The sequence below is a fragment of the Aquarana catesbeiana genome, linkage group LG04, assembly GCF_042186555.1.
Source record: "Aquarana catesbeiana isolate 2022-GZ linkage group LG04, ASM4218655v1, whole genome shotgun sequence".
Lineage (NCBI taxonomy): Eukaryota > Metazoa > Chordata > Amphibia > Anura > Ranidae > Aquarana > Aquarana catesbeiana.
Genome location: NC_133327.1, coordinates 489,810,922 through 489,917,818, shown reverse-complemented (window position 1 = coordinate 489,917,818; position 106,897 = coordinate 489,810,922). Strand labels below are relative to the sequence as shown.

General features: G+C 41.7%; 1 protein-coding gene across 1 annotated transcript; it reads left to right on the top strand.

The window, feature by feature from the left end:
- The first annotated feature begins 30,103 nt into the window (after positions 1-30,103).
- On the top strand, positions 30,104-101,927 carry LOC141140454 (uncharacterized). The gene is made up of 5 exons (XM_073627661.1): positions 30,104-30,245; positions 63,996-64,040; positions 92,330-92,483; positions 95,265-95,431; positions 95,514-101,927. Exons 2-5 carry the CDS (start codon positions 64,038-64,040, stop codon positions 100,476-100,478), a joined length of 5,289 nt encoding a protein of 1,762 aa, XP_073483762.1. The 5' UTR covers positions 30,104-30,245; positions 63,996-64,037; the 3' UTR covers positions 100,479-101,927.
- The last annotated feature ends 4,970 nt before the right edge of the window (positions 101,928-106,897 follow it).

Here is a 106,897-nt window from a genome sequence, read left to right as displayed (position 1 = left end):
CTGTCTTCTGTGTGGGTCCCAGAAGACAAGCTGGCCATTCACAAAGCGCTGGGCAACTCGTGCATGCGCAGTAGGAAACTGGCTGTGAGGCCTGAAGGCTCCACTGCCGGTTACCCTTAGTTACAATGGCGGCGCCTGCACCCGAGCCTTGGGGGCCAACATCGTGGGCTCCCTGGACAAGTAAGTGTCCTCATAAAAAGTCAGCAGCTAGAGTGTTTGTAGCTGCTGACTTTAAAAAAAAAAATGTTTGTTGCTGGAACTCCACTTCAAGAGGGAATATAATTGAAATATACAAATCATGACTGGAGAATCAAGTGAAAACTGTTTCATTTAAGGTTGCTAAGAAATACTCAAGGCCACACAATGAAGCTGGAGGAAAAACTGTTCAGTTTTAAACTGTGTAAGGGATTCTTTACTATCAGAGCAGTAAAGATGTGGAACCCCCTTTCACAGTTAATGGTATCAGTAGAGAGTGTAGATAAATTCACACAAACGCACAATATAAAGGGCTATGAAAATTCGTAGCAACATTAACCCATGCAGAGGTTGCACTGGAAAAACCTGTGTCTTTGTTCAGCCTTACCAACTATGTAACTAGGAAACATGATTGGATAATTTAAGTAATTAAAGTAAATCTTTACCTCTTTTTTTGTGAATGGATATTCTCAACTGCTTTAGTAAATCGGCTTCATTTTGTTTTACATAAGTCACTTATTACTGCCAGTGATGAGGACCTAATGTACAGTATAATTTGCTAATCTGTGTATACATCATTTTTTAAATTTCAGGCAAGCTGCAATTTGTCATGTACTTTATTTAAATAGTATAATGTACTGTGGTATTTGGTCTATTTAAATTCAGATCTCAGCGTTCCTTGATGTTTCATAATATGTTTTTTATTGGTTAGTGAGTAATCAGTTATTTATGTACATAAAATGTTTATTACATGATTTATTAGATTTCTGCATAACAGTGTTGAGTGTGACACAATATCACAGGTGAGTAAGTCGCAGTATAGTATTAAATCAGGTACAGACACTTTAATCAGACAAACAGATCCATTAGCACTTTTACATTGTTGGTCCAGTTTACAAAAGATACAAGTCCATCTAGTTAAGCCACTAGAGGAAAAAAAAACTGAAAACTTCCATATCATCACCCACAGTAGAGCCAGAGGAAGGAAACAAAAACCCCAATAAAGCATGATCCAAATTGCACAAGCAGGGGGAAAAAAATCCTTCCTATTATCTGTTATTACAGTGCATACGGAAAGTATTCACGGTGCTTCATTTTTTCCACATTTTGTTATGTTACAGCCTTATTCAAAAATGGATTAAATTCATTATTTTCCTCAAAGTTCTACAAACAATACCCCATAATGACAATGTGAAAGAAGTTTGTTTGAAATCTTTGCAAATGTAGTAAAAATAAATTCAGTTGATTGAACATGATTTGGAAAGGCACACACCAGGCTATATACTGTACAGTGGGGAAAATAATAATTTGATCCCCTGCAGATTTTGTAAGTTTGCCCACTTACAAAGAAATGAAGGGTCTATAATTTTTATCCTTATTGCTAAAGAAGCTGAGGGTAAAGGTGATGGACTGGCCAACCATGTCTCCAGACCTAAACCCTATTGAGCAACTGCGGGGCATCCTCAAAAGGACGGTGGAGGAGCACAAGGTCTCTAACATCCACCAGCTCCGTGATGTCGTCATGGGGGGAGTGGAAGAGGACTCCAGTGGCAACCTGTAAAGCTCTGGTGAACTCCATGCCCAAGAGGGTTAAGCCAGTGCTGGAAAATAAAGGTGGCCACACAAAATATTGACACTTTGGGCCCAATTTGGACATTTTTACTGAGGGGGTGTACTCACTTTTGTTGTTTAGGCATTAATGGCTGTGCGTCGAGTTATTTTGAGGGGACAGCAAATTTACACTGTTATACAAGCTGTACACTCACTACTTTACATTGTAACAAAGTATCATTTCTTTAGTGTTGTCACATGAAAATGTATACTTTTGTGAGATACTGTATGTGTGTGTGTATGTATGTATGTATATATATATATATATATATATATATATATATATATAAATCTCCCGCAGTGCATGTCAGAGCACAAACCAAGCCATGAAGTTCAAGGAATTGTCTGTAGACCTCTGAGACAGGATTGTATAGAGGCACAGATCTAGGGAAGGGTACAGAAAAATGTCTGCAGCATTGAAGGTCCCAATGAGCACAGTGGCCTCCATCATCCATAAATGGAAGAAGTTTGGAACCATCAGGACTCTTCCTAAAGCGAGCTGCCTTGCCAAACTGAGCGATGGGTACTCTGACAGAGCGCCAGCATTTCTCTGTAGAGAGAGAACATTTTAGAAGAACAACCATCTCTGCAACACTCCAACAAGCAGGCCTGTATAGTAGAGTGGCCAGACAGAAACCACTCCTCAGTAAAAGGCACATGACAGCCAGCCTGGAGTTTGCCAAAAGGCACCTGAAGGACTCTGACCATGAGAAACAAAATTCTCTGGTCTGATGAAACAAAGATTAAACTCTTTGGCCTGAATGGCAAGCGTCATGTCAAGAGGAAACCAGGCACCGCTCATCAACTGGCAAATACCAGCCCAACAGTGAAGAATGGTGGTGGCAGCATCATGGTGTGGGGATTTTTATCAGTGGCAGGAACTGGAACACTGGTCAGGATCTAGGCAAAAATGAATGCAGCTAAGTGCAGAGACATCCTTGATGAAAACCTGCTCCAGAGCGCTCTGGACCTCAGACTGGGGCTCATCTTCTAACAGGACAACAACCCTAAAGACACAGCTAATATAACAAAAGAGTGGCTACGGGACAACTCTGTGAATGTCCTCAAGTGGCCCAGCCAGAGCCCAGACTTGAACCCGTTTGAAAATCTCTGGAGAGCTATAAAAATGGCTGTGCACTGATGCTCCCCATCCAACCTGATGGAGCCCGAGAGGTCCTGCAAAGAAGAATGGCAGAAACTGACCAAAAATAGGTGTGCCAAGCTTGTAGCATCATACTCAAAAAAAACTTGAGGCTGGTGCCAGAAGTGCTTATGTAAATGTGATTTTTTTTTTCGTTTTTTATGTTTAATAAATTTGCAAAGATTTCAAACAAAGTTCTTTCATGTTGTCATTATAGGGTATTGTTTGTAGAATTTTGAGGAAAATAATTAATTTAATCCATTTTGGAATAAGGCTGGAACATTACAAAATGTGGAAAAAGTGAAGGGCTGTGAATATTTTGTGTATGCATTGTGGCCAGAATTCGTTTTTGAGAGGGACGATTCCACATTTTCACAGCTCTTACTGTGAAGAAATCTTTACATCTGGAGAAATAGATTAACCTCCACATATGGAAAGAGTGTCGTGTTGCCCTCTGTAATGATCTGAAAGTGAATAACTCTAAGTTAAGTATATGGACCACATAGTTGAGCTCCTCTCTGCCTCTTATCAGTTTAGTTGCCCTTCTCTGCACTTTTTCCAGTTCTCATATTCTTTTTGTGAACAGGTGACCAAAACTGAACTACATATTTCAGATGAGGTCTTACTAATGATTTATACAGGTGCAAAATCGTGTCTCTCTCTGGAGTCTATGCCTCTTTTAATACAAGAAATATTATCTGGAAGAATTGAACATCATTGACAAAATATGATAAAACCTTCTCTTGACCTCATTGCATCCTCCTTTGTTAAGCCAGGGCTTGCACTCACAGAATTTGAGGAAGAACTCAGTGCCACAAAGGCAGCAATGCAATTGTGTCTTTCTTAGAGGTAATAGATCTCTCTTTAGGGTTCAAGTATTATTAAACCTCTTCATAGTACACCCTTCTCTGCTGTTTAAGTACTGTTTAAGCATTATAATAGCTATTGCAGGTCCCTTCACATGCTTGTTACCACAGACTGTTATTTAAATACAAAGCAGTTCAAGTCTGTTGTGGCTAACTTTACAATAGTTTTGATTTATGTAAAAGCCACATGCAGTATACAAGCAAATTATGTGAGCAGAAAGAAAAAAAAAACGTAGCTTAGCTATACTAGATATACTTTCATTACAACAAGTTAATATAAATGCATAAGGTCTGAAGTTTAGGTGATACCCTTTACTGTCTAACTTAAAGTGGAACTTTAACAAAAAAAAAGGGAAACATGAAGGATTTTTAATACCGAAGAGGCATAAATGTGTGTTGGAACTTCACTGTGCAAAGCATACTCAATCACGTGCAAGGTAAATTTTAAAAAGAGCATTTTTGCTTGTACGTGATTGGACGTTGGAAGTCAGCAGAGCTTCACCTTATTCACTAAGCTCTGGGAATAATTCTCCTGCAATATGAAGTTTTTAGTAAACCAACCCCATGGAATCCATGAAATACAAATATTGTCGGCTCATTGAGAATTAGAGTCCTTTTGAACTGTCCATATTTTTGGTCAAAGGCTTGAGGAAATCAAGCTTTTATCGCCAAAGGTCAGAAAATGTATTAAAATCATACTGGCACATACAATTTCTCTCCCTATTTAGACTACTGTCTAGAGTTTCAAATTTGTGTATAATTTTACATACCTATTCAAGCTTCTCTTTCTGTTATTTGAAGTTCCCTATCAGTACCATAATCTTAATATCATTTATGCTGTAGCCTCATTTGACATCGCCTTGAATCACATGGCCTTGATTTGCAGAAAAGGGCCGCTACAGGAACATCTGTTTTGTTGGTAATTGGAATCTATGAATGTGGGTTTCAGAACCATTTCCAGTATTGTGTAAAGCCTAATGAAGGAACTTATCCTGAAAGCTCTTATCTTTTAATAATGTTAGGGAGTCAAGGGTATCGCCTAAATTCTAAACATTCTACTTTATTCAGTGGCTAACATGGTAAAATACGCTAATACTGAAGGTAATATATATAAAGCACTGACCTGTAAACATGAATATTTTCAGAAACCATACATCTAAAAAGCCTGATGTATCAAGCAGTCAACACTAAGTGGTTTCTCACAGTCAATAGCCAAATTTACATGTACCTTGGAAGTGTGAATCTTATTGGTGACCCATCAAGTGGAAAAATGAGGAACACAGATTTAGGAAAACCACCACCACAGGAGCTCTGTGAAATCTAACTGTAGTGAATTACTCTAAAATTGAATTACCAAAAATGAGCTGATTTTCTGTGTTTAGTAAAGCTACCATATTTCCTAAAGCGCATTACCAATTCACTGATTTCACTTCTTGTTTGAGATTGCTCTGTAATTGCTCAGTCCACCTGACAGTTGGATGCATCACACTGTATTTTTCAGCAAGTCTAGCAGCTAACCTGTTGTTCCTGGGTTTTAAAGGTCACCCGTCTACCTCAGTTATACCACACGGTTCTTCTCACTCTGCCTCATTAGATTTATCATTTATATAACAGACATTTAGAAAAAATAGTGAGATATCATTGCACAGGCAATAGAACCAGGAACTTTAGGGAAAAAGCTGCAATTTCTAAGACATAAAGGAAGCAACAGTGAAATAACGCATATAAAGGATAGATACTGGAACATACTGTTTTGCTTAGCTGCAGTGTAGCCTGCAATGCGTTACAGGCGCTAGCTCTGTTCAATGACAGAAGTGCCCAGATTACAAGGCTGAACAGATTTACAAATCCCTAAGCACACTTAACTTCACATATACATTTCAAATGGTTCTTTAGCGTTTTGTCTAGATTTCAGGTTCAGCAAAAAAGTACAAGCTTCTATATTTCAAAAACAAAAAAATCACATTTTGTACATGTTGTTTTAAAATAAAAATGACTGTTTCCAGAACACTTGGGCTTTTTTACAAACAATTCTGGACTAGAGTGTCATGGACTGGAAATTCGCTCCCACAAGGGGCAGACTGGCTGATCAGGACTTAGTTGTAGCAGCTGGGCAGGTGGAGGCAAATGCCACAGAGTAGTTATAGATATTCTGTGTGCCTGCTCAGTTAGCAATAGTGAGAGCCCTAAGAAGTAATTGTCTTTTCTTTACCAGAACTTCTAAAAGTAGAGATGTTACACTGTAGGCAAGTTAAAAGGTTGGGGTTCTCTGACTCACCTGAGCGGGCAGCCACTGCAAACAGAAAGAGAAAATTTCCTTGCAGCGCTGGGAAAGAACAAACAAACAAATGGAGAGCTGGCCACTCTGGAATACCTTCTGGAGTTTATTGAAATATGGTTCAGTAAAAGAAAATGGCTAACCTGTTTCGGCAACTCTAGCCTTGATCACAGCTGGGAGAGAACAGTTGTTGATTATGAGAGGCTTGCAGGAACTCACAGGAAAGCTTACTGGTGCAGAGGGGCAGAGGGCTGACAGAACTGCAAAGGGGGATGCAGTAGTGAAGGAAGACTGGATGCTAGCAGGAGTGCATGGGGTCCCCAGAGCATGATACAGGCTGGGGAACACAAAGATCATAGTAGCAGGATCAGGGCCACAAGCACAAGGTACAGACCGGGAGTTCACTGGAATCACATGGCTGAATGCAGGCTAGGACACAACATTGGATGCGCTGATGACACTGGGGATTACTGGAAGCACACAGGAGCTGGGTACAGGCTGGATGGACACGGGGAATGCTACAGGTCACAGAGACTACACTGGGAGGCACTGGGAAACACTTGAGAAGTCACTTGGGAACACAGGGGGACTGGCTGCTAGTGGGTAAATGTGTTGCTTGAACACTGAGCAAACAACATGCTAACCCTTTGAGACAGCGCCCCTCTCAGTGATTGGCTTCATCACTGGAGCAAGCAAAAAGCCAGCAGCTACACATACAGGAAAAGACCCTGTGTTGGAATAGGGTAGTGTGACATTAACCCCCCTCCCTTATATAGGGCCTCCCTAACTTGTTGAGGTCCAGGTTTTATCAAAGTGAAATGGAGTTGAAACCTCTTTACCAGGTAGGGAGTGGAGACCTTAGAAGCTGGAACATTTCTTGGGGGCCGAAGTTCTTCCAGTCCATGGGAGAACTTGGAATCCAGGATCTGGTTGATCTCTTATTCTTGTGATGGGCTGGCAGGAGGCTAGGCAAAGACTAAGAATGAGAAAATTATCTCAGGACCAACGGCTTGGAATCTTTAGGTGAACTCTTCAGGCCAAACCAAGTTTGTAGCAAACAGGATTGATTCTTGCAGTGAGGCTCTATGTAATGAGGAGCAACCCTCATAGATGATACCATAAAAGTGTTGTAAAGGTTTTTCTTTTATTAAAATAAAAAAAATGTCATGCTTACCTGCCCTGTACAATGATGTTGCACATTGCAGTCCCTTACCTCTTATTTGGTGGTCCCCCACTGATGCTGTCTGCTCCTCCTCCTCTTATATGTGTGCCCCCATAGCAAGTCATGTGTGCTCTCGAGCCAGGCTGTCTATAGATACACTCAGCGCAGCTCAACCATGTCCCCCAACCCTCCTCACAGGATTTTACTGACAGCAGCACGAACCAATGGCTCCCGCTGGTCTCAGTGTAGCCTGGGAGAGCAGGAAATGGGGAGAGATGAGATGCAGCCAGGCACAGCACTGGATCAATAGAGGGCTCAGGTAAGTGTTTGGGGGGGGGGTTAGAACAGGTATCAGCATAATCCTTATGCTGCTAGCATTAGTAAATAAATAGGAAAGTATATCACATTTACTTGTTTTAACCCTTTTTTTCCCTCAGTTTTTTGCTTTAATACAGGGAATGCATTAAGGTAAAAAAAATGGTTAAGGTTTAGCAACACTTTAAAGGGATATTCTTTATAGCCAACCAAACCTTAGTAATGGGTTACAATCTAGGAGCCTTTCACTGATGCAGATCATCATTTTTTGCTTAGCAGATGCTTGTAGAAGTTGTTTTGTGCTTGATTCTCTATCTGATTCAAATCTTTTGCATAGGGTCCAAGGAAGGAATTGCCAGAGCAGAAGGCATTGGTGAAGATATGCATGGGTGTTTGCCAGCATAGATTGACCCAGTTGTCCTGGTGGGTTTACACAAAGACATTGTTCTAGAGTTTGGTTGGTTCTTTTGGTTCGGTGAATGATAGCACAATTGGATACGAAAGAAGTGAATATACTGTGGAGCTCAAAGCTTGACACCAGTGCAGCAGCTGAAAGCAGTGACCAAAGAGGTACAAAAAGTGTCACCCTAGGGAATCAGTCCATGAACACTCAAATCTTAGTACAGCCCTTGGAGGACAACAGGTCAGTAATGAACTTCATGGAAATGTGGCCTCAGGACTCTTTGGGAACAGGTAATGAAAGAAGAGGTCATGTTGGAAATAAAGTGGGGGATTTATTCTGGGCACAGACTGAACATGCTTTCACATATTCCTCCATGTGTTTGCGGAGGCCTGGCCACTAGTAGTAGTGAGAGAGGAGGAAAAATGTTTTATGAACCCCAAGGTGTCCGGAAAACTTGGAATTGTGGACCCAGAGAAGTAACATGATGTTTAAATCTGTGGGTACAGAAGTCCTGCCGAAGTCATAGCAAACTCTCGGGTTAATAAACTTCTGTTCTGTGTACTATTCAGAATCATACAAATCAAAGGAGCAGGAAAGAACACCTGAATTGGCTGGCCCAAGTTAAAAAATGATAAGGAAATAAAACCAGGAAAGAAAAGCGACCAGCTGGCTTGTCAGGAATTGAAGCAGTAAGCTGTCTGGAGATACTGCAAGTTTTCATGGTCCGTGTAGATCTGAAATCTGGTGAGGCGAGCATTCTAAGAGGTACTGTCTCTCTTCCCGAGGCCAGCTTGACAGCTAGTAGTTCACAGTCTGCAGTGGAGTGATTCTTCTCAGCAGGGGAGAATTTATTAGGGAAAAAAAGGCCCAGGGATACCTAGCTTCACTGGGAGACTGGAAGAGAGGATGACTTGCTTAAGCATGTAAAATGATTCTACAGGTTCAGGCTTCCAATTCTTGGGTCTGTCAATCTTTTAAGTCAAAGCCATAATCAATGCAAGCAGCACTGGGTAAATTATTAATAAATTGACAGTATAAACTGGTAATGTCCAGAAAGCACGTAAGAAAGTATCCTTAAAGAGAATTATGGCAAAATGTTTTTTGGGCATACTTATCTTGTGGGTAAACAGGAGTGCACTTTTGCCTTCCTGTGACCTAGAGTCAGCTTATAGCCAGCTATTTCCCGCTATAGCTGATGTCACAAAGCCGCTCCAGGCTCTGGAAGGATCCCAACCAATCCACTCAAATGCCTGATTAACAGCAGACACCGCCTCTCAGGATGCAGCTGACAGCCGAAGCCAGCTGCATCCACCCCCTGCCTGGTGCTCCAGTGAGTGCTATAGGGGCAGAAGGGAGTGCGGTGACTGACAGTAGAAAGGCCACTGGGCAAAGGCCCATTAGTGATGGTCATTAAATGATGTAGCCCAAAAAGGGTGCTTGAGGGAGTCCAAAAAGGCACTATTCTGCAATACTGAATAACTGCATGGACATGTAGCCTATGTGTAGGGACATCTGGAGAAAACATTTGTATGTCATTCAACAATTATGCAGATGTAAGGATGGTCACAGAAGATCTTGTTCACAAAGTATTGAAAAACAGCTGGGGCTTTTGCAGAGGCCAAAAGGCATCACCAGATATTCATAGTGCCTGTCCCTGGTGTTAAACACTATTTCCCATGCGTCACCACCTTTAATGCAAATTAGATTATAGGCACTGCACAAATCTAGCTTTTTGAATCTGAGCTCTCCACAATAAGTCCAAAAAATCTATAATGAATGGTAAAGAGTAGCATTGTTTCATCGTAATGGCATTCAGACTGTGATAATCCATACAAGGGCACAGAGAGCCATCCTTTTTCTCAACAAAGAAAAACCCTGCCCCAGCAGGGGAGGAGGATTTATGGATGAACCCCTTTTCAAGATTTTCTGACTTCACGAAACGCTAGCACCTGGAATCAGGTTGATGGCATAATCATATGGCCTGTGGGAGGAAACCTGGTTTGCCTTGTGTCTAAAGAAGACGTTCAAGAAGTCCTGGTAAGAAGTAGGTACTAGACAGGATGCCTCAGAATTAGCTAGAAGTAGAGTTTTTATTGGATTCACTTTGACAAGGCATCTACAGTGGCAAGATTGACCCCAGGCCAACAAATGGGAGGCAGCCCAATCTAACATTGGAGAACGCTGCTGAAGTCAAGGAAACCAAGGATGAGCTTAAAGTAAGCTTGGGGCAGTATGAGAAAATAAATAGCTCTCTTGGTGAAGTACCCTCACAGTCATCTTGAGGTATGGGAGCGAATGGGCCCAGAAGCTAGAATGGTTCAATTCCAGAAACTCATGAGACTTGTGGAAGAAGTTCAGTTATCCAGGCAAGATTCTTTACCTAGGAGACTGAAACAAAATTGCAAGCTGCACCAGAGTCTATGAACACCTTCACAGTATTAATGGAAGTAGAGAAGTGCAAGTGTACAGAAATGGAAGGTTGTTGAGAGGAGGAAAAGGGCTGATGGTCTAGTGTGCCCTTCACAAAACACACTAGATTTTCCCTACCTAGGTACAAATGTTCTGAGTAACCTAGATTTCCAGAGATGGGACAGAGAAGAGTTTTGGTTTGGTTGCACCAACATTATCAAAATGAAAGTTATGCCCCACCTTATATATCTTCTGCAGGCCCTGCTGATCAAACTTCCTGTGGGTTTCTTAAGGGAGCTACGTGCCAGGTTTATGAAATTTATTTGGGCTGGCAAGCCAGCAAGGTTATGCAGATCTAACTTGTCCCTGCCTAAAACAAAAGGCGGTATAGGGTTCCTAGATCCACTAAAATACCATGAAGCAGCTCACTTGTCCAGAGTGATTGGTGTGCCCAATGGGACAAAAAAGCATGAGTCTACCTGGAACAGGGGACAGTTGATACCTTTTGTCTGGACTCCCTTGGATTCCAGGCGCTGCCACCCTGGCAGAGGCTAGTCAACACCCACTAGTTGGAGCCATCCTATGGACCGCTAGATTTATTTTTAAAAACACTAACTTCTTGCCTTACCCCAGTCCTTTAATCCCAATTCTGGGATCGATGACCTTTCAACCTGGCGTCGATCACCCACAATTTGATGCAATCTCCAGGGTACCTTTAGATTGACATACACACAAAAATAATTTTGCCCACGGGACTTTAACGAGGCACAAACAACAGATATAACGTTTACAAAAAATTTTTTATTAATACAGAAGGCGAAAATTATGTACATTTAAAATCATCTTTGGTACATAATTTTTCAAAGGTATCTGTGCAAAGATCACCATCATTGAATACATCAAAGCTTAACTTCCATGGGATGAGTACTATGTACTGATTCTCTACGTCTTTCATGAGATAAAAACTAGTTTCCCCAGGAGAGGTTCTGTGTAAAGCTATCAATTCTCTAAAGTTCACAAAAGGACTAAAAAGTCCAACAACAGTGAGGTTTATTACCCAATTTAACTCCCAGCATGTACAAATAAAATCAATTTTGCAGAGACATTGGTATCTTTTAACCCAAGACCCTATAATCGCTAAATTTGACTCACACCAGCCTACTTTTACTTTCAGACGAGCTCCGTCTCTGAAGGACAAACTAGTACTTTCCAGGAGTGTGAAAACCAATTCACTGTGAGGCACGTTTAAATGTGGAAAATGTTCCTATTGCAAATACATTAACACTAACAAAAATATTACTTTACCCAATAAAAAAAGATTTATCCCTAAAAAATATGTTAATTGCCAAACTCAAGGGGTGGTTTATCTCTTGACATGTGAATGTGGAGCCTATTATGTGGGGAAAACCTTCAGAGAATTTTGGAGATGCATATATTATTACATATATGCAATTGAGATTGGGGATCTTTATTCCCCTATAGCAGGGATAAGCAATTAGCGGACCTCCAGCTGTTGCAAAACTACAAGTCCCATCATGCCTCTGCCTCTGGGTGTCATGCTTGTGGCTGTCAGAGTCTTGCTATGCCTCATGGGACTTGTAGTTCTGCAACAGCAATTAGCCAACAGCTGAGCGACCAACTCAGAGAAGGAAGGTTTCAATAAGGAGACATGAAACACATTTGAGATTCGCATACTAGGAGGAAGGTCCAAGGCATAAGCCACTGGGTTAATCCTGCAGAGGATACGGAAAGGCCCAATAATCCAAGGTGCGAACTTCAAAGAAGGAATACGAAGTCGGAGGTTGCGAGACGACAGCCAGACTCTGTCCCCAACCTGGTAGGAAGGTGCAGGCTGGCATCTGCGGTCAGCATGGAGTCTGTACCTATTGTTAGCATGTTGCAAAGCGTCCTGAACTTGTGCCAAAGTGGAATGAAGACTACGGAGATGCTCCTCCAATGCAGGAATACTCTGTGGAACAAACGAGTCAGGCAAAATGGAAGGTTGGAAACCATAATTCGTCATAAACAGGAACAATCGGGAAGTAGAATTCAAGGCACTGTTGTGAGCAAACTCTGCCCACGGTAATAGGTCTGACCAGTTGTTATGATGGTCAGAAATATAGCGTAACGTAAGAATTGCTCCAAGGACTGATTGATCTGCGGCTCCATTAGACTGCGGGTAATACACAGAGGAGAAAGCAAGCTGAATTCCCAACTGTGCACAAAAGGCTCACCAGAACCGGGAGACACTGACTACCCCTGTCCGAGACCATCACCTTGGGTAGCCCATGTAAGTGAAAGATTTTCCAAGCAAAAATGGAAGCCAGTTCCTTAGAAGTGGGCAACTTCTTAAGTGGAATACAATGACACATCTTTGAGAACCGGTCAGCCACCATAAGGATAACAGTGTTGCCTTGGGTGTTGGGTAAGTCCACAATGAAATCCATAGACAGGTGGGTCCAGAGCCTCTCTCCATTGTAGGAGGCCCACTGAAAGGTGTCGTGGAGTCTTACTCTGAGCACACATGGAACAGGCAGCTACAAAGGCAGTTACATCAGCCCGTAGAATAGGCTACCAGAATTGTTGGGAAATGGCCCAAACGAGTTGATTCTTCCCAGGGTGGCCAGCTGCCTTGGGAGAATGGTAAGTCTGGAGCACAGCAGTAAGGAGACTCTCTGGGACAAAGCAGCAGTCACAAGGTTTCTCAGGAGGAGCATGGATCTGAGCAGCAAGAATTTTGTCACCCAAAGGAGAAGTAAGACTGGTGCGAACCGTAGCCAGAATACGATCAGGAGGAATCACAGCTGACTCCAACTTGGAAGTGGAGGAAAATTGTTGTAACAAGGAATCAGCCCTTACATTTTTAGTACCGGGTAAGAATGAGACAATGTAATTAAAACTCGACAAGAAAAGAGCCCATCACGCCCTTCTGGGAGAGAGGTGCTTAGCCTCAGACAAGAATGTGAGATTCTTATGATCAGTAAGAATGAGAACCAACAGCTCTCTGTCACCAATCTCGTAATTGCACTCTGCAGGTGACGCTTTCTTGGAAAAGTAGCCACATGGATGCATAGCGCACTCAATGGCATCCCTGGGGGGGGCCAGAGGGGGCCCTGACCCCCCCAACATTATGCTGTGCCCCACCATGTGGCCCCCCCCAATTAAAAAAAAAATTTTTTTTTTTTTTTTTTTTTACAAAAAATCTATGTCTAAGAGGGAGAGAGTCCCCAGTCAGCTCCTGCGGGTGATTCCTCCCCCCTCCCTCTGCTCGCTGGCACTGCATAATGCGAGCGCTCACACAACCACGGCTGCCCAATCTGCTCCTTCCCCTGCATCCTCATTGGCAGGGAGAAGAGCGAGTTGCAGGAAGGACTCCACCAGGACTCTCAGTTACTGAAAAAACAGACTTATTTCTCCCATCCTTAGGACAGGAGAACCAGCCTGTAAATTCCAAGAGATGCCAGACCAGCGCTGTCAATAGCAGGGGCAGGACAGCAAGAGGAGGCTGGGAAACCCCACAGTGGCAGAACACCAGGGCCCGGAGGCAAGACAACCTTTGCAACCCTGATAGTTCTCCCACTGCTTTGGATCCTTATATTTTCTTGGTATGCTGGTGACATATATATCTTGTTTTCTGCCACCCTGGGGGACCCCAATACAGTAGAAAGGGAGCTTACTGCAGAACATGTGAAAGGGCCGTTGTGGGGTCGTAGTAAAGGGCCCCAGTATATATTTATATATCTATATATCTATATTTTTATATATATATATATATATATATATATATATATATATATATATATATATATATATATGCATTTTATAGTTGCCCCCTTACTTTTGTCCCTGTCCCCCCATATGCCCCCCCTAAATATGAAAGCTGGAGACGCCACTGAGCGCACTCAGAGTTAGGAGGTTGAGACAGAAGGGCGCCAACTCCAGTCTCAGAAGCATCAACTTCTAGGATAAAAGGCAACGTAGGATCAGGATGTGCCAACACAGGAGCAGAAACAAAGGCAGCCTTGAGACTCTCAAAGGCCTTAATGGACTCCGGAGACCAACTCTGTGGGTTACCGTCCTTTCTGGTCATATTAGTCAGGAGCTTGACCAGAGACGAGAAGTTACGAATAAACTTCCGATAATAGTTGGCAAAGCCCAGGAAACGCTGCAGAGGACATAAACCCACGGGTCGGGGCCGCTGTAGGACTGCAAAAGTTTCTCTGGGTCCATCGAAAAACCAGCAGTGGAAATGACATAGCCCAGGAATTTAACCTGTTCACGATGGAACTTGTCCAGTTTACAATAGAGATGGTTTTCTCTTAGTTTCTGAAGCACACAACAGACATCTGTGCGGTGGCTCTGCAGGGACTTGGAAAATATGAGGATATCATCAGGATAAACCACCACACATAACTGCAACAAATCTCGGAGGACATCGTTAATAAATTCCTGGAAAACTGCTGGGGTGTTACAAAGGGCAAAAGGCATTACGAGGTACTCATAATGGCCTGTTCCGGTATTAAACGCAGTTTTCCACTCGTCGCCTTCCTTAATCAGCACAAGATTGTATGCCCCTTTTAAATCAAGCTTTGCGAAAAACGTTTCTCCCTTGAGGCGGTCAAATAACTCTGTAATCAATGGAATCGGGTAGGGATTCTTAATCGTGAAACCATTGAGACCCCTATAATCAATACAAGGTCTCAATTCACCGCTCTTCTTCTTCACAAAGAAGAAACTAGCACCATCAGGAGACGAGGATTTGCGGATGAAACCTCGAGAAAGTTTGTCTGCAACATACTCCTCCATGGCCTTATCTTCCAAGACCAACAAAGGGTAATCCCTGCCACGAGGGGGTATGGCACCAGGTTGAAGGTCAATTGCGCAATCATAAGGCCGGTGTGGAGGCAAACTACTGGCTTGACCTTTGTCAAAGACGTCGCTAAAATCGCAGTACTCCTCCGGCAGGGAGGAGAGTGAAGAGGTGCACAGGACCTTGGCTACCTTCTGGAAGCATGTCTCACTGCATTGTGGTGACCAGGAGAGAACTTCAGCATGGAGCCAATCAAAAGAGGGGTTGTGCCTCTGTAACCAAGGATAACCAATAACCAGCGGAAACCTAGGTGAGGAAATAACTTGGAATTGGATTATCTCATGGTGAAGAGCCCCTACGGCCATGGACAATGGAACCTTCTAATGAGTCACATGGGCAGGCTGTAGAGGTCTCCTGTCCAGAGCCTCAATGGCAAGTGGAATGTCATGCAGCTGCAGTGGAATCGAGTGCTGCGATACAAAGGTAGCATCAATGAACAGACCTGCAGCCCCAGAGTCGATTAGAGCCTGTATCTCGATGGACGACCCAGCCCAAGAAAGGGTGACCGAAACCAGGGGCTTATCCTGCTGGATAACTGGGGACAAAACAACGCCACCTAAGGTCTGTCCATGACAGGACCTCAAGGTTCGGGCGTTCCCTGGACGGGTAGGACAAGACTTCAAAAAGTGACCTGCCTGGCCACAATAAAGGCACAATCTCTCCCTCCTCCTAAAGGCTCTCTCATCTGCAAAGAGACGCCTGAAGCCCAAGTGCATGGGTTTATCTTCAGTGACCGACTCGGTACCAGCAGGCATGGGAGGTGAGGGAGGTACGGGTGGGACCGTAAAGCTCTGAGGCAAATGTACAGGAGGCTTCCGCAAGCGCTCCTTAAAAGAAAGTCTTATTCTGAGTCTGGAGTCAATTAGGATGGCAAACGTGATCAACCTCTCCAGCTCAGTTGGTATATCTTGGGCTGCTATCTCATCCTTGATGGAATCCGAGAGACCATGAGAAAAAGCAGCCATGAGGGCCTCATTGTTCTAAGCAACCTCTGCTGCCAGAGTACGGAATTCAATGGCGTAGTTGGCAACAGTTCTACTCTGTTTGATGGACATGGGGCACTTGGCAGCAGAAGCGGAGCGTGTGGGAACATCAAATACCCTTTTAAAGGAGGCCACAAACTCAGGGTAACTCAAGACAACAGGTTTTTGCGTCTCCCGTAGAGGGTTTGCCCAGGACAAGGCTCTCTCAGAAAGCAAAGATATCACGAAAACCTACTTTGCTTCTGTCCGTGGGAAACGCCTGGGGCAGCATCTCAAAGTAAATCTCAACCTGGTTGAGAAACCCTCTGCATTGAACTGGATCACCCCCAAATCGCTGGGGAAGCGGAGCGGAACCAGACATACCTCTTAGCCGTGCGACTCAGGAGCGTTTGTAACGCTATGGCAAACTGTCTATTTCCCAAAGACAACCTCTGGATATGACGCTGAGCACGTGCACTCAACTTCTTTGGTCGACCCTGTTGTGAGTGGAACTTGTCCTGTTAAACCGCTGTACGATCTTGGCCACCGTGCTGCAGCTCAGTTTCAGGGTCTTGGCAATCTTCTTATAGCCTAGGCCATCTTTATATAGAGAAACAATTATTTTTTTCAGATCCTCAGAGAGTTCTTTGCCATGGGGTGCCATGTTGAACTTCCAGTAACCAGTATGAGAGAGTGAGAGCGATAACACCAAATTTAACACCAAATTTAACACACCTGCTCCCCATTCACACCTGAGAACTTGTAACACTAATGAGTCACATGACACCGGGGAGGTAAAATGGCTAATTGGGCCCAATTTGGACATTTTTACTTAGGAGTGTGCTCACTTTTGTTGCCAGCAGTTTAGACATTAATGGCTGTGTGTTGAGTTATTTTGAGGGGACCGCAAATTTACAGTTATACAAGCTGTACACTCCCTACTTTACATTGTAGCAAAGTGTCATTTCTTCAGTGTTGTCACATGAAAAGATATAATAAAATATTTACAAAAATGTGAGGGGTGTACTCATTTTTGCAAGATACTGTGTGTGTGTGTATGTATGTGTGTGTGTGTGTGTGTGTGTGTGTGTGTGTGTGTGTATATTATATACATGTGTATGCCTACCCAAGCGTGTGACTTTCTTTACTTCGCTGCTATGGGCTCTAGCCCCAGATCTTTTGTAGACCAGCAACGGCTCTGGCCACCAGTATAGCCGCAAACCAGAAATTAACTATACATCCATTCAGAAACTTATTGTATTCCCCATTTGCCCAGACAGCAATTAAAATGTTATTGTACATCCTCCTTCCCAAGCTGGAGATTAAACTATATGTAATCCAAAATATTTCCTGTTTAATGTTAGAGATTTATTGTATGGAGGTGGGTTATTTTTGGCTCCCTGTATCCTGCTGGGGAGAATGGTTTATATGCTTTCTTTTCTGTGTTTTTTTCTTTTTACCTGAGCAGATTTCCATTCACTTACTATCCTAAAAACACAATGGAAACTCAGAAGAAATCTCTCCAATCTGAGGGAAATTCCCACAAAGACAGTTGGCATACAAACAAGTGCTCCTATTGGAAGGTTTCCCCTCTACTCCTGTTTTGATGGCATCTGTAAAATGGTGGTTGGGCCATCACTTTCTGCCCCTATCCCATTGACAGAAATATACCGTATATTTTTTGGATTAAAGTGGTAACAACCCAAAACCAAAAATGTAATGTAGCGCCCTGCTTCTGTTGATCAGGCGCTTATGTAAATTTAGGGGGTTATCTGTTTTGTATACAGTTCAGATTTAATCTATGGCTAAATTAGCCTCTGTTCCAGCATTGGCTGTGTTGCATGTAGTTTCACATTGCTGTCTGTAGGTGTCGTTGTCACCACAGATCGGTGTTGAAAAGCAACAGGCTGAAGTGTATTGAGTGCTCTTCTTTCTCAGAGGTAACTCGGCAGAAGTGGTCCACTGCTATGCATTCTGGGAGAGAGTACTTAAGGGGCAGACGCCATTTTTGGTTCTCTTTTACCTGCTGGCCCTCCTGGCCTAAAGGTATGTGACGGCTTCAGTTCAGTCTCAGGACCATGCTGGTCCGAGGCTATGTTACTATGAGTAGGCCCAGAGGTCATCTGGGAGTCATTGGTTTAGAGATAGTCCTGTGCTGTCTGTCCTGCGGGAAGAAGCCAAGCAATTGAGAAGATCCAGGGGAGGACTCATCTTGGAGAGGACCATGCGGAAGGCTGGTGTCTCACGAGGGGCCTGGTGACTCAATTGGAGGATGCATCTTAACCTAACCTACCACACAGTACTGCCAGATCGGCTTAAAGTTTCTGGTACTGTGTTGCTGTTAATCTAAAACTACAATTCTGTGGCAGAGGATTGTGCAATCATTACTATGCCCTGTGGCAGAGGATCGTATAGCAATTTTGTTCCTTTAAAGTCTGTGGCAGAGACTTTCTTTTTGTTCGTGCTCCATTCCAGCTGCTAGGTCAGTGAGAGAGACCTATCCGGGTGGGCAAAGATCTTTGGACTGAAGGTGTATTCGTCTCTAAGATTTTCAATTTCTCAGTGATCTGAAAAAGGTATTTGAACTTTCCTGCAACTCCCTTTCTACCTCTTCACTGCTACTTCTTTCAAGTTTTTCATTAAAGCATTGGAAAAATACTAAAGTGACTGGTGGATACAAAGCTTGACATGGACTCTAGGTTCCTGATGTGGTGAAACTACAGGAAAGGGGTGATGGCAACAACCCAATTTAAATCAGCAGCTCCTTTGGGGGTTTGTGCTACTGTAATATATTGCAGCTTACTAATCATTAGAAGTGGTGGCTGCATTTGCTTTTTTTTGGGGGGGGGGGGCTTTTTTCCCTTCGTGATCTAGCCAGTAAAACACCTTCTGTAGTACAGTGCCCCCACTCTGGATGAATGAGCACAGGGGACACATTTGAACAGAAGCATTGTTAATCTAGGAGGAGGGTAGTATTAGAAGTACTAGCAGATTTAAATACACCAACAAACTGAAGTCAAACTCCAGCTAATACTTTACAGTTACATTTTTTTTTTCCTTTTAATTTTACATAAATAAATAAAAGCTGATTCGTTCAGTGTTAAATGGTTTGCCTCATTCCTGTAATTGATACATCTGCAAGAGAGTTTGTTCTGTTGAAAAACAACAGGCTTACTGACAGGATCATCAGGTGAAAAGAAAGAAGCCTAAAAAAAATGAATGCAACAATTACATCTGAGAATTAGTAAGCTGCAATATAAAAAATATTTGCTTTTGGGTTTATTAGCGCTTTAAATTATGCGAATGAGAACATGTAACAAATACAAAATAGGTGTTATCCAAATTTGTCTGCAAAAATTAAAATACACTTGAAGTCTTATTTATAAATATTGCATGACAATTGCCTACCAAGTATCTCTTGGTATACCTTTTGGTATAACTCCTAGCTGATCTGAGGTTGTTGTCATTTGTTACTTCATATGAGCTGTTTCTAATTGGTCTGAAAGAAAAAGTCTCAAAACAATTTGAATACAAAGACCAAACAACATGTGATCTGCTGCAGAAATACCTGTAACAGGAGACAATCTGAAGAATACTCAGAGTTGGGGAAATAGGATGAAGTCACAGAAGATGTACTTATCGGTGGGCCTAGCTTAACCTCCAAACCTACAATGCAAGAATGTATTGAGATTGGGTCCATTTATAATGAATGATTACATAAAATTACATAACTAATAATACTAGGCTCACAAATATAATGAGATATATTACTAAAAAGAAGAAAAACTTGAAATTACATTATGGTAAATGTTGTTTATAAGTATAGATATAAAGTATTTCTGCTGTATAATTTAACCACTTGCTGCCTGTTACATAGCAATATGACGTCGGCAAAGTGGTTGCAATATCCTGACCAGACGTCATATGACCTTGCAAGGATATCAAGCCGATGCGCGCTGATCGTTGTTGCTGTGTGTCTGACGGAGACTCTTTACCATGTGATCAGACGTGTCCAATCACGGCAGATCACGATGTAAACAGGAAGAGCTGTTGATTGGCTTTTCCTCACTCGCGTCTGACAGACGCAAGTAGAGGAGAGCCGATGGGCTGCTCTTCAGACAGGGGGGGGTCTGTGCTGTTTGTTTATCAGTGCTGATCGTTTATCAGCGCAGCCCCCCTCGGATGCCCACCCAAGACGACCAGGATGTCGCCCAGGACCACCAGGATGACACCCAGGACCACCAGGGATGGCCACCACACTGGACCACCAGGTATGCCACCCTAGACTACCAAGGAAATGCCAATCAGTGCCCAGGCAGCTGCCAATCAGTGCCAGTGATGCCCATCAGTGAAATCCAGTTCCAGTGCCAACCATAAGTGCCCATCAATGCCACTATAAGTGCCCATCTGTGCCGCATATCAGTGCCCATCGTCAGTGCTCATCAGTGCCACCTCATCGATGCCATCTCACTGGTGCCGCCTCATCGGTGCCGCCTTATCAGTGCAGCTTATCAGTGCCCATCAGTGAAGGAGAAAACTTGTTTATTTACAAAATTTTATAACAAAAACAAAGAAAAACTTTTTTTTTTCAAAATTTTCGGTCTTTTTTTAGTTTGGGTACAGTGTAGCATGACCGCGCAATTGTCATTTAAAAAGTGACAGCACTGAAAGCTGAAAATTGGCCTGGGCAGGTAGGTGCGAAAATGCCCTGTATTGAAGTGGTTAACTAGTGTTACATATGAATATCTACTATAAACTTTGTATTGGCAATTTTTTTTTTAATGTTTCATTTGTAAAACCATGCATCTAATTTAACTCATTTTTAGATACGTAGCCTTCTATAAAGGCTGCAGTAATCCGTTAATTCTGTGATTCTGTATGGAATTTGTGTTCAGCCTTTCACCTTACAGTTCCTAAAAACTGTGTTTCTGTTGCCATAAATGTCATTATGATTCTTCTACAATGTAGTTCTTGTTCCACAAACAGAAATATTGTTCCTATTCTTCTGAGGCTAGATTCCACAAGCTCTAGATACAAGAGGTTAAGATTACTTAGAATTTCCTAAATGCTGCAGGCAATGTTCAGGTCGGCACTACACAATATCAAAGCAAATTCGAAAGTGTGCACTTTCCTTTTGTTCAGTACATCCTTTACTATCAGTGATTGGGAATAATGTTAAGAGCTGATAATGTGTACCATGTGCCATGTAAAGATAGCCTAAATGTTGCAATTATTTCATTACATCTAAGGCACTTGAAAATTCAGAATAATTGAAGGTGTACCATACCATAACCAACTACTCTACTGTCAGAGCTGGGTCCAGCCCACCCTTCTCTGATCTGGCCGCTCAGCTGTCGGCTAATTGCCAGCTCCTATCTCTCCACAGAGACTCACCTGTTGATGATCCTGCTCGTCGGTCCTGCTTACTTAAAGGGGTTATAAACCCTTGTGTTTTTTCACCTTAATGCATACTATGCATTAAGGTGAAAAAACAACTGGCAGTGACCGGCCCCCCCATTTTACTTACCTGGGCCCTGGAACTTCATCCGGCGGGGACGCGCTCTTCCTCTGCCCGGGGTTCTCGGCTCTTGATTGGATAGATCGATAGCAGCTCAGCGATAGCAGCCGTTGGCTCCCGCTGCTGTCAATCAAATCCGATGACGCGGGCGCTGGGGGGTGGGGTCAAGTCATACATTCGGTGGATGCCGAGTGATGGACTGGGGAGCGTGCCCGCAAGGTAACCCCCCAGGAGAGCGCTTCTCCTTAGGGCAGTGATAGTTAGTTACATAGTTAGTCAGGTTGAAAAAAGACACAAGTCCATCCAGTTCAACCTTAAAAACAATAAATAAATAAAATAAAAAATATCGTACAATCCAATATACCCAATTTTAAACCCAGTTAATCCAGAGGAAGGCAAAAAAACCCAGCAGAGCATGCTCCAATTTGCTACAGCAGGGGAAAAAATTCCTTCCTGATCCCACAAGAGGCAATCAGATTTTCCCTGGATCAACTTTACCTATAAATGTCAGTACCCAGTTATATTATGTACATTTAGGAAAGTATCCAGGCCTTTCTTAAAGCAATCTACTGAGCTGGCCAGAACCACCTCTGGCGGGAGTCTATTCCACATTTTCACAACTCTTACTGTGAAGAAACCTTTGCGTATTTGGAGATGAAATCTCTTTTCCTCTAGACGTAAAGAGTGCCCTCTTGTCCTCTGGGTTGACCGTAAAGAGACTAACTCAACACCAAGTTCACTATATGGACCCCTTATATATTTGAACATGTTGATCATATCCCCCCCTTATTCTCCTCTTTTCAAGAGTGAATAAATTCAGTTCCTCTAATCTTTCCTCATAGCTGAGCTCCTCCATGCCTCTTATCAGTTTGGTTGCCCTTCTCTGTACTTTCTCCAGTTCCCCGATATCCTTTTTGGGAACTGGTGCCCAAAAATGAACTGCATATTCCAGATGAGGTCTTACTAATGATTTGAACAGGGGCAAAATTATATCTCTCTCTCTCTCTCTGGAGTCCATACCTCTCTTAATACAAGAAAGGACTTTGCTCATTTTGGAAACCGCAGCTTGGCATTGCATGCTATTATTGAGCTTATGATTTACCAAAACCCCCAGATCCTTCTCCACCAGAGATTCCCCCAGTTGTACTCCCCCTAGCATGTATGATGCATGCATATTCTTAGCCTCCAAGTGCATAACTTTACATTGGCGAACCTTGGCACCCCAGATGTTTTGGAACTACAAATGATTTCCCATGATGCTCATGCACTCTGCAGTGTAGTTGAGCATCATGGGCAAGTTTCATGGGAAAGTAGTTTCAAAACATCTGGGGTGCCAAGGTTCGCCATCACTGTCCTAGGGGGTTATCTGATGTGGGGAGGAGCCGCGAGAGCTGCCGAGGGACCCCAGAAGAGGATGTTCAGGCCACTCTGTGCAAAACGAGCTGCACAGTGGAGGTAAGTATGATGTTTGTTATTTAAAGAAAAACAAACAAAGCTTTACAATCACTTTAAGCCGTCCAGTCCAGATGATCTCTGCTTTCGCCTTGGTCACACCTCTAGAGATGCTTTCCTGTATTCCTGTTAAAGACTTGCTTGGCTGACATTCCTTCTGGCTCCCTGACGTTTTGGCTTGTCTGACTATCCGTTCCGGTTCCTGAACTCTGGCTATGTTTTGACTACGTTTACTCTGTTTACCTTTTTTTATTGTTATTAAAAAAGTGTGATTTAACTGTACTTCTGTCTCAGTCTGATTCATGGTTTCTGACAATAGGCAAAGGCCCTGAATTAAGAAGATGCAGTCAATCCATTTGTTGGTAATATTTTTTCCAGATTGGATGAGCAGGATCAACGCATGGATCAGTTTGCCATGGCATTACATACGCTCCTGAGTCGCACGGCTCACCCGGAATCTCCCATGTGGCTGCTCCGGTACAACCTGTTTTGCAGGCTGTCCCTGCTGCTGCTCCAGTCTCTGTGCAGGCACCTGCCTGGAGTATTAACTCTATAAGAGGTATGTCTGGTTCCGCTCCGCTTCCTCAGCGATTTGGGGGTGATCCAGTCCAATGCAAAGGGTTTCTCAACCAGGTTGAGATATACTTTGAGATGCTGCCCCAGGCATTTCCCATGGACAGAAGCAAAGTAGGTTTTGTGATATCTTTCCTTTCTGAGAGAGCCTTGGCCTGGGCAAACCCTCTATGGGAGACGCAAAAACCTGTTGTCTTGAGTTTCCCTGAGTTTGTGGCTTCTTTTAAAAGGGTATTTGACGTTCCCGCAAGCTCCGCTTCTGCTGCCAAGAGCCTCATGTCCATCAAACAGAGTACAAGAACTGTTGCCGATTACGCCATTGAATTCCGTACTCTGGCAGCAGAGGTTGCTTGGAACAATGAGGCCCTCGTGGCTGCTTTTCCTCATGGTCTCTCAGATACCATCAAGGATGAGATAGCGGCCCGAGATATACCCACTGAGCTGGAGAATTTCATCACGTTTGGCATCCTCATTGACTCCAGACTCAGAGAAAGACTCTCTTTTAAGGAGCACTTGCGGAAGCCTCCTGTACATTTGTCTCCGAGCTTTGTAGTCCCACTCTTGCCTCCCTCACCTCCCATGCCTCCTGGTACCGAGTCGGTCAGTGAAGGTGCACCCATGCACTTGGGTTTCATGCGTCTCTCTGTGGATGAGAGAACCTTTAGGAGGAGGGAGAGATTGTGCCTTTATTGTGGCCAGGCAGGTCACTTTTTGAAGTCTTGTCCTACCTGTCCAGGGAACGCCTGAACCTTGAGGTCCTGTCACGGACAGATATTAGGTGGCGTTGTTTCATCCCCAGTTCGGTTACCCTTTCTTGGGTTGAGTCATCCATCGAGATACAGGCTCTAATCGATTCTGGGGCTGCAGGCATGTTTGTTGATGCTGCCTTTGTATGGAAGCACTCGATTCAGCTGCGTGACACTCCACTTGTCATTGAGACTCTTGACGGATGACCTCTACAGCATGTCCATATGACTCATGAGACTGTTCCATTGTCCATGACCATAGGGGCTCTTCACCATGAGATAATCCAATTCCAAGTTGTTTCCTCACCTAAGTTTCCACTGGTTATTGGTTATCCTTGGTTATAGAAGCACAACCCCTCTTTTGATTGGCTCCGTGCTGAGGTTCTCTCCTGGTTGCCACAATGCAGTAAGACATGCTTCCAGAAGGTAGCCAAGGTCTTGTACACCTCTTCACTCTCCTCCCTGCCGGAGGTGTACCTCTATTTTAGCAATGTCTTTGACAAAGGTCAAGCCGGTATTTTGATTGCGCAATTGACCTTTAACCTGGTGCCATACCCCCATTGTGGCCGGGTTTACCCTTTGCCGGTCTTGGAGGATAAGGCCATGGAGGAGTATGTTGCAGATGTACTTTCTCAAGGTTTCATCTGCAAATCCTCGTCTCCTGCTGGTGCTGGTTTCTTCTTTGTGAAGAAGAAGAGTAGTGAACTGAGACCTTGTATTGATTATAGGGGTCTCAATCGTTTCACGATTAAGAATGCCTATCTCATTCCGTTGATTACGGAGTTATTTGACTGCCTCAAAGGAGCAACTTTTTTTTTTTCACAAAGCTTGATTTGAGAGGGGCATACAATCTCGTGAGGATTAAGGAGGGCGACGAGTGGAAAATTGCGTTTAATACCAGAAAAGGCCATTATGAGTAACTCGTAATGCCTTTTGACTTTTGTAACGCCTTGGCAGTTTTACAGGAATTTATTAACAATGTCCTCAGAGATTTGTTGCAGTTATGTGTGGTGGTTTATCTCGACTATATCCTCATATTTTCCAAGTCCCTGGAGAGCCACCACACAGATGTCTGTCATGTGCTTCAAAAACTAAGAAAGAACAATCTCTATTGTAAATTGGAGAAGTGCGAATTCCATCGTGAACAAAATTCCTGGGTTATGTAATTTCCACTGCTGTTTTTTCGATAGACCCAGAGAAACTTTCAGCAGTCCTGCAGTGGCCCTGACCCATGGGTTTACGTGCTCTGCAGCAATTTCTTGGCTTTGCCAACTATTATCGGAAGTTTATTGGTAACTTCTCGTCTCTGGTCAAGCCCCTGACTGATATGACCAGAAAGGACGGTAACCCACAGAGTTGGTCTCCGGAGTACATTAAGGCCTTTGAGAGTCTCAAGGCTGCCTTTGTTTCTGTTCCTGTGTTGGCACATCCTGATCCTACTTTATCATTTATCCTTGAGGTTGTTGCTTCTGAGACTGGAGTTGGCACCCTTCTGTCTCAACGTCCTACCTCCTGAGAGCGCTATGCATCCTTGTGGCTACTTTTCCAAGAAATTGTCACCTGCGGAGTGCAATTACGAGATTGGTGACAGAGAGCTGTTAGCAATCATTTTAGCCCTGAAAGAATGGAAACATCTCCTCGAAGGTACCACTGTGCCGATTCTCATTCTTACTGACCATAAGAATCCCACATTCTTGTCTGAGGCTAAACGCCTCTCTCCCAGAAGGGTGCGATAGGCTCTTTTTTTGTCAAGTTTCAATTAAATTGTCTCATTTTTACCCGGTACTAAGAATGTGAGGGCTGACGCTTTTTCCTCTACTTTCAAGATGGAGTCGGTTCCGGTTCCTGTGATTCCTCCTGATTGTATTCTGGCTATGGTTCGTGACCAGTCTCACTTCTCCTTTGGGTGACAAAATTCTTGCTGCTCAGGTCCATGCTCCTCCTGAGAAACCTTGTGACCGCTGCTTTGTCCCAGAGAGTCTCCGTACTGACATGCTCCAGACTTACCATTCTCCCAAGGCTGCTGGCCACCCTGGGAAGAATCAACTCTTTTGGGCCATTTCCCAACAATTCTGGTGGCCTATTCTACGGGCTGATGTAACCGCCTTCATAGCTGTCTGTTCCGTGTGTGCTCAGAGTAAGACTCCATGATACCTTCCAGTGGGTCTCCTACAACCCATACCCAATGGAGAGAGGTCTTGGACCCACCTGTCTATGGATTTCATTGTGGAGTTTCCCAACTCCCAGGGCAACACAGTTATCCTTATGGTGGTTGACCGGTTCTCAAAAATGTCTCATTGTATTCCACTTAAGAAGTTGCCCACTTCTAAGGAACTGGCTTCCATTTTTGCTCGGGAGATCTTTCTCTTACATGGGCTACCCAAGGTGATTGTCTCGGACAGGGGTAGACAATTTGTTTCCCGGTTCTGACATCATAACAACTGGTCAGACTTCTTACCATTTGCAGTTTACTCACAATAGTGCCTTGAATTCTGCTTCCCGATTATCCCCGTTTATGGCGAATTATGGTTTCCAAGCTTCCATGTTGCCTGACTCTTTTGTTCCGCAGAGTATTCCTGTGTTAGAGGAGCATCTCCGTGGTCTTCCTTCCACTTGGGCACAAGTCCAGGGGGCTTTGCGACATGCTAATGATAGGTACAGACTCCATACTGACCGCAGACGCCTGCCTGCGCCTTCCTACCAGGTCTGGCTGTCATCTTGCAACCTTCGACTTCGTGTTCCCTCTCTGAAGTTCGCACCTTGGTTTATTGGGCCTTTCCGTATTCTTCGCAGGATTAACCCAATGGCTTACACATTAGACCTTCCTTCTATTAAGCGTATCTCAAATGTATTTCATGTCTCCTTATTAAAACCTTTGGTCTGCAACTGCTTTACCCCCTTGGTGCCACATCCTCACCCTGTTCAGGTTGAGAACCATGAGGAGTATGAAGTACAGTCCATTGTTGACTCCCGTAGGTTCCGTGGGTGCATACAGTACCTGGTGCATTGGAAAGGGTACGGATACTTTTGGGTCCCATCCTCAGACGTACATGTCCCTGTCCTCTGTTGGCTAATTGCCAGCTCCTATCTCTCCACAGTGACTCACTTGTTGATGATCCTGCTCGTCGGTCCCACCTACTTAAGCCGTCCAGTTTAAATGATCTCTGCCTTCGCCTTGGTCACATCTCTAGAGACGCTTTCCTGTGTTCCTGTTAAAGACTTGCTTGGCTGACATTCCTTCTGGCTCCCTGACGTTTTGGCTTGTCTGACTATTCGTTCCGGTTCCTGAACTCTGGCTATGTTTTGACTACCTTTACTCTGTTTACCTTTTTTTAATTATTATTAAACAAGTGTGATTTAACTGTACTTCGGTCTCAGTCTGATTCATGGTTTCTGACATCTACATATGGTCATATTCAAAAATTTAGTTCCCAGAGTATTGTCTTTGTGCAAAGCACAGTAACCAATAAAACACAAGCAAATATAAAGCTTGTTGGATGTCTTACATAGTTACTTTGTTAGTCAGGTTGAAAAAAGACACAAATCCATCTAGTTGAAAAAAAAAATATAATCTCATATACACAATCCTTAACCCACAGTTGATCCAGAGGAAGGCGAAAAACCCCAGCAAAGCATGCTCCAATTTGCTAAAGCGGGGGGGAAAACTGCTTCCTGATCCCACCGAGAGGTAATCGGATTTTCCCTGGATCAACTTTACCTATAAATGTTAGTACCCAGTTATATTATGTACATTTATGAAAGAATCCAGGCCCTTAAAGCAATTTACTGAGCTTGCCAGAACCACCTCTAGAAGGAGTCTATTCCACATGTTCACAGCTCTTACTGTAAAGAAACCTTTCCGTATTTGGAGATGAAGTGTTCCCTTGTCTTCTGTGATGACTTTAAAGTTAATAACTCAACACCAAGTTCACTATATGGACCACTTATGTATTTGTACATGTTGACTTTATAGTAAATAAAGATGTGTGTACTATATATTTGAAGTGGAATTAATTCTTAAAAATGTGTTATTATTATTATAAAATCTGTTATTGTTATGAAACAAGGGATAACATTGGGTTCTGGTTCCATTTTTTTCCCTTACTTAACAATACCTTTGTGCTTCCACTAGTGCCATAGCTGAGTACTCAGGGGTCATAGACCAAGCATCAGTTACCTAGCTGCTCTAAGGTTTGCACCAACTGTATCATAAATATGCATCTTAATACATGTAAACCATTCAAACAGAACAAATTCCTTTTGGACTATATCATTACACTCCTTGAGATAAATAGTTGATTTTCAGATGAAGACTCTTTAAATACCATCCCAACCTCTCTATATGCACCTTCTCTGTGTTCAACTACTGTTCGTGAAATACACTGCATGTAATGGATATAGAGAATATGTGGATTGCTACCATAACCATAACTGTCAATTGAAAACAAGCAAGCACAGCTCATAAATATACTTACCTTTCCACTTTCTTCCATACTGCAAGGGGTGATATCACATTCCTTTCCACAAAACTCTGAGGATTGTTGAAAAGGTAAAATGTCATGAGTTGATGCAAACAGTGCATAAATGTGTTTTTCCAAGATCTGAGCTACTCGGCATTCCCTGGAAGAGCATCAGCCTCACCTAGGCGCCATGGGCGGAAGCCAGGAGAAAGATATTGTATTGTGTAATCAATACAATCTTTATTTACCTTAATAACAAATTCAGTTGAATATTACTTCCAGAGAAGGCATATTTTAGTTCATGTCAAAGCTGCAATGATATAAATTTGTATCCAATGTAACAGGTAAGTACTGTATATTTAATACAATTTTCCATACAGTAAAGTCTGCTTTACTCTATCACTGATGCTTCTTGGGTTGTTGGGTATGCTAGAGATATGTCAACCAGTATCAATACCACAAGCACAACATGGAAACAAAATTAATCAAATTGCAGTGACATCAATCACAAAAAATGCAATTATTTTTCACACTTGAATCAGTTAGATATGCTTCTTATTCTGTTTTTTCTCATACAGATTTGCTAGATATGCCTGTTACTACGGTATGCTCACATCCCACTGCTAACATGTGAACTACTCTTAATGGAACACTTGTGTAGCATGAGTTTTCTAATGTAGTGGTGATCAGCGGCACACTAACACAATTTTTTAAATGTTTTTGGGGCATAAGCAGCCAAACTTGTGTAAATGCTACAGAAAAGATAGCTACTGTATGTATTTAGAAATTGCATATTGAGTCAGAGTGATGGGGTATTCACAGTGTACCTTGTCACTGACTTGTGACATGATATTATGACCTCTCATGCTCAAATAAACTATAGATCAAAATATTACCCTGTTGCAAGAATTATATTAGCTGCTGGTCGAAACCTTCTTAAATTTAGAAACCTTTGCACACTTGTTTCTGGGCCTAATCTATATTCCTGCTATTATGTATAAGGGAGAGGTCCATGTCATTGGTGACTCCATTGTAACTATTGTAGTTTCACTGCGTACATCTCTGTGTTTACATGAGCCTGTAATGTAATTTAATGAAGACCTGCTTCATTCTTTCCAGGCCCATCCCTTTTTGTCATAAAATTGTGACCGCCCTACATATTTCAGCTTGCAATACTTGTTTGGTGTCTTCAAAGAATAGTACCAATTGTAGCCGATGACAAGTGCTCAATTCTTAAGTGTCAGGATAGCTGGAAACTTCATCCTGGTAAAGAATCATCCAAAGGTAAAGCTATGTAGTCATATTTACTCTGTTCTCCTGTGTTATGTTAAATATAATTGTTTCTTAAAAATGAATGTAGTATTTAAAATGGAAGTAATATGTATTTCTCCTTCTCTATCAATTACTAGGCTTCATATAGAATATATATAGTTGTATTGCACATTTCTACACACACACACACGTATATACTGTATATAAATATATCCATATTTTAGATTTTATTAAAAAATTATTATAGATGACAAATATGTCACAATTAAAATTAACGTTTGATAAACGGTTTTAATATTTTTAATATTTGCGTTCATTATAATCCAGGTGGGAAAGAATGAAATTTTTAATTAAAAATTTAAAGCACTCTAAGTATGATATCTTAGTTTTAGTTTGACACAAGTGAATTGAATCCCCTATTGACTCCTTGGATTCCTTAGTGGTGAGATTTCCCAAAAGTTGTTTGGGTCGTAGTCCCTTCCACAAATACGGTTCACTTTCTTGCAGTTAGACTCCCCAATTTTGTGAGAACCAGAATCAGATTTTATCTTTTTAATGGCTGCAGCACAATTGGGAAATGCTATAAGGATATCTCTTCACTGACATCCTCATGCAAGTAGGTTAACTTGTCAGCAACCTCACAAAACTGAATTAGCCTTATGCCGTGTACACGAGCGGACTTTACGGCAGACTTTGCTCAGCGGACTTTTCGACGGACTTTACGACGGATTTTCTGAATGAACAAACTTGCCTACACACAATCAACCAAAGTCCGTCGAATTCGTACGTGATGACGTACGACTGGACTAAAATAAGGAAGTTCATAGCCAGTAGCCAATAGCTGCCCTAGCGTGGCTTTTTGTCCGTCGAACTAGCATACAGACGAGCGGACTTTTCGACCGGACTCGAGTCCGTTGGATAGATTTGAAACATGTTTCAAATCTAAGTCCGTCCAACTTTTGAGAAAACAAAGTCCACTGGAGCCCACACATGATCGAATTGTCTGACAAAATCCCGTCCGCCGGGCAAAGTCTGCCGTAAAGTCCGCTCGTGTGTACGCGGCATTAGTATTAGTTGCTATATTTAGTTCTGCATCATTGATTTCACTCTAAACTGTAACCTGGATAAGGCATTTTGCTTTAAGATCATCGGATGAAGAAAAACAATGTACTGAATTTAACATGTCCTTTACTTCATTTAATACTTTTATATTAAATATTTGTAGCACTATGTGTACTCTCAGACTCAATTTACTAAGAAAAAAGGCATGTGCTAATTGTCATAACAATAATGGTTGCTATAACAAAAATGTGCCACATTTTTATCATTAAAAAACTATGTGCACCCCATCTTCTTGTTGCATTCTCTGCATACACATATCTACATAGTAGGTTTGGGTCTTTTTTAACAAAAATTGATGCATGTATGGATCCTCCCAGTTATCATATCTGATAGTTCTCTATTAAATATCTTTTGTGCAGAATGGATTATCCGAGGACTGTACCATCAGATGATTGCAATTATCATACAGTCATTTTCACTATCTCCAAATTCACCAACATGGACTACTCCTGTATGTCACTTATCTGGCAAATACATAGCAGGCAAATTCCACAGAGCTCTCATGTTTAGTGGGTAGGTCTGCTTCCTAAAGCTGGATACACACTGTACAACTTTTGTTTGATTTCCTTTAGATTTACCAAAACCACGTAGTGCAAGGACCTGCCTGATTGCATACAAATTTAAACTGTTAAGGTTTGACCTCATATTATATGGTTTTGGTAAATCCAAAGGGAAAAAAATCTAAAGAAAATTGTATAGTGTGTATCCAGCTTTATTATGTGTTATGTCCTTTATCCTTTCCTGTATCTCTCCTTTGATTACCAATCACAATCCAAGGCTGAAATGAATGTGAAAAATGGTTTTAAAGAACCCTTATAGTAATGGCCCTTTGATACTTCAGATTTTCTCAGTGAAAGAGGCAGTAAAGAGTGCACAGTAAAGGTGTCTTTGATAATACCTCTCCTGCATTGGAAATAAGTAAGCAAAGGAGTTCCTAGGTCAAAATGGAACCACATATATTTGTGCATTATATTTGTGCATTATATTTGTGCCTGGATGAAAAACCAAAGTACTAATCAGATATTCTGTGCTCATTGTAAGCATTTCAATAAAACATGTTCAATAGTAATTAGTGTAAATGTAAAAAAAAATCCAAAAATAAGAAAGAGAACTTAACTTATATATTATGCTAGCATGGTTTCAACGAGTCATGCAGCAACCTGATGGTAATCCAACTTGCTATTACCTTCAAAAAATGAAAACAGTAGTCAGATTTGCATAGATAAACCCTTATCCAAATCAACCTATTTTCAGTTACCTAATTTCAGTGTAGTAGTTACTTGGGATTCCCACTTGTGTTATCAATTTCTATGCTGTCTGTCCTCAGTAATGACATCACAAGGGTTTTGTCCCAAACTGGATTAACAAAATGTAAACAACAACAAATTAAGCTCACCACTGACCAATACAATATCAAAGTTAAGTAAATCTACAGCCAAAATGTTTTCGTTTTTCTAAGTTTGGATAGAAAAGGTGTTAAAATCCCATACATTTTATTTAACCCATATTTATTGCAGTCTTTATGCTGAAGAAATTCACCTACTCCATTTGTTCATGTCTCCAGGATAAAATATAATGGAAACCCCAACATTTTACTGTAGTCACTGCATGAGTAAACTTTTGTTTGGTAAAATTACCCCACTAAGACACAATAAAAAAAAAACTTCTCTTTTTAACCAAAAAAAATTAGGCTTTGGATATATTTTAAGCCATCTGTTAGGCGGGTCAACTCGTTTACTATTATATGATACAGAAATTGTGACCAGTATGCTCTTTGGATGAAATGTAACTAATCTTTTAGTCTGGGTTCACACCTATGCGAATTGGATGCTGGTTTTTCTGCATCCAATTCACATAGTAGGAGAATATGACCGGCTCTCTATGGAGCTGGTTCACATGTCTCCAGGGCGGCTGCGGAGCACACTGCACAGAAACGCTGTGCGTCTTTGCCTCTGTTTCAGGGCCGAATTCAGGCAAAGATTCTGCCCTGATTTGTCCTTGTAATGGAGAACAGGGACAGACAGCGTTGCTGTGTGATCTGTGGCTGCTTTCAGTGTGAACCGAGCCTTATTCATGCCGACCGACGTAGGATAGGTTGCTTTATGAATAAATATTTTTTTAAATGGTAATTTTAAAAGGCAACAGCAAAATTAGTATACATTCTGTGCAATGTAAAGTAAAGTCTCATGTTAGGTGTGACAGGTGCAAATATGTCTAATATTTTCAGTATGACTATGCCCTACGTAAAATATGTGTCAAAATTTAGACTGACGGTTGGTGACTAACTGCTATTAGATCTCAAGTATGTGATCTATGCAGAGATAATTGGAGTGAAAAGTGAGAATGCATATCTGGCATTAGGGAATGACAACAGAGATCAACAGGTAAAGTAAGTTAACCCTAAACTACACTGTTGATTTCCAAGCAAGATCCAATGATTCCTGAAATGAATTACTCCTTCCAAACTTTATTTACTTTCTAAATTTACTGTGATTTTTGGAGAATGAATTGTTGCTGTTTGCAGCGATGGGTGTCATTCTGAGACAAAGGCAGCAACATGCAATTATCTAGCTATCACAATACAAGTCAACAACCATAGGTTCTGAGCCTTGATCACCAGGATCCATGATCAGTCATGAGCGATTACTAGTCATGCTGCTGAAGCAACTGAAAATCACAAAAGAATTGGCCATATTATTCAGTCATAATATTAAGATGGATAGATGCAGAAAAATCCCACAGCACTGCAAACTGTTGCAAGATAAGCAAATGTAAACGCCCACAATGTAGTGTACAGGGCTGTACACTATCACTATTTACTTTTTTACTTTTTACTCCACAACATTTTCAGTCTAAATACTTGCAGTGGCTCTTCAATTGTTTATATAGGTTATTTACACCAGTGGTGGTCAACTTTTTGTTGATATAGGGGGCCATAGATGCACCCTGTGACATCACCAAAGAGCTGCACGTAATGTTCAGTATATGTAATTCTACAGAAAACTGTCAAAGACTGCAGATATGCTTCAAGAGAGAGTCATAGACCAGGCATACAGTATATGAGACAGCTAGACATCCCAACTGTTACAGCCCCTTTACCACATTTGTGCCATCTGCATCCAACTTAAAGCCTAAGTGCAGCCAAAATCACAAACCGAAAAATCAGCACATGGAACAAAACTTAGTTAGTAGAATGTGTCCCTTATGCTGATACCTCTTCTGCTAGTTAAAATTGCCTGCCATTCTTCATTCTTTAATGTTTTCATTTATAAGAGCTGTAGTATGACTTTTATAAATGGAGGAGCTGGGCAGAAAGGGTGGCTGCAGTAGGGCTCTCTTGATGAGTGCCCGTGACAGCATATTAGTTGTATTAACCTCTGCCAATCTGGAAGATTATGGTTGTGGAGTGGAAACAGGGCAGAGGAAGATTTTAAATAACAGAAGAGGAATCAGCACATCCTACTGGCTGTAAGTTATGTCCCTTGTACTGATTTTTCTGTTTGTGATTTTGGCTGCACTTAGACTGAATACATTGCTTGTGCCACAGCAAGATTCATTATAAAGGTTTATGGGGGGGGGGGGGCATAAAGAGAGAAAAAGAATGGATAGCACAGAAAATGCTGGTGTAAAAGAAATAAACCAAATCATTTAACTACTAGAAGCCTTTCTGCAAAATATTTGCTTCAAGGGCCACACAGTAAGTGCCAAAGGGCCATAGGTTGGGTACCAGGGATGTACACTTTGACTCTTTACTTTATTAGATTCAGATTCCAAATACTTAATTAATCCCACAGGGATATTATTGAGATACCGTTACATTCCAGGAAGACAAAATAAAGTCACAAAAAACAAATGGAAACAAGACACAATGACAATCAATAATATTACCAAAAACAGCAAGTTAATAAACACAATAACCATGAGTTGAAATAAAACAAATTACAATTAAATGAATACTATACTGTAATAAACCATACCATGCTATTAAAACACTACATAGAATAAATAACACCGATTGAATAATAACATAAAATCAAACTACAAAAATGCACATATTGCGCCACTTTCTCTAAACATTACCCTAAAACTTATTACAAATAATTAACCTAATATTAGTATAATATAAAAAACTACATAAAAATCTGGATCATAAGCTAGATCAAAATCCTCACATGCAGCACTCCCAGAGAAGAATTGTATAATTTGTTAGCCACAGGCAAAAATGATTTCCTGTGTCGCACTGTGGTGTATCGTGCAAGTAATCCTCAAGCCAGTGTATTGTGGAGTTGGTGGGAGGACTTTTCCAAGATTGAACATACCTTGGACAGCATCTTTCTCTCTGACACTGCTGTTAAAGACTCCAACCTCAATCCAACAACATCACTGGCCTTGCTAATCAGTTTATTGAGCCTGTTGGTGTCGGCCACTCTAAGTCTGCTTCCCCAGCATGCCACTGCATACAGGAGAGCACTGTCCACCACAGACTCATAAAATATCTTCAGCATTGGTTTGCAGAAGTTTAAAGACCTCAGCCTCCTCAAAAATAGAGGTGGCTCTGGTCCTTTCTATAGAGCGCCGGTCCAGTTTATTAAATATGTGCACCCCCAGATACCTGTAATTCTCTACTACATCCACTCCTTGGATGATTACAGGGGTCACTGGTTCCTCCTTCTCAAGTCCACAACCAGCTCCTTTGTCTTAGTCACATTTAGTACAATGATTATCCTCACACCATGTGATAGTTCTATAGTCAGTCTCTCCCCCACCCCATCACTACCGCAGAGTCATCAGAAAACTTCTGAAGATGGCACGACTCTCTGGTAGCTGAAATCGGTGGTATAGACAGTGAAAAGGGATAGAGAACTGCCCCCTGTGGAACCCCAATATAACTGACCATTTATTTAAACAGAGCACTTTATAAGTATTTTCTTTAGATTGCATTTAATCTAATATTCATCATATTATCTGGTAGAGCACTCATTCAAGGTTTAAATATTATTGACCACTCTATCCGACACACAGTCAGCCAAATGCACATTCTGTGGTCTTCTAGTCAGGTAGTCAACAATCCACGACGCAAGGAAGACATCAACCTGCATTGCTGTTAGCTTCTCGCACAGGAGAGCCGGGCTGATGGTATCAAAAGCACTGGAGAATTAAAAATAACATGACCCTTACAATGCTCGCTGGCTTATCCAGGTGTGCATTTATGCGATTTAGCAGGAAGATGAAAGCATCTTCATCTCCAAGTCTTGGCTGATAGGCAAACCATGATGGGTCTAAATATGTACTATCCATTGGTTGTAACTGACGTAAAATGAGTCTCTCCAAGGTCTTCATGACGTGGGAGGTCAAAGCTACCAGTCTACAATCCTTGCCCATCTTCTTGAAAATGTTGCCACAGCAATGAAACGCGTCAGAGTGGAATGACAGTCCGGTGTGGAAAAAGATGACCGCAGGTTAATCAGCTGCAGAGGCATCCATAGAGAAGCTGGGAGTGTCTGGATCTTGCACTACCTGCAGGTCTCCCATAGATAGTAGACCATTGTAGTTACACATTACCAGGAGTTTGGCAGATGTGAGTATATTGTATTCTTCTTAAGGAAATTACTATGTGAGATTCCTCTTTTTATTTTTGAACTGTTTTGTTGGTTTGTTGCCCTGAGGGCAAGGAGAATAAGAATAGAGGAGAACTAAGAATAGAACTAAGGAGAATAGAATAGGAGAACTAAGAATAGAGGAGAACAGCAGAGAACTAAGCTTGAGAAAGTTAGTCATTTCTATCTGGTGAGTGCGGTTAAATGTCTTGGTGAACAGATGCACAATGGGTGTTTCTCTGGCCGCAGTGGATTAACACATGGTAGAACTTATTTATATATACATGTTTGGACACTTTGGTATGGTGACATTTATTTGGTATGTTAACATATTTAATTGTCTTTGGCTGTTGCTAAAAGGACACTTTGTTTGCACACTTTAATAATTGAGTAACAGTTTGATGTAAAAAACAGCTTCTTTTGTTTTTGTTTTTTGTTGTTTTGCTTTTTATGTTTTTATTTTTTATATTTTACACTGTGGCACAGTGTGGTACTTAGAGCACTGGCCTTTATCAAGAAACTATCTTAAAAAAAAATGTTTATATACTTAAAAGTAAATTTAGCACAGCAGCTTGTTTTATGATTGTTCACTATTGGATTCGCACACATTTTTTGGAGTTGTTGTTTATCAAATAGGAGTACAGCACTGAATAGGTAAAAAGAATATTGAATCCTTGGAGCCGCATGAAAGCGTTATCTCAGGCACAGAAACAAAGGAAGAGGTCTTCCACAACACAGGGACCTTCCAGAGACATAGGCTCAGGTTATAGACCCATTGACCCCCAGTTGGTTTGCATGGTTCCAAAGTACCATTTAATACTGTAAGTCTGCCTGTAACTGCACAATCAACCTCATAGCTCTTTTAAAGTAGGTGTGACAGACAAAAGAAAGGCAATGCAGAGTGAAGATCACAAAATTGTATGACTGCACAAAACCATTACTACATCTATGCATTTAAAATTTTGTGGTAATTAGTTCATGTAGAAAAGATTAGTTGCTAGAGTATGATCAATCACATAAGACTGCCGGCTCATTTGAAATTTGCAGCATAATATTACCCAAAAAGTGTAACTCCAACCAAAACATTTTATGGGGAGAAACAGTGGGGAAGGGATAGCAAACATTTGTCAAGCTTTTATTCCTGTCAGGGTTTCCATTGGGAAGATTAGTCCTTTTTTCCTTTCCAAGAGATTTTAAATAATTGTGAGAGAATGGCATGGGAAAGTTAGTGAAAAGTTAGGGAAAACCCTAAACTAAGTTTTGCTTGAATTGCAATTGCTTAGCAGTACAAATAAACAATAACATAAGGTCTTTGACTCTCAGTCACTCCTCTCTGCTCTGAGCAGACCGAGAACTAAACGATCAGCAGTCAGGTGATTGCTTAGTTCTTGGTCTTAGAGCCAACATGGGACTTCAGTAGCAATGCACCGATGCTGCAGCATAGAGGTGTCATAAAGGCAGAAATTATCTGTCAAGACTGGGGGCATGAGAGTTGTAAACACACTTGGTCTAATTAACATAATAAAATTACTATGGTAATGTGAAGTTTGGGACAGGTGCAGGTGGGGTATTGCCATTCATTCCAACTAGAATCCTATAGTGCAGGGGTCTCCAACCACCGGGCCGCGGCCTCTCTGCAGAAGGGCCGCAGGACAGGTGCAGCATGAGAGCCAGGAGTGAGGCATGTTGGAGCCAGGCGGGCGGGCGGCATGAGAGCCAGGCGGGCGGGATATTGGAGCTGGGCGGGCGGGCTGCATGTCGGAGAGATGAAAGAGCCAGTGTTCTGTCAAAATAGCAGGGTGGATGAGAGAAGCATGCGGGCGGTGAGAGATGACATCATCTCTCTGCCCGCCCCGCATCACCGCTCTTCCACCCTCACAGCCAAGTCTCTTCAATGTCGGAGGTGTAGCGAGGAGCAGAGATGACATCATCTCTCACCGCCTGCCCCGCATCTCACTCTCCTTCCCAAGTTCCCTCACTCAGAAATGGCCTCTGTACTAAATGGACCAGTGCTGCCACCAATGCAGTGGCAATACACATCTGGTGGCACTGGCAGGTGACGTGGCAAGTGACAATAGACATTTGGTGGCACTAGCAGGCGACGTGGCAAGTGAAAATCCACATCTGGTGGCAAGTGACAATCCACATCTGGTGGCACTGGCAGGCGACGTGACAATCCAAATCTGGTGGTAAGTGACAATCCACATCTGGTGGCACTGGCAGGCGACGTGGCAAGTGACAATCCACATCTGGTGGCAAGTGACAATCCACATCTGGTGGCACTGGCAGGCGACGTGGCAAGTGACAATCCACATCTGGTGGCAAGTGACAATCCACATCTGGTGGCACTGGCAGGCGACATGGCAAGTGACAATCCACATCTGGTGGCAGGTGTTGTGGCAAGTGACAATCCACATCAGGTGGCAGGCGACGGGGCAAGTGACAATCCACATCTGGTGGCAGGCGACGGGGCAAGTGACAATCCACATCTGGTGGCAGGCAACGGGGGAAGTGACATTCCACATTTGGTGGCAGGCGACGGGGCAAGTGACAATCCACATCTGGTGGCAGGCAACATGGCAAGTGACAAGCTGCATCTAGTGGCAAGCGACATGCCCAGGGCTCCCACTGATTCTGTCTTATGGTGAGTTGAACTATTTCATAGTATATTACAATGTAACAATATAAATAATGCGCTTCAATCATCCTGACACCATAAAAACCATGGTGCCGGGATGATTGAAGCGCCAACACCAGCCATTGCTCTGACAAATTGCCCGAGAAAAATCGCTCCCCGCCCCCCCCGGGCCTTGGCACAATCTTCTTCCACGCAGCCGGTCCCCGATGCCAAAAAGGTTGGGGACCTATAGTGCATGTATAGTAAAAAAGCCTGTGGGGGACACAATACCATAATTTATCTCTGAAATAGCCATGTATGCTGGATTGAAACTGGAATTTCATGTGGAAATATCTTGGCACTGAAGTCTCTGAAAAATATAATAGCAGAAAATATAGAATAAAGGGATTGCAATGGCTTGTTTAAAAATAAAAATAACAAACATGTTATATTTACCTCCTCTGTGCAGTTGGTTTTGCACAGAGCAGCCCCGATACTCCTCTTCTCGGATCCCTCTTCGCTGCTCCTAGCTCCTCCCTTCTTTGGGTGCTCCTCAGCCAGCAGCTTGCTACAAGGGGCACCCAAGTTGAGTCAGAGCTCCGTGTATCCATTCAGACACGGAGCCCCAACCTGGCCCCGCCCCTATCTCCCCTGATTTGCTGACTGACTTTGATTGACAGCCACGGGAGCCAGTGGCGCCGCTGCTCTGTCTCAGCCAATCAGGAGGAGTGTCCTGGATGGCTGAGGGGATCGTTTACATCGCTGGAGAGAGAAGGGGCTCAGGTAGGTGATAAGGAAGGTGCTGGGGGGCTGCTACACACATAAAGTATTTTATTTTAACCACTTAAGCCCCGGACCATTTGGCTGGCCAAAGACCAGAGCACTTTTTGCGATTTGGCACTGCAACGCTTTAACTAACAATAGTTTTTCCACCAAATAGAGCTTTCTTTTGGTGGTATTTGATCACCTCTGTGGTTTTTATTTTTTGCGCTATAAACAAAAAAGAGCGACAATTTTGAAAAAAAAGCAATATTTTTTACTTTTTTCTATAATAAATATCCCCAAAAAATATATAAAAAAAATTTTTTTTTCCTCAGTTTAGGCTGATACGTATTCTTCTACATATTTTTGGTAAAAAAATTGCAATAAGCATTTATTGATTGGTTTCACAAAAGTTATAGTGTCTACAAAATAGGGGATAGTTTTATGGCATTTTTATTAATATTTTTTTCTTACTAGTAATGGCGGCGATCAGCGATTTTTATCGTGACTGCAACATTGTGGTGGACAGATTGGACAGTTTTGGTGCTATTTTGGGACCATTCACATTTATACAACTATCAGTGCGATTAAAAATGCATTGATTACTGTATAAATGTGACTGGCAGTTAAGGGGTTAACCAGGAGGGGGCGCTGCAGAGGTTAAGTGTGTCCTAGGGATGTGTTCTAACTGTGGGGGGGAGGGGCTGTGTGTGACACGACACTGATCACCGCTCCCGATTACAGGGAGCTGTGATCAGTGTCAGTGTCACTAGGCAGAACGGGGAAATGCTTGTTTACATCAGCATTTCCCTGTTCTTCCTCTCTGTGAGACAATTGCGGCTATCCCCGCAGACATCGAGTCTGCGGGACCCATGATCACACTCACGGAGCTCGCGGCAGGGTCTCGCGCGCTCCGCTGGTGGTGCGCACGCGACCACACGGCGGCAAATTTAAAGGGACATACCTGTAAGCCCATTTGCCTGTCCGTGCCATTGTGTCGACGTATATGTACATGCGGCGGTCAGCAAGTGGTTAATGCACAGAATGCATTGAGATAAAAAAAACTTCTGCCTTTATAGCTCCTTTAAGTTGGAGCAGGGATATGCAATTAGCGGACCGCCAGCTGTTGCAGAACTACAAGTCCCATGAGGCATAGCAAGACCCTGACAGTCACAAGCATGACACCCAGAGGCAGAGGCATGATGGGACTTGTAGTTTTGCCACTGCTGGAGGTCCGCTAATTGAATATCCCTGAGTTAGAGCAACCACGCAAAACTGAAATACCAGAGTTGTCATTCTGGCAGGTAGTTAAATGTCTCCCAATAAGCCACCATGTCAGGTTAGTTTGACTTTCTGAAACATATATAGTTATAGTCAACATATATAGTTAGTCAGGTTGAAAAAAGACACAAGTCCATCCAGTCCAACCACAAAAAAAAAAAAAAAAAACGTACAATCCAATATACCCAATACTATACCCACAGTTGATCCAGAGGAAGGCAAAAAACCCCAGCAGAGCATGCTCCAATTTGCTACAGCAGGGGAAAAAATTCCTTCCTGATCCCAGAGAGGCAATCGGATTTTCCCTGGATCAACTTTACCTATAAATGTCAGTACCCAGTTATATTATGTACATTTAGGAAAGTATCCAGGCCTTTCTTAAAGCAATCTACTGAGCTGGCCAGAACCACCTCTGGAGGGAGTCTATTCCACATTTTCACAGCTCTTACTGTGAAGAAACCTTTCCGTATTTGGAGATGAAATCTCTTTTCCTCCAGTCGTAAAGAGTGCCCCCTTGTCCTCTGTGTTGACCGTAAAGTGAATAACTCAACACCAAGTTCACTATATGGACCCCTTATATATTTAAACATGTTGATCATAACATTCGGATGCCCCAAATTGCACACATATGGATTGCATACAATATTTTATAAATTATTTAAATATATTATACAGCTTCATTACAATATTCCACCATCTTAAGATACCTTCAAAACAGATGAGGCCTGACTACAGTGAGTAGCACTGGGATCTTCTCAGCGAAGACCTGCTCCATGAAGTTAATAAGGGGTTCTGTATGTCCTCTGGACAAAAAACAGCTGAAGTTTTCTCTGAGAGGCTAATATTGAGATAAACAGAATCCCATGCAGCACCTCTAACCATTTATCTGGTATATTCTGGTATGTATGTCTAAAGACCGTTGCACTCTACATTTAAAGGATATTTGACCTAATATTTGTGAATTAGGCCATTATACACCAAATAAATGCACTCTTTGTATGATCAAACATCAAATAAATCCTCCATTATCAGTAACTTACAATATAACATAGGACTATTTTTCACTTGGAACCTAATTACTTGCAAACAAATTACTTGGAACCATTTATTTAATAAACCATTATAATACAGTTAGATAAATCATGTAAAACCCCTCTGCTTTCAAATAGTAAATCCCTCCAAAATCACCACTGCTTTGTAGTAAGAAATATCGCACATGGATGTGAAAGTTAAACTGAAATGTAAAAAATCTTTAATACATCAATGACCATTCTCCAAATTGTATCTCTCTGTTAGAGATTTGGAATCCTACCTTGCTTATAAATTCCCACCACTCCAAGGCCTCCAAGGGGTCCAAGTCACCCCCACAAAGTTGAAATAGGGAATTTTTACTCCAACCCACTAAATCCAAAGTCAACAGATTAAGGTTTAAGGAGCAATTTCAGTCAAAAAAATTTTAATTTCTAAAAGGTAAAGTTCTTCATATGACTGCACATAAATTGTATTACCAATGGTGAATGGTCTCATATTCCCCTGGTCATATTTCTAAGGTCTGCCAATTAGCGCTTTCAGCCAATGGCTGAGAGTGCTGAACAGAGTGCTCTGCCCTTCCTCTCTGAAGTCCTCTACCACTTTTATTAAAATCCCCTTATATGGTACATAAGGGGATATGCAACTGCCTGGAGCTGAACAGTGAAAATGCGGGTACATTTTCCCACTGAATAGCTAGGTGCTGCATATGCCTGCATCAAGACATGAATATGCTGGTACTTGAATACATTTGTGTACGTGTCCAAACATAAAGCTCCAAACAGAGATACACAGGTATATACCCGCATATAGCCATTCATGTCTATAGGGTGGCTGTTTGTAGTAGCTGTGGCTCCCTTTTGGGGAACTACTGTGCAGTCCTAGGTGGTTTTATAAGTGCCTAAGACTTTTTTGCACAGTTCTGTTTATAAAACATCAGTTTAACAATAAATAAACTTAAAAAAAAAAAAAAAAAAAATTGAAGACAAACCGTTTTTCCTTTTTATTGAATTTAAGTTACAAAATACACTACTGTGCAAAAGTTTTAGGCAGGTGTGAAAAAATGCTGTAAATTAAGAATGTTTTCAGAAAAAGAAGTGTTAATAGTTTCATTTTATCAGTTAACAAAATGGGAAGTAAATGAACAGAAGAGAAATCCAAATCAAATCAATATTTGATGTGACCACTCTGTGACTTCAAAACAGCATCAATTCTTCATGTAATCCCAGACAGACTCAATGATGTTGAGATCAGGGCTCTTTGGGGGCCAAACCATCACTTTTTAGCACTCTGTGTTCTTCTTTACACTGAGGATAGTTCCTAATGACATTGGCTGCATGTATGGGGTCCTTGTCCTGCTGCAGAATAAATTTGGGGATTTAAATCACATGCCTCTCTGATGGTATAGCATTATGACTAAATATCTGCCTGTATTTCCCAGCATTAAGGACACCATTGATCCCGACCAACTCTCCAACTCCATATACAGAAATGCATCCCCAAATTTGCATGGAACCTCCACCATGCTTTACTGTTGCCTGCAGACACTCATTATTGTACCCAGTGGTGGCTGGTGCTCAAAAATTTGGGGGGGCGCAAACAAACTGAAAAATATTGGAACCACCCCCCCACCAATTGCAGCCTCACTGTGCCCATCAAATTCAGCCACGTGTGCCCATCATATGCAGCCACGTGTGCCCATCATATGCAGCCACTGTGCCCATCATATGCAGCCACTGTGCCTATCAAACGCAGCCACTTTTGCCCATCAAACGCAGCCATTGTGCCCATCAAACGCAGCCATTGTGCCCATCAAATGCAGCCACTTGTGCCCATCAAATGCAGCCACTTGTGCCCATCAAATGCAGCCACTTGTGCTCATCATATGCAGCCACCTGTGCCCATCATATGCAGCCACTTGCCCATCAAACGCAGCCACTTGTGCCCATCAAATGCAGCCACCTGTGCCCATCATATGCAGCCACCTGTGCCCATCATATGCAGCCATTGTGCCCATCAAATGCAGCCACTTGTGCCCATCAAACGCAGCCACTTGCCCAACATATGCAGCTACTTGTCCATCAAACGCAGCCACCTGTGTCCATCATATGCAGCCATTGTGCCCATCAAATGCAGCCACTGTGCCCATCAAATGCAGCCACCTGTGCCCATCAAACGTAGCCACTTGTGCCCATCATATGCAGCCACTTGTGCCCATCATATGCAGCCACCTGTGCCCATCAAATGCAGCCACCTGTGCCCATCAAATGCAGCCACTTGCCCATCAAACGCAGCCACCTGTGCCCATCATATGCAGCCACTTGCCCATCAAACACAGCCACCAGTGCCCATCAAATGCAGCCACCTGTGCCTATCATATGCAGCCACCTGTGCCAATCAAACGCAGCCAATGTGCCCATCATATGCAGCCACTTGCCCATCAAACGCAGCCACCTGTGCCCACCGCCCCCCGCTCCGGCACCCAACCCACCCCCCTGCCCGTGGATCTGAGGTCCTGCCTTCTGATTGGCAGGGAGAAAGGTTAGTGTGAAAATTGCGAAAATTAATTTGCTATGGTCACACAATTGGGTGGGATCAGGGCGCACTCTCGGCTTTAATCGGGTACTTCAAAATGTAGCACCCCCTCCCACCCCCGCCATAGAAATCCATGCCTCTGGCGTCTTGAAAGGGGCGGGCGCATGGAAGAGGGGCAGCTCCCGTGTGCCCACAGTGCATGGGCCACCACTGATTGTATTGCTCTTCAGCCTTTCGGGGAACAAACCGTCTCTGGCTACAGCCAAATATTTCAAATTTTGACTCATCAGTCCAGAGCACCTGCTGCCATTTTTCTGCACCCCAGTTCCTATGTTTTTATGCATAGTTGAGTTGCTTAGCTTTGTTTCTTCATGTAACCTACGTCAGAAGTATGGCTTTTCCATGAAGACCATTTCTGGCCAGACTTCTCCGAACAGTAGATGGGTGTACCTGGGTCCCACTGGTTTCCACCAGATCTGTGCTTATAGCACTGCTGGACATCTTCCGATGTTGAAGGGAAGTAAGCATGTGTCTGTCATCTGCTACATTAAGTTTCCTTGGTCGATCACTGCATCTACAATCCTCAACAATGCTTGTTTCTTTGTGCTTCTTCAAAAGAACTTGAGCAGCACATCTTAAAATCCAAGTCTCCTTTGAAATTTTTGCCTAGGAAAACTTTGCTGATGCATTATAACTTCGTTGTGTCTTGTTGCTCTGCTTAGTCTTGCCATGGTCTATGACCAGTGACATGAAGTTGACCTCCACAACCTCACTTTAGTAGCAGATTTTGGCTGTTCCTCACCCGGTTTTAAGCATCCTACACAGCTGTGTCTGTTTCAGTTAATTACTGTGTTTCAACCTACATATGAAATTGATGATCATTAGCATGATCATTAGCACCTGCTTGGAAAAATTGGTTGATCATACACCTGACTCTAATCCTACAAAATCCCTGACTTTATGCAAGTGTACAAAGTGTAAGAACTGATGCTGGTCACACCAAATATTGAAGGTAAATGAAGGTAAACTTGTGCTTTCATTGAATTCATTTCAAATGGCACGTCAACACACTCTCGGAAAGCAGCTGTGTTGCACAAATGCTAGTTTCATGTAGAAATACTAAATGAAAAATGAATGCAGGGCTTAAAATTTTAGTTAAGACATAAGGACACAGGCAACTGTGGCAGTTATCAGCAAAAGCATTGCTGTCTAATGTAGTTGTTACACTTCTGAAGCCCGCGGAGGTACACTACTGTCCTAGAACCTCCTGCTTCAGTCTACACCCGCCCCACAGCCTACGCAGACCTATGGTGTCTGCTAACTTATGTACAGATGATGGGCTAAAAATCCTCTGCTACAGCATCCTCTTGGTCCACAGCAACATTGACCGATGGTTGAGAGTTCTCACATTGCAAGGCCAAGTTCTTTCCCTAACCACCACTCCTCTCTACTTAATCAGGTTTACACTGTGTACCTGTTATTCAGGATCCTGTACAGCAGCACCCTTATAGCATGTTATGAGCTGCACCTGTCCAGCCACCTATAGGCCCAATTGTGTATTGGTCCACCTTACACACTGCCACTCAGGTATTCATCCTCTTTAAATAAAACCACTCCAGACAGAAGCAAAGCCCATCTTCTTTTACTTGGCAATTAAAGAGTACTATTTCCAAACATTGGCAAGGCAACACAGGCACTTCAGATGTCAATCCAGTAAGCCACTATCTTCTCAGTGTTAGGTCCTTGTTCTCCTTAGGTCAGTACTGGAGGTCTAGTAACTCAAGGCACATAGCTAGGGAAGCCCGCAGAAAACAAAGTTAACTCTTTGCTACATCTCTCTCTAGTCAGGTACACAATTCTCTCTCTCCACTTTCCAGGACTCCAACTTCCTACCCTATATATGGTTTTATGCTAGATAGACAGTAACAACAGGTCATATCCTGCAAAGGAGGAGCCCATAGCTATGTAATACGTTGACATGCCTCAAATGTAATTGTTTTGGGAAACAGTTAAATCTTTAGTTGTTAATGAATTAAAATCTTTTTGGATAAAGTAGGGAAGAGTTAGAACCCCTGTTTGGCTTTTACTGCCATCCAAGGCTGTGTTAGAGAGCCTTCCCCTCTCTTTTGTCCTACTGACATTTTACCAGACAAGATGTGGGGACCCTCCAAAAGCAATAAAAACACAATTTCTTTTCTTTTTTTTTTCAGTAGAATAGGTAAACAGTAGAATCCTAGTCAGTTTTTTATTTGTCTGTGTCCAGTTTTCTCCTCACTTCCTGCTTGGTGAAGCTGTTGTTAATGGGACAGAAAATCAAGGGAAATCTCTCCAGGAAAGCCCTGGATCGATGTAAAAACCAGACGGGGTTCTAATCCTCCTTTACCCTCTCCATAAGGTTAAAAAATTGTTTATTGCTTGGCATACTGTATTTTTGCACTGCTCTTGTTACGTTGTACAATATGACTAGATATGGAAGTTTAAAATACAGAATTCAGATTCATGTATTTGCTTCAGTAAGGTGTGTGCATGTTTGTCATCATTTGCGGCCATTTTGTAAACCTTTAAGAATGTGGAATGGCTACATTTTTATCTTAACATCAATGCTTTATTTGTTTTAATCACATACACAGAAGAAGGAGAAATGTTGTACTGCTGTTGTGATGCTCACAAAGAACTTCTATTATAAAGAGAGACAGCTACAGAACATTTACCACTGTCATAAGTTGCTCTAATCAGTTTCCCTCTTTCAAAAATGGAACTTTCATTTGGTAGATACTGACGTGTTTACCTCAAACGCCTCAGCAGATTCAGAAGCTGTGACAAGCACTTCAAAAATAAAACTCTGTACAGTACGAGAAACTGTAAAATCTAAAAATCTCTTTCTCAGTTAAAAAAGCAGCAACACTATGTGATAAAAATAACAGGCCTAAGTTCAATGTACACGTTCACTGTTCTTCTAGTAGTGGTGGCGGTGGAGAGCTTTCTGTAGAAAATATGGTTTCCAATTTTCTATAACTTATCTAGCATCAGCTCTGCAGGCTCAGATCACCTCCAGTACACCCAGTGCCAGGTGGAAGATAGAAGTTAGGGAACGCAGTTAACAAACCGATCAGCTGTATACATCATCCACTGCTCATGCACATGCTTTCATGCACTTAATTGTCTCAAAGTGATAGGATATGTAGTGAATTTTGAAAATAATTAATAGAATTTAAAGACATTTTCAGGTGTTAACATGTTTTTTGTGCATTCTGACTGATATTTAATAATTGTTGGAGGCCAATATCAGGAGAGTAGACGTTTGCCCAAGGTGAGCACACACCTACACGGTCCCTGGTACAACCCAGCACTTGCTTTTGGTCACTGTCATGGACAAATTGTGAATTATTATTGTTCAATAAACTGTGGAGCTGCAATAAAGGTTTGGGATAAAGATAAGTGGCTTCTAGTTACTGTATTAAAGCTAAAGTTTTGTAACTTTTTTTTTTTTTGCACTGACGTTACTTACATGTCATGAAGAATATCCAATATCCTGCAGGCTAATGGTTCCTAGAAATATTTTCTCCAGTGATGCCCGGTCCTCTTCGCAGTGCTTAACTTCTGGCGCTGCTGGCATTAATAGCTTCATGTCTAATATTTCAGCACATTGAAAAAGCCTCTACAGACGTCTGTCACTTTTATGTCATCTCCCTGTACTTGCATTGCTTTCACAGAATGCAACACATTCTCTGAATGTGGGAGAGGATGCTCTTATTCATCAGCTTCTGCCCCATTCACAGTGGTACATTGTGGTACTTTCTTTGAAAACAATGCAAGGGGGGGCAGGAGGCGGAGCCTAGCAGAGCAGACATACATTGTTAGAGCTCCACACCGCTGAGGAGAGAAGAGAAGGACAAAGCGGAGCCTGCAGGCTCAAAAGGTATCCATTTGAACCTTTTTGCCCCAGGGAACAAACTGTGAAAGTTTGGGCAGGAAATATGGTACTGGGAGGAAACCGTGGCAGAAATAAAAATCACCTCACAAAGAGCTCACAGGCACTCACTGCAGCTGAAGCAGCTCCAGTCACCTCACAATATACAGCACCAGGGCGCTCTCACAGACAGAAAATGTCACAGCAAGACTCTCCATTTGAGTCAGATACAGAACAAATCCTCTCACAAACTTCTCCACAAGCCTCCTCAGCATCCCCAGTAATATTATTACAATTTGAAAAGATGCTTCATAAGGCTTTAAAACAAACCTCAGACCAAATAACAAAAAGCCTAACCAAAGAAATAAGAGAGCTGGGAAACCGCACCGCAGCCTTAGAAATAGAAATGGATGAAATTGAAATTACAACCCAAGAAAATATAACCGAATTGGAACAATTAAAAAAAGAGAATTTAATATTTCAAACTAAGCTCGAAGATTACGAAAATAGAGCCAGACGTTCAAACTTGCGCATAAGGGGAATACCTGAAACTGTGACAGACCTGCAATCTACTATTACTGCTCTATTACAAGAACTAAAGCCAGATATCCCTATTGAACGTTTAGAACTGGACAGAGTACACAGAGCCCTCACAGCCAAAAAGAAAGATGGACCCCCACGTGATATAATCACAAAATTTCATTATTACAGAACGAAAGAACAAATACTAATTGCTGCAAGAGAAAAAAAGGAACTTAATTTTCAAGGACACAATTATCAAATTTTTGCTGACCTATCCCAACTTACTATTACTAAAAGACGATCCATGAAACCCCAACTAATGGAACTGCAACGCCACAACATTATGTATCAATGGGGCTTCCCCTTTTCAGTCAGATTTAACTACCAAGGTACAATTTACAGAAGCAGATCAGCAGATGAACTACAACAAACCCTTTTAAAATTAAATCTGACAGAACCCACAAGCAGCAACACTCCCACACGCAGAAGAATGGCATCATCTTCACCTTCAGGCAGCACCCAGAAAATTTCAGAACAAAATGGGAATCATCATTCTCACAAAATAGGCCGTTATGCCACATCATCCATGGACCAAGAAGATTCAATGGACTGACATCCTAATTCCTGATATCTCTTCATTTATTATACTAAGAGATGGTTCTCTATAAAAAACCTATATTTATAACTGAATGTAACTGCATTCTGATAGACACACACTGTGTGGGATCATGTTACATTCCAGTTATATTTCTTATTACTTCTGATTCATATAGCCTTAGAATATATAAGTGAAATAAGGAAATTCTTGTTCAGTTATATATTATCAGGTAATAACAATAGATTTATTACTTTTTAGGACAAATATGTTCAATAATCCAGAAGTAATGGAAGCTTTTTCTTTCTTTTCTTAAAACAAATATATTATTACCTAACTAGTTCCTAGAATTATGTTTTTGTTTATTCTAATCTGAAGCAATACAACCTCAATTTTATGAGTTAACATATCTAAACAGTTACATATGAATAAAATATGTAATTGTTTACTCTAAAAGGGTTAAAATCCCAAAATAATTCAAACTATCATCATCAATACCAAAGTTATTAACAGTACCTTTCTAACTGAATTATTTAGCCTAGGGCAAGACTAACCATATACAACCACCCTGGAATAAATAATTTCAACAAAAACTATATTCTGCACTCCAATTAATGAAACATCATTTTAATGTCTTTTGACATAGCACTTCTCTCCTGTAAGCGGAAGATCCGTGTACCCCCATTAGCCCTCCTCATTCTCCCAACCATATTATGTGGGAGTGTGACGAAGGCACTTATTCCCCTGAGAGAGATATTTATTCTCTTTCACGGGTAAATTGTGATTACTTGCAAAAAATAATTTATACAATGTATCATCTAATCTCATATGTTTTTTGTTTACTCTTTACTCCAGAATTCACTGGTTTCTTTTCTATCTATTCATCTCTTCAGTCCACACAGGTTGATCTGCGCAGTCAGCTCTGCATAACAAAAAGTAAGTCAAAACTATTTGATCTATTGCCATGGCACCACTGAATATATTTTCCCTGAATGTTCAGGGAATAAATGTCCCTCAAAAAAGGACCAAAGCCTTCCGTACTTTCCATAACAAAAAGGCTCACATAGTATGCCTCCAAGAAACACACTTCACCAAAGATTCTACTCCAAAATATATTTCTCCTTTTTATCAACAAATTTACACGGCTTCTGCCTGTACCAAGCAAAGGGGAACTCTAATTGCATTTCACCGATCCACACCATTCACCTTATCATCAGAAATTAAAGACCCAGAAGGTAGATACCTGATACTCATGGGTTATATAATGGATACAGCAATCACGGTGATTTCCTACTACGCTCCTAACAAACAACCTACACCATTCCTCTCACATATATTACAAGTGATTAATACACACAAAATAGGAACAGTGATAATGTGTGGGGATTCGAACCAGGTCCTCCTCCCATTTCTAGATAAATCACTTTTTACACCATCCAAAATAACCTCTAGATGACCTTTTTCTCAACTTCTTTCCAAATACAATCTGGTAGATTCGTGGAGAGAAAGTAACCCAATGAAAAAGAAATTCACTTATTTCTCGCACCCTCATCAAACCTTCACCAGAATAGATCATATTTTTCTAACAATAGGAATGATACCAGAAATTATTGCATCAGATATAATTCCGATTCCGTGGTCTGACCATAATGCAGTATACACTACTATAGCCTCAGCCATACCAAAAGCGCATGACCCAACGTGGTACTTACCGGACATAATGCTCAAACACCCACTACATCAGATGGCCATTGAACAAGCTTTAAAGGAATACATATCAATTAATAATACAACAGACATCTCCCCAATAACACTGTGGGAAGCTCATAAGCCTGTCTTGCGTGGTACAATACAAAGACAAATGGCACTATTTAAACAGGAACGCAAAAATCTAGCAAAAAAACTAGAACTCAATTTTAATGCAGCCTACATATCATTTCAAGATAATCCATCTCAGAGTACAAAATCTCATCTGGAAAAATCTAGATTGGAATACGATCTATTTCTCACTGAGTCAGTTGATAAATCCCTCAAACGCTCCAAACACAATTTCTACATGAATACAAACAAACCAGGTACATATTTGGCTCGGGCATTAAATTCAACTAACAAATCTTTCAAACCAATACGTTTGAAATTATCAAAAAATGTTTACACTTGTAATCCAGTTAAAATAGTCCATAAATTTCACTCACATCTCGCAACTTTATACAAGACAAACAATGAATTTAATCCTACAGAAGCTGAATCCTTCTTCTCAAAAATAACCTTACCTGAGTTATCTCAGAATCAAAAAAGCAGTTTGGATGAGCCTATAACTATAGATGAAGTTGCTAACGCCATAAAAGACCTAAAACTTAACAAAAGACCGGGCCCAGATGGCTACTCGGCTTTATACTATAAAACATTCTCAGAAATACTCTCTCCCATTCTCACTGAAACTTTTAACAAACTTCTAGATGGACATTCTTTTCAGCAAGAAACACTAATGGCAATTGTTTGTATGATCCCAAAACCCCTTTCTGATGATACTTCCTGTGTGAATTATCGGTCTATCTCTCTGTTAAACCTCGATATTAAATTATTAGCAAAAATAATAGCAAAACGCCTCAATAGCATTATAGGAAAATTAATACATAGAGATCAAGTAGGCTTCATGCCAAATAGACAGGCAGGCGATAATATACGCAGGGCAGTGTTATTGGCACATATTGCTAAAAAACGGAAAATCCCTTTATGTTTTCTATCTCTCGATATTAAGAGGGCATTTGACACAGTATCCTGGCAATATATGCAATATTCATTACAAAAATGGGGTTTTGGACCCCACTTTTTAACATGGATGAAAGCATTATATAATAAACCCAAAGCCTATATAAAATATGCTGGATACAAATCTGAAGCCTTTAATATAGAAAGAGGTACCCGAGAGGGTTGCCCATTATCTCCCTTATTATTTGCCCTTATACTCGAACCCATGGCCCAATACATCAGAACAAACCAAACTATAACTGGCATTGAAGTAGGAGGTATTACACACAAATTATGTATATTTGCAGACGATATATTACTTTTTCTATCATCACCACAGGTCTCTGGTCCTAACTTAATACCAGCTCTTGATGGATTTGCAGCCCTATCCGGCCTTATGATTAATCCTAAGAAATGCCTAGTGCTTAATATTTCACTCACAAACATGGAATTGATCCCGGCTAGGGCTGCACTCCCATTCACATGGGCAGAAAAATCAATCCCATATCTTGGAATTCATTTAACAGCATCTCATTCTGACTTATTCTCAACCAATTATCCTCCTGTATTAAGACAGATCACAAATCTAATAAAACAATGGTCGCAACTTCCTTTATCCTGGATAGGGAAGATTAATGCAATCAAAATGACTATTCTACCCAAATTGCTTTATCTATTCAGAGTCCTCCCTATTCCAATTCCTTCCTATTTTTTGAGAATAGTACAAAAAAGAGCAACTTCGTTTATATGGGGCTCTTCTTAGCCACGTATACCTATACACACACTACATCTTCCCAAAAATAAAGGAGACCTGGGATACCCTAATTTTACTAACTACTACAGAGCAGCACATTTGGCCAGTCTGTCCAAATACCATGCAAAACAGGAAATCCCATTATGGGTATTTATAGAGGCTTCAGAAAATGACCCTCTATTAATATCAAATTTATTATGGCTTGATCCTAAAGACCGCTTTAAAATTCATAATCCCATAACTAAACACTTCTTATCTCTCTGGGATAAACTAAAAACCAAATATCAGTTACAATCTCCACACAATCCTCTCCTTTCTTTTATCAGAAATCCGGCCTTTTATCCGGCATGGATCTACCCAAATTCTTTTAAAGCTTGGACAACATCAGGCATTCAGACACTAAATGACTTCATAGCATCTAAATCATTCCTTTCATTCCCATCGCTTAGAGAAAAATATGATCTACCAAACTCTGAGATATTTAGATATCTCCAAATCAAAAATTTCTATACACCATCCCTAAAGGGGGATACACCATTATCCCAATTATCCATTTTTGAATCAATCTGTACAAAAGATCCATTTGCTAAAGGTACAATTTCATCACTTTATAATCAATTATATGGAGTAGCAAATCTTAATAGACCCTCTTACGTTCAGAGGTGGGAGGAGGACCTGGGACGAACTTTAGAAGACACGGACTGGTCTAACATATGGCTCACATCTAAGTCATCTTCACCCAACATCTTAGCACTGGAGACAAATTATAAAGTCCTAACTCACTGGTATCTTGTACCCGCTAGAGTGGCAAAATATTCACCTAACACCTCAGCTCTTTGTTTTCGAGGATGCCCAGAAATAGGCACATATTTACACAAATGGTGGACGTGCCCAGTAATCCAAACCTTCTGGAAGGAAGTCTTCGTGATTGCATCTAAAATATTTAAAAAAATAATACAACCAGATCCATATTTAACTTTACTTAATCTAAAACCGGAATGGTTAACACTCTCTCAATTCAAACTTATGATCCAACTAATAACGGCTGCAAAACAAACAGTGGCCAAGGCATGGAAATCTCCTACATTGGTACTAGCAGAAACAATTCACAGAATGAATAATACAATGTCCCATGCTAAGATGGTAGCCATCGATCAAAATCAAATTCCAAAATTTGAAAAACTTTGGCATCCTTGGATAAAACAACAGTTCCTGTCAAACTTCAATGACTCTGTCCTGTTGCCATGGTAACAGATTAAATGACTTACAGAGACACCCATTCTAAGGCTTCAAAGAGAACTAAAAAGAATAATAAACTGACGAGCGGGACAACCTTGTGGACCATACCTCTACCTTTCAACCTTTTTTCTTCTTTCTCTTTCCTTTTCTCCACCTTACGATTAAAGCTCATTATCAGAATTTATTTGACCTATATACACTCTACTTGTAAACAATATGTATAGTAGGTATAAATCATTTAAATACCTACAAAAGTAACTAAGGAAATGATATATATCTTTAATTTAGGTTTACGTGAACCCAATGTTTAATATTTGAAATTTCATGATATTTACCTATATAAACCCTACTGTAAAACAATGAGCTTACTTTATAGATCCTTGTAAACTTACTTTATGTATCTTTATAACATTGTATACTCAATAAACTTCTTTTGACAAGGAAAACAATGCAAGGACTTTTGTCCTTGCACCCCTTGGAACTTCTTCAATGTACTGCAATGTAAGACCTAATCTATATCTAAACTATATCTGTATGTATATGACGGATGGGGTTTTCAACAATGTAGCTTCCATAATTACATTTTAAAAGAAGCCTTATTAATGGGGAAAGTCAAAACACACACCAAAAAAAATGACCCACTTGCACTTTATGCTACAAGGTGTGTCTATAATTTTGTTATCACAGGATGCCATTTTGTGAAGTTGTAGGAATGTGGGAATATTACATTTTTACATTGTTATTGCAATATCATTTGCCTGAAACTTTTAATAAATCCTGAAATGTAAAATGCATATAGTGGTGCAGACCTCCGCACTTACCACGTTTGCAATCTGCTTTATTTTTTAAGCCTGTTGTTGCTCTCAGCTAGCACTGCAGACGATTCTCCTTACACTGGATGCATTCACCGAAACAGATAGCCTAGAAGCAGCAATCCACTCCCTCCTTCTCCATGCAAATAGACTTAGAGCAACTGGGGTTTGCTCTGTCCCTTGTGAACTAGTGCATGTGAGGTACACAGTGGGGTTGATTTACTAAAACTGGAGCGTGCAAAATCTGGTGCTGCTCTGCATAGAAAGCAATCTGCTTCCAGGGTTTATTTTGTCAAACTGCTGAACAAGCTGGAGTTAGAAGCTGATTGGCTATCATGCACAGCTGCACCAGATTTTGTACACTCCAGTTTTTTACACTCCGTTTTTGCGGTGCATTAGCAGTGCTTTTGTGGCACTTCTCGTGCCCTGGCAGGGTTTTTTTAAGGTCACCTGACAACGTGACCTTAAAGGAAGGAAAAAAGACCCGTTTCAAACCACTTTTAAGGCGCTTTGAAAGCGCTGCCCATTCATTTCAAGCACACATTGCAATGGATGGGAGGCAGTTTTCAGGCACTTTTCAGATTTCTAACGCTAAATGCCTGAAAACTACCTCAGTGTGAAAGGGCTCTAAATCTACCCCATATGTTTGCTCCCCAACCAGAAGTTTGGGAAGGCGGCACTGTGTGATCTGGAATTGGTGATGGTGATTAATAAATGTGTTAGGGCTCTTTCACGCTGGCGGCCAGGGAGGCAGTAAAAATGGATGGCTGAACTGCAGTTTTACTGCCCCCTGGCCACCCACCTAAATCCATCATTGCAGCCTGACAGGGCTGTATATATTCCTTGGCCACAATGCCATTTTTAATTCAGGCTGCAGAGTTTGACAGGTTGCGCCTCCTGTAAGATTTGCCCATTGAAATCAATGGGGTTGCACCACAACGACTAACTAAATGCTTGACTCACAGTTGCAATGCAGTCCTGCAATGTAAAATTGGCATTTGGAAATTTCAAAAAAGTGAACAAAAAAAAAAAGTATTAGGATGCAGCAGTAGCACTTGCCTGCCAACTGCTGCTATACCAACTTCTGAAAAGTGATCCACCGCATATAGCTTTTCAAAAACCTTTTGTGCCCACATATCCTGCAAATTATGTACTGGGGAATGTTTTACCAGATTGCTTAGCATGCATTGCTTGAATAGGAGCACTTAATACTACTTTAATCATATAAACAGAGGCAGTGATTCATAAAGAGTCTCTAATTGTACTTGTTGCAGAATAAACTGCAGCATGTGAAAACTGTGTAAAGTAAACTTGTCAAAAAAGTGTAAGCAATTCCAACTGAATATGTGATTAAAGGAAATTAATAAGCAGAGGCTATATTTCAAGCTGAAAAATCTGTGTATGAGTGTATGAGTCCAGCATTGGAAGCCCTTGCATTTAGTTTTGCATAAAATATATGCAAACCCAATCACAAATATCTAATATAAGCTTAACATGATAATGTAATTTCAAAAGTCATTTTCAATCCTTTGAAATCTGTAGCTTTCATTAAAATACCATCTGGTATCCTGCCATGAAGGTCTTTGTTCAGGCACTTTCTGTTATAGGGTGTAAGCACTCTATTCCTGTTTTCCAATTGTGCTCCTGCTTTGTCACCTTGTTACATGGGCTTCCATGAGAAGCTACAAGTGGACATTTCAACTACATGATTCACTGTCATCACCATCAAGAAATCCACACTGAGCAATGCCATGCAGCCATTATTGGAATACGTGCACTCAGCCTATGTTCACACCTATGCGTTTTTTAGTGCGTTTTGTAGTTTGCAGAAATGCACTACAGTCCATTTAACATGGTTTTCTATGGTACTACTAGTTCACACATATGCGTTTTGCGGCCCATACGTTTTTGGAAAGGGTCGGGGACCTTTTCCCCGCGATTTGCGGCTAATAGATTTCAATGGAGCTGCACCAGAAATGCAAGTGGTGCATTTTTGATGCGATTTTTTATGTGTTTTGCGGTTCTCCTTCCCGCCGTCTTTTCCCGCCATCTCCTCCTCGAGCTGTCTCTTCCAGCTGTCTTCTCCTTCCCGCCGTCTTCTCCTCGAGCTGCCTCTTCCTGCCCCTGCCGTCTCTTCCTACAGCTGTCTTCTTCCTTGCCGCCGGTTGCCCGACAAAAATTTTTTAAAAAGCTGCTCTTGTTCTGTTGATGTCTTCATCTGTTTTGTTGTTGCCCGCTCTCTGCCGACCCTCATATAGCAATGGGGCGTGGCCATCTGATGACATCACCCAGAAAGCCCCCCCTTGCCCCTTGAAGACACGGGAAGGAGAAGACAGCAGGAAGAGACAGCTTGAGGAGGAGACAGCGGGAAGGAGAAGACAGCGGGAAGAGACAGCTCGAGGAGGAGACGATGGGAAGGAGAAGACGACTGGAAGAGACGGCTAGAGAAGACAGAGCTATTAATAAAGGAATTGTCAAAAACCAGCTCATGTGTTTTTATTACATTTCACTGCTTTTTTGGTGAATGGGTAGGGGTATGATGTACCCAATACCCAGTCACATGGGGGGCGGGATCTGGGGGCCCCCTTCTTAAAGGGGGCTTCCAGATTTTGATAAGCCCCCCCGCCCGCAGACCCCGACAACCACCGGCTAGGGTTGTAGGAAGAGGCCCTTGTCCTCATCAACATGGGAGCAAGGTGCTTTGGGGTGGGGGGCGCAGAGCAAGCACCCACCCCCCCCATGTTGAGGGCATGCTACCTGGTATGGTTCAGGAGGGGGCACTCGCTCATCCCCTCTCTTTCCTGACCTGCTGGGTGGCATGCTTGGATAAAGGGTCTGGTATGGATTTTTTTAATTTTGGCGTGGGGGTCCCATTTGAATCCATAGTAGACCTGAAGGACCTGGGGGGGAACCCCATGCCTCTTTTTTGCAAATTTTTTTGCTGGCAAATTTTTATTTTTTTTTTACATTCAGCTTGCTAAGGATGTGGCGGCCGGCTTCCTGGCCCCTTTCTTAGCAACCAGCTATATACAGTGTGTTTTACAGTGCGTTTAAAGAGAAAAGAACGTAAAACTGCATGCAAAAATGCATAAAAAATGCTGGTTTAAAGATGCAAAATGCACTGAAAAACATGCCTGAAAAACGCACCAAGCGCAGCTGCAAAGAAGTGAACCTAGGCTCAGGCAGAATGTGGCTGTAGGAGTTCAGCAGCACTTAGATGCAGGTCCTGGTGCCCAGGACTGGACAGCATACTCTAGATGCGGCCAAACCAAAGTCTTGTAGAGCGGGAGATCTATCGTTTTATCTCCGGAGTTGATCCCCTTTTTAATGCATGCCAATATTCTGTTTGCTTTGTTAGCAGCAGCTTGGTATTGCATGCCATTGCTGAGCCTATCATCTACTAGGACCCCCAGGTCATTTTCCATCCTAGATCCCCCCAGAGGTTCTCCCCCCAGTGTATAGATTGCATTCATATTTTTGCCACCCGAAGTAATAAAGCTGCCCTACAAGTCCTCACATTTGACACCCTTTTTGGTGTGTTGGGTGCCTGCCCTTCCAGGTCTTCAGCACTCCCGGGTTCCTCCTGCCAGCCCCAATGTCACTACAGGGTCAGTAGCAGAACCCACAGTGGGATTTAGACTTTTTACAGAAGTCAAAGTGCATTGCTCGGTACAACCCAACATAAAATTTTTACCTACGCAGATGACCTACTCTTTTCACTGATGAATCCAACTATTTTACTACCCAACCTCCTGAGAGAATTTGATAAATATGGAGCACTGTCTAACCTAAAAATAAATTTCTCTAAATCGGAAGCAATGGGCATAGCTCTCCCACCACACATCACTCCAATTATACAATCCAACTTCCGTTTTAAATGGACCACATCCACTCTAAAATATTTAGGCACATGCATCCCGTCTGACTTTTACCGTATATTTGCTCACAACTACCAACAATTACTAACCAAAACTAAGGACCTACTGGACAAATGGCAAACAGGGCTTCACTCATGGTTTGGGAGATGTAACCTAATAAAAATGAGCATTTTACAAAAATTTCTATATCTCTTCCAAGCCCTACCGATTCAAATACCTCTCTCCTATCTCAAACAAGTCCAGGCCATATTCACCCGCTTTGTATGGGCACAGAAAAAGCCACGTATACCACAAACCCAGCCATCACTCCTGAAACTTTACGGGGGCATAGCGCTACCCGACATTAGTAAAAATTATCAAGCAATCCATCTGGGTAGAGCCATTGATTGGGGGCGACACTCAGGCTTAAAACTTTGGGTACAGATAGAACAGAACCAGTCGGATATATCCCCTTGAAAGGGGCTTTATGGTGCTACGACTCAATGCCCTTGGAAATGAAATCCCACCCACTGATTGGAACCACACTGAGACAATGCTCCCAGGTTACCTTTCCAACATCTTTGACAACTGCTGACTCACCTTTGACCCCGATACTCGGACACCCTAACTTTCCTGCGGGACTATCATCAACCTCATTTAAAATGCTACGGGCAACAACTGTGAACAGGCCTCCAGGTTTGTGATTGAGGGGAGATGGCCTACCATAGCGGACTTGGGGGACCCCACAGGACCCTTTCAGCTCACGTTCTGGAATGCAGCACAGATACATCATTTCCTTCACTCTATAACCAACCCTCTGAACTTCAATAGACAGTTGACCACCTTCGAGGAATACTGCTCTGGGATGGATCAACTGCCCCAAGTTCTCTCCAAAACGTACACACTCCTGAACACCCCCCCTGGAACAACCACAACTACCATGCCTAACAAGATGGTAAACTGACCTCCAATGTACCTTCACAACATCCCAACATCCCTAACTTCAAAGTACTTACGAGATGGTATCTGATGCCTAGTCGTCTACATGCCATTTTTCCCAACACATCAGAACTCAACTGGAGATGCCAAAAAGAAATAGGGACAATTTTGCATATATTCTGGGCTTGCCCTAAACTGGCAGAGCCTTGGACGACTGTCCGAACTATCTCCCAAAAATTTACAAACCATCCAATCCCAAATGAACTGGCGTTTTTCCTATTACACATATCAACAATATCCACTAGAGTCTATAAAAAATCCATTCTGCGACACCTACTAAATGCCGCTAAATTATGCATTCCCTTGTTCTGCAAGCAACAAATCCCCCCGACCACTGTGACTTGGCAAAGGAAGATTTGATTCTTACAGCACAAAACCAACATGAGACGTATAAAAAGACATGGGATCTTTGGAATATGTTTACATTCTCAGAAGAAGGACAAGCTTTATACGGAACATGAGTCCTCTGCATGCAAGCAAAAGACAAAGTAGCCCTGCTGTTCAGGGCCATGGCTACACCTAACCCTTGTCCCTATTCACCCCCCCCCTTTCTTTCCCTACCCATATCCTTCCCTTTTCCCTCTCTCATCTCTAAATGCTACGCTCTGTATCCCCCCCTTTCTTTTCTTTTTTCTTCTCCCATTCATTAAGGGAAAACTGGAAAATAGGATTGGACGACCCTATTTCTAAAAGGATCACATTACACAGGTTAACTAAGTTATAAGTTGATATATAAAAATTAAAAATGATTAGTAACTTATGTAGAAGATGGCTTGCACATGTATACTCACTAATGTTTATATCCTTGTCTGATGTGATCTGATGACACGAGGCTACGACCTCGTCTTTGTTGAATGTTAATATTGTTTTATTGGGGGCCCGCTCTTTCCTGAAGTTTAATAAAATTATATTTGAAAAAAAGTGTATTGGATAAAAAGAATCTTTGGGTGGCTTTGCTCTGCAGCAAACTAAAGGTTCTGCAAAAGAGCCCTAGGGCAGGTAAGTATACATAGTAACAAAGTTGGTAAGGGTGAAAAAAAACACAAGTCCATCGAGTCCAACCTGTGTCTGTGTGTGCGCTTTTAAAGCCTCTTTTAAAAAGGTTCTTGTTTTTAAGTTTGGCCCACCTCAAATGTCAATTTGGAAAACATGCTGGCAGATTGTATAACCTACTAACATCATAAATCCTTCAGAGACTCTTCTGGTGAGATTCCCACATGTGCAAGCTAGCCAATGTCTTTATTAGAGATGCAGACCCACTGATGTTTAATTTAATTTAAATGATATACACTGTTAAATATGCAGTAGAGGGAATAGGGCTCTATGGCAGATAGGACAGAACTATTAACTCTACACCCTAGGCTTTTCAAGCGTTATGGGAGGTAACTCATAAAGTATACTCGTAGTTGAATACTAATTTTGGGCGGTTTGGACCTTTAAAGGTCAACTCCTCAATTGGAAGTAAAAACACCTATTGTAAGGATTTAGAAACAATGGGTCACCTAAAATGCGCAATGCTCTTACATGATGCATCTTGACAAAAATGTTTCCAATTAAACACAAATTCCAAATCAGCTCTTAGAGACAGCTCAGGCAGGCATCTTTCACTTGCAGTAATTCCATCAATCTACTTACAGTGCCTTGTAAAAGTATTCACCCCCCTTGGCATTTTTCATGTTTTGTTGCCTCACAACCTGGAATTAACATGGATTGTTTGAGGATTTGCATCATTTCATTTACAGAACATGCCCACAACTTTGAAGATGTTTTTTTTTTATTGTGAAGCAAACAACAAATAGGACAAAATAACAGAAAAAGTCTATGTGCATAACTATTCACCCCCCTAAAGTCAATATTTTGTAGTGCCACCTTTTGCGGCTATCACAGCTCCAAGTCGCTTTGGATAAGTCTTTATGAGCTTGCCACATCTTACCACATCTTACCACTGAGATTTTTGCCCATTCCTCCTTGCAAAACTGCTCCAGCTCCTTTAAGTTGGATGGTTTGCACTTGTGAAAAGCAATCTTTAAGTCTGACCACAGATTTTCTATTGGATTGAGGTCTGGGCATTGACTAGGCCATTCCAACACATTTACATGTTTCCCCTTAAACCACTCAAGTGTTGCTTTAGCAGTGTGTTTGGGGTCATTGTCCTGAACCTCCGTCCTAGCCTCAAATCACACACAGAGTGGTACAGGTTTTGCTCAAGAATATCCCTGTATTTAGCACCATCCATCTTTCCCTCAACCCTGACCAGTTTCCCAGTCCCGACTGCTAAAAAACATCCCCACAGCATGATGCTGCCACCACCATGTTTCACTGTGGGGATGGTGTTCTTTGGGTGATGTGATGTGTTGGGTTTGCGCCAGACATAGCGTTTTCTTTGATGGCCAAAAAGTTAAATTTTAGTCTCATCAGACCAGAGCACCTTCCTCCATACATTTTGGTAGTCTCCCACATGCCTTTTACAAACTCAAAATGTGCCGTTTTGTTTTTTGCTGAAAGTAATGGCTTTCTTCTGACCACTCTGCCATAAAGCCCAACTCTATGGAGCGTACGGCTTATTGTCGTCCTATGTACAGATACTTTAGTCTCTGCTGTGGAACTCTGCAGCCCCTCCAGGGTTACCTTAGGTCTCTGTGGTGCCTCCCTCATTAATGCCCTCCTTGCCCGGTCCGTGAGTTTTGGTGTGTGGTTGTCTCTTGGCAGGTTTGCTGTTGTGCCATGTTCTTTCCATTTGGTTATGATAGATTTGATGGTGCTCCTAGAGATCATCAAAGATTTGGGTATTTTTTTATAACCTAACCCTGACTTGTACTTCTCAACAACATCACATATAATTCAGATTAAAAAAAAAACATTGAACCAAAGGCTGTAATGTAACAAAATAGGTAAAAAGCCAAGGGGGGGTGAATATTTTTGCAAGGCACGGTATGTTAATATGTTCAATTAACATTTAGCTGTTGCTTTATTTACGTAAAGTGTTAAGGTTATTGACTAATTCTGTAACACACCCACATTAATACTGATAGCTTCCAGATTCCACCTAATGCTTAACATATTTATTTCCTTAAGCCCCAGCAGTTGAATGTTTTGCCAAAGGTGATACAGCATGTTCTATTTCATACTTATATACCTCAGTTGAATAAGCCCAAAGTCTTTTCACCATATTACCTAATTCAACTACTGCAACAAACTTGTTGAACCTCAATAAAAACGTATTACATTAGGTTGGAAATTTCATACGGTTACACATACAGTGTCCTGTGCAACAATTTCGTTAGATTATATTTTTCATTTGTACTATACTGGAATGCTTTTTTTTGTACGTCATATTTTTTCAGTGTTAATGTTGCTGCCTTTTTTCTTTGTTTTAATAGATATGAGAGAAAAACCCAGTTAAGTGTAATCTTGCATACAAAATGGTAAGTGAGTAACTTTTACTTGGAAAGTAACAAAAAATGTAACAAAATTAATTTGCAAGTGTTTCGTGGTTTATGATGGTGCCAGTGGTATTCTTGACATATTTCACAGATCAGACCCCTTTCACGCTGAGGCAGTTTTCAGGCGTTTTAGTGCTAGAAATACGTCTGTAAAGCGCATGAAAACCGCCTCTCATTAATTTTAGTGTGACTTTTCACACTCAGGCAGTGCGCTTGCGGGACGTTAGGAAAAGTCCTGCAAGCAGCATCTTTGGGGCTTTTTGGGAGCACTGTATACAGCGCTCCCAAAACTCCCTGCCCATTGAAATGAATGGGCAGCACTTCCAAAGTGCCTGAAAAGCACTTCGGAAGCGCAGCAACACGGGCGTTTTTAACCCCTTCTTTGGGGTTAAAAGCGTCCTGCTATCGTCCAAAAAGCGTCGCTTTAACAGCGGTAAGGCGCCGCTAAAACGAGCAGTGTTTTTCCGCTAACGGCTGTTGCTTTCAGTGTAAAGACAGCCTTACTCTCTGTGGTAATATTGGAAGCGTTTGACGGTTGACATTTGTTATACCTGATAACTGTACACAACCCGTGTAACAGGTTACAGGTGGACGAAAAAAAATGTTAAACTTTGTGCTACGTAGTCTATTCCAACATGATAAATCCTCTTGACAAGTACAAGTTTGCAAAAATAATAAAATGCAGACTGTATGTCTCAGCCTTGAGGTAAAAAATTCTGTTGGGTGCAAAATATGCCAATCTACTCTTTATTTGGATAGAGTAGGTAAGCAGTTTTTACTGTGTCCTTGCTTGGGAGACTTGCCCCTCCTTTCGTCCTGGTGGCCAATGCCATTATTAATGAGAATATGAGTTTGAGTTGTCATCAAGGGAAGAGGTGAGAGGAATACTCCATTAGAGACAAATATTATTTTATGGCAGCTCTCTAATTGTGGCCATACACTAGACGAAAAATCGTTCGAAAATCTGTCATTTGGACAGTTCGTTCGTTTATCGTCTAGTTAATGGGCACAAATCGAAAATTGGTTGTGCCATTTTTGAGCCAAAAAGTCTAAGGAAAAGTTTGGAAAACTCCGGCCGAACAGACGATAAATTGAAAGGTTAATGTGTTTCTCACCCAAACAGTTTGCACTGGGCTTATGTGACAAAACAAATGAAAAATGTATTAATGTATGTCAGTTGAACGATTTATTGATCAAATTTCGGTCATTACATGATGGCAAAATCGTTTGCTCTCACGACCAGGTGTTCGTTTTTTGAAAACTCGTTCAAACGATTTTTTGACAGGTGTATGGTATGAGAGGAAAGCATGAGAGGAAAGCTCCAAAGTAAATGGAATTCCCATCTTAGAGAGCTGCCATAAAAAAACATGACTGTAAATGAAGGAAAATCTCCCCAGCAGGACAGAGACCGTAAAAATAATTTGATAGGGGTTTTGACCCTTCCGTAATCAGTCCAAAACTATAAAAAATGTTTTGGCTTTATTTACACATACATTTTTACTGGGTTTTAATAAGATTCGTCACAAGATATACTAAATTATACTAAGCAATGACTTCTATTAAAATCTTGGTATATGCCTTTTTGTTGTCCCATTCTGTTCTCCTCCTTCCCCCCTTTTTTCTTATACTTGATTTTCAGTTGTCTCGTGTCTACATTCCTTTTTCTAACCAAAGTTTGCATGGTATTAGGCCTCTTAAATTTTACTATAGTAGGAAATTATCTGTTGTTAGAAAGAGATGTTATGTTTTTGAGGAATTATCTTAGAGGTTAAGTTGTATTTTTTGTTATGTAGTTTCCATAATTGATATGAATGTGAGACTAATTGATTAAGGTTGTCTAGGATGTGAGTTGATACTTTATTACCCCATAATATACTTGAGATAGAATATGGTTGAATGGAGTCTTTTTCAAATCTAACCCATGGGACTTTGGGGTTGGGAATGTGCCATTGTGCTATTTGTGACCATCTGGTGGCTAGGTAATAAAGCCAGAAGTCTGGGAGACCCAGACCACCATTTTTCTGTGGATTGTGTAATACTGATCTAGATAGACGTGGACGGGAGTCTGACCAGATAAATTTATTGATTTCTGTTTGGAATTTAGTAATAGTTACTTTATTTAATCTGATTGGGAGGGCTCTAAATAGGTATAAGATTTTTGGTAAGATTGTCATCTTAATCGCTGTAATTCGGCCAAGAAACACACCTCCACTTGCATTTTTTATTGGTGACCCAAAATTCCACCTTACCTCCAATGAGAGAGGAGACTTTTCATGGTGGACAAATAATAACCTAATATCCCTCTATAATTTTTTAGAAAACAACAACTTCACTTCATTCTCTTCATTGAAATCTAGACATCAGATCCCCAATACCGAATTTAATAAATTTCTCCAAATTAGACATTTTTTTAGTACATATTTCCAAACAGTAAACTCACTCCCACCATCATTTTTTGAAAACATTTGTCTAAAACATTTGTCTAAAAACACCTAGGAGAGCAGGCCTGATATCTGAAATCTACTCTAATCTAGTCAATAATGCAGAACAATCCAAACTTCCCTATATGCTCAAGTGGGAACAAGAATGTGATTTCTCATTTACAATGGAAAACTGGGACAAATGTATCTCTAACTTACACAAATGCACCAGATCAATCACGATCAAAGAAACTGCAATCAAACTTTTCACAAGGTGGTATTATACCCCAGTTAAAATTCATGCTATTTTCCCTGACACCCCTCATACATGTTTCAGAGGTTGCAATTCAGCAGGATCCTTTTCTCATATCTTCTGGGATTGTGATAGAGTTACTCAGATATGGAAACAACTGGAAAAATTTGCCTCCAAAATCTCAAATAACAACATAAACCTCACTATATATAACTGTCTCCTATTTTCCCCTATCATCGGTCTTTCCATACATAATATGAGATTGATCCACACAATATGTGTTGCTGTACACTGGTTGATAGCATACCATTGGAAATCCCCCACAATTCCTCTTTCACATTTGAAAACCAGAATTAACAATATTAATTTAATGGAAAAAATATTCCACACAATACAAAACACTAACCAATTCTACACAAAGAAATGGGACCCATGGTTTAACCATGCTAATCTCTTCTTTAACACTGAATAATTCTACCAAATACTGAAGTACACTGAAGAGTATTATATGAATATACAGTTTAATGTATAATAGGAATTGCTATATTTATATATAAATTTATACTCTATTCAAGAACCGCTTAATATATATTGTTATTCCTTTTTGTAGAAATTACTTTGTACATTTTATGGCATATGTCAATAAGCTTTTTGTACTATTTCTTTGTACCAAATAAAAAAAGTTTGTAAACAAAAAAAATCGATCAATAAATAAAATAAAATCTCACTTATTATTCAAAAAAAAAAAGGAATTATCTTTCCTATGCTCTTGTATGACCTATCCACCCTTCCTGCTGGAAAGTCTGGTTGAAATGTTTTATTCTGCAGGGGTTTGATTTCCCCATTTTTTGTATTGTGTTAAAAATTTGCAATATAACTTTTTGAACATGAAAGAGCTTGGTATAAGAATTGTAGAAATATCTGGACTGATTTACTAAAGGAGTTAAAAATCTTCATGAATACTGAGGTCATTCATAAGCAAATTCCAGTTAACTTTGAATATTCATATATATCATGTGCAGATAAAATAAGTAAATAGGAATTTGCTTTTCATGCGATTGTATATGTCAGGAGTCTAGAGATGTAAAATTTCCGGAAATTTTGAAGCTCGGAAAAAAAACAGTTTTTTTTTCAGTTTTTTGGGGGGAAAACCAGAAATTTTGGGAAAAATTTAAAAAAATGCTACATTAGCACTTTAGGAACATAAAATATGACTATAGACAATTTGACTTGGCATAAAATTATCACAACTAGCATATTAAAAATATATTGTAGCCAAACAATTATCACAAACAGAATTTACTTTTATATAATATTTATTTGTAACAAAGGGAGCAACAATCTCCTAAACTGCTTACTAGTTTATGTGGAACAGCCAAAAAAGCCACCACAAAACAATTTTCAAAACCAAAAGTAACAATTTTTCATATTTCCTCTCCACAGTATTAAAAAAAAATAAAAACCCCATTCTCATTAAAAGAATTGAAGATGGGGGAAGTGTTAAGACGAGAGCGGGACTAAGTTTCAATGGACATTTAATCAGAATCATTTTCTGAGCTGAAATTGTCAGTATCCGTCTCTGCTTCTGCAGCTACTCTTTTTTGTCCGTCATCACAGTTAGGAACTTCTAAAAACTTAAGGTGAACACCCTGTCTTAAAATATTTTATTCATCATGTTAAAATAAAATATTCCACAATTTTTTTTATTTTTTTCAATTTTTCCAATTTTTTGGAAAAAAACAAAAAGGCCTTCAGGAAAAAAACAGAAAAAAAACATTTTTTTTTCAGAATTTTTCTGTTTTGTTTCCGGGCCTTCATATCTCTACTCAGGACCTGATTCACATGCTGGTGGCGCTTTGATTCCCTGAGCGGATAGCTGTAGTTCCAGTGTCCACCAGAGGATGTCTCCCAACAGCCAGCAGTTTCTTATAATAAGTCTACACCTGATACTGGCTGTTGGGAGGGTACTTAACCACTTGAGCTCCAGAAGGTTTTACCCCCTTCATGACCATGGCATTTTTCTGCTATTCAGCACTGCTCTATTTTAATTGGCAATTGCCCGGTCATGCAATACTGTATGCAAATTACATTTTTATCATTTATTTCACACAAATAGATAAATAGATTAAAAAAAAGACCAAAAATGTTGAAAAAAACAACAATATTTTCTACCTTCTGTCATAACACATACCCAATAAAATCCAATTTCGTCATAAATTTAGAACAAAATGTATTCTGCTACATGTCTTTGATAAAAAAAATATCCCAATAAGTGTATATCAATTGGTTTGTGTGAAAGTTATAGGGTTGGCAAACTATGGTATATGGTATGGTTTATATGTAGTATTTAAAAATGTATCAATTCTGATGTACTGATGGCCTATCTCATTTCTTGGGACCCTAAAATGTTAGGACAGTACACATTCACCCCAAATGATGCATGATGAGTTTTTTGAAGTTGTAATTTTTTGTCACAATTTTTTTTGAAAATGAAGAAATTTAATAAAATGTGGGTTTTTTTTCAATTTTTGTGGCAGTGTCAGGGCTGGGCTCAGCCCTTCTTTCTCTGAGCTGGCCGCTCAGCTGTCGGCTAATTGCCAACTCCCATTTCTCTCCACAGTTACCCAGCTGTTGTTGATTCTGCTCGTCAGGCCTGCCTACTTAAAGCCATCCAGCTCACTTGATCTCTGCCTTCACCTTTGTCAACATCACAGAGACTTTCTCCTGCATTCCTGTTGAAGACTTGCTCGGCTGACGTCCCTTCTGGCTCCTGATCCTGCTTGCTGTACTACTACGTTTACCTCTGGCTCTCTGACATTTGCTTGGCTGACTACCCGATCCGGTTACTGAACTCTGGCTTCTTTTGACCACGCTTACTCCGTTTACCTTTTTTCTATTATTATTAAACAAGTGTGATTTTATACTTCTGTCTCGGTCTGATTCATGGTCCCTGATAGTAGGCGAAGGCCATGAATTCAGAAGATACAGTCAATCCATTTGTTGGTAATATTTTTTCCAGATTGGATGAGCAAGATCACCGCATGGATCAGTTTGCCATAGAGTTACAAATGCTCCTGAGTCTCACGGCTCACCTGGAATCTCCCACTGTGGCTGCTCCGGTACAGCCTGAGTTGCAGGCCGTCCCTGCTGTGTCAGTCTCTGTGCAGGCACCCGCCTCGAGTATTACCCCTATAAGAGATATGTCTGGTTCCGCTTCGCTTCCCCATCAATTTGGGGGTGATCCAGTTCAATGCAGAGGGTTTCTCAACCAGGTTGAGATTTACTTTGAGATACTGCCCCAGGCGTTTCCCATGGACAGAAGCAAAGTAGGTTGTAACCTGTTGTCTTGAGTTACCCTGACTTTGTGGCCTCCTTTAAAAGGGTATTTGACGTTCCCGCATGTTCCACTTCTGCTGCCAAGTGCCTCATGTCAATCAAACAGAGTACGAGAACTGTTGCCGACTACGCCATTGAATTCCACACTCTGGCAGCAGAGGTTGCTTGGAACAATGAGGCCCTCGTAGCTGCTTTTTCTCATGGTCTCTCGGATTCCATCAAGGATGAGATAGCAGCCTGAGATATACCCACTGAGCTGGAGAGGTTGATCAATCACGTTTGCCATCCTCATTGACTCCAGACTCAGAGAAAGACTCTCTTTTTTGGAGCGCTTGCAGAAGCCTCCTGTGCGTTTGCCTCCGAGCTTTGCAGTCCCACCCGTGCCTCCCTCACCTCCCATGCCTCCTGGTACCGAGTCGGTCAGTGAAGATGAACCCATGCACTTGGGCTTCAGGAGCAGGGAGAGATTGTGCCTTTATTGTAGCCAGGCAGGTCCTACCCGTCCAGGGAACGCCCGAACCTTGAGGTCCTGTCATGGACAGACCTTAGGTGGCGTTGTTTTGTCCCCAGTTATCCAGAAGGATAAGCCCCTGGTTTCGGTCACCCTTTCTTGGGCTGAGTCGTCCATCGAGATACAGGCTCTAATCGACTCTGGGGCTGCAGGCCTGTTCATTGATGCTGCCTTTGTATCGCAGCACTCGATTTCGCTGTAGCTGCGTGACACTCCTCTTGTCATTGAGGCTCTTGATGGGAGACTTCTACAGCCTGCCCATGTCACTCATGAGACGGTTCCGTTGTCCAAGGCCGTAGGGGCTCATGACCATGAGATAATCCAATTCCAAGTTATTTCCTCACCTAGGTTTCCACTGGTTATTGGTTATCCTTGGTTACAGAGGCACAACCCCTCTTTTGATTGGCTCCGTGCTGAGGTTCTCTCCTGGTCACCACAATGCAGTGAGACATGCTTCCAGAAGGTAGCCAAGGTCCTGTGCACCTCTTCACTCTCCTCCCTGGCGGGGGAGTACTGTGATTTTAGCGATGTCTTTGACAAAGGTCAAGCCTGTAGTTTGCCTCCACACTGGCCTTATGATTGCACAATTGACCTTCAACCTGGTGCCATACCCCCTCGTGGCCGGGTTTACCCTTTGTCGGTCTTGGAGGATAAGACCATGGAGGAGTGTGTTGCAGACGCACTTTCTCAAGGTTTCATCTGCAAATCCTCGTCTCCTGCTGGTTTCTTCTTTGTGAAGAAGAAGAGCGGTGAACTGAGACCTTGTATTAATTATAGGGGTCTCAATCGTTTCACGATTAAGAATGCCTACCCGATTCCGGTGATTACAGAGTTATTTGACCGCCTCAAGGGAGCAACGGTTTTCATAAAGCTTGATTTGAGGGGGGCATACAATCTCGTGCGGATTAAGGAGGGTGGAAAACTGTGTTTAATACCAGAACAGGCCATTATGAGTACCTCGTAATGCCTTTTGGCCTTTGTAACGCCCCAGCAGTTTTCCAGGAATTTATTAACGATGTCCTCCGAGATTTGTTGCAGTTATATGTGGTGGTTTATCTCGATGATATCCTAATTTTTTCCAAGTCCCTGGAGAGCCACCACACAGATGTCTGTCGTGTGCTTCAGAAACTAAGAGAAAACAATCTCTATTGTAAACTGAAGAAGTGCAGGTTCCATCGTGAACAGGTTAAATTCCTGGACTATGTCATTTCCACTGCTGGTTTTTCGATGGACCCAGAGAAACTTTCGGCAGTCTTACAGTGGCCCCGACCCGTGGGTTTACGTCCTCTGCAGCATTTCCTGTGCTTTGCCAACTATTATCGGAAGCTTATTCGTAATTTCTGGTCTCTGGTCAAACCCCTCACTGATATGACCAAAAAGGACGGTAACCCACAGAGTTGGTCTCCGGAGTCAATTAAGGCCTTTGAGAGTCTCAAGGCTGCCTTTGTTTCTGCTCCTGTGTTGGCACATCCTGATCCTATGTTGCCTTTTATCCTAGAAGTTGATGCTTCTGAGTCTGGAGTTGGTGCCCTTCTGTCTCAACGTCCTAACTCTGAGAGCGCTATGCATCTGTGTGGCTACTTTTCCAAGAAATTGTCACCTGCAGAGTGCAATTACGAGATTGGTGACAGAGAGCTGTTGGCGATCATATTAGCCCTGAAAGAATAGAGACATCTCCTTGAAGGTAAGACTGTGCTGGTTCTCATTCTTACTGACCATAAGAATCTCACATTCTTGTCTGAGACTAAGCCCCTCTCTCCCAGAAGGGCGGAATAGGCTCTTTTCTTGCCGAGTTTTAATTACATTGTCTTATTCTTACCTGGTACTAAGAATGTAAGGGCTGACGCCTTGTCATGACAATTTTCCTCCACTACCAAGTTGGATTCGGTTTCGGTTCCTGTGATTCCTCCTGATCATATTGTGGCTACGGTTCGCACCAGTCTTTCTTGTCCTTTGGGTGTCAAAATTCTTTCTGCTCAGGTGGTGCTCCTCCTGAGAAACCTTGTGACCGCTGCTTTATCCCTGAGAGTCTCCATACTGCCGTGCTCCAGACTTGCCATTCTCCCAAGGCAGCTGGCCACCCTGGGAAAAATCAACTCGTTTGGGCCATTTCCCAACAATTCTGGTGGCCTAGTCTACGGCTGATGTAACTGCCTTCGTAGCTGCCTGTTCCGTGTGTGCTCAGACTAGGACTCCACAACACCTTCCAGTGGGCCTCCTACAACCCATACCCAATGGAGAGAGGCCAAGGACCCAACGGTATATGGATTTCATTGTGGAGTTACCCAACTCCCAAGGCAACACTGTTATCCTTATGGTGGTTGACCGGTTCTCAAAGATGTCATTGTATTCCACTTAAGAAGTTGCCCACTTCTAAGGAACTGGCTTCCATTTTCGGGAGATCTTTCGCTTACATGGGCTACGCAAGGTGATTGTCTTGGACAGGGGTGGTCAGTTTGTCTCTCGGTTCTGGCGAGCCTTTTGTGCACAGTTGGGAATTCAGCTTGCTTTCTCCTCTGCATATCACCCGCAGTCTAATGGGGCCGCAGAATGAGCCAATCAGTCCTTGGAACAATTCTTACATTGCTATATTTCTGACCATCATAACAACTGATCAGACCTATTACCATGGGCAGAGTTTGCTCACAACAGTGCCTTGAATTCCGCTTCCCGATTGTCCCTGTTTATGGCGAATTATGGTTTCCAACCTTCCATGTTGCCTGACTCATTTGTTCCGCAGAGTATTCCTGCGTTAGAGGAGCATCTCTGTGGTCTTCGTTCCACTTGGGCACAAGTTCAGAAGGCTTTGCAACATGCTAACGATAGGTACAGACTCAATGCTGACCGCAGACGCCTGCCTGCACCTTCCTACAGGGTTGGGGACAGAGTCTGGCTGTCGTCTGGCAACCTCTGACTTCGTGTTCCTTCTTTGAAGTTCGCACCTTGGTTTATTGGGCCTTTCCGTATAATCGCAGGATTAACCCAGTGGCTTACGCCTTGGACCTTCCTCCTAGTATGCGCATCTCAAATGTGTTTCATGTCTCTTTATTGAAAGCTTTGGTCTGCAATCGCTTTACCACCTCTGTGCCACATCCTCACCCTATACAGGTTGGGAACCATGAGGAGTATGAAGTACAATCCATTGTTGACTCCCATAGGTTCCGTGGGCGCACAGGTTCCGTGGGCGCGTATAGTACCTGGTGCATTGGAAGGGGTACGGTTCGGAGGAACGCTCTTGGGTCTCATCCTCGGACGTACATGCCCCTGTCCTCTTCCGTGATTTCCATAGACGTGTTCCCCTGAAGCCAGGTGGTCCTCTGAGGGGGAGGGGTTGTTGAGGAGGGGGTACTGTCAGGGCTGAGCTTAGCCCTTCCTTCTCTGAGCTGGCCACTCAGCTGTCAGCTAATTGCCAACTCCCATCTCTCTCCACAGTTACCCAGCTGTTGTTGATTCTGCTCATCAGTCCTGCCTACTTAAAGCCGTCCAGCTCACTTGATCTCTACCTTTGCCTTTGTCAACATCACAGAGACTTTCTCCTGCGTTCCTGTTGAAGACTTGCTCGGCTGACGTCCCTTCTGGCTCTTGATTCTGCTTGCTGTACTACTATGTTTACCTCTGGCTCTTTGACATTTGCTTGGCTGGCTACCCAATCCGGTTATTGAACTCTGGCTTCTTTTGAACACGCTTACTCTGTTTACCTTTTTATTATTATTATTAAACAAGTGTGATTTAACTATACTTTCTCAGGCCGGCTCATGGTTCCTGATAGGCAGTGGTATGGGACACTAACTGGTAACAGTATGTTAAAAAAAAATAAATTAAATAAGTTTTATTTCAATTTTGTAAATGTTTTTTCAGGGTTTTTTTAATATTTTGTGGATCATTGTAACAGCAATGTCTTCAACTGTCATTAATGAGTTAACCATTCATGACAGCTGTGATCAATAATGATCTGTGATTGGCTACAGCTAATCCCATGGTGCAGGGTGCCGTGATTGGCCAAGGTACCATGTGATAACTGTGGGCCAATCACAGCATTGTTAACACAGCTATTATGAATTATTTTATTCATAACAGCTTTGTTGATATTCTGATTATGTGATCGCATAGTGATCACATGATCACCAGGCCCCAAGTACCAAGGGATCTGCAATTCACTGTGTCTGGTGGACGCAATGGTTGTGGAGGGGGGCACGCTGCTCACAACCCTTAGTTCAAGCAGGCAAAATTACGTACAGTACTTGTATGTGATTTTTCATGCATGTGCCAACCTGCTGTAGTATATGTACTGTGGCTGGTTGGCAAGTGGTTAAGCCTCTCTCTGCTGATACACCTTGTGTCATGTGTTTTGATTTGCCTTGCTTGCTGCCAGATACTGTATGCTGCTTGATCCTGTTCTTGATCTAGCCTTGCATCCTGTACTCTGTGCCCCGCTGTGTTTTTTAACCTAAAGAAAAATAATATTGATCCTGTTCCTTTAAAGCATGTTATACAGCACAGTGCTTATGCTGTGTCTTTTGGCCGTCTGTAACACCTGAAATACGTTGCTGATCCTGCCAGTTACTACCCTCCCCTCTGTAAACTGACCACAGTGTATCATGGCTGCTGAGCCCTGACACCATGGTCAGAGTACATGCCTCCATCATCAGCAGCCCTGCTATCTGCAGCTCTTCTGTCCTCCTCTGTCCACCTCCCCCCTCCCCTCCCTGCTTTTCAGCTCTGTGTGGGAGCCTTGTCCTTCTCGCCCCTCCCCTGCTGCTGCCATACTATGCAAAATAACAATCTGTCTTTTGTAGAATCCCCTCTGTTATAACCTGTTATATCTCTCTCTTCCTTTGTTTTATAAAAACGAAGAAGCACAATACCTTACTGAAGACCGAGGCTGAGCGGTCATATGACCGCCCGAGGCTCTCCTCCTCTCCTCCCAGCTGATGTCAGAGGGATCCTCAGCCCCTCCCTTTTACAGTCCTTGGAGCAGGGCAGGAGAGCCCTGGACATCAGCTGAGTGCACAGCAGCCCTTCAAAATAAGGTATTGTGATGCATCAGTTTTATAAAAGAACAGCAGTGAGTGATATAACAGGCTATGACAGAGGGGATTCTACAAAGCACCCATAATGGCTTTACAAACACTTTAATTCTGTTCCCCTTGTTCCTGTACCCAGTCCTGATTCCCTTCTTTCTTTGCATCTATGGTATTCCCTGTTACCAGTGTTTCTCATCTTGTATACAGTGCCTTGAAAAGGCATTCCTACCCCTTGAAATTTTCCACGTTTTGTCATGTTACAACCAAATACGTAAATGTATTTTATTGGGATTTTATGTGACAGACCAACACAAAGTGGCACATAATTGTGGCATGGAAGGGAAATGATAAATGTTTATTTTTCTTATTTTTACAAATAAATATCTGAAAAGTGTGGCGTGCATTCGTTTTCAGCCCCTTTACTCTGATACTAAGATCGAATGGAACCAATTGCCTTCAGAAGTCACCTAATTAGTAAATAAAGTCCACCTGTGTGTAATTTAATCTCAGTATATCTAAGTATAAACACAGCTGTTCTGTAAAGCCCTCAGAGGTTTGTTAGAGAACCTTAGTGAACAAACAGTATCATGTAGGCCAAGGAACACGCCAGACAGGTCAGGGATAAAATTTAAGCTGTATTTTAACCCTTTATCACCAAACATGTGACAATAGGACAAAAATAATGGCGCTAAATACGTGCTGAGCAGAAGGTGTTTGTTCAACCTAATATAATGTATATATAAAAAAATCAATGATAAAACATATAAAGATGTAAACACTGATTTCACCCCGTGACAAGTGAAACTTAAAGTGGATGTAAACCCGAATTTTTTTTTTTTTTTTTTTTTTTTATGTCATAATGTAGAGTATAAGATTTCCTATCATTTTAGCCCAGTCTCGCCACACAGAGTTAATCCAGCTCTGAGCAATCCTCTTTTATCGTTCAGTGAGAAAAATCTTGACAAACAGAGAAAAACTTGGTCAAATCCTCCCCCTTGCTGTGAGTGACAGGTGATTTACATATCTTGTGCACTAGCTTAGCCTCCCTGGCGGTATGATTATTTCGGATTTTAGGTGCTGAAAGCGGTACAATTATTTTGCATGGAAATTTGGCGTTTTATATTTTAGGCCTGTAATTCTTAACAATAACACACTTAAATCTGTCCAAACAAGAGTCTAGTAGATATCTTGGGTATGATGAAGTTAGAAACACAAAAACATAAATTATAATATAATAAATAAATATAAATAATTTAAAAAAATAATAATATAATAATAATAAAATTAATTTCCCCACAATTCACTATCGCTCAATTCTGCAAGTGTTCTAATTTACTATTGCTGTTTTCTAGCTGGTCTAAAGCCACTTTTGACGTAAAGGGACACTTTTTGGTTGCTATGGACAATCTCCAGTTTCCAGGCAGAAAGAACAGTATATATAACATAAAACTGCATGCAGGGCATGGGCCAAAGCACTGGGGACAGAAGGGAAGTGAAATGATTTCATACAGTACTGTAATCTGTAAGATTACAGTACTATATGTGTTATGGTTTTTACATTTTTTTAATTTGCCGCCAGGCTCCGCCCCCATGCGTCGCGACGCTCGCAGGGAACGGAGCCTGGCACAGAGAGGCTTTGGAGGAGACATAGCCCGCAGGATCCTGGGGACAAGGTAAGTAACGTCGCACCAGGATCCTGCAATGTAATCCCGAGTGTGGCTCAGGGTTACCGCTAATGGGACTGAAATTTAACCCCAAACCACACTCGTGAAAACCGTCAGGGAGGCTAAGACATGCATTATTTTTTAATTCCCACCCCCACCCCTTTTTTCAGCAGCTCTGCAAGGATTGGCTGTTCCACACCTCAGCATGATTTGGCATGCTGAAGTCATGTGGTTAGATCATAGCAGAAGTTCAGTATAAGAAATACATAGGAGAAAATGCATATTGACAAGGGGAGTGTAGAGGTGGGCGGGGAGTCTACTGACATCACGACTCCACCCACCGAGCTCCAGACAACAGACCCACCCACAGAATATGCAGTTTTTCTGCTCTCATAACAGACAGAGGGGAGACATTTGACAGGTAAAGATACATGCAGGAGGCATGTATATCCTTATAGATAACCCCTATGGCAGTAGTTTAGAAAGGATGACATTGGGTTTACATCCACTTTAAAATAAAACTTAAAATGAAAATAAAAAATAAAAAATTATATTGTCAAACAAAAAAAATAGTCCATAAAGTGTTCAAGTGCATTCATTATCGATGTGAAATCTTCCTGTTCCATCCACCACACCAATGTGTCAGTGATTCCACTCCCCTAAAGAAATGCACTCACCAAATTTCAATGCCTACACTCTCGTGTCAGGCTAAGATGCTTTTAAACCACATGGACAGGGTTTCAAACAAGTATCCAGAATCCAACCGTGTGTGTAAGATATTTCTCCACATGTAAATAATAATAAAGGTGCTCCAATAGCATGATAACTTAAAAGACCAATTTATTAAAATACACTTCAAATCTTCAATCTTTACACTCAGATTTAGGGAACTTTAAAACCAGCAAGAGTAAGCACAGCAGAACTTTGAGTAGCAATGAAGCAGCGAATCTTGCGGTCACGGCGGACCCGAGGTGTGCTGGCATGTAAACAATTCTCACCCCTTCCTTGGTCCTAGATCTCACTCCTCCACTTCCTAGTCTGACGTTCAGCGTCCTACGTCAGTGATGATGATTGCCATACAGCCACGCCCCCAGTTAGGTCTTCTGTCCTGTGGCGCAGTGGTAGTATTTTGAGTGGTGGCGAGGTTATCTCAAATTACCAACAGGTCAGGGATAAAGTTGTGGAGAAGTTTAAAGCAGGGTTAGGTTGTAAAAAAATATCCAAGCTTTGAACATCTCATGGAGCACTGTTCAATTCATCATCCAAAAATGGAAAGAGTATGGCACAACTGCACACCTACCAAGACATGCAGGGGATATAGCAATTGGGGCATCGGGATCATCTTAATTAGATTGATCCTGCCTCCTACTGACAGTCGCAGCTTGCTCCAGGTGTTCACCCTATCTCTAAACCTGGACAATAATGGATGGATATTAAGACGGCAATAGTCCATTATGTTAGAGGTAACATGAATCCCCAGATATTTAAAGAGATGGTAGGTATAGGATAGACTGCCACGATCGACTGCCCAGATCTGCCATCCAACAGCAATAAAGCTGACTTTGACTAGTTAATGGTAAGGCCAGAGAAGCGTCCAAATCATGAAATCATGGCCATGACAGCTTCTAGGGAGGAGTTGGTGTCCCCCAGGAAGAGCAGCATGTCATTTGTGTATAACATGAGTTTCTCACGTAAGTCGCCATGTCTAAACCCATAATCAATGGATTGGCATGGATCAAGGCAGCCAGTGGTTCAATGGCAACCGCAAACAACAACGGGGAGAGGGGACACCCCTGTCTAGTCCTACATCCCAATATAAAAGCAGGGGAAACCCTATCCGCACACCTGATAGCAGCCGTAGGGGCATGATAAAGGAGTTGGACCCATTTATTGAACCTTTCTCGAAGGCCAAATTTGGTCAACACTGTCAACAAATATTGCCACTCCACACTGTCGAATGCTTTATTATAGCATCCAGGGACAGTAGCGCACGTTGACCCATATTATCTGCGGGTGTCCGCATGTTAAGGAATAATCTCTGTAGGTTCAAGGCAGTGGATTTGTGGGGCATAAAGCCCGCCTGGTCAGTGTGTATAATAGACAGAATATAATAACCTCATTGAGACACATGGCAAGCACCTTGGCTAGGATTTTAACATCACGCTGCAGCAACTAAATAGGTCTGTAGGACCCCGGATCCAATGGGTCCTTACCCGGCTTCAGGAGCAGAACAATGTTAGCCCTTGACATAGACTCAGGTAAACATTGAACATCATAAGCAGCATTAAAGACCTGAAGTCATTTTGGCAGAATAGATTCCCCATATCTTGTGTACACCTCATACACCATATCTTGTGTACCATCGTCCCCAGGGTGGGTTGGAAAGAATCATCGTTGCCCCCTCTTCAGGGTTCACAGTCATGCCATGCATGTCTCCTGATACCACTGCAGCTTTAGCATATCAGCCCCATCAGTGCTCTATGTCCTGGTCAGAGAGAGACACATAGTCCTCCACAGCAGACTGACTGGCCACAGCTGACAGTATCCGTGCATAGTTCATTATTATATTCCTTTCCCTCCCCAGTTGCTTGAGGGGTTTGGTAGTAGTACTCACGCCACCCTTTGGTTTGTCTCCTCCACGAGGCTGCCGCTGCTGCTGGGCTTCACCTTGGAATTCCAAGTCCACGGCATCTTCTCTGCCTTTATGGGTCAACATATGTGTGGAAATCTGCAGAGGATACTGCCCGAGGCTTCCTGAGACACTAGGCAGCAGGCAGAAGAGGTGCAGAGCCGATCGGTGATGGAGGCAAGGATCGTTAGAGGATTACAGCAAGAGCCTGGTAAGATAAGTCCGCTCAAATGCGATGCAGGCCACGCTCCCCAGGAAAGTCTATATTCACTTAGCAGAGTGAATGTAAGTGAATGAATTAAAGCTGTGTTCACTTTGAATATCAAATTTGTGCTGGCACAAATTATGATTTTTGGTTTACCAGTAAAATCCTTTTCTTGGAGTACTTCACGGGGTACAGAGCACTTTATATTCATTACTATTGGTTGAACTGGATGGACTTGTGTCTTTTATCAACCAGACTAGCTATGTAACTTCTTGGCATATCTAAAAGCATTGGGCATGAGGTGTGGGCCACAGAGCAACAAGGCCAACACATCCAAACCCAAATACAGAATAGGGGAGACTCCATTTACAAAGTCACCTGTAAGACCTTTCACCCAAATCCAGCATCTGCAAAGGCATGACCATCTACTTGGTAGAAATTAGTACATGTGTGAAGAAAAGACCAAGTAACATCAAAACAAGTTTAATGCTGAATCACGGAGGTGTCAGAAACCAAGAATCAGACCAAGACAGAAGTACAGTTAATCACACTTGTTTAATAATAATAAAAAGGTAAACAGAGTAAGCGTAGTCAATACATAGCCATAGTTCAGTAACCAGATCGGGTAGTCAGCCAATGCCAATGTCAGAGAGCCAGAGATCAATGTAATAGTACAGCAAGCGGGATCAGGATCCAGAAGGGATGCCAGAAGCTGAGCAAGTCTTCAACAGGAATGCAGGAGAAAGTCTCTGAGATGTGACCAAAGGCGAAGGCAGAGATGAAATGAGCTGGACGGCTTTAAGTAGCCAGGACTGACGAGCAGATCATCAACAGCTGAGTCACTGTGGAGAGAAAGGAGCTGGCAATTAGCCGACAGCTGGGTGGCCAGCTCAGAGAAGGAAGGGATGAGCCCAGCCCTCACACGAGGAAGCACTGACACACCTTATGGAATGATCCTTAAGTATTTAAAGAAAGAATCTTGCCCTTGATGCCATAAGAAAAATAAAATAACAAATCCACCTAGAAATAGTAGATCAAGAAGCAGCCTGATTTTTTCGAGGACCATTGGGTAGGAGAAACCGGGACTCAGACTGTTAAAATGAAGCTGTAGACTTTATATATAATTGAACATCTCAAACAAAACCCAAAGAATGAAGCACTTTCTCCTTCTGCCCTGTACACGCGGTCGGACATTGATCGGATATTCCAACAACAAAATCCTAGGATTTTTTCCGACAGATGTTGGCTCAAACTTGTCTTGCATACACACGGTCACACAAAGTTGTCAGAAAATCCGATCATTCTGAACGCGGTGACGTAAAACACATACGTCGGGACTATAAATGGGGCAGTAGCCAATAGCTTTCATCTCTTTATTTGTTCTGAGCATGCATGGCACTTTGTGCGTCGGATTTGTGTACACACGATCGGAAATTCCGACAACGGATGTTGTTGTCGGAAAATTTTATAGCAAGCTCTCAAACTTTGTGTGTCGGAAAATCCGATGGAAAATGTGTGATGGAGCCTACACACGGTCGGAATTTCCGACAACAAGGTCCTATCACACATTTTCCGTCGGACACCATTGTGCCCATCATATGCAACCTCTGTGCCCATCATATGCAACCTCTGTGCCCATCATATGCAGCCTTTGTGCCCATCATATGCAGCCTCTGTACCCACCATATGCAGCTTCTGTGCCCATCATATGCAGCTTCTGTGCCCACCATATGCAGCTTCTGTGCCCATCATATGCAGCCTCTGTGCCCACCATATGTAGCTTCTGTGCCCACCATATGCAGTCTCTGTGCCCGTCATATACAGACATTGTGCAGCTTCTGTGCCCATGCCCACCATATGCTGCTTCTGTGCCAATCATATGTAGCTTTTGTGCCCACCATATGCAGCTTCTGTGCCTATAATATGCAGCCACTCTGACCCCCTCCCGCTCGCCCGCCATCAGACCGGCACTTACCCCATCCTGGTGATGGCAGCGAGCTGTGGGATGGGCAGGCGTTGGCTCCTGCATTCTCCATGGTTCCCGTGCATCTCCTCTTCCATTCTGGGCTGTTGGGTCCTCTCCCCCTGTGTGTCCTGTGTCAGCAGCAGCGGCGGAGGTGTGCAATCCCCCAGCTTCCTCCCCTGTGTGTCTCTTCCGCCAAAGCGCCGGGCATCCAATAGGATGCCCGGCGCTTTGGCCAATCTCACTGACCTGCCTCCTGATTGGCGGGGAGGCACTGTGGTGTAAAAATAGCCAAAATTAATTTGCTATGGTCACACAACAGGGTGGAATGAGGGCGCACTCTCTGTGCCCCGAGCCCGCCCTTTTTTGAAGCTTATTAGAGCCTCGGGCTCTAATCAGGTGCTTCAAAAAAAAAAAAAAACACCCCCTCCCACACTGCCATAGGAGTCCATGCGTCCGGCGTCCTAAAAGGGGCCAGGCACATGGATAGGGAGGCGGCATCAGGGAATAGGGGGGGCGGCGCCCGTGCATTGTGGCATTGCGCCCACAATGCACGGGTCGCCCCTGGGTCTACGGCCTCCTTTCAACATCTTTTCATGTACCCTTCCACAAAGATGCCCAGCATGCACTTCTCCTCTGCCCCCTCTTGGGACTCTTCTCATGCCAACAAAAGCTGGTCACCTATGTCTTCATTGCCGCAAAACGCGCCATTGATAGAGCTTGGCGGAAGCCCTCTGTTGGTTTTGCAGAGGTGAAGAGCATTCTGACTATCCTCATGCTGCATGAAAAGATGACCAGTGAACTTCATGACTCTTATGCTAAGTTCCTCAAAATGTGGAACCCATGGTGGTCTTATGCTCTCCCCACCCTGCCCCTGACCAGCTTGGGTATTCCAGACTGTTCTAATATACCATCCAACCTGCAAGCCCGGCACTCTCTTCTTGTCTGAGGCTACACCTTCTTTTTCCATTCTTGTCTTGACTGTTTCTCTTTCTCTTTCCCGCTTGGGTGCCAGATGGAGCAGAGGAGGAAATTGAGGGGGAGAAACAACCCCATCGAGACAGGATGTCCTCCAGAGGCAGCCATCATGGTTGTCCTCATTGCTGGCTTCACAACTCCTGCCTTTCCGTCTGGTGGATTCTGCCCCCTTCTGTGAATTTGCAGAATGTAATGTACCACATTGGCAGGTTCCCGGTCACTATTTCTTTGCACCATTCAAGCTGTGTACCATCATGTGGAAAGCAATGTTTTGGCATTGTTGGGCAAGGTAGTCAGCCACAAGGTCCACATTACTGCTGACACGTGGTCCAGCAAGGAAAGATACATTTTGTTCACTGCACACTGGGTAACTTTGCTTGCAACTAGAAAGGAGGCAGGACAAGGCTCAGTGCTGGAGCTTGGTTTGCTGCCACATCTCCATAAAGCTGGTGGCGATGATGCGAGATCTGTTAGCTCCACCCCCTCCTCCTCCTCCCCTCCTCTGCTGGATTGTTTATGAACCACCAGTACCCCCTAAGTGTTCAAGGGACCATTAAACGAGTCAGGCTAAAAGATGTCATGCGGTGCTTCAGTTGGTCTATCTAGGGGACAGGAGCCACAACGGAGCAGAGATTCTTTCATCTCTGTTGGAGCAGGCCCAGAGGTGGTTCACGCCATGGAAACTTGAGCCAGGAATGGTGGTGTGTGATAATGGCACTAACATTCTGTTCGCCCTTTGTCACGCCTGGCACATTTCCTCAATTTGGTGCAGCTTTTCTTAAACGTTTGCAGCATTTCTTAAACAGGTATCCAGGTTTGCAAGATCTTCTAAGGCAGGCCAGGAGAGTCAGAAACGTCTGTAGCCATTTCAGGCGGTCATATACAGCTAGTGTTAGGTTGGCTAAAATTCAGTGGGAATTCCACCTGCCCATAAACCGCCTGATTTGTGACATGCTCACCAGGTGGAACTCAACTTTGGCAATGCTGCAGAGGCTGCACATGAAGCAGAGGGATGTCAGTGAGTACCTATCTGAGTATGCCACAAGGACAGGTTTAGGGCAGCTTGGCTTTTTTCCTTACACCAATGGCTGCTGATAAAGGATGCATGCACTGTACTGTCATTTTTGAGGAGGCGACAAGGAAGGTGAGCCGCGATAATGCATGCATTAATGACATAATCCCTCCTGTGTTCCTGCTGGAGCAAACTCTGCGTGGCATTATGGACAGGGCACTCGAGGCAGAGCAGCGGAAGGAAGAGGAGGATTTCCTTTCCTCTCAAGGCACTCTTTATGCAGACACCATTCTTGCGATGCCACAGAACATACAAAAGCAGAGTGCATTAAATTGTGGCCTCATCATACAGACTGGCTCCCCAAGCCATTGTTTACAAAAACAAGATAGCTTGCAGGGAAAATCTATTTAAATGTAATTTTTTTTTTCTTTAGAAATGTCATATATTTAAAGGAATTTTCAATTTTTATTGTTTCACTTTAACCACTTAACAACCGCGCTATAGCCGAATGATGGTTACAGCGCGGCACGATAACTCTGGGATATTAAGGGGAACCCCGCAGCAATTTAAAAAAAATGGCATGGGGCCCCATCAAAATCCATACCAGGCCCTTCAGGTCTGGTATGGATTTTAAGGGGAACCCCATGCCAAAATAAAAAAAAATGACGTGGTGATTTGGTCCCCCCAAAAATCCACACCAGACCCTTATTCGAGCACGCAACCTGGGAGGCCGCAGGAAAAGGGGGTGAGAGAGCGCCCCCTCCAGAACCATACCAGGACACATGTCCTCAACATGGGGTCCCCCAAAACACCTTGTCCCCATGTTGATGGGGACAAGGACCTCTTCCCCACAACCCTTGCCTGGTGGTTGTAGGGGTCTAACAAGGGGGCCCCCAGATCCCGGCCCCCCACTATGTGAATAGATATCAGGTACATTGTACCCCTACTCATTCACCGAAAAAAGTGTCAAAAAAGTAAAAATGACAGGAGACAGTTTTGGATGATTCCTTTATTAAAAAAAAAAGTGTCTTGTGAAGTAAATCTATCTTCAATCACAGCGCCGACCAACTGAAAAAAACCAGCCTCCATGGGAGGCGTCCCGCCTGCAGACTTTTCACGAAGACAGCTGTTATATAGCTGAGGGCGGGGCCACCTGGTGACGTAACTGGGTGACCCCACCCCCTTCGGATGTCATGTGACATGTGATATCAGAGGGGGCGGGGTCACCCATTTACGTCACCGGGTGGCCCCGCCCTCAGCTATATAACAGCTGTCATCGCAAGAAGGCTGCAGTCGGCGGGACGCCTCCCATGGAAGCAGAGTTTTTCTGTTTTTTTTCTGGACCTTCGGACGCCATGATTGAAGATGGATGGACATTGCGGGACACTTTTTTTTTTAATAAAGGACTTGTCCAAAACTGTCTCCTGTCATTTTTACTTTTGACATACCCATTCACATAAGGGAGGGGGCCAGGATCTGCCTGCTTGCGACTATAATGTATTGTCGGATCCCAGGAATATACATAAAGATCATTGAAAAAAACGGCGAGGGGAAGCCCTCGCCAGAATTTTTAAAGAAAATACTGTGGGAGGCCCTTCAGGTCTGGTATGGATATTAAGGAGAAGCCTGTGCTAAAATGTAAAAAAAAATGGCATGGGGTCCCCCCCAAAATCCATACCAGGCCCTTCAGGTCTGGTATGTATTTTAAGGGGAACCCCACACCAAAATTAAAAAAATGGAGTGGGGTTACCCCAAAATCCATACCAGACCCTTATCCAAGCACGCAACCTGGCAGGCCACAGGAAAAGGGGGAGATGAGAGAGCGCCCCCCCTCCTGAACCATACCAGGCCATATGCCCTCAACATGGGGTCCCCACAAAACACTTTGTGCCCATGTTGATGTGGGGCCTCTTCCCCACAACCCTTGCCCGGTGGTTGTTTGGGTCTGCGGGCAGGGGGGTTATGCATTATGGATTTTAGGGGGACCCCCACGCCATTTTTTTTTAAATTTTGGCACGGGGTTCCCCTTAAAATCCATACCAGACCTGAAGGGCATGGTATGGATTTTGGGGGGACCCCCACGCCATTTTTTTTCCAATTTTGGCACAGGGTTTCCCTTAATATCCATACCAGACCTGAAGGGCCTGGTAATGGACAGGGGGGGACTCGCACCATTTTTTTTCATGATTTTTATGTATATTGCCGGGATCCAACAATACATTACAGCCGCAAGCAGTTTTAAATGACACTTTTCCTATAAAATGTCATTTTACAGATCTCATTCATTACACTATGTACGGCTGCTATTTAAGCAACCTTACATGCTGTGGGGCATGGACTTAGCCCCCTGAGCCATGATTGGCCAAAGGCTCCCTGCCTTTGGCCAATCATGGCTCTCATGGCTCTCACAGCAGAGAGCTGTGATTAGCTAAAGTATGCAGGTCAGATGCATGTTTTGGCCAATCAGCAGCCTTCAATGCACTGTGATCTCGCAGTGCATTATGGGGCGTTCCGCGGGCGCACAAATTGCTAAATTCGACGAACGGGCTCATCCCTACCAGCCATGCCCAGTCATACTCAGCCATACCCAACCATATTCAGCCATACCCAGCCATATTCAACCATACCCAGCCATATTCAACCATACCCAACCATACCCAGCCATACTCAGCAATACTCAGCCATACTCAGCCATACTCAGCCATACTCATTCATGCTCAGTCATCCCATCCATACTTAGTCATTCTCAGCCATCCACATTCATGGCTCAACCATGCTCATCCATCCCCATTCATGCTCATCCATGCCTCATGTATGCCACTACAGTACCTCACAAAAGTGTAATAGGTAGTCAAATTAGATTTGAAATGTATGCCCCTAGAACACCTGATGGTGCTCCCTGCACGTTGGGCCTCTGTATGTGGCCAGGCTGTGGAAAAGTCTCCCACATGTGGGATCGCCATACTCAGGAGGAGGAGTAAAATCTATTTTGGGGTGTAATTTTTGGTATGTACTTGCTGTGTGTTAGAAATATTGTATAAATGGACAACTTTGTGTAAAAAAAAATGCGTTTTCATTTTCTTTACGCATTTTCCAAAACATTGTAGAAAAAAATGACATGTTCAAAAGACTCATTATACCTCATAGATTATACGTTGGGGTGTTCTCTTTCCAAAATGGGGTCATTTTCTGGGCGTTTCCATTTTCCTGGTGCTCCAGGGCCTTCAAAATTGCAAGAGGTAGTCAAGAAATTATAAGTGTAATTTATGTTCCTAGAACACCTGATGGTGCTCCCTGCATGTTGGGCCTCATGTGGTATTACCATACTCAGAAGAAGTAGTAGAATGTGTTTTGGGCTGTAATTTGTGGTATGCATATGCTGTGTGTGAGAAATAACCTGCTTAATTTGGGCTTTTTTTGTGAAAAAAAAAGAAAAAAAAATCTTGATTTTTCAAAGAATTGTGGGAAAAAACTTCAAAAAACTCACCATACCACTTACTAAATACCTCGGAATGTCTACTTTCCAAAAAGGGGTCATTTGGGGGGTATCTGTACTTTCCTGGCTTGTTAGGGTCTCAAGAAATGAGATCATCAGTACATCAGGTGTGATCAGATTTCAGAGATTGGCACCATAGCTTGTGGACTCTATAACTTTCACATGGACCAAATAATATACACCGATTATTTTTACCAAAGATATGTAGCAGTAAACTTTGGCCAAAATTTATGAAGAAAAATTACTAATTTGCAAAATTTTATAACAGAAACGAAGAAAAATGCATTTTTTACAGAATTTTCTGTCTTTTTTCATTTATAGCGCAAAAAAAAAAAAAAAAAACAGCAGTGATTAACTACCTCTAAATGATGGTCAGCAAGTTTAACACGCCCACACTTGAAGCCCTACCACTGCGCCCCTAGGAAAGATTAGAGATTTGATTAAAGCTGCCACTCTAAATAAATCAAAATAAGAACTGTATTTTACCCTCTACCTAAAATGTAGAATTAAATAGTGGTACACCTGGGAATGGGAGGGTGGATGATGCAGGGTGTGTGCTAATGAGGTCAGCTGGTCAACTCCTTCCTGTGTCACGACCTAAAGTCTGATCAGGAAGACGACATTACCAATGGAAACGTAACATAAGCACATAAGCCTTCAAAATGGGGACTTTTGATTTTTCAAATTCAGGTCCCATAGACTTCAATGAGGTTTGCCGTACGGGTCTGATCTTTTGCGATGTTCAAGAGTTCTGGCGCAAACCTAGCTGGGGGGTGTTCAGCCCATCTCTAATAACCAGTAAACATTACAAACATTTCCTAATCCTTAATCCAGCTACCGATCACGATAACTTTAGCGTCATATTAAACTCTCTTTTTTAAGCACTTTGGCAACATGTTCTTTACACTCCATCAAGGACAACATTACCTTAAATAGTGCACAAACACTCTACACAGATAAAAAAAAATGCTATACTCAAATAGGTTTAAATTCCAACATCACACATATACTAACACTGAATTAAAAAAAATATATCTATCATAAAAATCACAATCAAGCTGTTCATTTTTTATGCAATTTACAGAATGAAAAGAATATGTAAACTGTTTCTGTGTAGCGCATTTAATTACTTTTTGAGTATGCAGATTCCTTGTCTTTTAATCCTTGTCTATGTTCCAGTTTAAGTTGGTGCCATGATTGCTGCCCCAGGTTTACTGTTGTGGCTCATTTCTCTTGCGGCATCCTATGGAGCCACCTTTGCATGCAGGAACTAGAGCTGTTTCCTTACACTTTGTGCATCAATAGCAGTGTTGTCAACTAGCCGGTAATTTACAGGTAGCCTATAAATTTCAGCAAATTTTCGGGCTTCCCGTAAATGCCCATTATGATTCTATCACACAGCAAGGTCACTCCGCCAATAGAACATTACACAGACCTCTGAATAAAGGAGACACATAAAGGTTTTGCATATACATATGCAAATGAGGTGAGACAAATGTCAATGTAAAAAAGGGAGAGAGACAAATAATAAATAATTCCACAGTAGCGCACTAAATTAATCTACAAATCTCCTAAATATTAGCATCGTGAAATGATCAGCATAAAACACCCATACATAATGAAAGTGCCCATATGGCATATCCAAAAAATCTATAAAAAATAGATATATGTTCAAAGATATGCAAATCAATATGGTAATACAGTCCAATTTAAAGTGATGAAAAGATATCGTTAATTCACCAAAATCCTTCACCAAACTGATGTGTGCCATTTCCACTCCCTTAAGAATAAAGCTCAACAGATGCTGTTGCCATTCACTCTCGTGTCTGGCAAATATCGCCTTATTAGATGTTATTGTACACGCCAATCTCCATCTAGATTAATAGAGACACTCTCCACATATGTGGATAGAAATTGAGACAGAGCCTCCAATAGTGTAAAAACACCTTAAGGTAATCCTTTTTTCTCTTTCTAAACTGTCATTGTTGTAGTACATTTCCAAAAGTCACATCAAAATTTGTATCCTTTATTATGGTCTGTTATAGATTTTCTGTATTGTAAAATAAAATGGGGTGGCTTTTCCCCTAAAAATACATAGCATACCCTTACCCTTGATAAGAGTCTGGTATGAATGTCAAGGGAGGGGCGCTCAAAATTTCTTATAATTTCCTATAACACACAGACAAATAAATAAAATGCTATAAATTGTATGCCAAAGTCATAGCAAATAGGCTCCTCCCACTGATCCCACAATGGGTCTCTAGGAACCAAACGGGTTTCATCCTAGACAGAGAGGCACGTGACAACTCACTGCGTACTCTGTCTTTGATAGCTCATGTGCGCGGATTTTCCCAGCCCACCCTTCTATTATCGACTGACGTGGAAAAATCATTCGATAGGGTGGACTGGGAATATCTGATGGCAACATTGGCTCACCTGGGTATTGGCCCCACCCTTCTAGCACAAATATCCGCTCTGTATAACTTTCCCACTGCTCAACTGAGAATAAATGGCACGTTAAGCGACCCCTTTACACTATATAATGGCACCCGCCAGGGCTGCCCCCTCTCACCCATCTTATTTGCCTTATCACTAGAACCATTTTTATCAACGGTTAGAAACAATCCCAGCATACATGGGATTGTTGTGGGCAACTCGGAACATAAATATGCTGCTTAAGCAGATGATATTTTGTTCTATATACAACAACCCATGATCTCCCTACCCAATTTGATGTCAGCATTCTCAGCATTTAGTACCATTTCCAATCTCAAAATTAATATGATGAAATCTGACATTTTAAATATATCGATTCCCAAATCGATGGCAACTCAACTGAAAAGATCCTTCCCCTTTAGTTGGCAGGTTCGATCCATTAAGTATCTGGGAATACTTCTCACCCCTAATCCCACATCCTTGTTCCGCGCCAATTTTATGCCCTTAAACAAAAACAAAATCACCTGCAGAAATGGTCTCAGCTCACACACTCATGGTTGGGAAGGATCAGCATAGTAAAAATGAACGTATTGCCCAGGCTGCTGTTCTTGTTTCAGATGATCCCATACAGAATCCCCATGGGCTTCTTTACATTATTAAGAACTTTGATTAACAAATATATTTGAAACAGGAGACGACCCAGACTTGCTGGGACCCTCCTTACCAGATCTAAAAGGGAAGGAGGCTTAGCCTTACCTGACTTTAAAAGATATTTCTTGGCAGTAGTATTGAACAGAATCTCAGATTGGAAATATCACAAAGAATCTAAACGTTGGGTAACCTTAGAAATGGATCTCTGTGGTGCAGACCTTTTTCCACAAATATGAATCCCTAGAAAATACAGGTCTTTGTCCACAACCACCTCACCGCTCACACGTTCCACCTTAATGACCTGAGACTCACTATGTAAATCACACAATTGGACATGTAACTCTCCTCTGATGCCTCTGACTGGACACAAATATTCCCCCCCCCCCCGGAAACATAGACCCCAAAATCCATGTCTGGAACCTTGGGGCAATGGCCCTGCTATGCCAAGTTACTACCGCATCGACGCTCATCTCCACCCCTACAGCGTCACTCATGGATCAATGGCATTACCATCAATTATCAACCTTTGTTCACTCTCTACCAAAACCCATAGCTTCCATCTCAGAACTGACGCTGATAGAATCTACCTTCTCAGAAGAACGACCAGTTGAGAAGCCTCTCTCCTATTTCTACCACACCCTACAAATGCTTGCTGCTACAGGACATCCTAATTTCATCAGCAACTGGGAGAAAGATCTCCATAAAGATTTCTCGGAGATGCAGCAATCTACAATCCTTTATCTATCGCACACGTCCTCGATGTCTTCTAAAAAAGCGGAGATCAATTACAAATTGCTGACAAGGTGGCACTATACCCCAGTGGTGCTCCACAAGTCCTTTCCACTAACATCACCACTATGTTGGCGCGGATGCGGAGAACGAGTGACACATGCTCATGCTTGGTGGTATTGTCCCCTTATCCGCCCTTATTAGCTAACCCTCCTATACTGGGTTAAAGAGATCCAAGGTTTTGAGACTCCTAATGATCTATGGGTTATTCTTCTGCACTGTACAAGCCAACCAGCAGGATCGTATAAAAAAAATCTATAACGCCACATTTGCTTAATGCGGCTAAAGCCCTTATTCCATGCTATTGGAAACAATCAACCATACCCACATTATGCCAATGGCTTCTGGAGGTTGATCACATATATTACATGGAGGATCTCACACACTCCCTAAGAAATAAAGCAGCGGATCTGTCAAAGAAGATATGGTCCTGCTGGTTTGCTTTCAAATACACATCCGCCTATGCGGAAATCATGTCTCAATCAATGTAATATATTGTTTGCTATCCTGTTATGTACATGGATTTGAATGATGCAGGCGATCCCCCCTCCCCTTCCCCCCATTCTCTCCCCCACCCCCCCTCTTACACCATCTCTTCCCTCATCTTTTCTTTTTCTAGATTTCCCACTTTCCTTATTCCTGACTTATACTGGAGCAACCTAAAGTACATATCTATATTACAAAGGCCACTGATTGATACAATGTCACGAGACCTACTTACTGTGTTGTTTGCATTTACTTGTACTGTGTATTTTGTTCCTTAAAAAAACTTATTAAACAAAAAAATAAATACAATGCTGAAGAAAACTGTTTGTGGTAATGATTATAATATTTTTGTCTAATCACAGTATTTTTTATATTAATGTGTTTAAAATGCTATCATTGAAGTTTGTTTGTTTTTCAGAGTTATCAAATGGAAAGCAATAATAAGGTGATCCTCTCTGGCCGACCTGGAAGCATCTCTGATGTGTTAATGTTGGATGATGACAATGGGAACGTTGTCATTGCTGGGTTTAAACAAGATGACCCTATTGTCAACAATCTGGGACTTAAGGAAGGTATACAGAGGACATTGTATGGAACCAGTAATACAATGATGATTAAAACAATTAAAAGCTTCACATCAATGCAAACTACATCACTGGCCCAATTATCATTAGTAAAAAGCAGAGTTGATGGTAGTAATTGACAGTAACCTGTAGTAAGATAGCAGATGTTAGTTTGCTGTTGGTTCCTTGGGATTACTATACTGTGGGGATTAGATTTAAAATAGTGTTACTAAGTACATTTTTCTTAAATCAAAACGGGCTTCTAACCCTAAATTAAAGATAAAGCAAACACTTACTCAATTGAGCCTTGCTTAGTTCAGGTTGTCCATTTTTTCTAGTAAAGTTTCCTTTTGGAATGGCAGTAGTCCATGGGTTGGTCCATGGGTTTAAAGGATAAGTTCACCTTTCATAACATTTTACAAATGGACTGCCCCCCCCCCGCCCCCCTGCTGTGACAGCTAGGGGGTCCCCCCTGCTGTCTGTCAAAATAAAAAAAACGGCTGCGTCACTCATTCACAGTGATCTGTGAATGGAAAACTAAAACTACCAGGGTGCTGATACACTGACAGATCAGCAGGAGACCTTTTTTTTACCTGCAAAAAAGTTACATTTATTATTTTTTGTCAAAAGGTGAACATATCCTTTAAGAAACCTTCCCAACCAAATCTCTTAAGGATTATCAGTGAATACCAACCCCAAAACATGTTTTGTAAACAACATGATGTAAAGAACTACATTTCTGTACTTACCTACTATCGAGCGGCAGTTATCTTTTTTTCATATCTATAGATGCCACGTGGCTATTTCATTTCTTGCTTTTTTTGCTTTTTTCTCTTTTCTTTTATCTACTCTCCTGTTTTTCTTGCTTCCTCTCTTTTCTTATATTGGCTTTCTACCCTAATTGGGTTCACTTTGGGGCAGCAGAAAAGTCGATTTGGTGATAATGATAATAATACTTTAATTTGTGTATGGCTAGCTTGGTCGCCTTTGATCTGTATGGGTACATGTTGAATTTTTTTTTTATATAATTTGAGTTGTTTGGATTATTCTATATTAGGCTTAGGCAATACTGTTCTTTATAATCACACTGATAGACCTGAAATGTGCTGGCTTATTGTCTGATTTATATCTATGACCTATATTTCTATCTATAATGTTTTACCTTAATAAAAAGCTTTAAATAAACAATTGATTTGAAAAAAATAGTTTTTTTTTTTACCTCATGGACTTGCTGGCTTCATCTTAAAGTGGTTCTAAAGCTAGAAGTTTTTTTTTAATCTTAATGCATTCTATCTGTGTGCAGCAGCCCCCTAATACCTACCTGAGCCCCATCTCGATCCAGCGAAGTTGCACGAGAGACTCGGCTGTTTGGGACTCTCCTTCCTAATTAGCTGAGACACACAGGGGGGTGCCATTGGCTCCGACTGCTGTCAAAGCCAAATGAGACAATGAGGAGAGGGAGGGGGTGGGGTCAAGCCACGGCCCAGTGTCTGAATAGACACACAGAGAGGTGGCTCTGTTCTGGTCCCCCATAGCAAGCTGCTTGCTGTGGGGGCACTCAGCAGGAGGGAGAGGCCAGGAGCGCTTGCGAGGGACCCGAGAAGAGGAGGATCTGGCCTGCTCTGCACAGAGCAGGTAAGCATAACATTTTTAAATAATAAAAAACAAGACTAGTATAACGTTAAAATTTTATATTATCAGTCTCCTAATGCTTCACTTATTTACTAACAGGCATATCAGTATGGATGTCACGCCACTTCCTCAAACTCAACCTACCCAAAACATAGCAACTATCAGTCTGTTGCCACATGCCAGGATATTAGGTGTAATTCTTAACTCTCCTTTCAGACCCACATCCAATCCTTGTTCGAATTTTCTCACCTCAACCTCCTTAGCATCTCCAGAATATGCCCCTTCCTAACCAATGACACCACAAAGGTTCTAATTCACTCCCTGGTTCTCTTGTCTCAACTATTGCAACTCCCTCCTCTTTGGCTTACCTTTACTTAGGCTATCCTCCTTCAGTCCATCATAAACACTGCTGCCAGACTCATCTACCTTACCAACAGTTTGGTGCCTGCTACCCCTCTCTTTCAATCCCTCCACTGGCTTCTGTTCATCCAGCAAATAAAATGCTAAATTCTAACAACTTACAAAGCCATTCACAACTCCTTGCCTTGAGCTACATCCCTAACCTTGTTTCAAAATATCAACCAAACTATTCTCTTCACTTCTCCCAGGACCTCCTGCTCTCTAGCTTCCCCCCTGTTCACCTACAGGACTCCTCCAGAGTCTATCCCATCGTCTGGTACTCCTAACCCTTGTCTGTCTGCCTATCTCCTACTCTATCCACCTTTAGACGGTCCTTGAAAACCCATCACTTTAGACATTCCTATCCTGCATATATACCTAACAACTGAACTTTTTTCTCCATCAGCTTATCCCCCACAGTTATTGCATTTTGTATCAATTGACCCTCCCTTTTAGATTGCAAGCTTTAATGAGCAGGGCCCCATGATCCCTCTTGTTCTGAATCATATTGTAACTCCTGTATAGTATTAACAATTATTATTTAGGAGCTGTGGAGCTACAAACACTTTATTAGACTAGTTTGTACTAACATCTCCTAAACTGATATGGGTCTGTTCTCCTAGTAAGACAATCATGCTATTGTACACAAACTGACTTGCAGTTTGCTATACTGAATTTTAGAGAGTGCACCTCTTTGATATCTCAGAGACATTTGTATTGTTTTTCTGCTAATGTTTAAACGTTTGTAACTTTTTCCAGGTGATGAGCTTTTTGGAGCAACCATTTTTTTTGATAATCTACACAAGGCAGAAGTGCTTAATATCCTGAAAGCTGCAGAACCTTACAAAGCTGGTCTACAACTGCATACAAAAAGTGATTTCTCACTCCCTCAATCCAGCCCATACACTATGAGAACAGAAAATGTGGTAAGGTCATCCACCTTTTTCAGTACCATATAATTGTTATGCCTAACTGAACAATTAATGTGTATTTTACCTTTTTTTATAGGCAATTAAACCTACAGCATATGATGATCTTTTCAACAATAAGATACGTCGATACCTTAAAGGTTCAGTTTCTATGCAAGATTTGTCCAAGACAGGCACACGTGGTGGACAGTTTAAATCCACAACACCAAGCTACAAATTGAATTCATATAGTTCATCATCAGATAATTTGTCTGAGGCTCCATCTTCAGGACTCTCCACTCCTGAAATACTTGGAGAAATCAGTACACCACACATCAGTATGAAAGGTTCCCCAAGTAAAGGAGATCGATCACAAATTCAGATGCCATCTGTTAATATTTCAGGTAAACAAAACAATGCACCAAACTTAGATATAGGTTTAAAAACACCTTCAGTTAACATTTCACAAAAACAGAATCTTGATGTTGATGTAAATCTCCCCAGTGTGAAGTTTCCTAAAGCAGAAATAGATGGAAAAATAAAGGCTCCAGATGTGGAACTAACAGCACCAACTGTATCAGGCAAAGTGAAAAACCCTGAGGTAGAGGTAGCTGAACCAAATGTTAAAGGGCCAAAGTTTAAAGTACCTTCACTTAACCTTTTTCATTCTAAAAAATCAGTTCAAGAGGCTCCAGAATATGAAGCTAATATGCCAAATGTTCAAGTTCCTGATGTTAATATGGCTCTCCCAAAAATAGACATACAAGCTCCAAAGTTTAAAGGTGCAAAAGAAGACATTACAAGTCCAAAACTGAAAGGGTCGGAAGTAAATGTTGATTTACCAAAAGCTAGTATAGGCTCAATCAAATCTGACATAGAGGGCCCCAAATTAAAGGGACCACAATTTAATGTGGACCTTCCAAAAATTGGCGTGAAAGGTGCTAAGTTACCTGATGCAAATATAAGCTCACCAAAGCTGCAAAGTACAGCAGTAAATGTTGGCCTTCCAAAAGCTGATATACACGTTCCTAAACAGAAAGGTCCAGAAGTGAATATTGACCTTCCTAAAGCAGGCATCAACATGGTAAGAGGTCCAGATGTCAATGTGGATCTTCCTGATCTAGATGTAAACAGCCCACAACTGAAAGGACCAGAAATAAATGCAGATTTACCTAAAATTGGAGTTAAAAGTACAGACTTTTCTGGTATGAATGTTAACTTACCAAATCCTAAAATACCAAAATTGAGAGGTGTGGATGGGAATATTGATCTTCCTAAAACTGATATCCATGTTCCAAAAGGTGCAGATGTAAATATTTCTGACATTAGAATTCCAAATGTAAATGTCGGTTTTCCCAAGAGTAAAACACAAATGCCAAAATTTACGGGTCCAGATGTGACTGTTGACTTACCTCAAGCTGACTTAAAAACTCCAAAGATTAAAAGTCCAAATGTGACTGTTGATCTTCCTAAAACTGATCTTCAAATGCCAAAGATCAAAGGTCCAAATATGAACATTGACCTTCCAAAAGCAGATATCAACATTGCACAACTGAAAACGCCAGACGTAAATATAGACCTCCCCAAAGTAGGCATAAGCAAGGGAAAGTTAAAGAGTCCAGAAGTAAAAGCAGATTTACCAAAATTAGATTTGAATACTCCAAAACTAAAAGGCCCAGAGGTTAACGTTGACTTTCCAAAGGCTAATATAAAAACTCCCAAACTAAAAGGACCAGATGTTAATCTTGATTTACCTAAATTAGATTTAAAGGCTCCGAAACTGAAAGGCCCAGAAGTCAGTGTTGACCTCCCAAAAGCTAATATAAATATTCCAAAACTGAATGGTCCAGAAGTCAATGTTGATCTTCCAAAAGCTGATATAAATATTCCAAAACTGAACAGCCCAGATGTTAATGTTGATCTGCCTAAAGGTGGAATAAAAATGCCAACACTTAAATCTCAAGATGTGAACCTTGAAGTTCCAAAAGCAGATATAAAGCCAAAGTTTAAAATGCCTTCATTTAACTTGTTTGGGAGCAAAAAAGGATTTCCAGATGCTGAGCTCAATCTAAAAGCTCCACATGTTAAAACTGGAACACTAGATTTAAAGGGGCCCAAACTGGATGTAAATACACCTAGCATGAATGTGTCAGGTCCAAAACTAAAGGGGGATATTTCAAGTCCAGAGGCCAACATTGAGCTTCCAGAAGCAGATGTGAAGGGTCCCAAACTTAAAATGCCTTCTTTCAACATCAATACTCCAAAAATGAAAATGCCCTCTTTCCAGATGTCAGGGCCAAACATTAATGCCCCTGATGTAAATGCTGATGCTTCTTTGTCTGCTCCAAAATTAGATGTCAATGCACCTCAGATAAACATAAAAGGTCCTGAAACAGATCTAAGTGCCCCAAAGTTTAAAAAACCATCATTGAATTTTCCTTCATTTCAGATGAAAGGCTCAAGTGTAAAAAGCCCTAACATAGATATTGATCCATCTTTAAAAAGTCCAGAAGTAGAAATGAATGCACCTGAAATGAATGTTAAAAGTCCAGAAACAAATCTAAATGCCCCCAAAATAAAGCTGCCATCACTTCAGATGCCATCTTTCCAAATGTCAGGTCCCAAGATCCAAACTTCAGATGCATCTGTAAAAGCTCCAGAATTAGATATACAAGCACCTGAAATTAACGTTAAAGGTCCAGATGCAAATGTAAATGTTCCAAAATTTAAAATGCCCTCATTCCATTTTCCATCTTTCCAAATGTCTAGTCCAAAGGTTGCAACTCCAGACATAGATGTTGATGGGTCTCTAAAATCTGGACACTTTGATGTAAATGCACCCAAAGTTAATGTTAATGTTCCAGAAACTCAGATAAAAACACCAAAAATGAATATTGAAAGCAATGAGTTAGAAGTGGGTGGTTCCTTAAATGCCCCAAAAGTGAATGTTGATGGTCCTAATTTTGATGCAAAGATAAATGCACCCAAATTTAAAATGCCCTCATTCCAGATGCCATCTTTCCAAATGTCAGGTTCCAAGGTCCAAACTCCAGATATTGATGCATCTGTAAAAGCTCCAGATTTCGATATAAAAGCACCCGGAATTGATGTCAAAGGTCCAGATGCAAATGTAAATGTTCCAAAATTTAAAATGCCCTCATTTAAGATTCCATCTTTGCAAATGTCTAGCCCAAAGGTTGCAACTCCAGATATAGATGTTGATGGGTCTCTAAAATCTGCACACCCTGATTTAAAGGCACCCAAAGTTAATGTTAATGTTCCAGAAGCTCAGATAAAAACACCAAAAGTTAATGTTGAAAGCAAGGAGTTAGGACTTGGTGGTTCTTTAAATACCCCAAAAGTGAATGTTGACGGTCCTAACTTTGATATTCCAGCCCCAGATGCAAAGATAAATGCACCCAAATTTAAAATGCCTTCATTTCAGCTACCTTCTTTTCAAACATCTGTTCCAAAGGTCCAAATTCCTGAGGTTGATGCATCTGTAAAGGGTCCTCAAGTAGATATTAATGCTCCTCAAATTAATGTTAAAGACCCAAGCATAAATGTAAATACCCCTAAATTTAAATTACCAGAATTTCAAATGCCTTCCTTCCACATGCCTGGTTCAAAGGTTGAAGCTCCAAATATAGACGTTAATGGATCCTTCAAAACTCCAGAAGTGGATGTAAATCTACCTAGCCCTGATGTTAAAGGTCCAGATGTACAGTTTAAAGCATCAAAGTTAAAAATGCCATCTTTTCAAGTGACAGGTCCAAATGTCCAGACTCCAGATTTAGAAGTAGATGGATCTTTGAATCCCCCAAAAGTTGATTTAAATGCTCCACAGTTAAACATGAAAGGAACTGATATAAATGCAGGGAGCAATGTCAAAAATCCAAACATTACAATACCTCAAAGTTCTCTAGGAAACAAAGATGTAAAGATAGGAGCACCGAGTGTAGAAGTCAAAGAATCCAAATTCAAATTGCCATCTTTGCGTATATTTCACCCTAAGGGTAACATACCAGATGCTGATTTAGGCTTTAATTCTGCAAATATGGATGCCCCTTATATTCCAAAAGTACAAGGCAGTGCTACATTACCTAATATGAATGTTAGTGCACCCAATGTCAGTCTTAAGACTTCAGATAAAAAGATGACTATGCCAAAATTTAAAATGCCAACCTTTGGAAAATCTCGTTCAGAGGACTTTGATTTTAAACTTAAAGCACCTGATGCATCATTGCCAAAAGCTAGCATGGAAGTGCAAAGCCCAGAGATGAATACAAGTTTGCCAAGTATTAGTGTAAAAGCTCCAAAATTTAAAACTCCAGAGGCGGATTTGAAAGTTCGGGTTCCAGAGCTGGAAAGTGCAATCAATGTACCAAGTGTTCAAGCAAAAGCTCCAAAGTTAACAATAGAAAACACAGAAGGAAATATCTCATTACCTTCTGCTAATGTATCTGATCCTGGAATTGAAATACCTAACAGTAAAATGAAAGCACCAGGTTTGAAGATTTCCACACCTCAAATAAGTGTACCTGACTTCACAATGGAACCAACCTCTGCTAATATCAGAGCACCGAAAATAAAAGCCCCAAATGTCAATATTTCTGGTCCAAAGCTGACACATGATGGATTAGATGGTATGGATATAGATGCAGTTTACCCATCTATAAATGTTAATGAGCCAAAGTGGAAGAAACCATTCCCAGGTCAAACGGAAGGCCCTACTATAGATACTAGCATTCCACAAATGAGAAATGACCTTAAAATATCAGCACCAAACATGCAAAGTTATCAAAATGATTCCACCTTGGATATACATTTACCATCTGTACAAGTAAATCCTCCAAAGTCGAAAAAACCTTTCTCTGGGCAAACAGAGGAACCAGGTGAAGATATAAATATTGACGTGCCTCCTGCTAACATAGATGTAGACCTTACTTCACCACTAAAAAAGGACAACTTTCAGTCAAAGTTTTCCTCCATCTTTTCTGAAAATATGTTCTCTATTCCTGATGTCTCCTTTGACATCTCTCCCACAAATCTAGGCAAATCATAAGTTTTCTTAAATATTTATATTGTCCAATGTAATGTAAAATGTAAAAAGCAACTGCATTAGTTAGTCAAGTACAGACTAATGATAAAGTTGATGTTACTAATACTTTAAAAAAAAAAAAACATTCATTGGATAGTAAGGGAAATTTTAGGTAAAACATCATAGGTTATTATGCTTGAAAATGTAAGTGTTTCACAATGTCATGTTTGTATCTCTCTCTATACTTTGTTGACATATATATAAATATAAATATTTTGAAAACAATGAAAATATACAATTGTAAGGTAGTTGCTTTCTTCTGTATTTTTATACTATTACTGAAGTAGGTCATAAATCAGTAGTCAGCTACTTGGCCTAAAAGCCAGTTGAACGAATTGGTCATAATAACATCACCAATAGTGTCGTTAATTGGACAATATAAATGTGTGGTCATCTGTGTCATCCAAGCATTGTCAATCATTATTGATCAGGGCAGAGAAATATTTAATCAAATAGGTGATTGTTATATGATGATTGTTCAATGGAGTGGTATATTTTCTCACTTGAAGCAGAAAGACCACAAAGTGGTCAGGGACCTTACATTAAAATAGATTGTCACCCTTTTTGTAATTTTGCCACAGTTCCAAGGCGGTCCTTCCTTTAATGAGTATTCCAATACTGAACCATCTTTGTGATATCAGAACTTTTACACCAATCTTATGGTAACAGAGCAGGAATAGGAAACCTGCAGAATGTATAAAATATATGTATTTCATTAAAGCCGATGCAGCCACTAAATTTATACCTCAGTCTAGTTAATGCAGCATTAGTGACCAAAAGGACAGAGAGGCTCTCACACAATTTAACACAGAAACCCCAAAATAGATATTTCTGATGGAAAGATTACAGCACTCCTGTAATATTTGCCTTAGAAACATTTTTCATAGTGTGGCTATTTTAGTCCAGGGAAATCTTACAAACACCTATTGTCCAGTTTCATTTAATAATTTATTCCAGTTGAAGAAAGAAGATTTCTAATTGGATACTATGGTTTGCTGCACAATAAACATAATACACATTTGACTTTTTTAGTTTCCTAACCAACATGACTATCATAACAATATTTTGAATTACTTTCTGTTTAAAGGACCTGTCCCTAATTTGTTTTGAAAAAAGATGCTTTTGTGGCTCAGAAATGTTAAGCTATATTTAAGTCACTTAATAAACTGCTTTTATTATATTATGTTTCATGTTATGTATCATTCTCTTGGATACATATCAAATGTAAAATGTTTCTTTGAAATATAAATGTATCACTAGAAAACCAAATGTACCATATTTTGTAATTTTGTACTATATATTGTAACTTCATAAATAGTATATTTACTTTCTCTAAGAAGAGATGTATGTCTTGTGTCAACACATACATTGGCATGTGTTATGATAATATTACTAATAAATTTATTTTCTTCACTTTGTGTCACCATTGTGCATTGAAGTACAAAAAAGGAAAGGTATAAAAAGGAGCCAATCAAAGTCTCCTGTCATTATTGTGACATTGTATGAAAATACCTGACTGCTCACTATGTAGAACACATGCACTCTTTGAGATTGATTTACTTAATGTAAATCAATCTATACACTGGGGGGAGAACCTCTGGGGGAATCTAGGATGGAAAAGGACCTTGGCATCCTAGCAGATGATAGGCTCAGCAATGGCATGCAATGCCAAGCTGCTGCTAACAAAGCAAACAGAATATTGGCATGCATTAAAAGGGGGATCAACTCCAGAGATAAAACGATAATTCTCCCACTCTACAAGACTCTGGTCCGGCCACACCTAGAGTATGCTGTCCAGTTCTGGGCACCAGTCCTCAGGAAGGATGTACTGGAAATGGAGCGAGTACAAAGAAGGGCAAAAAATAAAGGGTCTGGAGGATCCTAGTTATGAAGAAAGGTTGCGAGCACTGAACGTATTCTCTCTGGAGAAGAGACGCTTGAGACAGAATATGATTTCAATATACAAATACCGTACTGGTGACCCTACAATAGAAATAAAACTTTTTCGCAGAAGAGAGTTTAACAAGACTCGTGGCCACTCATTAAAATTAGAAGAAAAGAGGTTTAACCTTAAACTACGTAGAGGGTTCTTTACTGTAAGAGCGGCAAGGATGTGGAATTCCCTTTCACAGATGGTGGTCTCAGCGGGGAGCATCGATAGCTTCAAGAAACTATTAGATAATCACCTGAATGACCGCAACATACAGGGATATACAATGTAATACTGACATATAATCACACACATAGGTTGGACTTGATGGACTTGTGTCTTTTTTCAACCTCACCTACTATGTAACTATGTTAACACAAATAGGCTTTTCATTTTTTTGCACAAGAACTTGTACTTTGCAAGCAAATTATCATCACCTCAGTAAATGTTGTGAAACTCACTTTTCAAAAAATAACCAATGATATGTAGAGAAATAAGTTGCACATGATTGGATGATGGAAGTCAGCAGAATTTCAACTCACTGAGCTCTGGAGAAAATTCCCTTGCAAAGTGAACAGCCTATTTGTAGTTAGAAAAATAACATTTGTCTTATAAATCAAACCCATAATGTTTGGGTTAGCTATTTTTCACTTTACATGGGAATCTATATTTTGTAATTTACCTATAGGATAGTAAATGAAGTGAAGCTCTACTGACTTTCATCACCCAATCATGTGCAAACAAAATACTGTTTGTTTACTTTCCTTGCACCTGATTGAGTATTCTTTTGCAAAGTGGTTTTTCACCACATTCACAAAACAAAGGGGTAATTTCTTTGTAAAATGAACACCCTATTTGCCTTTAGTAAATCAGGTTCAATTAATCGCTTTTAACCCCCACTAGCGGCCGAATAAAGGGTTAAATGCGCCCATGTAGCACCGCTGCCAAGGCGCTTTGCAGGTGCTTCCACAGCGGTGCCCATTCATTTCAATGGGCAGGAGCAGTGGAGGAGTAGTGTATACACATTTTAACGTTGCTTCTGCCCTGCAACGGTATGGAAACGGATGGGGGCCATCTTCCCCTCACTCGTCTCCATACCCAGCAAGGAAGAGGATCTGATCGCCCCTGCCGCTGCCGATGGCTCCGGTAAGCGGCGGAGGGCACTGGAGCATGGCGGGAGGGGGGCTCCTCTCCCGCCGCTGATAAAAGTGATCTCGTGGCAAATCCGCCGCAGAGACCACCATTATCGGAAACCGCACTGCCGGCCGAAGAAAAGGATACTGGAGTTATGGCAGCTAGCTGCTGCCATAACACTGATATTCCTCTTCAAAGTTGGGATGTATATCGGCGTGCGCGGTCCGGAAGTGGTTAAACTTCTGTTAGAAGGGAAGCAATGATTTTAATAATGTTTTAAAGTGGTATAAACCCAAAAGCAAACATTTATAATATTGGAGCCTACATAGGCGTGTGCACGGGGTGTGCTGGGTGTGGTGGGCACACCCTAATCACCCCCTATTAGTGTAGTTGCATGCTGGCTGTCTCCCGAGTTCTCCTGTGAAATGCTGCAAGAGCGTGTATGGCGCTTTCACATTGAGCAGATCGCCAGGCTAAGAACCACTAAGTGCGTTAAACTGTCATGTAATGTCACTGTTTGCAGAGACCAGCTGTCAAAACTTGGTGGTGATGTCAGGGTGGGCGGTACCAAACAGCTATCATACACCAGCCAATGGGATAGGGGCTAGGCTGGCCACTTCATGTATGTGGCTCCGCCCCTTTCTATCAGCTGTCATACACTAGCCAAGGGGATAGGGGCTGGGCGGGCTGCTTCGTGTATGTGGCTCCACCCCTTTCTTAAGCAGCTCAATCATTGGCTGGTGGTTGATAGCTGATAGAAAGGGGGCAGAGCCACATACACAGAGCTGCCCGCCCAGCTCCTATCCCATTGGCTGGTGTATGATAGCTGTTCGGTCCCACCCACCCCCGACATCACCGCCAAGTTTTGACAGCTGGTCTCTGCAAGCAGTGACATTACATGACAGTTTAAGGCACTTAGTGGCTCTTACAAGCCTGGTGATCTGCTCAATGTGAAACTCTCCCTCTCCTCTATCAGTGCCAATCAATGTCAGATGTCAGTACCAATCAATGCCAACCAATGCCACCTATCAGAGCCACCTGTCAGTGCCAACCAATATCACCTATCAGGGCCACCTGCCAGTGCCAACCAATGCCACCTATCAGGGCCACCTGTCAGTGCCAATCACTGCCAACCAATGCCACCTGTCAGTGCCAATCAGTGCTACTTGTCAGTGCTGCCAATCAGTGCCAACCAATGCAATCTATCATTGCCACCTATCAGTGCCAATCAGTGCCCATCAGCGCTGCCTATCAATGTTGCCTATCAGTGCCAACCAATCAGTGCCCATGAGTGCTGCCAATCAGTGCACTGAGTGTAGGGATGGGGAGATGAACTCCACAAACAGGCACAGTGTCCATGGGGGGGGGGGGCGGCCTGGTGAAATGCTGAAATCTGTTGATGTTTATTAATGCAACATGCCAATCTTTAGTATAATAGGTAATCACCACACTACTATTTACAATAACCTACTTGAGGTAAAATAAAAAAGTATCAGTAAAAGGCTTGCTGCTAAGCACTGTTCGTTTTCCCACACCACGAAAAAAAAAAAGTGTAGCGCTAACTTACTAATCAACAACTTTAACAATGATGAACCCTCTAATGTATGGAAAGCTCAATAAACTTCAATATTACCACAGTAGCAGTCTCTGTGATATGTAACGTCATATATAATACACATCAGACTGAAAAAAAGACATTAAAAATTCAGCTTAGCAGGGATGGTGGAAACCCCGGCTATAGAAATTTGCCATACAGATTAACTTCAAGTGCAGTGATATGTGATTTCACATGTAATACACATCAACATAAGATTAAGACATAAACATTTTTTTAAAACTTAGCAGGGATGGTAGAAACCCCTCTACAGATAATTGCAATACAAATTAACTTCAAGTGCAGCAACTTTTTAGTTAGGAGGTTCACACCATTATAGCACTTTGGAATTTTTCTTTTTTAGATTGTTACATTAAATTCTATGTGTTTTAGTTACTATTATAATGTGAATTTTTGCACTTGAAGTTAATTTTCCACCACCCTTGCTAAGTCCATATCTTTATGGACCCTGCTTTGTTCACTGGTGCACAGTCATGTTGGAACAGGAAGCGGCCATCCACAAACTGTTCCCACAAAGTTGGGAGCATGAAATTGTCTTGGTATTCTGACACCTTAAGAGTTCCCTTCACTGGAACTAAGGGGCCAAGCCCAACCCCTGAAAAACTCCCCACACCATAATCCCCCCTCCACCAAATGATTTGGACCAGTGTGCAAAGCAAGGCCCATAAAGACAAGGATGAGTGAGTTTGGGGTGGAGGAACTTTGACTGGCCTTCACATTAGTGTGGAGACTTCGAGCCAGGCCTTCTCATCCAACATCAGTGTCTGACCTCACAAATGCGCTTCTGGAAGAATGGTCAAACATTCCCATAGACACACTCCTAAACCTTGTGGACAGCCTTCCCAGAAGAGTTGAAGCTGTTATAGCTGCAAAGGGTGGGCCAACTCAATATTGAACCATACGGACTAAGACTGGAATGCCATTAAAGTTCATGTGCATGTAAAGGCAGGCGTCCCAATATTTTTGGTAATATAGTGTAAATATATATATATATATATATATATACATACACACACACATAAGCTTTGGGGTGCACATCCTAATGCAAAAGGCTGCGCACGCCTATGGCAGCCTAGCAATACTTTTTTAGGCTTTCTTTCTTTTCATCTGGTCATCCAGCCAGGAAATCTGTTATTTTTAACAGGACAAGCTGTCCTGCAAATGTATCAGTTTAGAGTGTTGAGACAAACCAATTACCACTGACAAGGGTGCCGACAATGATCAGCTTTTATTAATTCATGTAAAATCTTTATCCCTAAAAATGTTGCTGTAACTGCTTGCACTGTGAATTAGACTTTGACTTCAATTTGTTAGTTGCAATAGCTACACTAATGCCCCAAACACACGGTCAGATTTTCCAACGGAAAATGCTCAATGGGAGCTTGTTGTCGGAAATTCTGACCGTGTGTAGGCTCCATTGGACATTTTCCATCGGAATTTCCGTCACACAAAATTTGAGATCTGGATCTCAAATTTTCCGACCACAAAATCCGTTCTTGTAAATTCCGATCGCGTGTACACAATTCCGACGCACAAAGTTCCACGCATACTCAGAATCAAGCAAAAGTGCCGCACTGGCTATTGAACTTAATTTTTCTCGGCTCGTCGTATGTGTTGTACGTCACAGCGGTCTTGGCGTTCGGAATTTCTGACAAGATTTGTGTGACAGTGTGTATGCAAGACAAGTTTGAGCCAACATCCATT

Coding starts and splice junctions, on each gene's coding strand:
- LOC141140454 (XM_073627661.1), top strand. Junction 92,484..95,264: donor CAATCTGGGACTTAAGGAAG/GTATACAGAGGA, acceptor AACTTTTTCCAG/GTGATGAGCTTTTTGGAGCA. Junction 95,432..95,513: donor CTATGAGAACAGAAAATGTG/GTAAGGTCATCC, acceptor CTTTTTTTATAG/GCAATTAAACCTACAGCATA.